This window comes from Rattus norvegicus, chromosome 1 (genome assembly GCF_021556685.1).
Source record: "Rattus norvegicus strain SHRSP/BbbUtx chromosome 1, alternate assembly SHRSP_T2T, whole genome shotgun sequence".
Classification (NCBI taxonomy): domain Eukaryota; kingdom Metazoa; phylum Chordata; class Mammalia; order Rodentia; family Muridae; genus Rattus; species Rattus norvegicus.
The window spans coordinates 178,020,001-178,142,500 of NC_141534.1; the positions used below are offsets into that span (position 1 = coordinate 178,020,001).

At 44.5% G+C, this 122,500-nt stretch overlaps 3 protein-coding genes, 2 long non-coding RNA genes and 1 other non-coding gene across 23 annotated transcripts in view; 2 read left to right on the forward strand and 4 right to left on the reverse strand.

Annotated features, from left to right (window-relative positions):
• The window catches only part of Irag1 (inositol 1,4,5-triphosphate receptor associated 1), a 112,195-nt gene extending 99,794 nt beyond the window's left edge, over positions 1–12,401 (reverse strand). For 8 of the 17 annotated variants that reach the window (XM_087559354.1, XM_087559348.1, XM_087559358.1 and 5 more), the window contains exon 1: positions 11,968–12,401. The gene's annotated coding sequence lies outside the window, so the exon portion shown is untranslated. 17 annotated transcript variants of the gene reach the window in all.
• A 43,074-nt stretch (positions 12,402–55,475) lies between these two features.
• Ctr9 (CTR9 component of Paf1/RNA polymerase II complex) lies at positions 55,476–85,505 on the forward strand. The gene is given in 25 exon segments (NM_001100661.1): positions 55,476–55,643; positions 56,651–56,749; positions 61,523–61,762; positions 62,161–62,278; positions 63,918–64,007; positions 67,513–67,661; positions 69,688–69,795; positions 71,826–71,933; positions 72,036–72,272; positions 72,445–72,534; positions 72,640–72,768; positions 72,856–73,039; positions 74,341–74,429; positions 75,048–75,233; positions 75,310–75,397; positions 75,554–75,702; positions 77,735–77,851; positions 78,023–78,168; positions 78,947–79,018; positions 79,450–79,585; positions 79,724–79,870; positions 80,925–81,082; positions 81,947–82,043; positions 82,309–82,421; positions 84,490–85,505. Coding segments are annotated over 25 exon segments (3,522 nt in total). The 5' UTR covers positions 55,476–55,598; the 3' UTR covers positions 84,917–85,505.
• Positions 85,506–87,143: 1,638 nt separating this feature from the next.
• Positions 87,144–89,852, forward strand: LOC147996920 (uncharacterized). Of its 2 annotated transcripts, none has more exons than XR_015652350.1 (2): positions 87,144–88,047; positions 88,408–89,852. It is a non-coding gene; the product is annotated as an uncharacterized LOC147996920 (long non-coding RNA). The 2 variants fall into 2 exon arrangements; XR_015652349.1 differs by having other exon boundaries at positions 87,557–88,047; positions 88,426–89,852.
• A 3,173-nt stretch (positions 89,853–93,025) lies between these two features.
• LOC147996921 (uncharacterized) lies at positions 93,026–99,324 on the reverse strand. Its single transcript, XR_015652348.1, has 2 exons — positions 97,953–99,324; positions 93,026–93,811 (listed from the first exon to the last, which is right to left on the reverse strand). It is a non-coding gene; the product is annotated as an uncharacterized LOC147996921 (long non-coding RNA).
• Positions 99,325–99,610: 286 nt separating this feature from the next.
• Eif4g2 (eukaryotic translation initiation factor 4, gamma 2) lies at positions 99,611–111,743 on the reverse strand. The gene is given in 22 exon segments (NM_001017374.2): positions 99,611–101,642; positions 102,744–102,865; positions 102,961–103,172; positions 103,262–103,466; positions 103,583–103,841; positions 103,934–104,149; positions 104,238–104,342; positions 104,485–104,610; positions 105,203–105,316; positions 105,614–105,774; positions 105,856–105,994; positions 106,136–106,234; positions 106,318–106,401; positions 106,573–106,683; positions 107,006–107,157; positions 107,299–107,365; positions 107,457–107,588; positions 108,095–108,197; positions 109,010–109,150; positions 109,769–109,834; positions 110,249–110,375; positions 111,529–111,743. Coding segments are annotated over 21 exon segments (2,721 nt in total). The 5' UTR covers positions 110,290–110,375; positions 111,529–111,743; the 3' UTR covers positions 99,611–101,576.
• Snord97 (small nucleolar RNA, C/D box 97) lies at positions 104,964–105,151 on the reverse strand. Its single transcript, XR_015656051.1, has one exon. It is a non-coding gene; the product is annotated as a small nucleolar RNA SNORD97 (small nucleolar RNA).
• Positions 111,744–122,500: the final 10,757 nt, after the last annotated feature.

A 122,500-nucleotide genomic window follows, 5' to 3' on the forward strand; every position in this document is an offset into this window, starting at 1 on the left:
ATGAATGGTCCCTCAGAGAAGTGCTGTGGGTGGCTCTCTGTCTCTTAATTCCTAAGAAGGAAGGTTCGAGAATGAAACCACATTCCCTCAGGGGCTGGAGTTCTCTAAGAGATATATTCTGAGAGTTGGAAGATAGCTCTAATTTGCCTTCTGTATACAGATTTTGTGTCTGTTTTGAAGCTCATCTGTGCTGTAGCATTTATCATAACTTTCTATAGTTGACTGATATCCCATCAGTCAACTCATATTTTGTTCATTGATTTATCAGTTTATAGACATGTGGATTATTTCTGCCTTTTAGCTATTGGAACTAGCTATATATATATATATATATATATATATATATATATATATATATATATATCACTATACCCACCTTTGTTGGAACACCTATTTTCAGGTGTTAAATGCCTGAAAGTGGAACTTCCAAGCCATGTGACTTAATCTCATTACCTCTCGTCCTCACCAACACAAGTAGTGTTTGTTTAGATGACGTTGTGAGAAGAGAGGCCAAGGTTCCTTAGTGGAATTTCATCATGATTTCTCTGTCCTTGTGGCTCCTTGAAGGGGAGTTTTAATCTCTTTCTGTTTGGAACCTTTCCAGTGTGCAAGTGATTTCCTATCTAGTACTGAATATATTTATACAAAAATACTGCCAGGCGGATACTGTTAGGCCTGTCCTATAGATGCAGAAGGGACTTGGCAAGACCACATGTCCATGAAGGTCCTGCCAAGACTAACACTCCAATCCAGACCTTTCCACACCACCACAGGGCCATCTGTCTCTCTATCCAAGGTCATTTTGAAATAGTTGCCTTTCTGAAATCGGTTCTGAAATTGGATCATCATTGTTTAGATTCAGCCCCTGCTGGGTGATGGTCAGGCCTGGCCAGGCTTCTGTGAACACTGCCACAAAACTAAATTTTTTTAAATTTTATTCTGCTGTACTGAAGACGCAATCAGGAGCTCTGGACATGCTAGGCAAGTGCTCTGTCGCCAAACTATATCCCTGACGCATTTTCAGCGTTTTAATTTTAAGTCAGGATCTCACTAAGTTGCCCAGGCTGACCCTAGATTCACAGCCAATAGCTAAGGTTACAGCCTTACAGCACTAGGCCTGGATGGCATCTCATTTCTCCTAGGGCAGATTCTGCCTATTTGCTGGGAAATATCGTGTGCCTTTCCTGGGTATCCCACTACTGTCTAGAGTCCTAGCTGGGTGGCCTCTTCTCATCTTTCCACCGAGGTGAGCCTAACGTAACCCACAGCTCAGTCAACGCTCTATGGATTCCCTCCTTGGTCTCTCGTTGGTCACAGGAGTGTCTCCTCCATTCTCAAGGAGAAATCAGCTCTTGGACTAAGGAATCCTGGTGGCCTCCAAACCAAAGTGATGGAGCCATGCTATCCTGTGTACTAGAGGCCCCCATAGCCACATGGGAACAGGAAGTAACAAAAAATAAGACAGGCAAGAGATGACAGGATGCAGTGCCAACCTTCCCTGCTCACAGGAGGCCTGCCCCAGGTCTTGAGACATCCAAGCTTCCTATGAGAGGAAGGAGGCTCCATGATGTTTCCAGAGTCACAGGCAATGGGATCCTACGGGGACCTCAGAGCCTGTTTTCCCCTTTCTCACCCACCATCTGTTTCCCAGGCATTGGAGATGAGCTGGCCTTTGGTGGTGGTTCTGCAAGAGCTGAGGACCCTGTAGATATTTGGCAATCTACCCCACACCATTCAAGCACGGCACAAACACGAGGCCAGCCGTTCCTGAGCATGTCTAAGTGAAGGGAAGGGCTCTGAGAAGAAAGTGCTCACCATTGGGGATCTTGGCACACAATCGGCTCCTGCTCTGCACGGCATCTCCGAGCACTTAGGGCACAAATGCGCAAGGTAAATATCCAGAAAAGTATGACAGAACTTAGCGTCTTCCAGCCTTATTTGGTCAAGCCATTTTTTTTCCTAGGCAAAGCGTCCCCTGTTAAACATAAGTCCGGAGGTGAGAGAGAAGGGTGCCTGTAAGACTAGTCACTTGGGGTTGTAAGTATATCTGTTTCACTCCTGGGCTGAGGGCTGGCTTCCTGTAGAGATGGCTCCAGAACACTGGTGTCTCAGAAAAAGTAAAAAATAAAAAGCGGGGGCAGTGACCCAGAAGATGATTTACAACCCTTTGTCTCACTTGTCCCTGGGGGATGGCACAGAGGAGGAGAGTGCACAGTTATCCAGGAATGTTAGCATTTACATGAGTTTTGAATAGTGGATACACCTGCCATGCTGGACTGTGTGCCTGTGTACGTGAAGTCCAGAGGTCAGGAGGCATTTTCACCTTGCTTTTTTCTTTGTTTAAGACAGGGTCTCTTGTTGGAACTAACCAAGTAGGTCTAGGTTGGGTATCCAATGAGGCCAAAGGATTTATCTGTCTCCCCTCCTGGTGCTGGTATTACAAGCATATACCGCCATACCTAGCTTTGTGTAGGTTCTGGGGATCCAACTTATATCCCCGAGTTTACATAGCAAGAACTTTACTGACTGAGATACCTCCCAAGAGTCCATCCTGGACTTGCTAAGGTCTGAGGGAAACAATGTGTTTCCTAGGATCCAGCCATTCTCAGTGTGCCAGGGGACAGATTTATAGACTGTGGCCAAGGCCTGGTGAAGGTTCAGAGTGTGGAGTTGTACGTGTGTGGCAGCCCTCAGGATTCTGCAGCTGTCCCTCAATTCCAGGCATCACAGTCTCCAGATGTATTCAAGGTAACCAGGTAATGTGGACAGCACTAACTTCCCCATCAGATATAGAGGGACCAGGGCCAAGAACCCACAAAAGCACTAGGATTCCAAAATCAGAAGGAAAAAAAACGGACTTTTAGGTCAAAGAATGTTTCAGTGGATGTTTATCTTCCCACCAGCCTAGAAAATAACACTTTAAGTTTGGGTTTATTATTTAGTCTCTTTAGCCGAGGACGACCTTAGACTCCTGAACCTCTTCCTCCACCTCTCAAGTGCTGAGTCCAGATGTGGGCCATCACTCCCCGTTTTATGGGGTGGAACGCAGGGCTCTGTGCATGGTAAGCAAACATTCAACCAACTGAGCCACATTCCTGGCCTGTAAATATTTTCCTGAAGGAGGAAGAGAGCCGAGAAGACCAAAGTTCCTGGGGTCGACAGGATGCCAATGAGGGCCTGCAGACAGAGTTTGGTTATGTCACCTAATCATGGCTAAAACTGAACTCTGGGGAATTCCTGAGAAGTCACACTGGTACAGGTTCTATGGTCACCATCACCGGGCGAATATAGGAGAAAGCATCAAAGCAAATGCTGTGTGGGTGGGTGTTGGCTGCAGTCTCTGGGTCTTTTGAATTCGAAAATTCTCCTCCACTTTGAGAACTCTGAAGGTGTGCCCAAGGCCTGCTGGATTCCTCCCAATTCTGATGTCTACAAGGTCCATCCCTTCCCAGGAACTGACCTCCAGGGTCTATGAGTACTCTCCTGCTCCCAGAGTCAGAGAGCCTAGAACAACTGAGGAAAGGGACCAGGCTATCACAGCTCTGCTAAGGATGAAAACAAGACCATCAGCTCTGATCTGCGAGGCGAATGTCTAAACTTAAGCATGAATCAAGCTTCTTGTTAACAAAATGATGGGAGACAGGCATTTCTCCAACAGTAAATGTTTTCTTAAGCACAGACTGATGCCAGCCCAGCTGTCCCCAGGGGCACTGCAGGGCCTTTCAGAGGGTGAGTCATAACAGCTGGCTCTTAAACACACCTGCAAGGCCCCTCCTTGTCATCCACACAATGTCTGTCACAATTATTGCCCTGGGATGGCCTTAATCATGCAACTGTTGGGTAGATCCCTAGGCCTTGCAGAATAAACAATTTACGGTGAGGAATCGAGCCTCTGGGAAAAACGAGACAGTCTGCCCATGGGCACAGCATGAGTCAGGCTCAGAAGCAGGGACGGCTTGCCCCTTGTGTGTTAGCTCCCTTTCTTCTCAGGACATGGCACACCAGGAGTGGGTATTGAACAACCTTCACTGTCTTCAAACCTGTGAGGGTCTTCTCATCTAGTCATGCTCTGCCTGCTGTGGACCCATGAAAACCCTGCCACAATACTACCCTCCCTTAGACCTCTCTGGAAATGCACAATGAGCAGACCTTTTTTGTTTATGTTTATTACTATGGATCTAAGTGTTTGTCAGCATGTAAGTAGGTGCACTGTACGCATGCAGTGCCCATGAAGACCAGAAGAGTGTTGGATACCCTGAAACTGGAGTTACAAATGGTTTTGAGTTGCCATTAGAGTGCGAGGGGGAAAACCCATGCCTTTTCCGAGAGCTGCAAATTCTCTTAACCTCTGAGTCATCTCTCCAACCCCTTGGGCTAACCTTTTTGACACCTTGCTAACTCAGCCTATACTTCCCTCCTGGCCTGGTCAACTCCCGAGTGTAAATTCCACCCTCCCCTTGCCCTCGCTATTTACTGCTCTTGCTTTCTCTATACAGACAAGGTAACACCTTGCTTTGGAGTTGTCTTGGAAATCACTACGCAACCCCAAGCTGGCCTCAAACTCATAGAGATCTGCCTGCCTCTGCCTCCCAACTGCTGGGATTAGAAATTTTTATCCCCCAATGTGCTGTGTGCACTTAGCAACCAAGGACGATGTGGCTTGGCGCTAATACCTGTGTGATCCTAGCTCAATTTTCTTAAAAAGAAGGGAGATAACAGAGAGCAAAAATTTGAAATAATATAGATAATGCACCAAACACTCAACAAGTGTTGGCCTATATCGTATATAGTATTTAGCTGACACTCAACAAATGCTGGCTATTATAGCAATAATAACAACAAACATGTTGTTGTTGTTCTTGTTCACACACACACACACACACACACACACACACACACACACACACACCCCACTATAGACTTCAGCAAATGGATTCTTCCTCTCTGAACTCTGGGAAGGTGCTTTGTGTGCACAAATGACTTTGGTGCCTTCCAAACTGTAGAAATGCTGGTCTATGGACAATTTGCCAAGCATCTCTAGGTCTAAGACATGAAATCCTTGAAACCCACCACCTCCCATACCTGTTTTCCTTTGCTGAGCCCAGCAGAACTGGGAAATAGTCTGCCCACCAAGTCAGGGAAAGTCCTAGACGGCCTGTGTTGTATATGTTGGCCATACAGGGCAAGGAACAAGGAAGTAAGGTTGCTGTCCAGTGAGTAAAGGCAAAACTCTCACACGTGATGAATACCATTCTCTGGGTATGCAATGGGGCAGAAAGGCCACTCCACATTAGAAAGGTCACTTCAAGTTAACAAGTCAAAACTTCTTTTGAAGACACTGTTGATTTTAGCAGTTTGCCCTTCTTGAGGAAACCTTGCATATAAGGCAGTTGGTCTCAACCTTCCTAATGCTGTGACCCTTTAATACAGTTCCTCATGTTGTGGTGACCACCAACCACAAAATTATTTTGTTGCTACTTCATAACTGTAATTTTTGCTACTGTTATAAAGCACAATGTAAATATCTGATGTGCAAGATATCTGATATGCAAACCCTATGTTCAACCCCCTGAAGGGGTCAGGACCCATAGGTTGAGAACCATTGATATAACCATAATCACATTCTGTTCCTTGACCTTGACCATTGACTATCACTGCTGATCTCATACTGAATCATTCAAGATCTTTCTTCTGAAAATGTAGAGACTAGGAATCACTGGAGCCTGGGAAGGCTAGGCCTGTGAAATACAAGACATGCCAGGTCTATGGATCAGGTGCATGCAGGCAATCCCAGCATTTGGGTGATTAGGCAAGAGAATCATGAAGGCCAGCCTGGGCTACATAACAAGATCTTGTCTCCAAAATAAGCAAAACAAGCAAACAAGCAAATAAACAAAAATTCAGGATAGCCCAACAGAACATAGGGGAAAAAAACCTTGGAAACTATTTTCTATTTTTATTTTTAAAATAGAAAAAAATGAACTTCCTTATTATTTCATAACTATTTCCCAATGGTGGTATTATGTGTCATAGTTATCATGAAAGGTCACAGTCATGACCGCCACAATGTCTAACTTGGTGACAATTGTTCTTCATTGTCAACTTGACTGGGTTCAGAAACATCTAGGCCATTGGTGAGGCATGCCTCTGGATATGTCTGTGAGGGCATTTCCAGAGAGAAGACCCACTCCAAATATGGGCAGTACCTGTGGACTGAGCTCTAGACTAAACACAAGGGAGAAGGGAGAAAGCCAACTGAATACCAGATTCTTCCTCCTGTGCTTCCTGATCTGCCCAGTGAGCAAGCAGCTCACCCTGCCACAGTCTCAGCTGCCCCTGTGGCCATGCTCTCCAACCTGATGGATTACATCCTCAAACTGAGGATCTGAACTCAAAGTGTGAGGACACTTGTACCGCAAGCGCTTTACCTGAGCCCTTTCCTCAGGTCTAATCATGATGGTTTAAAAGAGGGCTTTACATGTGCAATGGTTCCGATAAATATCCCATTTCCCTTCATAATGACCCTTTGAGCAGCCCTACTGATAAAATTATAGGATGGAGAAGAGAAAGGTCAGGCCTTTTGCCTAAGGGCACAAGGCAACCTGTGGAGCTGGGCTTTGATCTCAGTGTACTTGGTACTTTTGACTGCCTCCATTGAGCCTCTGGAAACTTCTACTGTTTAGTGTGTCAGCAAGTGGCTACAGCCTGTGTGTCCCTACACAAGGGAGGCCACTCTAGAAACTCCAGCCCCTCAACCTCCGCCAACACACACGGTAGGCTGTGAGCAGTGTGCATGCTTATTCCTCACAGGGATGAGCTCCTGCCACACTACCAGTACTGTTACCCATTGTTCCACAAGCTATAGGCTAATAGGCCTGTGCACATGACCCTGATCAGTTTTGCCTGCCTATTCATCTATTTACTTCATATGCTTTCATTTATGAGCCGTGAACCAAGGTTGAAATCTAGGCTCTACCATTTACTAAATTCGTGTTGTTGGGCAAGTTCCTTGCTCTTCTCTCTCTGTGCCTCATCTGTATGCTGAAGACAAAAGTGGCAGCTGCCTGGAGGGGTTGCCATGATAGCTTCATGAGCCACCTCTGTGAAGCGCAGGCCGCCACCCAGCACACAGCTGGATGTTCAGTGCCAGCAACCACCATTGCACGTATTTAAAAGGGAAATCTAAGTTCTATCTAAAGTGACAAAAGTCAGCACCAGTTAGCTCAGAGAACTATAAACACAATCAAAACAAATTATTATATTCCAACTATTGCTCGCCAAAGATTCTGCACCAAGACCTGCTTTCGTTTTACCAAGAAGAGAGACAAGGAAGTGTAAGAAAGCTCTTAAAGTCACACTGGGCTTCCCAATCTGCCCAGGCCTGTCCTGGTTTTAGCAATTCTCATTCCCAGACGTTGGTCTTCAAATACAGAATTCCTCCTTGGGTACAAATGACAGAGAGGACGTAGAAATAGATCTGTGTGATTCCCTGTATGTAAAGCTGGCCAGTGTCCCACTGACAGACATCAGGCCACACAGTACATATCCACCTCTGAGAACTACACATGCTGCAAACGTGGAAGAGCCACCATATCATGTGTGTCCCTCAGATAATCCTCGAGGGAAACCCACACTGCAAACACCACCAACAGGAAGGCCGATTAACAGGCCTAACAAGAACGTCCACAGCTAACATGACTCCACGTGGTGAATCCACTGCAAAACCATCGTGCTTGAAGAATCATCAACATCGCGCAGACAGAAGACCACAGTGGGATGTACAACTAAAAACAATTAGACTTACAAGGCCAGTCAAGGTCTTAGCTTTATAAAAATATAGAACAATATAAAGACTCTATAGGGCTAGACTGTAGCTCAGTTGCTAGGCTGCTTGCCTAGTATTCAAGTTTGTTCTCTGTTGCTGAGGTAAAACCATGAACAAAAGCAACATGGGGAGAGAGAAGGCAAGATGGGAACTCAAGGCAAGAGCTCCATGCAGAAACCACAGAGGAATATTGCTTACCAGCTTGCCTCCCGTGGCTTGTTCAGCTACCTTTCTTATATAGCCCGGGCCCTTCCACATCAATCATCCATTAAGAAAATGCTCCCACAGGCATGGCCATGGGCCAATCTGGTAGGAACAATTTCTTAGTTGAGGTTCCTTCCTCCCAGGTAGTCTTAGGTTTGTGTCAACTTGACAAAAATAACTATGACACCCAGAACACACTGAACCCTAAGCTTCATAAGCTGCAACACATTTACTAAGAGTAGTGGGTACAGAGGCACAAGATCAGAAGTTCAAGACCATCTTCAGCTACTTGTTGAGTTTGAGACCAGTCTGAACTACCTAAGACCTCATCTCAGAAGAAAGAAAATGGCGGAGAGGAGAAGGACAGAGAGGAGCGTATAGATGTCTCTCTCAAAATATGGCCAATTGCACATGTTCTCAAGCTAAGCAGAATCTGGCCTGGTCAGTATTTACACGATAAAGGTATAAGTAATAAATCTACCATAATATTAGCAATACCTGTCTCTGAATGATGAAATTCTGAAGTGGTTCTTCTCTTTATAATTACTTCTGAGTTTATTTTTTTTTATATTCGTTTCTATATTTCCCCAAGAAAGTTTAGTAGGAGCAAAGAGTACTTTTACTACTGGAAAATAACCGAATAAAAATTATAAATAAAGGAAAATAATAAGTAACCAGTGCTGATTAAGACCAGTTCCTTTTGTAGTAACAGCTATAATTATGTTATTTAATCATGTTGTTATTGAAAAGACATTTGGTTGAGTTTAGCATTGTCTTGACAGTTTCATACATAATGCATTGTCACCAAATTCACCCTCAGTACTCTCTCTTGTTCCCACCCCTAATTCCTGCTCCTCCCTCTCCTCCATTAGTCTTCATCTTCTGTACCTTTTTAATTGTTTATTTTTTGACTCACTGAGTCTCTGTGAGCATGGGTAAGGGGTTACTTCCTAAAGTATAAGCACCTTAATGGCTACACCAATGAAGAAATGACACCAGGTTACCATTAACTGTCAATAGCTCCTCAGGGAGGGGTGGGGCTTCGTGAACCCCTTCCTAATCCATGATGGAATGTAGAAGGGTCCAATCTTGTGCCCAAGTGCAGTCTTAGCACACCTTTTTGCATCTGTCACTGGCTGGATAAACTTTCCTGCCACTTGCTTTCTATCTCCCCTAGAGAAGTCCCTGGCAGGGAAGGCAAGATTTGCTCAAGGTCACAGCCCAAGGTCACAGGCAGGAGTTTGCTCTCCTCAGGTGCCAGGTCCAAAGGTCCATCATGTGAGACTGACCTGGGCTGGTAGGATGGCTCTTCTTCTTGATTTCTCCTCTCTTCTTGAGTCCTCCTTTGGACAGCAGTACTCGATAACTACTCCTGAGACTTGAGTTACTAGCTACAGGTAGGATGACATCTACTGCAGAAGTTGTCCTGTCCTGGAGAGAACCGGCCTGCACTGGAACTCACTAGGAGCAGCAGCTGTGTGTCTCTAAGGTACAGCATCCTGAGTTGTAGATAATTATTGAATTGAAGAGCATGTGGGGATGAGGTCTGAGCACACAGCAACTCAGTTCACTTCCTTTTCTCCTCTTTTCCTGTGCACTTACTATCCCAGACCCTCCCTGCTCTGACTCAGCTCCCCAAGGTGCAAGGGCAGTTACTATTTCTCTACCTGGACCCTGGGCATTAAACAAACTGTCACCCCACACTGAAGATGGCTGTCCAGCCCAGTGAGTGACCCTGTCAGGGCTACTCGGTTGAAAAAGCAAGAAGAGCTATATAGTCAGCACCTCCCCATGCAGCATCCTTTAAGCCAGACAGCAAGATTCTGGCCAGCAGAAGCAAGTGCTCAATAAACCTGAGTCCTTTTAACCAAGACAAAGCTTAGAAGTGTTGCATCTGTTCATTCACCCAAAAATGATTGACTCTGAACACAGTAGTCTCCTGGCATCATTTGGGGTATGGGACACACAGTGTGGACTCCTTTTACAGACTTCAGCCTTCTGGCTGAAGCCCATTCATTGTGTAAACAATCCAGTTTCCTCCCCTGACTCCCAGAATGCCTTATCCCTAACTAAGAGCCCCGGGGGCTACTGGGAACTGGGAATCATTGACTCTTAATCTACCTAAGATGCTGGGTCGCTGTGTGGTGCTAAACACCTTCTAGCCCAAGTGCCCCACCTGTAAAGCTGAGGGACCCCTATGCTGTAGAGTCATGTGACACTTCGTGTCACAGCTCCAGGCATAGCATGAGGAGTGTCTGTGCTCTTACCACCATCCTCTCAGAAACAGGGCCCAGCAGAGGTGAAGAGGGCATGGGTGTGTGGGGGATGGGGAGTGTCAAGAGCAGTACCCCTAGAGACGGCCAACTGAGGTCTAATCAGCTGTACAACTTCTCTGTGGCTCAGAAAATACATCGATGGGCAATGTCTTGTTCATGTTGTGGCAATTTGCAGTTTTCCTTCCAAAAGAGTCATAAAGGGTGCGTGGAAATGACTGGCCACCACAGATATAGAAAGAGACATGGGCTTGAACACAAACAGCCATCTCCCACACACACGCACACACATATGCACACACGCACGCATGCACCTGAAATATGAACCAAATATAACAGTGACAACTGCTTTATCACTTAGCTGAAAACCAGAGGCCACTACTGGAGGTACTCACAGTTGTCAGGTGGGGACCCGCATAGACATATTTTCCAATCCTAGCTCTGGCCCTTCTTGTGTGACGTAGGTGAGTCGTTGAAATGAGGAGTGATGGCACGTGCCCCGCTAGCTAGAGTGGGTCACCTCTTGTTGAGGGAGAGGCCCTTCCTCCCAGAGCCTGCCTCACTTGTACTCCAGCCTGCCAGCCCTAGCAGCTCTCTCTCCCTCCATGCAGAATACAGCTCAGCCAAGTTCAGGGTTGCCTTGCTTTCTCTGCCACCCGAGGGCTGCCTGAAGAGTGTTAAGAGCAGCAGCTGTCACTTGTGGAGGAAGGAGCGCCAGCCAGGGGTCCCAGGGCCATGCTGCTGTTTATGCAGACTGTGAGGCCTCTCCAGCTTTTACAACTGTTTACTGCACAGGAGGCGGCCTGCAGCTGGGCTTCTCCTGAGCCTTGCTCTGCTCCCTTCTCTTTGAGAAAACCTGCCTGAGTGCCACTCACTCTGGGAATAGCTTCCAATGACCTCTGGAGAGGTACAGGGTAGGACACAGGCTCAGACACACACGCACAACACCACACACACACACACACACACACACACACACACACACACACAGAGAGAGAGAGAGAGAGACAGAGACAGAGACAGAGACAGAGACACAGAGAGACACAGAGAAACAGAGAGACAGACAGAGACAGAACTGTGACAGGGCACACGATGTGGTGGGCCAGGGGATAGATACAAAAAGAGAGATGAGGGCAGAGATAGAAACAGGGACTGTGTCCAGAGCCCAGGTCAGGAAGGTCAAGCATAGAAATGGACAAGAGTCAATGATGAAGATGGCCGGACAAAAAGGGGTTCGCACACACAAGACTTGAGAAGGAAGGAGGGAGAGACACAGGAAACCCCAGGGAAGAAAGGCCGCCCTGCCTGTCTTGCACAGCTCTGGCATTTCTCTACTGCTCTACTGTCTCAAAGGATCCTGCAGGAAAGTCAGGAGTAAGGGGCTTAGTGAGCAGTCACATCTTTACCCAAAACTGTGCATGCTTTCCAACAGCAAGTAGAAGGGGCAGGATTTAGTGAGGATCGAGCGTTTCGTTTCTTATTTAAAACTTAAGACAGCAACAATAAAAAGCCTCGGCTAAAATATCACCCAACTAGGCCACCTCCCCTGCAACTTAAAGTTAAGTGCCCCCATCCCAGTGCCCTGTACCTTTAAGGAGGAGAGGCGCCTCTCTGCTTTCCTCGGGCTGAAGAGGCAGGTTATTCTAGGCAATAGCGATGACTTACCTAAAACTGAGTTATTCCTCTTTCCTCCCCGGCCAGCCTCTCTTCACTCTGGGGAGCTTTTACCATTTAAGGTCAATGTTACATCTGGCTCCAGAGCTCCAAGCTGCAAAGCTCTGGCTGCAGAGCCCTGCTGCCTGCCTCCTCCTCAGAGAGGGGCTGGATGAGGGGCTGGGACTGGGAAACAGTGTTCCACCAGGGCCCACTGCAGCCTGCCTCTGGGCTAAAAGCAGGAGATGCCTTCCAGCCAGCCTCAGGGTTCAAGGAAAGTTGGGCCTGAATAGTAGCCCCTAACCCTGGGCTTTTGCAGGCGCACCCCCATAGCTGATGAGTGCCTTGGGGGGCAGTTGAAGATGCTGGACTCTGTCTTTGCCAGAGGGGGAGGAAGGGGACATCTGAAGACTAGCCTCCCACCCCTGAGTGTCCAGCAAGCGTGTGAGCCCAGATAAGATCCTGGCTCGCTGCCAGGAGAAGCTGGGAATGTTTTCTGTCCCAGGGATTTGGAGGCGGAGGCTGCTCCCATCTTAAACCCTCGGGATTGCCAGAGAGAACAGGGCATGGTGGAGGGGATCAACTAAGTCCAGGTCTGGCAGCAGCCCCAGGGGTCAGTCCCACTTCCTCCGCTTAACAGTCTCAGAGCCATAACATGGCAAGCCTCAGTCTATTCATCTCTGAAGTGGGACAATAGTGAAAAATCAGGACACTGTGATCAGGGTCTCATAGGTACTGGAAAGGCGAAGAAGAGTGTCCAGCCCTGAATAACTTCAAGGCAGGTGAGGAAGGGTGGAAGTCCACACCCTGTCCTCACCGTCCTCAGATACAGTGCCCAAGGCTGTCAACCCTAACACAACCACATGGGGTCCCCACAGCCCCTTCTGCAGTTAGACACACCAACCGGGAAGCCCTTGGGAGGGGTGGCTAGACAACCAGATACTCAAATTAAAATCTCAAATGAGGGGTTGGGGATTTAGCTCAGTGGTAGAGCGCTTGCCTAGGAAGCGCAAGGCCCTGGGTTCAGTCCCCAGCTCCGAAAAAAAGAACCAAAAAAAAAAAATCTCAAATGAAATACAATTATTTCCATATAAGGACGCCCCCAAATACATTCTTGTGCCACAAGATTGTATGTTGCTCATTTGAAGTTCAAATGAAACTGGGCATTTTTACTTGCTAAACCTGAGAACTCCACAGTGGCCATCACTTGTTAGTCCTGTGTGCATGTGAGTGTATACACACACTTGCATGTGTGTAAACCTCTGAGTAAACACCCATTATTATTCCTAGCAGTACATTGGATTCGTTTCCAGAAAACAAGTATCTCACAAGTGTCGTATCAAACAGAAACATTGCATCTTTCTTTTAAAAAAAGAAATCGAGGCTTAAAGAAATAGAACCCCTTCAGTTCAGATGCTCTGCAACTTGAGTGCCGGGCCTAGACGTGAGCTGAGGTGGTTCCATCTACAACTTCTTCCTCCTTGCCATCTACCACCCCTCCACCATGGCTCTAAACCCAGGGGTCACGGATGGCCTTGGTAAGTCTCTGAGCCAGCACTTGGTTCATGTTTCTCTTGGTAGAGGCCCAAAGCTTTCACTAGACTCGCAAAGCAGTCACCAAGTGACTTTTTAAAACTCACTTCAATTACAAGCATTTTACAAAACATTGCTTGGTGACTGCAAAGTGGAGCAAAGTCTATAGAGGACACATGAGCACTGACGAGGTTATAAGCCTCGTGCCCTTCGACCCAGTTCTACTTCTAGGAATTTATTTCACAAACAACTCCCACACTTGGGAAATGACTGATGAACATGATTACTCATTGCAGCAATGTTTATAAAAGCAAGGGGATTAGGAATGACATAAATGTCCGCTACTTGGGGGCCATAAAAGAAGATGGGTGCAGCCATAACACAGAAGGAGGGAGCTCTTGCTGTAGTGATGGGAAAACCGCTAAGGCAGTGGTTCTCATTCCATGGGTCGTGGCCCCACTGGGTTTGCATATCAGACATCCTATATATCATAGATTTACATTACCATTCATAACAGTAGCAAAATTACAGTTATGAAGTAGCAATGAAATGATTTCATGGTTGTGGGTCACTTCAGCATGTGGGACCGTATTGAAGGGTCACAGCTTTGGGAAGGTTGAGAACCACTGCTCTAAGATGCATTAGTACATGGGGAGATATCTAAGAGAGCAACTTCTGCCACGTGGGTGGGGAAAGTGTATACATACATTCAAAGACACTTATGTCCATTCAGGTATACCCACACTCACAAGTGTGTGTGTGTGTGTGTGTGTGTGTGTGTGTGTGTGTGTGCATACAAAAGCTGTCACACAAGCCAGTAAGAGTAGAACTTTATCCATGGGAAAGGAATGTGGGGCTAGTGGGATGGGCCAAGGGTAAAGGTGCCTGCTAGCAAGGCTGGCCACCTAAATTCAATTCCCAGGACCCCGATGGAGAACTGACTCCAACAAGCTGACCTCTGACCTCTTCATGCCCACCAGGTCATGCACATGCCCACATATGTGCACACACACAAAATAAAAGTGAAATAAAATAAAGACTAACTACTGTATCCACTGTATCTTGGTTGTGCATTTAAAGTCTTGGGCCACGGGAATTAAGTCAGGTGCACACATTCAATAATCGCAGTAATAATACGGAATAATGCAAAAGGCATTGCTCTGGGCAGAGATTTCATTAGTTTGTCTCCCAGCACCACCTCCTCCACGTCAGGGATGCTGGTTATTTGGGTGTGCGTGTGTTTTAATTTTTATTTTGGAATAATTGCAGGCACACGGGAAGTTATAAAAACAGTAGAGAGCCCCAAATCTTCCATCAGCTTCTCTCAGTGGTGGCGCTTATGTCACAGTTCTGTATTTTGGGATGGGAAAATTGACATTGAGAAGTTACTGTTAAGTAGATGCTCTTATTCCGTGGTTATTACTAAAACGCACTCTTTTCATTCATGCACTCGATGCTCACTGATACAAAGGGGCTGCAGAGAGGCTTACGAGCACGCACTGCTATGACAGAGGACTCCAAATGCAGGTCCCTGCATGCTCACGGCAGACTGTAACTCCAGCTCCAGGGGATCTGACAGCCCCTCTGACCCTCCGAGGGCCCCTGCACCCACATGCACAGACACATACAAAAGCACATGATTAAAATAACAATTAAAGCCCAGCAGTGGTGGCCCTGATCTTTAATTCCAGCAGGGGCAGGTGGACCTCTGTGATTTCCAGGACAGCCAGGGTTGTTATATAGAGAAACCCTGTCTCCAAGAGCAACACCAACAAAAGTTTAAGAAGTGTTGACTGAATACCTTTGGTCACCTGACCCAGGACTGGCTAATAGAATGCGATAAGGACACCTGTTGTCTATCTGTGCCCTCTCCGTGACCCCTAAATCATGTGACAGTGGCGTCACTGAGGTCTAGGATCCAGCAATGCCCACGGAGTGCTGACCACAGCTCTAAAAAAGGAGCTGTGTCCCTTGCTGTCCTGGTCACGGAGCCTCACAGCTTGCCCGAAAGCTGACTTTTAATCCTTAAAAGAACATAAGCAATTACTCTGGCTATATTTATCCATGTTCCTGGAGCCACACAGGGATTTGGCCTCACTCTACCAAAATCTCCAGCTCATCACTCATCCCATCAGCGACCATCATGTCGCTCAGCACAGAAGCAATGGGCCAATAGAGGCATACTAGCCCACAGCTCAGGGAAGCGCTCGACTGGCCATCTGACCTCTGGCCAGGGAAGAAGTTTTGGGGCCCAGGAAAACAAAAGCTCATCCTGGGACAGAGGGACGCCAAGGGAGGAGACATGGCTTCCTGCCAAGAATGCAGCCAGCCCTGGGGTTGATTGCTGGACAGCTTCTCTGGGAGCTTGGCTTCCCTTCCCTGTTAACTTAGGGACTCCCAGAAGGCTCAGCACTTAGCAGGCCCTGAGTGAAGGACAATGAGAGGCCAGCTCAGTAGACATGGCAACCGACAGGTGTCATTCAGCTCGGGATCACAGGCAGACACTTTGCATACATGGTCTAATGCTGCCACCATTGCCCAGTGCACATGTTGTGGAGCTTCCCACCCCTGCATCCTAGATGAAAAATCCACTGTAGAGAGCTGAGGGATCTTGCCACCATCTGCAGTGTGCAAACTCTGGTCTCTGTGATTCTAGTTTCCCCAAGTGACCAACCACAGACTGCAAACGCAAGATCCCAAACTGTCTCCCCACCTCCCCCCCACCACTCCAAGATAAGAAAGAGCATCCCTCCCTTTCCTCCTAACATCCCAACAAAACACTAGCACGTCTCCTTTAAAAGGAACGTACAATTAGGCTGGAAGTGGAACCCACCCTAACCCCAGTGCTTGGGAGGCCGAGAAGGGAGCATGGTGAGTTCCAGGCAGCCTGAGCTTTGTAGAAAGATGCTGCCTCAAAAAAATAAGTAAATAGAAAGAGAAAATAAGGTAAAAGAGAGGGAAAGATGAAAATAAGTCTTAGCCACAAAGGGACTGGGAGGGAGGGGACATGAATTGACATTTCTGGAGGCTTACAGGACAATAACAGTGGAGGAACGGTTGGTGCCTTACAGATCAGGGCACAGAGGCTGAGCTGCACACAGCATACAGAGAAGGACGTCTACAGCCAAGGAGTCACTCATACCTGCTCTCAGACTCCTGAGAGGTTCAGGTGTGACAAGGATAGGGATGAGATGGCTGGAAAAGAGGTGACAGAGAGTTCTGCACGGAAGTGTGAGAAAGGAATGGATCCAGGTAACCTTTGCACAAGACTTAGATGAGTGGTCTTAGTCTAATGTCAGAGAGAACTGTGGGCTAGCTATTGAATATGCTTCTCTTTCATAGACTTTTGAGTTTATAATTCAGAAAATATTTTCCATACATGTTAGCACAAACCAAATTAGCAAGCACAGTGCGGCTAATAAGAGCCAAGGTTTTTGCTGTGAACTATGGAGAGAGAACAGAATAAATTGTGTACTGTCCTAAAGTGAGTGAGAGACACAGAGAGAGGATACCTAATGGATAAATACATAAACAGATATGCAGATGTAAATGTATAGGTGCCCCTTGACTTATGATGGAGTCCCATCCCAACACACTCATTGTAACCTAAAAATAATGTTAGTTGGAAATTCATTTAATATGCACAACACACCCAACATCATCACAGCGACCTAGACTGTTCCAAGCACTCTGCTCAGAATACACACTCATTAACAAGTAGCCTGTTTTATAAGAAATGTGAGATAATTTATTGACCACCTGTATCTCAAACTAGCAATGGTTCAGTAGAGAATCTAAGCTGTTTCCAGTGTGCTTGTATGGTGAGTAGGATCTGCCATTCACTGCCACCACCCAGCATATAAAAGAGTAAAAGAGTATAATAATGCATATTTCTAGGAATTTTTTAATTCAAAATTTTATTTCTAGTGAACAACTTGTAATACTGAAAAATCATTGAGCTGAACCATCATAATCCAGGCACTGCCTCTATATATATATATATATATATATATATATATATATATATATATATATATATATACATACATACACACACACATACATATATACATACGTATATACATACGTATATATATATATGTATATATATGTATATATATATCCTCATATCATACGTGTGTGTGTGTGTGTGTGTGTGTGTGTGTGTGTGTGTGTGTGTATAAACCTTCACCTATTTTCTAGCTCTGGCCAGTAAGGAGAACTTCAATAAGGAAGCTCCAGGAACAACCAGCATGTTTTACACTCAATTTTTTGTTCATAAATACCATTCTCCAATAAAGAGGAACCATTCCCTTTCTTTCTCTTTTTTCTTTCTTGATTTCTCTCAGTCCATCTTTTTTTATTTCTCTTCCTTCCTACCTTCCTTCCATCCCTTTCTCTCGTGTGTATATGTTGTACACATGTGACGAGGGACATGTATGTACATGTACACATGTGCAGGGTAGAGGTTGAGGACAAGTGTCTTCCTTTGTCACTGTCTACCTTACTCATTGAGACAGTCTCCTACTGAACATAGATCAGCGATTTGGCTACAGTGGCTGCTGGCAAGCCCCAGGGATACTCCTGTCTCTGCCTCACCGTGTAGGATGTAGGTTCCAATTGGCCACATATGAGACGATATGAGTGTGCTGGCTAGTGTGGTGTCATCGCTGCATAAGCTGGAGTCATTTGAGAAGACAGAAACTCAGTTAAGAAAGAGCTTCCACCAGACTGGCCTGTAGACAAGCTGGTGGTGCATTTTCTTGTTTATTTGCTTTGTTTTTCTTGTTGTTGTCTTTATTCTTTACATATGTTACACCCTAATTGTAGTTTCCTCTACTTCCACGCCTCCAAGTCCACCCACCTCCCCTAGATCCATTACTCCTCCACCACCCCCCCCCAGCAGGCCTCCCAGGGGATGTCAATAAGACAGACCCTCACATCAAGGCTGGATGAGGAGACCCAGTAGGAGGAAAAGGGTCCCAAGTTTAGGCAAAAGCATCAGAGACACTCCCACTCCCACTGTTAGGAATCCCACAAGAATACTAAGCTATACAACCATAACACGTATGCAAAGTTCAGACCCAGGCAGGCTCTGTGAGATTGCTGCTTCCGTCTCTGTGAGCCTATATGAGCCCTGCTTCGTTGATTCTGTGGTTTGTGTTCCTGCGGTATCGCCAACCAACCACTCTGGCTCCTATAGTCCTTCCTCCTGTCTTCTTTGGGGTTCCCCTGGCTTCACCTAGAGTTTGGCTATAGCATCTGCTCCTCTCAGTTGTTGGATGCCTCTCGGATGACAATTGGGCTGGCAGGATAGCAGAAGATCATCAGGTATCTTTTCTTTTTAAAGTGATCATGAAGGACCCAGATCACTGTGAACACTGTACGGCAGGCAAGTGGGCCTGGGTGTGATAAGAAAGTAGGCCAAGCAAACTGTGAGGAACAAGTTAGTAGGCAGCAGCCCTCCTAGACAGCCCCTGCACCAGCTCTTCCTCCAGTTCCTGCCCTGACTGCAGGAGATTGGTCTGATGCTACTCGTATTCAAATGCTACATCCCCACCCCACTCCACCCCCCCATCTGGTTGCCCCCACCCATGAGGAGATCCTCTGGGATGGGAAGATACTCATGTGTACCAAATGATGCTTTATAACCTTGCTCCCCTAGTTAATTAGTAAAGGCTAAAGCCTGTGATTGGGCAGTAGATAGAGGGAGGTGGATTTTCAGTTACCTAGCAGGGGGTTACAGGGAGAGAAAAAGGAAAAAGACAGACACGGGGACACAAGGCTGGGAAATAAGTTAGAATAGTTCCAAACCTGCCCAGTCTAGGCTTACAGTGTAAGTAGAGTACCTGGGTCGTGTGTCTCTTATAGGAAGGGGCTGGGATTTAACTCCTTTTACACCTGTCTTCCTTCAGTGATGGACCGTGATGTGGAATACAAGTTGAAATAAGCCCTTTCTCTTTGTGGTGTTTTATCATGGCAATAGAAAGCTAAGACAATTACTAATGCCAGTAAAGAGTTATAGCCCATTGAATAAAGTATGAATTATGAGTTCAAGCTGATAAAAACAAACCCAGGAGAAAGGAAAATTCTACTTTGCAGTGGAACAAAATCTTCGATGACTGTAGAGTGTTGAAACGAGACCATCGTGGTTTGGTAGTCCTGTTATTTATGGGTGGGGAGGGGACACCAATGAATGTTAAAAGTCCTCGTTGGAAGTTTATGAATCACAGGCATTTACATATTCTCAAAGTATTTCCTCCATGATACGCTAATTAAGAAGCTTTACAGAGAGAAACTTGGCAGAGCCAAATGAACAAGATGTACGGTACCGGTCATGGGAGAGACTGACATAGAAAAGGTCATAGGAAAACCTCAGAAGCCCAGAGAAAAGAGCCCAGGGCCTAGGGCTGAGACGAAGGACCTGTGGGGGCTCTGCAGATGGGCCAACTGGGTGAGAAGACTATGCAGGGCCTAATAGCCTGATCATCATGGAGACCTCGGAATCACAAACACCAAAACCAGCTCTGGCTAGCTCAAGTGGAAAAAGAGCTTGTGCAGAGGAGAGGAGAATTCAGACTCCACAGGCCTAAGGACAGGAGAGGAAGTGCACACAGGCCTCAGGGGAGCAGAGAGCTGTCAGAGCCTCGGCTGCTGCTGTCTTCCTCCCCTCTCCTCTATTCTTCCTTTCTTTAGCTGCACACTCATTGCCCTGGCCTATAATAACCTCACAGCTCTAGGCCTGTCTAGTCCTGCTTTCAAACTGATGGAGAAATCTGGCCCGCCAGTGTGTGCTTAATTGGGTTTCATACACCTCGAGCTGCCTTGGGGGCAACCAACCCTAAGAGCTCCCATAAAGACAGCTGGAGCCAAGCTATAGGCACCGAGACTAGGCTGAGGAGCAATCTGCGATGTCACTACAAGGGAGGGAGGGAGGGGACCTCACTCAAGGTCACCACACTCTTACCACATGCCAAATGTTTGCCGGGTGACCTGAAGCCGCATTACCTGGTGGCACAGTGAGGTTTTCCTATTTTACAAGTGGGGACGTTAAGCTCAATGGAAGGTGAGCACTCATCTAGGGTCTCAGGGGCGGCTGCTGAGACTATAAACAGAAGCCCGCCCGAGTACAAAGTTCACATTCTTTCTTCAGGAACACTCTGCCTGAGGACTTGCTTTGTCAGGGCCAGTGAGGAACCAGAGGACTTAGTGTAAGAAGACCACAGAGGTCCTATAGTTTCAATATGCTTGCTATAGCGAGACACACACACACACACACACACACACACACACCTTCAGAGTCTCAAACCTCAGAAAAACTGATGAAAACTATAGACTCTGTTTCCAGGTAATTCCACGCATCATAGCAAACTTGGATGGCGTGTGTAGACGCACCTGAAGCTCCTCCATTGGCTTCCTCAAGTCTCCCCACAGCACCCCCGGTTACCAGAGGTTCACACCCCCCCCCACACTCAGATTCTGCAGGAGAGAGAACTCGATGCTTTCCGTGGCTTCTAAAGGTCCCATGACACAACAGATCGCTTACCTCACCAAAGGAACAATCCAACCTTTCTCAGATTCTCCCTTCTGGCCGCACGTTTTCCTGTGGGATGGAAAAGTGGAAGAGATGTGAAGCGGACGACTTTGGAGCTGACATTCCACTGAGACAAATGCTAACAAGAAGCTAACTTCACTAATCCTGAAAGGGAGGCGGAGGCCTCCTGGGTCACTGCCTGCACAGTGAGGCCTTCCTCCCCAGCCTGGGATGTGGAGCTGACTTTTGAAAAGCCTTTGAAGTTGCACAAAGCACACATCACTTTTTAAGAGCAATCCCGGGAGCTGTTTGCTAAGCACTTCTCTCCAAGTGAAGGCTAACTGAATTAAAGAAAATAACTGTTTTTCATAATGATAACTAGAGGAGGAGGAGGGATTGAGGGAACCTACTTATTCCTCCCCTTCTCCATGACGTGCACCTGCTGAACTGCCTCAGGCTCAGTGCTCAGACCTAGACTTTCTTCTATATAGGCTCATCACCATCGAGACAACCTTATACACGCTCAAGATTCTAAACACCATCTACGCACTGGAGACCATTTTTCTATCATGAAAATCTGTGCCTGTGCACGTGCATGCAAGTGCCTGTGGATTCACACATGTGCGTGTGAGTGCCAGAGATCAAGCTCAGATCTGGTCCCTCAGGAGACGTTCGCCATGTTTTTAAAATAGTTCACTGATTTTTGCCTTGTGGACATTGGTGTTTGGCCTCCATGTGTGTCTGTGTAAGGTGTTGGATCCCCTGGAACTGGTATGACAGACAGTCTTCAGTTTCCATGTGGGAATTGGACCCGGGGCCTCGGGTAGAACAGCCAGTGCTCCCAGTGGGGCTATCTCTCCAGCCGCTGTCCACTGTGTTTTTAAGACACGGTCTCTCGCTGGTTTGCCTCACAGATTTGGCTAGGCTGGCTGGCCGGTAAGCTCTAGAGGTAGGTCGGCCTGTCTCCTCAGAGCTAGATTATCAGTGCTTGTCCCCTCACTTTCCCCATCAGTCCTGGGTCTAGGCTTAGGCTCTTATGCTTACACAGCAAGCAAGCACTTTACCGACTGAGCTGTCTCCCTAGCTGCTATACTCTGAACACTCTGAAAACTTTATAGCCAGTCTGAACCTGTCCTTCAGGCCCCCTCATCAAATATCCAACTGTCACTCAACATCTCTTCTTGGGTGTCTCATGGACCTCTCCAAATTAACACATTCTTTGCTCTTCTCCAGGTCAGTGAGGGGCCAACCCATCCTCCAAGTTTAAAGCGTAAACACAGTAATAACTGCCTTGCTCACCCCATGGCCCTTGGGGAAACCCATCCAAAAACTCTGCCAGCTTTATCTACATGTGTCCAAGATGTGACACCTCCCTCACCCCACCGTGGCCTACCCCACCATACTTCCCTGTACTGTGATTAACTCAGTCACCCTCTAACTGCTCTCTCCCCCACAGTACAGGAAGAGTGATTCTATGCAGTTATGTTAGATCCTGCTCTCTGCTCATAGCACTCCAATGGCTTCCCATGCATTCAGCATAAAAAGCTAATTTGGGGCCGTGAGTAACCGTGCGTGCCTGTAATTCCAGGCAGGAGTGTGTTATAGAGCAGCCTGGACTACATAGTGAAACTTCACCTTAAAAAAACAAAAACAAAAGAAAAAAAACAAAACAAAACAAAACAAAAAAACATGAAATTTGCCATGGATGGGAGTTATTACAGAGATCCACCACTGGCCAAAACGCAGAGAATAAATAAGCATAGGGTGCCCAGCCATCTGATACATCTACAGTGCAACCCCTAAGGCTTGGGAACATCTCTTCTGCGATGGCCTGGAAAAGCTGTAAGAGCCACAGGACCATGATGCCTGCTGTGAGATTGTCTTTCAGCAGTAACAGAGAAGCTGCACCCGTGAAACCTCAATATGGCCGCCTAAAGGGGACCTGCATAGTAACACCACCAGTCATGACGTGTTGGAGGGTGGTCTGGTGCTGCTATTCAAATACTAAAGCCTGGCCCCTAAGATCTGCTTGCCCCCAACAAGCAGATCCTCACGTACACCAAGTAATGCTGTGTAAACCTTGCTCCACGATTTAAAACTATTGGTTACCTAAAGGTGGCTATGGCCAATTACTGGGGAGAACAGAAGAGGCAAAGTGTCTGTTACTGGGTTGCGGTCACAGGTAGGGACCATGAGAAGAGAGGAGGAGAGTGAGTGGAGGCAAACTCCTACCATCCCTTCGGGGTCTCTGGTGCTTCCAAGCCTTGATCAACTTAGAACCAGGCTACCTCTCACTGTCCACTGCCACACACACCATCTCACTGACTGAGGATGGCTACTCTTGGTTGTCAACTTGACTACATCTGGAATTAACTGAAACCCCCAAAAGAGGGTACCTATAAGAGATTTTTGCTTAATTTGAACTGGAAAGATATTTTAACTCAGATTTTTGAGGCAAGAAGACATGCTTTTAGTCCAGATCTTTTGAGCTGGGTAAACTAATTCATATCTTGAGAGGGGAAGACACAACTTTAATCCAGATCATTTGAGGTGGGAAAAACCCATCTCTAATCTGGGCACACCTTCTGCTGAAAGCCTATGTAAGGACACAGAAGAAGGGAGCTTTTGCTCTTTGCCTGCCTGCCCTCACCTTGCTAGCACATCCATTCCTTCACTGGCATTGGAGCCTAGGTCTTCAGGATTCCAGCAGATACTGAAGGCCACTGAGACATCCAGTCTCATGGACCGTGCAACTACTGGGTTCTTGGGCTTTCCATTCACAGCCAGCCATTGTTGGACCGAAGCCTTTCATTTCTAATAAATCTCCTTTATTTATTTATATAAAAATGTAAGTCTTTTTATAGGCTTCCAGCAGAAGGTGTGGCCCAGATTAGAGGTGGATTTTCCCAGCTCAAATGATCTGGATGATAGATAGATAGATAGATAGATAGATAGATAGATAGATAGATAGATGGATGGATGGATGGATGGATGGATGGATGGATAGATAGATAGATAGATAGATAGATAGATAGATAGATAGATTTATATACACACACTGACTAACACACTGGTTTCACGCCCAGCCCCTGCTCACTATTGCTCTGTACCACACCCTTCCTCAGCCATCATCTGCTGTCCGTTCCCTTCATGAGCTTGCGTCTCTTCTATAAGCACCTCTTCCACCTCGCAGCTCTGCGTCCACCCTTCCATTGCTTTCTTGCACTTGTCACTACTAAATGGTATAAACTGAGTTCCTTGGTCTTCTGTCAGATCCCGGTGCCTTCAATGGCACTGGAGGATGTTTACATTTTGTGCTTGAGTAACTTGGAGGATGGGCTGGCCACTCACTGAGATAGCGAAGACTGAGAGAAGTGCACACTTGGGGGATATTTAACTTCCAGGATGACTGGGTGGATGGACAGAGGACCTACTAAGTGCTATCATATTCTGACTCACATTTTACATGAGTCGCCGAGACTCAAAGATACCTTAGAAGTTGAAAGCCACGATGTGAGCCCAGATCCAAGGAAGGAAACTGGAAATGTTGGAAAGGAGATGGGAGGGGTGCAGAGGAGAGGAAGCCAGCAAACCTCCAAGAGCAAAGGCCCCTCACAGACTGAACCCATTATCCTCAGAACACATTTCTAAAGATGCTCCACCCCTCCTCCAGTTAAGGGGCAGGCTAAAGCTTGGAGAAGGGAAACCCTGTCTGCAGGGCCACACATCTGCTTTATGGCAAAACCGAACGTAAACATCCCAAGGTCTGTGGTCTCTCCTGCTTAGAAAAGGAAGGCCTGGGCCCCTGGCTGAAGTACAGTTCCACACCCACCTCAATCCCCAGGAAATTGATTTTTAAAAAGATGCCTTCTGGAGTCCATGTCACCTAAATGCAAGTTAATGAAAGGGACTATAACGAAGTCAGGTAGCCAGATGGAAGAAGGTGGGTGGGCATCCTCTGCTCTTGGCAGCAGCTTGCTGGCCCAGCTTGCTCCATTGAGCCAGCTGTCTGCTATTTATTTCCACGTTAGTGTGACTGCAATACCTAAGATAATTTAAGGCAGGAAGCATATTCCCAGAGGGAGCCAATCTCCATGTGGAGAAGGCAGGGCAGAGGTCCTGGCTGCAGAAGGACATGGCAAAGGTTGGTTCACGTCATCACAGAGATCAGAGAGCACTGACTCAGGACTATAACCTTCAAAGACAGTCTCTAGTGACTACATATGCTAGTCAGGCACTGTCTTCTAAAGGACACACACACACACACACACACACACACACACACACACACACACCAAATAGCACCAGCATTTGGGGAGAAAGTATCCAAAACAAAGTTGAGGGGCAGTTCAAATTTAAACTCTATCAGCATGGTTTGTACGAATGCTGGCCCTTCTGAGTTGCATGAAGGCAGCAGCATCAGCCAGGATCACTGCTTGGGATGCAATGTCCTGTAGTCTCAGCACCTCTTTTATTTTAATAATGACCAAGAAATCACACAATTATCTGAGCATATCCTCCAAACATGGAGAAATATCTTTGCCACAGAACTCACAAATGCACCAGGCAAACCATTTGTTTTCGTAAACTTGAACTTTCGCATTTCAAATAAACCATGTCCTAGACAAAAGAATCCAATTTGGATCTGAGCCTTCCTTTGTGATCTTCCTTCCTCTCTCTGGATTAAAGCCTCGGAGCCTGCACTGGAGTCTCCCAGTGACAGTGTTAAGGGGAGCTAGGCCTTTGGTCATGTCTCCTGGATTGAACTACTGCTCGGTGTGCTCTCCTGGATGTTGAAAGCATCTTGGAGTTGAAACACTACAACATGAGACCCTGTGCCCCAGTCTGTGGGGATTCAGTGGAGACCTGGGAGGGGGTGAAAGAATGAGGGACAGGAGGTGAAAAAAAGGAGAGCAAGTCTATGGTCTGATCAAGCTCTCAAACTTTATTTAAAAACAGCAGCTTATAAAGACAAGCAGGTGGGAAGGTCACCCAGGACCCAGGACCCGATCCATCACTGCCACCACCCTCCCTATAGCCCTAAACTGTAAATTGCAGGTATAGACAGATAAGAACAGACGACTGGAGACAGAAGCTGTAAAAGTGATAAGAACGGACAACTGGCTGGGTGTCCCAGAGGGTGTAAGTGGGCTTGACATTCCTAAAACATTCTGAGACAGAGGGTGTGTAAGCAGGCTTGGCTCCTGGCAACCCTGAGATGGGCACTGTGTCAGGAGTCCACAGGAACAGCAAGGGCCTCAACAGAGTGGTCCACCCCATCCAAGTCTGCTTTCTGTTGCTATGACAACAGACGGAGAACAACTGAGAGAGGAAAGGGTTTATTTGGGTTACACTTCACATCACAGTCCACCATTAAAGGAAGTCAGAGCAGGAACCTAAAGGCAGGAACCTAAGTAGAGACCATGAGGGATTGGTACTTACCAGCTTGCTTCCAGGGTCACCTGCCCAGGCGTGCCACCTCCCACAGTGAGCTGGGCCCTTCCATATCAATCATTGATCAAGACAGTCTCCTCACAGCTTGCCTACAAGCAAATCTGATGGAGGAATTTCCTCAGTTGAGGTTCTGTCCTCCAAGGTGAGTCTAGTTTGTGTCGAGTTGACAATAAATAGCCAGCCTTACAGGTGCACGGCCCTCAGCAGTACCATGGCTCTCCATGTGAGCTGCTATCCTCAGGCCCAGAGGGTACCCACCTGTTCTTTGAGTTTAGATGTGAGGTCTAAGGGATGTTGGTTCTATTGGGCTAAAATAATATAAGCAGAGAGGCTGTGCTATTATGCAAGCCACTGTGCAAACTACAAGAGATGGAGAAGTGGAGTTCACCAGAGCACAGAACAGGACTTACCTTCAGCTGCTGATGGAGTTCCACATGAACCAGAGAACACAGAGCAGAGAGGACAAGGACAGGAGAGACTGGGGATAGCATTCAGTTGGTGGAGTGCTTGTTGAGCATGCATGAAGTCGTGGGTTCAGTCCCCAGCACAGAATAAACCAGACATAGTGCACATGTCTATACTCTGAGGACTCACAGATAGAGGCTAAGCTGATCTAGAGACACTGTCAGAAGGGTGGGGATCCAAGATCTTCGAAGGAGATGGTTTTACTCCTCCAGAAACCTAAATACTTACCACTATTCTTAGAGAATTGATGGACTACAAAACCACAGCTTAATAATCCACCGCTTAGTATTCGTTCATTTGTTCATTTTTTCAAAAGACCCTGTTACATGCCTTGCATCCATGTCATCTGGCAGAGGAGCCCAGACATCAGCAATGGAAAGGACTCCATCCTTTACAATCTCCTGTTCACATCTTTATTTCCTTCTTAAAGCCGCCTTCTGCTGCTGCAAAGCCGGGAGCCTTCTCCAAGGGGTTAGAAGACCCCCATCTCCATCTTTACCCCTGAAAATCCAAACACCTGCTATAAAAAAAAACAAATCCAACAAACAACAACAAAAGGCCAGGCCTGGTGGTGCAACATGGGACTTTTCTAGTTTCACTGTTTACATGCTAAGCACACAAAACAAGAAGGAAATGGTGAGAAATGTGTCGCAAGAAAGAGGAGGAGGAAGAGAAGAGGAGGAGGAGGAAGAGAAGAAGAGGAGGAGGAGAAAAAGAAGAAGAAGGAGAAGAAGAAGAAGAAGAAGAAGAAGAAGAAGAAGAAGTCCCTAAAGATGTTCTCATTTAGATTTTCATATTATTGTTTTCATATAGCTCATGTGTTTTTTCACATACACCAAGACAAAAGGAAATAAAACTGAAATTTTGCCAGATATCCCACATCCTTCTTAAATAAATTTCTCTTCCTATTACACTTACTACTTTCCACTCTGTACAGAAGAGCTATCTAATCCCAGCGCTTGGGAGGCAGAGGCAGGTGAATCTTTTGAGTTCAAAGCCAGCTTGGTCTCCACATCTTTAGGAATGTGTTCTGAGGATAATGGGTTTAGTCTGTGAGGGGTCTTTGCTCCTTGAGGGTTTGCTGGCCTCCTCTCCTCTACACTAACTTAGAGCTATACAGTGAGACTCTGACTCACAGAATAGCAAAAGGAACCACCACCAGCTGCTTAGTCCCAGCTTCAGTGGCCAAGGGTCTTCCAGAACAAACCAAATTGCAATTGGACATCAAATGAATTAATTGGTCTTTCTTACAGAATAAGGTGAGGAATGTGGGGGACCCCAAAGCAGCCACACTAGAAAGTCTTCATTCATTCTACATGGATGATGGCTTCTCTCAAAACTGCATAAAGGAAGCCCTTTCAAGTAACTTCCCCAGTCTATATATGTTCTAGCCCCTATTGAGATGCCATGTTCAGTTAGGGCAGAATTGTGTGCAGATGGCTAAGAGGAGCAGTTGGGATCTCAGAGGAAGGCTCAATGACCCTTGGCACCCCTTCTTTCTGTAAGGGAGTGTCAACAGTCCACTGGTTTGAAGGGTGGACTCTTGCAAGAAGCACAGTGAAGCTGATGAAGATGGCGTCTGTCTACCAGGAGGGCCATGACTGAGGTTTACTATAGCACTACTGACTCCACGCTCCTCCCTCACTGTCAAAAAGTAGCCACCACCCCTGTGAGGCCACCTCGGACTGCACTCCCATACACAGACACACACACACACACACACACACACACACACACACACGCACGCACGCACGCACGCACGAACGCACGCGCATGCACACGCATGAACACTAGGCTTCCAGCATGGCTAGAAAAGAGGAAGAAGGAGTCCACCACCAGAAGCAGAGCCCATAGCGAGTAGTGTAACACTAACTTGGCCTTGTTCACAGAAGAGGGCCCCACTTTTAAAGAAAGTGAAGCTATTAAGCAAAGACCAACTCTAGATCTTTAAAACCCTGAGGCCCACACGTGCCCAGGTCCTTGATTGGCTCAGACTGATCGACCTTAGGCAGCTTAGACCTTAGGCAGCTTAGCACTTCGCCTTTGACAAATACGCTGTAACTATTGCCTCTGAACTGAAAACGAAGACAAGCTGAAGGAGGTGGGAGGGAGCCTCCTCCTCACTGAGCTATAAACAAACCAAACAAAAAAATTTTTCTTGGAGCTCTAACATTCCTATCACATTCAGTTTGCACTGAGCAGTCTCCTGTATAGGTCACACTGACGTTCTACTGTCCCCCACCTGCCAAGTCAGGCTTAAAGACCCCATGTCTTCTACAGTCTTCTACGTGTGCCATGTGTGTCTCCTGGGATGCATACTCATTCTGGGACTCTACTTCAGACCGGAGGCTAGAGGGTGACATGGAAGTCTGTCATCTCTAACAAGCTTTGGGAGAAAGAAGCCACTGAAATCCAAGGACAGGCCCAACTTGTGAAAGACAGAAGTCATAAACGCTAGAAGCTCATGCAGGATGAAAGAACTCCCCCAAGTGCCTGTGACTCCTCCCAAAAACACCACATGCAATCACATGCAGAAGATGACTATAAGGTTCTAAACATGGAAACAGGGACGAGAACACTTCCTTTCAAATGTAAGAATAAAAATTCTGGAATGGAGGATTCTCAGAGGTTCAAGGACCACATAGAGACAGGGCGTTCAAGTTTGGTGGGATCCTCATTGACTGGCAACTCTGGGAATAGACATGGACTGAGGAGCAACTGGCAGTTGGTGACTGCTGACTGGGCCATTGCAACAATCTCCACTTCCTGCCTCTACCACAGTCATTGCACAGAAAACTGGACAGTTACTGTGTGTGTGTGAGAGGAAGTTGCATGTATGTTGTATATGTCTGAGTGTGTTTTGTATGTGTGAGTGTGTGTGACTATGAGTGTGAGTGTTTATGTGTGTGCAAATGTGCGTGTGAGTGTTCAGGGGTCTCTATGTGTGTTTGTGAGTGTGTGAGTGTGTTGTGTGAGTGTGTGTGTGAGTGTGTATGAGTGTGTGAGTAGAGTGTGGGTGTGTGAGTGTGTGTGCGTGAGTGTGGGTATGTACTCCAGGTATCCTGTTCTATTGCTTTATCCCCTTAAGACAGAGTCTTTCACTGAACCTGAAAGTTGACTTCTTCTTGCTCAGGCCATATGGCCAGCCTGCAAATCTCAGTGATCCTCCTGTCTCTACCCTCATACTCACTGCTAGGGTTATAATCACCTGTGGCCGGGCCTGACAGGCATCTGAACTCAGGTTCTTATGTTTGCACAGCAAGCTCTCTTACCAACCAAACCATCTCACTTGCCCTGAAAAATCTTCTTAAAAATACAGGATTTTGCCTAGGAAGCGCAAGGCCCTGGGTTCGGTCCCCAGCTCCGAAAAAAAGAACCAAAAAAAAAAAAAAATACAGGATTTTAATTAGTTTAGTTTATTTACGTATATGTGGGGAGTGCTGGTACCAAGGGAGAGAGCCCAGCAGGCATCAGATCCCTCTAGAGCTAGAGTTACATACAAGTAGTTTTGGGCAGGGCAGATATGGGTGCTGAAAATCAAATCTGGGTCCTCTACAAGACTTTTTCCCATCCATTCGCCACAACTCCAGGTGACTAAGCACCTTCTCCACAAAACCTCAGGTAAAAATAACCATTGCTTCTTGCTGCCTTTTGTGCATGTGTGTGGGTGCATGTACATATGTGCAGGTGCACATGCATGTGTGTATAAGAGGAGGTCAACAATCAATTTAAAACATTATGTCTCAGGAGCTGTTCATCTTGTCTTTGAGCCTGAGTCTTGCATTGGCCTGAGGCTCACCTATTCGGCTAGGCTGGCTGGGTAGAGAGCCCCAGGGATCTGCTTGTCTCTGCCTCCCCAGCATAGGGATTTTGAGTGTGTGCCTCCATGTTCGGGGGCTGGGAATGGACTCGGGTCTTCATGTGTATTCAGCGGGCACTTTCCTGACGGAACCATCTCCCCAGCTCTTCTCTCTGCTTCTAGATACTGGCTTTCCTCCACATAGCCATCATGTCACTCTCTGTGTTTCCACCTGCTTGTCCCTCATCAGTTTTCACCCTGGAGACTGTAAACTCTTAGCTCAGGATCATCTATAAGATCCTATGCATAACTGTCAACATCACATGGATAGTCAATAAATTCTTGCTGAATTTGAGCTGGGTTAGAAGATAAATTAGTGGATCTGGGGTAGAACCTGGTTCCAGGTCCTCCACAAAGGCAGCACCAACTCCAGAGTGCAGATGAGGGCTAAGCCACAGCATCTCAGGCTGGGCTACACCCAAGGATTCACCACCAATGCCCAGGGGCCACCAGCCAAGGGTCAGGATGGCCAGGACATTGTTATCATGTTGACAAACAGATTCCCGACCTGATGAGAGACAGAAATGACAACTGTCCAAAGGACAGAACACGGGTGCACCAGTGAACACCCCAAATATTTAAATGTCCCATCCTCATCCCTGCCTTTTAAGGGGGAGCATCCCCAAATGTGACTTCCCTTGGAGAGCAACCATGATATTAGGCTCCAGCTAAAGGCAAAAAGATAGACTGAGGGCCCAGGGGTGTGGCTCGGGTGGTAGATTGATCGTCTACCATGCATAGAGTTCTGGCTCAATACCCAGCACAGCATACACTGAGCATGGCAGCCTACTGGTCCAAAGGTCCAACATGGACACCTGGCTCATGTGTGGCCTTCATGACCCTTGGACACTACCTTGTTCTCTGCTGCCACTGTCTGAGCCAGGAGAAAAACAGAGCAGAACAGAAGACCCTTTCCAGACTTAGCCTCCACACACGAGCTGCTCCTCCTAGGGTGTGACTAGCATGCAGCTCAACAGAAGGCTTCCCTGAGAGGTTCCACAAAGAGTGCCTTCAGTGACCAAGGCTTTAGTAAAACTTGAGAGTGTTGACTACTGTTACGGGTTGTGTTGTTATGCCGCTATTCACATGCACAAGTCCTGCTCCCCAGTACCTCAGAACGTGACCTTATTTGGGAATAAGGTTGTTGTAGTTGTAGATGTAATTAGTTAAGATGAGATCATTAGAGTGGGCCCTAGTCCAATATGACTATTAGTTTAAAAAAGAAAAGGATATTTGGGCACTGAGAGTCCCTCGCAGGGAGAGCAGCACCTCAAAGAGAGACAGAACGAGAAGCCGTCTGAATCAGGGCCTTCCCTCAGGAAGGTCCAACCCCAGAAGGCGTTCATTTCAGCCGTGAGATAATGAATTTCTGCTGTTTGAGCTAGTCAGCCTGTGGCGATTAGTTACAGCAATCTTAGCAAACCAGGACTGCTGTGAATCAGACTTATTGATGTTGGTTATCTTTATCTTTACATTAACTCAAAGAATTGGGTACTTTTATTTATCCTCTTTGTCCAAACGACTCCAAAGTTCTGAAAGGTTAAGAAGCATCTGAGGTAAAGGTTGCTGAGTCATTCGTTGTTGGACTCTGCTGCCCGCCTCTGGAGCCCTGTTCTTCCCTCTTTGCCACACACTGCTACTGTGGAAGAGATAGCTCGTGAGTAATCTCATGTGTCTTAAAGCTCAGAACCTTAGTCTAGCTCCAGGTCTGAGGGCAATCGCACTCACACGTGCACAGGCATACCGTAGCCTTCGCATGCACATTCTCAAGCACCGTTGCTATCCACACAAACAGGCTTCCTGCTCATGCCAATGAGGACACACAGCATGTGTGACAGCTCCACGATGGTCACACAAGAGCTGTGGCGGCCAGCAGGTCAGAAAGGGATGGCAGTGGAGGCCAGGCTGCCAACAGGAGTCTGGGAGAAGATACAAGCAAGCATAGGAGGCTTGTGTCGTGAGATCGAAGCCAGAGTAAGCATAACTGGGAGAAAAAAGAGGAAAATAAAGGATAGGAAGGAGTGGCGATCGCTGTGTCACCTGCACAGGTGATGCGGGCTATGTAAAATGATGCCCCCCTTAAATAAAGGAGGCTTGGGATTTTTATCTGAACCTACAAATATTTATGTGAGGTGCCATGGAGTCTGGCACGTTCCTGGGCATGTTTAAGATAAGTGCTCAGTTCAAGGTCATAATGCACAAGGGAAAACGGGAGATGGGAACACCCCTAGGTATTCTTAGCTTGTGTCAAAAAGGTAACAGTCACCTTCGTGCTGGGCCTGCTGCTGGTGGCCTGGGCACATCTAAGAGCTGTCTGCTGAATGCAGACCATAAATTAGAGCTAGGGAATGTCCCTGCAGGTGTCCCAGAAAGATTTCAACTGCAGCCAAAAGAAAGAGCACTTTGAGGATGAGTTAATATAGGAAGTTTGCCTCCGTCCCATCCAGGTTGCCTGTCTTACTTAGCTGCTAACAGTAAACCAGTGTTTATGGGCCTGGTAGGCTAGGTCTATGCTGTACAGAGTGAGTTGGGTACAAGGAGAAGGAAAATGTTTTAAAAAGATGGGCAGAAACAAGATGAGCAGTGGGGTAGAAGGGAGTATAGGGCTGGGAGGGGAGAAAGGGGGTGCAGAAATGGAGCATCCGGGGCTCAGGAGGACAGAAAAGCTGCAGTTCTTGGAAAGAATGATTTTATGGCTGACCAGAAGGTCAAACGAGGAGCATCCCCTCATGGAAGATAATGCCTCAGGTCAGAGGTGACTGGTCTCAGGGGCTGACCTTCTTGCAGCTTAGTTGGGTGGGAATGAAGTGTAGTCGAAAGGGAAAGAACTCCCTTTACAAATGAAAAAAACGGAGGGATGCCTGTGCCCAGTGATCCCCCAAAAGTCACACAGTGAGCTTACATTCATGCATCCTTGGTTCAAGTTTAAGTTCAGCATCTTGCCAAAACACAACCCTTCATTTTCCTTCTGAGAGTAGAAATAGGCCAGAGAGCATACCGACAAGTCCAGAGGATATGCCCCGGCCACTTCCTGGGGGAAGGGGGTGTTCTAGCTGCTATCAGCGGCCACAATTGCTTCCCCGAGTGTCTGAGCTCTCAGATATGGGCGTATGGGTTCACTAGATGGGGCCAAGGCCAGTCTGCAGAAAGTTGGTGGTGGGGAACATATTCTTCCTCTGGGCTTGGCCCATCCATCTTGCCAACACATTGACATTTTCTCCAGTGTGTGGGCCTGCTTTGGATGGGCATAGGTAAACATTTTAAGTGTTAAGTAGTCTAACATACATGTACAACATGAAAAATAAATTTTCTAGAAAAAGGCAAAATTTTTGAATCTCATTTTAAGCCAAGCCTATAAAGCACAGTAGAAAAACATGTTAGAAAATGACACATTAGATGTCTAACTCTGGTTAGTGATGGCTCCCTGGAACATGATGGTAAGACTCTAAGGTAGCCTCTAGATATGGCCATTCTTGAAATCAGTATGGAAGTTCCCCAGAAAATTGAAAACGGGACTACCATATGACCCAGCTAGCTCCTGGGCAAATGCCCGAAGTGTAGGGGATGTGGAAGTCAACCTTGTGAAGGAAAACAAGGGACGAAGAGTGAGGCTCCACGGGTTCCTGTGACTCCTCAGGGTCCCGATCTGCAGGCATTAGATCTAAGATGGCGCCTGGCACACCTGTGAGACAACGAAAAAAAGGAACCCGCCCAGGGTTGTGGCTGCTTCCCCCATCTTCATGCAAGTCCTAACAAGTGACGGCACGTGTTTGTGTGTGGCCCCTGCTCCTTCTTTCATTGGGGCATGGTGACAGTGTGGTGTGGCGAGATACAATTGGCCGAGGATTTAGGGGCTTGGAATTGGCAGAAACCCTGTATATAAGCTCATGTGCTGCACAGTAAACTCAGATCTGCACTGTGATGCTGGTCTCTGGAGCCCGATTTCCCCAGATTCATCACGTGACTCTGTCACCTCTCACCCCGCATCCTCCTTCCTGTTTCCACACCAAAGGACTCTAGATCCTACTGCGCAAACACTTGTGCTTCCATATTTATTACTGCTCTAGTCACAACAGCAAGGACACGGCATCAACCTAGCTGTCCATCCAAAGATGGACGGTAATGAAAACGTGGTAGATAGGCACATGGGATTATGCAGCTGAAGAGAAGGAGGAAGAGAAGTCACTGCAGGAAAATGGATGGAATTGGAAATCACATTGTGTCGAATAAACAAGATCCAGAAGGACAATACATGGAACCTGGGCTCCCTGGGTACACACATGTATACACGTATGACACAACATGAGCACTGCTGGGGAGAAAGGGAAGCAGGATAAGGACAGGAGAGGGTAGTGGGTAAATGTGGTCACAGTTCATGATATTTTGAAGAAAATGTTATGAAGCCATGACTTTGTACAATGAGTATACACCAATGAAAGATGTAAATATCACAGGCTGAGGAACCTGCTCGGTCTAGTAAGGTGCTTGCTATACAAGTATGAGAATCCGGGTTTGAACCCCTTGCATCCATAGAAGACCAAAGGTAGTAGTGTGTGCACCTGTAATCGCCGTCCTAGGAAGAAGAGACGAGAAGGCCTTCAGGGCTTGCTAGCCTGCTGGCCCAACCAAAGCAGTGAGCTCCAGCTTCCGTGAAGGGCCTATCTCATAAGGGAGACACCCAACCTGACCTCTGGCTTCTACAACTGCATGTATGGGTGTGTGTACCTACATATGTCTGCAAACTCATCTACCAAATACACCTTAAAAAGTCATACCATGCTGGAGAGGTGGCTCAGTTAAGGGCATTTTCTGTTCTTATAAAGGATCTGGGTCTGGTTCTCAGCATGTTTGTGGCTGTTAACAATTGTCTGTGTAACTCCAGTTCCAAGGGATCTAGTACCCTCTTCTGGCTTCTGCAGGCACCAGGCACACATGTTATGTACAGGCATACATAGAGACCAAATATTCATACACATAAAACAAAATAAATCTAAAAAACATCATATCTCCACGAAAGTGATTTGTTCCATGTTTAAGATTATTGATTTTTAAATATCAATTGTTGATTTACTTAGTAAAATAAAGTTTGAATTGTTTTAGAGGCAAAGTTGCTTTTCAAAACTCAAACCCATCTCTTTTATATTGGTTATTTTATTTATTTACATTTCGAATGTTATCCCCCTTCCCAGTTTCCCCTCCACAAGCCCCTTATCTCCCTCCTCCTTCCCCCTGCCTGCCCACCCTCTCCTGCCTCAGTGGCCTAGCGTTCCCCTATCCTGGGTCATTGAGCCTCCACAGGACCAAGGGTCTCCCCTCCCAGTGCGGCCAGATAAGGCAATGCTACATATGCGGCTGGAGCCATGGGTCCCCTCTGTGTTCTCTTTGGTGGGTGGTTTAGTCCCTGGGAGCTCTGGGAGGTCTGGTTGGTTGGTATTGTTGTTCTTCCTATGAGGTTGCAAACCCTTTCAGCTCCTACAGCCCTTGCCCTAACTTCCCCATTGGGGTCCTGGCATGGTCCAGCTCTGGTAGAGCCTCTCAGGGGATAGCCATACCAAGCTCCTGTCAACAATAAGCACCTCTTGGCATCAGCAATAGTGTCTGGGTTTGGTTGCTGCATGTAGGATGGATCCCCAGGTGGGGCAGTCTCTGGATGGCCTTTCCTTCAGTTTCTGCTCTATTCTTTGTCCCTGCATTTCCTTTTGACAGGAGGAATTCTGAATTAGTATTTTTGAGGTGGTGGGTGACCCCACCTCAACCAGGGGCTGTGCCTAGCCACTGGATATGGTCTTTACAGGTTCTTTGTTTGGCTAATGTTCTCCTGTTGGGTCCTGGTAGTTTCTTGGATCCCTGGCATCTGGTATCTACCCCCTGTTCTCCCTCCTCGAGACTGCTACATACTTCCTTTCAAATTCCTGACCCTCTGTACTTCTCCCCCATCTCCTCCCATATTTGAACTGGTCCCCCTTTCTCCTCCCCCTCCTCTCTCTCTCCCAGATCCCTCTCTCCCTCTACTTCTCAGAGATTATTCTCTTCCCCCTACTGAGTAGTACTGCAGCTTCCACACTTCGATGTGATGATCTTTCTTCTTGGGTTTCATATCGTCTGTGACTTGTATCTTGGGTATTCCAAGCTTCTTTTTGGCTAATATCCACTTATCAGTAAGTGCATACCATGTGAGTTCTTTTGTGACTGGGTTACCTCACGCAGGATGATATTTTCCAGTTCCAACCATTTGCCTAAGAATTTCATGTAGTCATTGTTTTTAATAGTAGAGTAGTACTCCATTGTGTAAATGTACCACATTTTCTGTATCCATTCCTCTGTTGAAGGGCATCTGGGTTCTTTCCAGCTTCTGGCTATTATAAATAAGGCTGCTATGAACATAGTGGAGCACGTGTCTTTGTTATATGTTGGGGCATCTTTTGGGTATATGCCCAAGAGAGGTATAGCAGGGTCCTCAAGTAGAACTGTTTCTAATTTTCTGAGGAACCTCCAGACTGATTTCCAGAGCTGGTTGTACCAGTCTGCAATCCCACCAGCAATGGAGGAGTGTTCCCCTTTCTCCACATCCTCACCAGCATCTGCTGTCACCTGATTTTTTTTTTTTTTGATCTTAGCCATTCTGACTGGTGTGAGATGGAATCTCAGAGTTGTTTTGATTCGCATTTCCCTTGTGACTAAGGATGTTGAACATTTCTTTAAGTGTTTTTCAGTCACTTGAGATTCTTCAGTTGAGAATTCTGTTTCTCTCTGTACCCCATTTTTAATAGAAATATTTGGTTCTTTGGAGTCTAACTTCTTGAGTTCTTTGTATCTTTTGGATATTAGCCCTCTATCGAATGTGGAGTTGGTAAAGATCTTTTTCCAAACTATGGCTTCCTGTTTTATCCTATTGGCAGTGTCCTACACCTTACAGAAGCTTTGCAGTTTTATAATTAATGGACTAGTTTTGTGTGTCAACTTGACACAAGCTGGAGTTATCACAGAAAAGGAGCCTTAGTTGTGGAAATGCCCTCATGAGATCCAGCTGTAAGGCATTTTCTCAACTAGTGGTCAAGGTGGGAGGACCCAGCCCATTGTGAGTGATGCTGTCCCTGGGCTGGTGGTCTTGGGTTCTATAAGAGAGCAAGCTGAGCAAGCCAGGGGAAGCAAGCCAATAAGAAACACCCCTCCATGGCCTCTGCATCAGCTCCTGCTTCCTGACCTGCTTGAGTTCCAGTCCTGACTTCCTTTGGTGATGAACAGCAATGTGGAAATAAGCTGAATAAACCCTTTCCTCCCCAACTTGCTTCCTGTTTGTGCAGGAATAGAAACTCTGACAAAGACATATGAGGTCCCATTTGTCAATTTTTGATCTTAGATTTCTGTTCCCCTGTGCCAATGTGTTCAAGGTTCTTCCCCACTTTCTCTTCTATTAGATTCATTGTATCTGGTTTTAGGTGGAGGTCCTTGATCCCCTTGGACTTGAGCTCTGGACAAAGATATAAAAATAGATCAATTTGCATTCTTCTACATGCTGATCTCTGACCTCCAGTTGACTGAGTACCATTTGTTGAAAATGTTCTTTTTTCCACTGAATGGTTTTGACTCTTTTGTCAAGGATCAAGTGACCATAGGTGTGTGGTCAAACCCATCCTTTTACACCAGTCTTCCATGCAGGCTGAGCACCCACAGCGCTCTACATGCAGCTCATGGGCTGTGCGGCCAACCTACCATCAGTGTCTGGTTTTAGAATTAATTAACGATGACCTCAGCCAAATAGTACATGCTTATAGTAACTTGCTACATGCTGCCTCATCTAGAGCATGTCCATCTTCAGACAAGCCAAGATTATCCTAGCAAGCCTCCTGTGGTTGAGATCCACACTGTCTATGCATTCCTGCTTGCCCTCTCTTAAACTCTAAATGTTTACCAAATGACTATGAGTGATTGTGGGTGACTGTGGTGGCTTGGAAGAATGTTGGAGGCTGTGTGTGTGTGTGTGTGTGTGTGTGTGTGTGTGTGTGTGTGTGTGTGTGTGAGCTCCATGGTGCTGGGTCTGTGATGCTGATAGGTAGAAGACAAAAGTAGGATATGGCGGTCCCTACCTATAATCCTGGCACTAAAGATGTGGAAACAGAAGGATCAGAAATTCAAGGACGCCTTAACTGTACAGAGTACGTAAAACCCTGTCTGGAAAACAAACAACAGCAATGACAAGATGGAAGATAAACAGTAAAACCCCATCATAAATCTGAGTCTCCACGTCTGTCCCTATGCTACACTCCACATGAAATTCAGGCTCTCCTTTGGACTCAATGCCTCCACCACCACCACTACCACCATCAAAGGGACCAAAGGATGGTGGTGGGGGGATGAAAGAAAAGAAAAGAAAAGAAAAGAAAAGAAAGAAAGAAAGAAAGAAAGAAAGAAAGAAAGAAAGAAAGTTAGGGAGGAAGGAAGGAAGGAAGGAAGGAAGGAAGGAAGGAAGGAAGGAAGGAAGGACCACACCAAGCATATGCACAACCTTTGTGTAAAGCATGAGGCTGGAGTCTTGAAAAGGGGGTGTTTGATACAATATATCACCTGGACTCCCACCATCCAGGAACCTTCTGCCTCTAGCTACATTTCTGTGCACCTCTCTCAGGTACATCTCAATGCATTCTTCAGAGAGGGGGGGAGGGGAGGAGGGGGTGGGGAGGGAGGAGGGAAAGGAGGGGGGGGAGGCATGCATGTACACACGCATTCTCTGAGAGCAATCCAGCCACAGTCTCTTCATCCCATTTGGACTGCTCAGCTGAAGAGAGTAAAGTCTACTGTGGCTAGAGCCAGCCCAGATTCATGACAGGGGATTAAGCATCTTACAGGATCACCAGAAGGGATTTAGAAAATAGTTTAGACTGAACTTTCAGCAAGGCTCCCAGAAAGCCTGGGCACTGAGCAGGCAGCAGAGGCCCTCTGACCAGGATGCTACCTCTTCCACAGTCGGTGCTGCTACAGGGACCCAACCAATGCACACCCTTTGTTCCCCAGGGTCCAAGCTGATGGCTGAAGGATGTCTGCCTGCACTTCCAGAGAAAGGCCGGTCAGGCCTGTGGCCTCTGTTCTCCCACAGTGCTTCAGAGACCCCTTGTGTGTCCCGCCTGCATGGGATTCTGGGAAATGTAGGTTTTTGATTTCCTTTCTTTGCTATTTTGTAGAGACCCAGATGATAAGACTAAAGAATGCTTCCAGGCACCATCCAGAAAAATCAAAGCCTACTAATCCATGTGAGTGAGCTTAAATATGCCTCCAGTCACCTAATGACTAAACCATCGGTGACATCTTGATTCTTCCTATGGAAAATCTGAAATAGGACCAGGAGAGCCAAGCTGGAGTCCTGAGCTACAAACATGAAAGCTTTGAGCATCTCTGCCACACTGCAATACATCCTGAGGTACTTTCTTTCACAGTCTGGGCCATAGCTGTCCCTGTGAGGGAACAGGAGAAAGAAGCATGGTTTTCTTATGTAGTTCCATGACATCAGACCTTCTGCCCAAGAAAATATGGACCTGAGTCATATCTCATCGTCTGCCTGAAAAGTAATGTATCCAGCTGAGCACTCGTCCTTAAGATGTGGAAAACAGGGGGCTGGAGAGATGGCTCAGCAGTTAAGAGCACCCGACTGCTCTTCCAGAGGTCATGAGTTCAATTCCCAGCAACCACATGGTGGCTCACAACCATCTATAAAGAGATCCGATGCCCTCTTCTGATGTATCTGAAGATAGCTACAGTGTACTTATATATAATAAATGAATAAATTAAAAAAAGATGTGGAAAACACACACAGAGGCACATAGGCACACGCACACACACACACACACACACACACACACACACAAGCACATATGCATATAGACACACACACGCACACATACGCGTGCACACACACACACACGCACACACACATGCACACACATGCACACACACACACACACACACACACACACACACACACACACACACACACACACACCACTTAGCAGATGCCATCTCCCTTGCTCTGTAACAGGGCCAGTGATGGGAAGTAGGCTTCCCTATATGGGGACAAGGAGAGAAGGAGACAGAGAAGGTGTCTCATGTCCTAAGTTACAGGATATGCCCCCATCAAGCTCATGTGAGATCAGGGTGCCAAGAAAACCAGATTCTCCTTAAATGTGTGCCCTGAATACCCCTCCCACTCCTTCTCCACTAGCTCCAAGAGTAGACCTTGCTATCCCTGGGGGCCCTGGCCAGGCTTGGTGACCAGGCTTCTTGCCACATCCAGGCCCTATGTGGGAGGGGCTCAGACTCTAAGGACCAACTTCCTTTATGCAAGGTGTATTAGCTACTAGTCTTGCTGTTGTGACAGAATTCCTGACCAAAACATCTTAAGGAAGGAAGGGCTTGTTCCAGCCCATGGTTTGGGAGGTTCATCATGAGAGTGAAGGCACCAGCCACGGGGTGACCCTCGTCAGTTAAAGCTCTCTGGAATCACCAGACACCCCAGAGGTGGACCTCCCAGCCTACTCTAAACCCAGCCAAGTTGACGGTAAAGATTGACATCAGGTGCTCTGGATCCAGAAGCCTTCTACCATGTCTCCATGGGGCCACTCTGTCCATGCACTGAGGAACTCTCCTTCCTTCCCACCAGCACTCAGTACCAGAGGCAGCATGTGGCTCAGCCTGCTCCGTTGCCCACCAACCTGACCCCCCCCCACTGCTCCCAAGAGGAGAAAAGGAAAAGGAAGAATTGCCATGCGCTGCCTCCCTGCCCCCTCCCAGACTCCAGGGACCTGTTAAGCACCGTGTCTTAATGCAGCATGGGAACAGCTGCTCTTTGGGGGAGCCCTAAGTTAAGTGCTTTACCTGTGGGTTTTGGTTGGACCTCCACCAAGACCAAAGGAGGTAGCTCTCGTGTTCAGACCTGAAACTTAAAACTTGATAGCATGTTGTACTGTGGTGTCCTAGAGCAAATACACCACGGCCCTAGAACTTGAAGCCATAGTTGCGTCCAAGTCTAGGTGGCCAGTTCCTGTGCTGCAGGGTCCACTCCCCAAAGGAGCTGTTTTCTTTTCTCCTTCCTTGTGTGTATGTGAGTATGTGTGTGTGTTCAGGTGGTAGATGTTTGTGTTGGTGGATGTTCATGTAGGTGGGTGTTCATGTGCATGCTCATGTATGTGTTACTGTGTCATATTCATGTATGTGTGTATGCTCATGTGTGTATGTGTGTTCATATAGGAGGGTGTTCATGTGGGTGAGTGTTCATATAGGAGGGTGTTCATGTGTGTATGTGTGTTCATATAGGAGGGCGTTCATGTGGGTGAGTGTTCATATAGGAAAATGTTCATGTGGGTGGGTAGGTGTTCACGTAAATGTGGATTCATGTGACTGTACATATGTATGCACATGAATGTGGAGGTCAAAGTACAATCTCAGGTGTCAGATTTTTGTTTGTCTTTAAGGTTCATTTGTATTTTACACGTGTGAGTGTTTTGCCTGTATGTCCATGAACGTACCAGTGTTTGCAGTATCGAAGCTGGCAAGAAGAGGTCGCCAAAGCTGCTGGGAATCAAAGCCAGCTTCTCTGAGGCACTAAGCCATTTCTCTAGCCCTCATGATTGTTAAGCCTAGGTCTTTCCCTGAGGCCTAGGGCTGGCCTGGTGGCCTAGGCCTGTCCCTGTGTCCCCAGAGCATGGATTATACGTATGCACTACCACATTTGGTCCTTTTGTTTTAGCCATGATGCTGGGGATCAGCCTCAGGTCCTCATGCTTTGAGCACTTTACCCTGAGCCATGGCCCCAGCCCAGAGCTGACTTGCTAAGGTCCACCTTGCCTATCCTACCTACTACAATGAGAACCTACCATAAGGCCCTCTTCCCTGATTTCTCCACCACTCTGATAAAAGTCACATAAATACACAAGAACATCTGGGGGCTTAGGTCTTCACTACCCTTCTCTCCTCCAAAGAGCCTACCCCAAAGCAGATCACGTGAACAGTCTGAGTTCAATCAGGGCCACTCCCTCCTGGAGAAGCACCCACAGCTTTTGAGCCAAAGAACCCTAGACGGGAGGCTGGGCTCCACTCTATTGAGCAGAAAACATCCTCTCTGAGACATCTTCATAATCCATCTTCAAAGTCGGATAAGTAATGTTCACTCTCAGAGTAGTGAGAGAGATTGGAGGGAAGAGGAGCAGGGCGACAGCAAAGGTTTTCTGCCCTCCTAATCCAAAGGCACTGGCGGAATCTCATCTCAACCTCTGCAAAAAATTAAGATTCATGCAGAGAGCCATTCTTCTCTGCGTTTGAATTGTGTCACTTTGTTTAGAAGAAAGAGAGGCTGCTGTACATCCTGGTTCAAGCACTACTGTCTTCTCCTACATGAAGTTCCAAGAACTGCACACAGTGCCCGTGGTCACACTAAGGATCAAAAGGCTAAAAGAAGGAAAGGAGAGAAATCAGAGGCTGGCCCTGTTCCTGGCCTTCCCAACAAGAATTCTGATAGACGTTGCTCCTCATTGAGAACCCTATATATAAGTAAGAAAAGCACAATGTGAATGAATCAAAACCCACGGCAATGTAATATCAGAACCTAAAGTCCAGAGGTGGCACAGGCTGCTCTGAGGCTCCAGATATTGGGGGTGTGGAGAAACCACTGCCAACTCTGTCTGTAAGCCTCTCATCTGCACATCCCCGTCAGCTTTTTCTGACCTGGCTTTTTGTTGGGGGTAACAGAATAGCAGCGGGCAGCTTCCACAGCTACTTCCTCCCTCTTCACTCTTCACAGAGGTGCAGTCACCAAGGTGAGGTCAAGGGGCTGGGATCGTGTTGGTGGCATTAGGTGCAAGGGCTGAGAGCTGGTTTGACCCTAGACTTAAATCACACTGTTGCTCTCTCTCTGCACGGGGACCTGGAGGTGAGGGAGAGGAGTTGGAATGTCTCCATAAAACCCATGGCAGAGCCCCCCACAGTGTGTTAGGCTGTATGTCAGTATGCATGCATGAAGGGTCATAGGTGGCATGTATGCCTTTGAGCATGTGAATGTATGTTACATGGGTGATGTCTGCCCATAAGAGTGCATGCACTTGGTTTGTGGATGTATGTTATGGTTTGCATTTATGCAAAGTATATGAGTTGGGAAACCAAAATCCTGGACTAATCAGTTTCCATGCAAGACCTTGCACTCTGGTCACTGCTGCTGTGACCTCGATAGCCCCCAGTGACCCGCTGCAAAATCCCTTTACCCAGCAGCACCCGTGATAGGTTGGGCATTTAAAACAAACACAAAAACCCCTTACCAACAAAAAGGAGGACAGAATGAAAACTAGATTAGAGAACAAAAGAAACGAAGTTATTTCTGACCATGTAAGTTCTGGGAGCAGCACTTTCACCACTCCTAGTTCCCTGCCTGACTGAAGCCAAAAGGGCCCCAAATCCCACTTGTGATCACTGTTCCACCTGAGTGTGAGGCAGCCCCGTCGTCGCGTCCATCTCCACCCATCTTCCCACCTCATTTTTCCCTTTTCCAGGGACCCACAGGAAGACACTGGCACTCAATGCTGTATCAGCAGATCTCAAAACACTCTGTCTTGACTCTGAAGGCACCAGGTTCAGCAAACAAGAGAAGCCCAGGCAGCGGTCGAGAGTTCCGGTTTTGCATGGCCCTCTGCTGCCCCCTGCTGGGTCCTGGACTACACAGCCTCTGGCTCCGCAGCAACCAGGCTCACCGATTCACCCGGCCATCACAGGCTCACCCTGCTGGAACCTGTGAAAAGTCACCTTCTTGTTCCAAGAATCCTATCCTCGATTTGTTTCTTTACAAACAAAAAGGTAGAAAGGGGTTAAGGCTACTTTACAAAGTCTCAGACCCATTAAAAGAGCTTCTCCATTCCTGAATCAAACTTGCTGAATGCCTGCTATTTGCTAGATACTATGTCAAACTAAGGATAAGAAACAAAAAAGAGGCTTCCTTGAGGCTTCTTGCCCTGAGTCAACACAGCAGTGAGTCAGGCTGAAAATTAAAAATCAAAACCAAAACCTGCTGTGGGATGGGAGGGTAAGGGGGCACGGGACGGGGAGAGCAGGAGTCAGGAGAGATGGAGCCAGGAGCACATGGGGACCAGCCTGTCCTGTAAAAGCACTGGAAGCCACAGAAGGCTATAAAGCCCGTCCCTCTTTCAGCCCACCCCTGGCTGACCCCTCTGGGCTCTGGGATCGGGCACCCTTCAGGGTCTGTCCCCCGCTCTTTTCTGTCTACACTCTCTTGCCCCATTGTCATGATTCTAAACATCTGTATGTGGGCTGGTGTCTCCATGTAGACCTCTCTGCACACTGAAGATGAAATAAACACACACACACACACACACACACACACACACACACACACACACAAACACACACACCAACTTCAAATCTGGACCACATTGCCAGAGAGACAGCTCAGCTTCCAAGAGCACTTGTGGCTCTTGCCAGGGACCTGGGTTTGGATCACAGCATCCACACAACTCACAACCATCTGTAACTCCAGTTCCAAGGACTGCAACACCTTCTTCTAACCTTCCTGGGCATTAGACACATACATGGTGCAAAAACATCCATGCAGGCAAAATACTCACGTAGATAAAATAAGTCTAAGCACGTGTCGTAATCTGGCCATCTTTCCAAACCATCACATCCTTTATGCCCCGTTTACCATGCTCACCACACAGGCCTCTCACAGTTCCTTCAAACAGGCCAGGCTGTCCCCTGCCCACTTCAGGCATGCCACTTCCTTTGCCCAGAACAATCCTGTCGGCTCTTAATGAAGCTGATTGCGTCTTAGTCATCTAGGTAACAAGACCTCCTCTGTCTCCCCTGTACCAAGTGTCTTCCCGCACCAAGATGGATTTTGAAGTTCTAACCACTAACAAGTCTACAGGACGAGAGTACTGAAGCCAAAGAAAAGTCAGAAATCAACTCAAAAGCAGGTGATGTACTGTACTGTACAGGGAAATATCAAAACAGGGCTGAGGAGGATTGAGGTGCCATCTCCAAGGCCAGCCCAGCCCTGAGTGGCCTCCACTTTTCAGAACCCAGGGATGAGGCAGCTGCCTGCCACCTTTGAGACTACACGAGTTCTTGTCTCACTCGTTACCCCCACAGTCACTCCAGAAGGAAGAACTTTCAGATGCAGACACTAACTCATAAAGTCACTTAAAATGCCAATTATTTTATTACCGAATCCAAGAAAAATAAAGGCTCTTCTGAGATGACTATAAAACCCAGGGGCCTTAAAGAGAGAAGCCAATAAATTTGCACAAATAGCAACATTATTTGGGTCCAAAAAGAGAAGTTCACTCAAAAGACTGACTTCCAAACCAGAGAAAATATATCTCAGAAGAGACTTGTCAGAGAGTGCTTTCCTTAAGTTAAACAGAACTGGTATAAATGAGTTTTTTTTTTTAAAGAAGCCAATAGAAAGCCATGCTGAATAGAGAAATATTTATAGAGAAATAAATGGAGAAGACCCTGAACATATGGGAAGATGTTCTCCTGTGGTATAATTGAAGAAATTAACATAGTGTGTTTCCAGTTAGCAAAGTGGGAAAATAAAAGACCAAAAGCCTCTGTGGTGCCGGGAAAAGTGCCCACTCTTACTGAAGGGTGCAGGTAGAGCAATGGCTTGTGTTCTTTTTCTCCTTCCTGGGGATCAAGCCCAGGGACCTGTGCATGCCAAGTGACACGCTCTGCCACTGAGCTACATGCACAGCTTGGATGCCTCAAACTGCAGTTTCCCTGTAGAATCTATATCAAAACTCAAAAGGTTTATGTTCATTCTCCTGGCCAATCATCTCGTATGTTGTATTACACGTACATATACACGTAGATATTTCCCTTGTGTGTGTAGAGGGTTCTTCCTGACAGAATTTTTATGAGAGCAAAACCCAAAGTACAGATCAAAGTACACAAATTAGGGTCTGGAATTAGGGTCGACCGGTAAGTGAACTTGCCTGACAACTGTGAGGACCACAGTTAGATCTCAGCACCCACACAACAACCAGATATGGCCCCGCCAAATCCTGTGACCCCAACACTGAGACAGACAGGCAGAGGCAGGAGAATCGGGGAGGTGCTCTGGTGCCAGCCTAGCTGAGAGAAAAGCTGGTCACTGAGGTGATAACTGGTCACACCTTCATGGTGATGCATCCATAAAAATCCCTGGGCTGACCATTCAGATAGCTCTGCGAGGCCTGGATACAGGAGGATGGGATGCCTTGGAAGGGCGGAGAGGCCCAGCACCCCTTCTCTACCAAACCTGTCCTGTGGCTCCTCTTCCAGCCAGCCATCTTTTTCAATTGCTTTTCGACTATGATCGGCCTGTAATCCAGAGTCTTCGAGCTTCTCCCTCAAGTTAACAAACCTGGAGAACTGCGTCACTGGAGCCCCCAGTTCACAGCTGAAGTTGGAAGTGCTGCTTTACAACCCAGAGCTTAAGATCTGCCATTGAAAGAGGTGACAATCTCTAGGTAGTGAGCCTTCATCTGTGGGCCGTGGCTCTGTCCCCAGTAGACAGTGCTCAAACCAAGTCAAATTACAGCATCTCCAGTTTGGGACTTCTGGAGAATTCAGTAACACACGGAAAACACCTCACATACATGTTAATGGCTGGAAGTGTCTGTGTTGAGTGGTAGAGAGGAAAAGATAAAGACGTAGTACATGTCAGTAACCCCAGCACCGGGACCTGCTGTTCAGGGAGGATCAGGAATTTAAGGTCATCTTCATCTGTGCAGCTGTGACTGATCTTTCTGTAACCCGGCACTTAGACTGAGAGGGGAGGTGCTGAACTCTGACACCAGCCTAGGCTATGCCAGTCTAACCGGGGAAAACCCCTCCCTCAAGAAACAAACACAACTGGGAAAGCAGAGGAAGGAGATCTCTGTGAGTTTTAAGACAGCCAGGGTGACACAGAGAAACCTTGCCTGGGGGTGGGCGGACAAAAGAAATAAAAAGCTATAACAAACAAAGGAGTATCCCTGAATGCAGAGAGAACTAGACAAAGTTTCATCTAGATAGATAAACGTATGGGTACAGTGGATCTGAACAGAAAAATTCTTTCTGTTGCTGTGCACTCTTGGACAATCCAGGGAGCTTCCTAAATCCAGGCCCTTCCCCTGAAGCAGAGGCACACTTGCACTTGTGGAGTTCTTGCACTACTGGACGGACTGTGCGCTGAGTGCCTGCCACACCACCAGTGCTCAGGAACTGATAACTCACCTCTCCACTGTCTGATTCAGCAACCCTCCAGTCCCACGTTCTCAAAGTATGCTGGACCAGCACCATCAGCACCATCCGGAGACTCAATAAAAATGAGTGCTATCCACTCCTAAGAATCAGACACTGAGGAGCTACTCAGAAATCTGAGTTTAACTCTTCCCTGGGTGAAGCCTGTGACATTGACGAGCTTGAGCAGCAGAGCTCTTGGGGACAGGCTTGGCTCTGAAATACAGAAAGACCTCTTTAAACTTAAAAAGCTCTCTAGACTAGCCAGTTTGGTGGCCTATGCCTTTAATCCCAGCCCTGGGGAAACAGAGGCAGGGGGATCTCCGATTTCAAGGCCAGCCTGGTCTATATATCAAGTACCAGGATAGCCAGGGCTATGTAGAGACAGCCTGTCTCAAAAAACAAAGAGCTCGCCTTCTGTCTCATTATTGCAGAAAGTTATTGCTGTTGGAAGAGAATCTTTCCAAACAAAGTGAAAAGACTTGAAATAAAAATAGTGCTGACATTTTGATTCCAATGCCTCTTTCAATTATTTCTGTAAACAGGTCTGCTACACGAGAGCAGCCTGCCCTGTGGCAAAGGCATGTCAGTATGACCAGGACTTGAACTCTCTTTGGCCAAAACTCACTGACGAGTTGGCAAAGTTTACTAAGTTTGCAGAGTTTACAAAGCAGACTTAAGCCATCGATTTTACTAGCCACAACACCAGTCAAGTTGACATTCCACCTGATTGAGGGGATAAACAGGTACAATCGTTGGGAAAGACTTTCTTAAATCTGCACATCATTCTTTTGGCATAAAATCACGTGAGGGATAAGCAAAAAGATTCTCCCCTAAAGGGCATGTTGGTTCATTTCATTTTGTCTTGTTTTGGTTTTTCTTTGCCATAACAAGTTCCAGAACTCAAGGTCTGTTGTTTTGTGTGTGTGTGTGTGTGTGTGTGTGTGTGTGTGTGTGTGTGTGTGTGGGTGTTTGCCTTCATGTGTATCTATACACTACATGCATGTATGGTGCCCACAGAGGCCAGAAGAAGGCATCAGACACCCTGAATCTGAAGTTACAGATGGTTGTGGAGCAGCAAGTGCCCACCACACTGGGAACCACACTTTGGGCCATTTTAGCAGAATTTTAACAGAAGAGAGCACAGGGAACACACAGCATATAACAAAGCCCTTACATTTGAATGGGCTCATGGTCTCACATGTCACCGTCCACAAAGTAGATTCTTGTCAAGATTCTATTCTGCTTGAAATCTGTTAAAGCCTAATTTAACTTACTTCCCTCCTTCGAAAACAATCAATAGGGGCTGGCTCTGCAGTTAAGAGCACTGACTGCTCTTCCACAGGTTCTGAGTTCAATTCCCAGCAACCACATGGTGGCTCACAACCACCTGAAATGGTATCCGATGCCCTCTTCTGGTGTGTCTGAGGACAGCTACAATGCACTCATACATAAAGTAAATGAATATTTTAGAAAAAAGCATCAATATTAAGTCTTTAAAAGGAGAAGAGGGGAGTCTAGTGGCTCCATGGGGATTCCGGAAAGCAGGGAAAGAAGAGCTAAGAGACCGTTCCCATGTTAAGTGAAAGAAAACACAAAGGACACATAGATGGTGGACAATGTAGAAACAGCTCTGACCAAACACGGTCCATTTCAGCTCATTCTCCCATCAACTACAGGAGACAGATGTGACTGCTGCCTGCCTCCCACCGCCTGCATCACTGGCTATAGTACCTATACCATGAGTTGGTCTGAAAAAATAAATGACTTTCGGAATGAATGTTCTGGCACAAATAAACATTCATAGCCTGACAGTTACTATTATTCAATTATTACCAGAAGAAATAAGGAGTAACTAGAGGTTAGGTAACCTTCCCAGGCACTCAAAGGATAGCACACACTTAGGGACCACTTCTACAGTTATCCCTTGGCAAACAAACCTGAGATACAGTCCTCTTTGTCCCCCCTCCCCCCTCCCTCACCACCACCACCAGCTTTTGGAAGCCAGGAAAGGGCATGTGATCCCCTAGAGCTGGGATGCTCAGGTCCTCTGCAGGAGCAGCAAATGTTTTTAACCATGGAGCCTCATCTCCATCCCCTATACTTAACTTTTATACCTTTAAGCCAGATTGCTGCCTATATTGGTGGGTTTTTTTCAGCCTTTCCTTTTTATTATTCTTTTAAGGAGCATCTGAGGCCCCAAGCCTGTGTCCTAATATCAAAACACAAGCCCCTGGAATATGGGGACACTGCCCTGCTCTCACTGTCACTCTATGGGAGCCCTGGTGAAGGCTTAAACACACAATCCTCAGATGACTCGGCCAAGCGTGTTTTGGAGGATGCACACTCTGTTTTTAATTCATCAATTCTAGGCATTTTTAGCAGGAAAAATTTCTGGTTATTGTAATCTCCTGAAACAAATTAAAGTCTTGAGTTCCAGTACTTAGAAAGTATTTAAACACAGAAGCATTGACAACATAATTATATTAAAATGAGGCCATTAATGTACTCCTCGTCAGCATAAGGGATGTCCTTAGAAGCAGAGGCAGGAAGAACTTAAACACACAGAGGGAGTCACTCTGAAACTGGGAGAAAACAAGCCTGCACAAGCCAAGAAAAGACACCTCAGGGAAGAAAAAATAAACAGCCCAGCCAACATCCTGATCTGTAACGCTCAGCCTCTCAGAGCTGGGAGAAAATGAATTTCTGTTAAGTCATCCTGAGTGAAGTTTTTATTACTTGAACCATAGCAAACTCTGTACAGCTTCTCAAACCTTCCTAACAACGTGTACAGACTGCTTATAATATTTCCTTTCGTGTACAGATTCTCAAAGGATATCTAATTGAAGAACTGGAATATTCTTTGTTAAGATGAAATATCCCTTTATGACTTTTAACAGTGAGATAATGTATCAACACAGGAAGCAGCTTGTTTTCCAGGTTGGCTCATTGTGTGTTTAAAGCGGCCACCAAATACAGTGTCAACAACAGAGAAAGAACAGTGTGCTCCAATGTGCACTTTGCTTGCTGGAGGTGCTGCACTCTGACCAGGAGCCCAGAGGCCCAGCACGGAGCTCAGAATTGTTACTGTTGTTTATTTGTTGTTTTGGATGAGGTCTCCCTGGTTAGTCCTGGTTGATCTAAAACTGTAGACCGGGCAAGTTGCCAAACTTGGAGATCCTCTTGCCTCTGCCTCCCGAGAGCCAGGATTCAAGGCACTCGCCACCACAGGCAGCAGAGCTCAGCATTTTGTAAGCAGACCTTGTGCAATCAAGCTAACCGAACTGAAATCTCCCTGAAACTGGACCCACAGCTTCGGACGTCCGATCTAATCAGTGTCTGCATAGTCAGGGAAAAACAAAAGGCTGGCTGCACTAGGTCAGGACTGCAGCAGGTGGGCCCCTGCCTCAAGTGCCTCAAGGCCTGAACCCTTCTAGGCTCTGGCTCTATTCTCTCTGGAGTATCTCAGCCAACCCTATTGTTTGGTTTTGTGATTTTCATTTTGATTTGTTTCTGGCTTTTCAAGACAGGGTTTCTCTATAGCCTGGACTGTCCTGGAACTCACACTGTACACCAGGCTGGCCTCGAACTCAGATCTGCCTCTGCTGCAGCTGCTGCCGCTGCTCTCCAATTCCAGCCCCCACCCTCAGTCCCACATAGTGTTTTGTTTTTTTGGGTTTTTTTTGGTTTTTTTTCGGAGCTGGGGACGGAACCCAGGGCCTTGTGTTTGCTAGGCAAGCGCTCTACCGCTGAGCTAAATCCCCAACCCCTCACATAGTGTTTTAAGTTTCATTTCTACGCCAGTAGCTCTTAGGCTTACTTCTCCAGGTCAGGAATCATATCTTCATATCCAGCTGCTTACTGTATGCCTGTCTTTGGCTGTCTCCGACATATCAGCTGACGGATCAGTGGCTAGACAGACACAGCCTAAACCACTGACTCCTCCATTACCTCAGGGATGCAGCATGCCACTGGGACAGGAGTCCCCTAAGCAGTCTAGCCACATTCTTTCACCTTCCAGTCCATTTGCAAGCACACAGGACAATTGTCTAAAGCCACAAAGAACGTGTTCCCATTCCCTTTCTCTCACTGATGCATACACATCTTTTAAAACTTTTCAGTCACAATGGACCTAAGGCAAAAACCGGAATGCAGGGAGTGAGGTGGGGGTGGGGGGCTAGAGATGGTTCAGTGGTTACAAGTATGTTTTGTGCTTCCAGAGGACCAAGTTTTGTTCTCAGCAGTCACATTGAGCAACTCACAATTCCAACTGCCTGTAACTCCTTGTCCAGGGGGGAGGGGGAGTTTCAGGGAGAGGGGTGGAGAGAGAAGAGGAGGAAGGGGAAGGGGGAGGGGCACCCAAAGCAGAGCTGTTGTTGGAGCAGTCACTTATATCTGTGGGACAGTTAGATGGCTCTGTGGGTAAAAGCCCTTGATGCGAAAGCCTGACATCGGAGGTTGGTCCCTGGAACCCTTGATGGAAAGAAAGAAGAGACACCTGAATGTTGTCTTCTGTCCCACACACACATAATAGTATATAATAAATACAATTTTTAAATTAAAAATAAGACACTTGGAAGAGTTAAGCGAGTTCAGACTTAAAACGACTGCTTCATCAAATGTACACACACTAGAGTTTCCAATTATATAACTGGTCAGTTCATGGTGGGGAAAGGGCTATTTTCTCACATGATTCCAAATGAACTCCTATCTTCAAACTTTCACCTTTAACGTCTGAAATTAAACTGTTCTGTTAGAGAGTCAGTGTCACTTGAGAACCGTTAAATAGTTTCCTCCTTGGAGACGACAGGTAGTTAAACATGGTCCTGTACTAGTTTTATTTCAAAGCACAAAGTACTCAGCTGTGCCCTGAGCTTTTGCTCTACATGGCTGACGTCAGCACGCTGAAGTTGGAATCTTCAACTCCCCCCTACTCTCCACGTGTTTTACATTCCAGGCTCATGGCTTCCTTCTGGACACGTGAAGCTCCTCTCTCTAGTACACACACCCAGATCATATTAATTTTCTCATCAATTATCACTTCTCCCAAATCCCAACCTGAATCAAGTTCCCCTATTAACCAAACACTGAGTCCCACATCATCAGGATATCTTTGGTTACCAGTAAACAAAAGACCAAACGTCTGACAGGGACTTTCATACCAGGGAGGCTTTGGAGCATGTAGAGTAACCACCACCACCCACTGTAGTGTGTGTGTCTTTATGTGATTCTTTATAAGCTTTGTCATGTATCAAGCAGACTTCCCCAAACAATATTCCCTAACTGCATGTGAGGACATCTGACATATGGCTTACCCAAGTGGAGGACTGACTTTAATTGTAATTAATTGAAAGTATGGAAAACTGAGATATGTGGTCCTTTTCCCACTGTAAATCTTAGGAAATCTAAATATTGACCCAAATAAAGTTAAAACAATTAAATCAAGAATATACCTTTAAGGGGTTGGGGATTTAGCTCAGTGGTAGAGCGCTTGCCTAGGAAGCGCAAGGCCCTGGGTTCTGTCCCCAGCTCCGAAAAATAGAACCAAAAAAAAAAAAAGAATATACCTTTAAAATACATGCTGGATTTCCAAGACCTAATAGGAAAAATGTAAATTAAAGCTCAAGTTTAATATTAGCCATTAGTTGAAATGATAGTATCCTGGCTTTAATGAGTTAAATAAGATATATTACTAAGATTAATCTCATCTGGCTTTTATATTTTAATTTGGCTGCTAACATTTTTTTTAAGTTATGATAGGCATGGTGGCTCACCCAGCATTGCACAGGCAAAGTCAGACAGATCTCTGTGAGTTCAAGACCAACCTGATCTACATAGTGAGTTACAGGCTACATAGTGAGACCCTGTCTAAAAAAATTTTTTTAAAGATTACACACGTAGTTATCACTCTACTTATATTAGCAAGCACTGATCCAAACATTTAAATAATTACACAACCATTAAGGGAAAACATAAATTTAATTCAGTTTGTCCTCAAGGGTTTTAAGGGAGTTGAAAGGAAGAACATAAATGAACTGGTATTTTTCTGCCCCTGAGTGTGTAATATATCTGAAACCAGGTTGGAGCTTGGAGCCAGAGAAGATAAGAATCAAGTGAGGACGGCAAAAGGATAACAGTATTGTTGGCTCAGCAGAAGAAATGGGGAGAAAGCAGGGACTAGCTCCAAAAACACTTGCTAGGGGTGCAGGGGGCTCTGTTTGTTTGTTTTGAGACAGGATCTCTCTCTCTCTCTTCTGTAACCCCAGGTTCGCCTGGGACTCCATGTATAGAGAGGGTAGCCTAAAATTCAGAGAAATCCACTCGCCCCTCCCTCCTGAGAGTTGAGATTAAAGGCATGTGCCACCATGCTCAGCTAAACTGACCCTTTTTTATTTGCTTATTTATTAAGATTCTTCCCTTATTTATTCCGATCACAAAAAAAAACTATTTAACACTCTTCTATAGTGAAATCTTTAGCTAAAATGTTTTTAAATTCTATAATTTCATTATTTTGGTTTAATCGAATTCTTCTGATTTTATTTAAATAAAATCTAGCGGTTCCTTTTTATTGTGCTCCCAAAGAAATATAAGTACATAAAGAAATATATAAAAGCCAAGTGCCCAAGCTTATGCCCATAACCACAGCAGTCAGAAGGTTGAGGTCAGGAGTTTCAGGTCAACCTGGGGTACAGACTATCTCAAAAAAATAAAATAGGGCTGACAAGAAGATTCAGCGGGTAAAGTTGCCTGGATCCAACGCTAACTACCTGAGTTCGATCCCTAGGACCTTCAGAGTAAGAGAAAACTGATTCCCACAAGATGTCCCCTGACCTCCATTCCCCACACCATCGCTCGCGTGTATCTGTAATAAAAAATGTGTATCGCGTGTATACGAATAAAAAAATGCAACAAATAATCCGCGCATTATTACCATAACTTCAGAATTCACTGATTATGTCTATTTAAATTAGTCACAAAGATATCACCAGTGTGACTTGCACAAACAGGCTGGGAAAAGACTGCAGAGCTGGTTAAAAAAAAAAGATTGAATTATCCCCAAGAAGCTTAGGTGGCCGAAAAGGCACCGCCCACAAAATTCGTCACCAGAGGTCCCGCCCATAGGGGCGTGGTTTCGCCTCGTCAACACCACTCCCTGCCCTGGCGCGGGCCTGTGAGGAACTGAGTTTGGACTACTTAGCGGTAGATGCCGCGTTCCCGAAGGCTCTTGGTCACCTACGGCTGGCACAACGACAACCTCGAAACTATCAGTCTTTCCAAAGAAGGCTGCGCCGGAGCCGCCAGGCGGAGCTCGCCTGGAACACGCCCTCCTGATAGTGCTTCCGGGACAGGGGGCGGGGCCTCCGGAAGTGGCCGGTCGCGGGTCTGAAGCTCGTTGTTTCAGCGGCCGACAGGAAAGGAGAAGGTGCATCTCAGGCAGCTCCGCTGGGTGTGAGGTGTGGTAACCTCTTGCAAGACTGGAAGCCCGGACTACGAGCTCCGGAGCCGCAGAGTGAGAAGCGCCTGCTTTCAGAGCTCGCCATGTCGCGGGGTTCCATCGAGATTCCCCTCCGGGATACTGACGAGGTGGGTGCTGAGTGTGGAGCGGGGGAGGGCTGTGAACTTGGACGATCCCAGCACCGACTTTGCTCCGCTTGATATTTTGAGGGGAGAGCCGCAGTCGAGCTCCTCGAACCAAGCTCCATTCAGCTGGTCACCTTTCTGGCTGCAAGGACTTCGGGAAAGTTCGCCTGTAGCCTGCTTCTTGTTGACAGTCGGCTGTCTTCCGGGGCGCAGGGGTGTGAGCGCCGAGTAAACCACGGATTACAGAGGGGACTCGATGCTCCCGGAGCTACCTGCTGCTCCAACTTGGATTTTTTTTTTTTCTTATCTCCCTGGGGATCTGAGAGGTGGCTCTTAATTCCTTGGAAGAAAAGTCTGTCAAGGCACACTGTTAACACAGCTCTCTCAGCGAGATAAGGGACTCGAGATTTAGCCGCTCCTGTATGCTGGTGGCAACGACCCACTTTCATCCATGGGTGGCGTGCGTTTTGTCTGAATAAAGCTCCAGTTTTGCTTCAGTCTTACTGGATTTGTTACACTTCTATTTTTGATCGAGGTAGAATTCATTCTTAAAATCTGGTGGTCTTGGGTATATTCCAGAATATTTTTCTTCTAGTTTTTGTGCCCACATTTTAGGCATATATGTGACACACGATAGTGCCTCCGTGATTTAAGTGTACACTGGCATTCAACTTTGCCTGGTCTCTGGGATCTCCAACCTATGGCATCAGTGTTTCATTGGCTTATAGGTTATACAAGGTTTCATTTTGGTTTTGAGTAAGCAAGTCGTTGGGAATTTTATAGTTTGGTGGTATGAAGACGACTAACAGGATTTGTCTGCTTCTCTATGCTTTGACCACACCACACTACAACCTATTTGCCATGTGTTTCCTAAATAGGAACATGTATTCGTTCACCCCACTGAGAGTGAGTACATATCCTTTGTGTGTGTGCACTGCGGAGTGTTCACAGCAGGCAGGAGAGAAATTGTGAACTTAAAAAGGAAACAAACCGTTTATTCTGTGTTTCAGGTCATTGAACTTGACTTCGATCAGTTACCGGAGGGGGATGAAGTTATCAGTATTCTGAAGCAGGAGCACACACAACTGCACATATGGATTGCTTTGGCGGTCAGTATTCCTATTGCAGATTTTTCTGTTGACTGGAAAGATATGTGATTTTGGTTTTCAAGGACAGTAATGGCCCACATGATTAAATCGTTTGTGCATGATTAAATTATCTGTATGAAAATTAGTTAAAGCCAGGCATTACGGTAGCAGCAGAGACAGGTCGGATCACCGAGTTTACGTTCAGCCTGGTCTACTTCTAGGACAGTGAGGGCTACGCATGTGTGCATGAAACATGGTTATATTATCGTTTACAGAATAATAAGGGCAGTTTCCTAACTACAACTCTACTGGTAAATTAATGTCTGTTGATAGCGCCGCAAGATCATTTAAGGTAAATAGTTCTCTATATGGAGGTTTTAATTACTTAGTGGTAATTCATTGAAGCTTAGCTTAGTTGGAATAAACATTGCTTTCCATAACATCTCTTCTAAAACATTCTGGAAGGTGATTAGGCTCCAAGCTAATACATAAAGAGGCCCTTCTGTGGTGCAGTTTATCTTGGCATCACGTTTTTGTCATATTTGTTCCTGCCTCCATAATATGAATGCTACTAGAAATCTCAGGAAATCCAGTCTGGGAACCTACAACTAGACTCTCTAGCCCCCGGCACCATGTCTCCTTATGATGAGAAATAGTAAGATAAACTATACTCATTATTCCTAAACCGGTATGCCACAGTGGCTCATATAAAGATAGAGAAGAACTTCCTAATATTACCTCAATGGTCAGAAAAATAGGTTTGGAATTGGGCACATTTTCTGCCCAAGTATGCTGTGGATTGAATCTAGGTCCTTAAAAATTCCAGGCAAACACACACCTACTAAGCTGTATCCCCAGCCTTGTTTTTACCTTTTACTATGAGGCAGAGTCTCACTAAGTTCCCCAGGCTGGCCTTGACCTTTAGTCTTCCTGCTCAGCCTTCTAGGTATTTATTTTAAGAAATATATAATTGTTAGTGCACATTGTACATATTAATGGATTTCTCTGAGACATTTCTCTATACGCATATATTGTGTGTTGGTCATATCCACCCTCCTAAGCCCCCTAACCCATACCCTGCTATAATCCATCGATTTTAAGGGGTATTTCTTTTTCTCAATTCCAGCTCACATAAAAAAAAAATCTCTCCTGTGGGCACTACTCACAGATCCCTGTACCTTATATGTTACTGTAATAGACCTGAGCCTTCTTACTATAATCATAAGATTGTGGGGGATAATGAATCCCAGCTGCAGGTTTGTTTTTTAACAGGCATGCAAGGGTGTGGGTCTCTCCATCTCCCAGAAGCTGAGATTACAGGTGTACCAGTAGTGGGCTTGTACATGCACTAAGGACTCATCCGCTTAGTCCCCAGTTGATGGGTACCATTCCTGAGTAGTTAACTCTGGGTAAAATGGATTAACGATATGTTAGATGGAATTTCTGGTGTATCTTAAGTAGACAACATGTCCAGGTTTCCCTGTTTGGCTGCCATAGGAAGCTCCCAGGGCATAGGCTCTCCCAGGTAGGTACAGCTGGTTTGTTAAGCAGAGTTGACTTCATGTTTTTCCTGCATATAGTATCAGCGCCTTTGGAATCCAGATGAAGTCCCCCTGGAACCTACCATGTGGGTGCTATGCACTGAACCATACAAGAGCAACCAGTGCTCTTAACCACTGAGCCATCTCATAGCCCCAAACTTTTAAACCTAATGTTTCAATAAAGTCTTGTTCTCTTAAAAAAAAAAATCTATACCATCCTTAGAGTTTTGTATATATCTTCTAGTTCCATCCATTTTCCTGAAACTGACATGGTTCATTCTTTATGGCTAGATAAAACTCTATTACATGAATAGTTTATTTACCATTCACCATGGGCACCTACACTGATTCCATAGCCTGCTTTTGTGAGCAGTCACACTAAATGTGGATGCATGGGTAGTGTTTATATGTGCTGACTTTTTCCTTTGGATATAGGACTGGGTGATATGGGGGGGGGGTCATAGGTCATCCTACTTTTAGACTATGAGGAATTACCCTACTGACTTTCCTCATCCTTGCCAACATTTGTTAAATCTTGGTATTATTGGTGATAGCCATTTTTACTAGGGCAAAGTAGAATCTCAACTTTTTCAAATTTGGGGGGGGGGGTTGGAGTTTTTTGTTTTGTTTTTAAAGATATATTCATATTTTATGTGTACAAGTGCTTTGCCTGTGTGTATTCTTGTATACCACATGTATGCCTGATGCCTTCAGAGGCTAAAGAGAGTATTGGACCTCCCTGGAGCTGGAGGTATAGACAGCCGTTAGATGCCATTAGACAGAGCCTGGGACCCAAACCCCCATCCTTGCTGCTCTTAACTGCTGAGTCATCTCTCCATCTTCTAGTTTATTTGTTGTTGTTGTTTGGGGTGATGTTGTTGTTTGAAATAGAATTTCATATAGCCCAGGCTGGCCTCAAACCAGCTCTTTGTCTGAGGCTGGCCTTGAACTCTTGAGCTTCCCTGACTTCACCTCCTGCTGGGAGGTTTATGCCTCTGTGTCCGGTTCACAGTGTACTTTTCAAACACACTTGCCTCCTAACTAAAGACTCTGCATGCCCGTGGACTTAGGAGTCTGTGCTTAGCCGTTGGGAAGCGCCTGTCGTGTCCTTGGCCTGTTGGTTAGCGCCTGTCGTGTCCTTGGCCTGTTGGTTGATTGGCTTACTTGTTTTTGTGCTTGTTTGCTGGATAGCTGGTTTTTGACTTTTTCATGTATTCTAGAGATGGACTCTCTGTTGTTAGGTAAATATCTGGAGATGGATTATAATATAAATATAATGTATAATATAAATATCTAGAGACGGATCCTCTGTTAGGTAAATATCTGGCAAAGATTTTCTCCATTCCATAAGCCAACTCCTTCACCCTGTTGACTCCTTTGCTTGCAGGTACTCAGTTTATTGTAGTTCTGTGTGTCTATTTGTGCTTTTGTTTTCTGAAGTGTCTACCCTAAGACAGTCTTCCTAGCTGGGTGTAGAGGCATACTTCTAAAAGTCAGTATTTCAGAGTCTGAGGCAGGAGGGTTGCAAGTTTGAAGCTAGTCTAGGCTCCATATTGAAACTGTTTCAAAAAAAAAAAAAAGTCTTCCATTCACACATGGATATACAAAAAAGTTATTTCTACTAACAGAACAGTCAACTTTTCCTAGTCCCTGTAGATCAAGCCATTGATCCAGTTATTAATTGATATAATTGGTATTAATGGTAGAATAAACTGATAAAGCTTTGTAGTTACTGTTGGGGAAGCTGTAGTCATAGGGTTTTGTTTTTGTTTTTGTTTTTTTAAAGATTTATTTATTTATTTAATATATATGAGTACACTGTAGCTGTCTTAGACACACCAGAAGAGGGCATCAGATCTTATTACAGATGGTTGTGAGCCACCGTGTGGGTGCTGAGATTTGAACTCAGGACCTCCGGAAAAACAGTCAGTGCTCTTAACCACTGAGCCATTTCTCCAGCCCTGTAGTCACAGGTTTAAAGAAGACTTTGTTCAAGTTTGTCCTTAAACAGTACTCTAATTTCTGAGACTGTTTCCTCAAAACTATGAAGATGTTAGTACTCACTCTTAGGTAGTTGTAAGGATCAGAGGAAATATATGTAGCTCCTGGCATGGTATGTGACCTATAGACAGTAGTTGATACTGGGTAGATTTTTTTTTTTATATTATTTATGAGGCATATGCCTAGGGAAGTTAATAATCTGTCCCCAAATTACTGATAGTTTTTGGTAGAAGCAAAACCAGAGCCCAAGTGATTTTTATTGTTTTTGAGACAGGGTCTCTTATAGCATGCTAGGATTCGTTTATTTTTTACTGTGGGGATGAGATTAGTGTATATGCTACATGTATCTGTTTGTATGTTGCCCTTATGTGTACATGTAGAGGCCAGAGGCCAACATTAGCTATCTTTTTTTTTCTTGGAGACGATCTCAACATGTCTGGCCTGGAACTTACTGTGTAGACCAGTGTAGCCTCAAACTCATAGAAATCCATCTGTCTCCACATTATTTTTTGAGATAAGGTCTCTCATTAAACATAGAGTTCCCTGTTTCAGTTAGAGTGGCTGGCCAACAATCTCCCAGGTTCATTCGTTCTCTTTTCTCTCCCCCCACCTCTGTGTGTCTGTCTGTCTGTCTGTCTGTCTGTCTGTCTGTCTGTCTGTCTCTCTCTCTCTCTCTCTCTCTCTCTCTCTCTCTCTCTCGTTTCCTGGGGTTAAACTATTACTAGATGAGAAACAAACATCTTTTGTGATTCTAATTTTAATAGCTGTATTCATATTTAATTGACTTTGATAAACTGCTCATGTGTGAATTGTACCACTTGGTATTAAGTCTGGGTGTCCCTGTGGAGCTGCCACCACAGTCACTTGAGGTCAGTGAATGTATACAGTGCCCCAAAGTTCCTTCTATGTTCTTTCTCAGCCCTTCTGTTTCCAGCCAGCACTGATCTACACTACTTGGATTTTTTGCTGTTAAGCATTTTTCTAGAGTCTTATAGAAGTGGAATCCACAGTGTGTATTCTTATGGTAGACAGGCTTCTTTTAGCATAATTAATTTGAGATTTATTTATTTTGTAATTGCTGTCAATAGTTTACTTCTTTGCATCACAGAAATATACCATAGCTATTTTATTGATCCACTTGTTAATTTGGGCTTCCCGTTTTCGCTATTACAAGTAAAACTTCTATAAACATTTGTGTTGTTTTGTGTGTGGACACATGTTTAATGATTTTAATATCTTCCTTTGCCTACAGCTGGAGTACTACAAGCAAGGGAAAACAGAAGAGTTTGTGAAGCTGCTGGAGGCTGCACGGATAGATGGCAATTTGGACTATCGAGACCACGAGAAAGACCAGATGACTTGCTTGGATACATTGGCAGCCTACTATGTACAACAGGCTCGGAAAGAAAAGAACAAAGACAATAAGAAAGACCTTATTACGCAGGCAACTTTGTTGTATACAATGGCTGATAAAATTATTATGTATGATCAGGTAAATCAAATCTGTTGCAATTTATGAGAGCACAGAATACCACATGAAAGCAAAATACGTATATAGCAGATTCTTTGTGAAAGAGTTTTTACTAAAATGTTGATACAGTCAAAAAAGAATTTATTGAAATTAGAATTGCATTAGTCCTTAAACTGTATATGTACACATTGAGTCCATAACCCCAGTATCAAGGGTGAATTTCTAGTAGGTTTTAAGGATTGTGACCTTTGTCTTGTCACTGTCTTAGGCACAGATGTGCATTTCAGGGTAAGCGTCTCATTTGTACTTCGAGATTCTTACTGGTAGCCAGTTGCTCTGGCCACTTACAGAGGGGTCCTGAGCTTCCACACTCTGTGGTTGGTCTTGTCTCTGGTCTTAGTAAAGTCTGTACATTACAGAACCATTTGTTGGGAAGAGCCTGCTTCTGCCTGCTCGAGGGTGACAAAATGGACCAAGCTGACGCACAGTTTCATTTTGTACTTAACCAGTCTCCAAACAATATTCCAGCCCTTCTTGGTGAGTGGTCTTCAGCAGGGACCTTAGGTTCTAGTTGGTCGGCATTGACTGGGAACGTGTGTGTGTGTGTGTGTGTGTGTGTGTGTGTGTGTGTGTGTGTGTGTGTAGTGTATAGTGTATAAATATATATTATAATGTGTATAAATATAATAACCCAATATGTGTGTATATCTATAAAGAAAGTCTTGGTTAGGTTTTTTTTTTTAATTGGAAATTTTATGTATTTACATTTCATGTGTTATCCCCCTTCCCGGGTTTCCCCTCTGGAACCTCGCTATCCCATCTCCCTCCCCCTGCTTCTATGAGGGGGCTCCCCCTCCCACCCACTCCCACCTCAACAACCTGGCATTCAACAACCTGGCCCTCAACACAGAGCATCAAGCCTTCACAGGATCAAGGATGTCTCCTATTTTTATTTACTTATTTTTTTTGAACAATCTTTTTCTTTTACTGGATATTTTTATTTACATTTCAAATGTTATCCCTTTCCCGGTTTCCCCTCCAGTAACCCACTATCTCCCCCTGCTTCTATGAGGGTGCTCCCCGGCCCCGGCCCACCCACTCCTTCCCTCCTCCCTGCCCTGACATTCTCCTACACTGGGGTATCAAGCCTTGACAGGACCAAGGGCCTCTCCTCCCATTGGTGCCCAACAAGGCCATCCTCTGCTACATATGCAGCTAGAGCCATGGGTTGGTGGTTTAGTCCCTGGGAGCTCTAGGGGGTCTGGTTGGTTGATATTGTTGTTCTTCCTATGGAGTTGAAAACCCCTTTGGCTCCTTCAGTCCTTTCTCTAACTCCTCCATTAGGGACCCCGTTCTCAGTCCAATGGTTGACTGCGAGCATCGCCCTCTGTATTTGCAGGCTTTGGCAGGACACAGCGATATCAGGCTCCTGTTGGCATGCACTTCTTGGCATCTGTAATAATGTCTGGGTTTGGTGACTATGTATATGGGGTAGATCCCCAGGTGGGGCAGTCTCTGCATGGTCTTTCCTTCAGTCTCTGCTCCACATTGGTTAGTTTTTTATAAATTTGACCCAAGGTAGAGTGAAGTGGGAAAAGGATCCTCTATCAGATAACCTGTAGGTAAGTCTGTAGAGCTTTTTTCTTGATTGATAATTGATAGAGGAAGGTCTAGCTCACTGAAACAGTGCCACCCCTGGGAAGACAATTTTGGGTGGTATAAAAAAAAAAGCAGGCTGAGCAAGTCAGAAGGAGCAAGCCAAGAAGCAGCACTCCTCCATGGCCTCTGCTTCAGTTTCTGCCTCCAGGTTTCTGCTTGAGTTCCTGCCCTGACTTGCCTTCATGACTAAACTATAAGCTAAAATATGCCCTTCCCTCCCCAAGTTGTTATGGTCCCAGGGTTTATCACAGCAATCAAAAGCAAAGTAGAATAAGTTATTGTTTGCTTCCAAAGAGTCAGCAAATAATCTCTTCCTAGAATAATTGCAAGGCAGTTATTTATATTGTTATTTTACATAAAGACTTAGGACTAAAATATTGCACTACCTATGGAAAACACATTATTTAATATGATAATTCACTATTTTCAAGTATTTCCCACTGAGATATAAGTTAGTGTAAAACACAATTCATTTGTGCTCTTTACTCAACAAGGTTGTCTCTTTAAATAACCACAGGGAAAGCTTGTATCTCATTCAACAAGAAGGACTACAGAGGAGCCCTTGCTTACTATAAAAAAGCATTGCGCACTAACCCAGGATGTCCAGGTACGGGAATTTTAATTCTAAGGTGTTTATGATCCAACTTAAAATGTTGAAAATTGGTTATAAAAAGATACTTTAGGAGTAATGAAATGATAAGGTCATAGTTATTTTGTTCTGGGGTTGGGGAAATGGTTCAGTGGATAAAGTGCTGCCCCAGAGTGAGGCCTGGACTTTGGATTCCTGCTCTTATTGAAAAGTCAGTCAAGTGTGGTAGCCATCTGTAATCCCAGTACTCAGAAGGCAGAGATGGGATGCTGACACAAGCCAGCTAGCTACGCTCAACAGCATTAGTGAGCTCTGGTTTGGTTGAGAGATTGTGCGTGGATAAATAAAGTGGAGAAGGATGGAGGGAGACACCCAGTATCAGCCTTGCCCCCCTACACACACAAACAAAATTATTTTTCCTGGTGTTTATTTGATGGCAGATCATACTATATTTTTTGACCTGTGCTACTTTTCTTCCCAAATATTTTTCATTCAGTATATTTTTGATATGTATCAACTATGTGCCAGATACTGTTCTGTTTAAAGAATGCAGCAGTGAACCAAAAGATAAAAGTTTCTGCCCTCTCATATAATTCACCTTCCAGCGAATTAAATAAGAAAAACAGAGGGGTTGGGGATTTAGCTCAGTGGTAGAGCGCTTGCCTAGCAAGCGCAAGGCCCTGGGTTCGGTCCCCAGCTCCGAAAAAAAGAAAAAAGAAAAAAAAAAGAAAAAAAAAGAAAAACAGAGACTGTAAAAGATTGAAAACTTGAAGCAAAATCAGGCTATACAAAGCATTAAGAGTTACTTACAAAGGGTGACCAGGGAAATTTACCAGGAATATAAAGTGTTAGACTAATCAAGGGTCATGCAGACATATGTGAGAGAGTCATCCTGGAAAAAGCACAGCAGTACAAAGGTCCTCAGAAAACTGCTTTGCAAATTTGCAAAATACGTGAAGGCCAGTGTATCCAAAATGGAATGGATGGAAAGTCATAAGAAATGAGATCAAGGGCTGGAGAGATAGCTCAGAGGTTAAGAGCATTGAATGCTCTTCCAGAGGTCCTGAGTTCAATTCCCAGCAACCACATGGTGGCTCACAACCATCTGTAGTGGGATCCAGTGGCCTCTTGTGGTGTGTCTGTGGATGGCTATAATGTACTTATGTAAAAATAAATAAATAAACAGATTCCTAAAAAAAAAGAAAGAAATGAGATCAAAGATATTGCCCAATGCTTTTCATGTTGAGCACCTGAGTTTATAATAGGTGCTTCAAACTTTTGACAGAAATAGGAATCCTTGGAGGGCTTTGGGCAGAAGAATGTGTGATCTGACTTGTGCTTAAAAGTACCTTTGAAGGGCTGGAGAGAGGGCTCAGCAGTTAGGAGTACTAGCTGCTCTTACAGAGAACTAAATTCTTTACACATAAATGGCAGCTTCAAACTGTAACTCCAGTTCTGAGGACCCGCCTCCCTCACACAGACATACATGCAGATAAAACACCAATGCACATAAAATTTTAAGAGTACCATTGAGGGCTGGAGAGATGGCTCAGCAGTTAAGAGCACCCGACTACTCTTCCAAAGGTCCTGAGTTCAATTCCCAGCAACCACATGGTGGCTCACAACCATCTGTAAAGAGATTTGATGCCCTCTTCTGGTGTATCTGAAGACAGCTACAGTGTACTTATATATAATAAATAAATAAATCTTTAAAAAAAAAAAAAGAGTACCATTGAGCTAGAGTCTAGAGTAGGATGTGAGTGAGTAGGTAAGGGCAGAGGTAGCATGAACTGGGGAAAGGGTGTTGCAAGCATGCAGGTCACAGACGATTAAAGTTCACAACTGAAGAGATAACAGTAGGTGGTACGTGTGGTCATGGTCTAGTATTTTGTAAGGAGAGCCGATGTAATATGTGAAGCAAAAAAGAGCAAGAATCAAAAGCTAAACAAAATTTTAAGAGTAGAGCTACATTTTAGTACATTGGGAAAACAGTCCAAGAGAAACTCGTTTAGAGATGAAAAGATTGAAAACCTATCTGAGGTACTAGAGGGGCCAAGATTTTATCTTGGAGTTCATGAAAGAAGTCTGTTATGAACAGATTAACTTAAAACCAATGTATTGATGGTGCAAAAGCCAGGAGTGCATGAAGTAAGGGAAGTAAGTATATAGACAGGGACGTGTCCTGGGACACTCTAGAGCAGTGTCCTCAACCTTCCTAATACTGTCTGTCACCCTTTAATATTGTTCCTCATGTTGTGACCCTGCCCCCACCATAAAACTATTTTTGTTGCTACTTCATAACTAATTTTGCTACTGTTAAGAATTGTAATGTCGGGGTTGGGGATTTAGCTCAGTGGTAGAGCACTTGCCTAGCAAGCGCAAGGCCCTGGGTTCTGTCCCCAGCTCCAAGAAAAAGAAAAAGAAAAAGAATTGTAATGTCTATGTTTTCTGATGGTCTTCAGTGACCCTTATGAAAGGAGTCATCTGACTACAAAGAGATCAGAACCCACAGGTTGAGAACAGCTGCTCTAAAGTGTAAAGGTTGGGAAAATGGAAGACTTGGAAAAGCAGCCTAAGGAGTAGCCAGAGATAAGGGGAAAACAAAACAGAAAACAAACCTCAAAGTAATGTCCTTCAAGCCAAACGCGGAACATTTTGCAAGGGTTATAGACTCTGTCTCATTGTATGGTTAGGCCAGTGAAACCGTCCGATTGATGAGCAAAATACAAATCACTTGTGACCATAATCAGGTAGTTTTCCTGGAGGTGGGCATAACTCACTAGAGTGGATGCCAGAGGAAACAGAAGAAAGCGATTAGAGGCAGCAGTGCTTTATCAGTTGAGGAGTCCATTGTCTGGAAGAGCAGAAATGGCAGCCAGAAAGGAAATGGAATCAAGAGATTTTCTTGTAAGACGGTAGAATGTTTGAATGTAGCTGCAAATGGTCCAGAGAAGAAAATATTATAATGCAGGAAAATTGAGAGCTGGTACTGTCATGGTGTCTTCAAATAGATGCAAAAGGCTTCCATGACCACTGAGTGTAGCTGTAAAGAGGACATGTTCACGTTCTGCCATGACCTTGAAATGAGGTAGATTAAATGAGCATAGATCAGAAATGAATGACACCAGCTCTGTGTACTCAAACATAAAGGTTTTGATAAGGGGTTTGTTCTCTATTTAAGTAGTAGGGCTATCCATGCATGCACCAGAGTGTATGCACTGAACATTCGTGTGTGTGCATACACATATACATAATAATTTTTAAGTAGAAATGGAGCCAGTGGTGGTGGTTTACTGCAGCAGGTGCTACAAGATAAGAAAATGCCATTGTTATAGATATTCTTTTGTGTAGAGAGAGAGGTATCCATAAGAGGGGAGAAGGATTAGAATGACATGGTCTAACTACTAATGAAGTCAAGTTTGTGGTAAGCCAGCAGGTCTTAAAGAGTCCAGACACTGGAAATTGAACTCTTAAAGTGTCCTAGATTGACAGGACAAATGACTTGATTTTATTTATTTTTTAGCTGAAGTTCGTCTAGGAATGGGCCATTGCTTTGTCAAACTGAACAAACTGGAAAAAGCCCGACTAGCATTCAGCAGAGCCCTGGAACTCAACTCTAAGTGTGTGGGAGCACTGGTCGGACTGGCTGTTCTAGAACTCAACAATAAAGAGGTATGGGAAGAAGGACGGCCTCTAGCTTCAGGTTTATCAAGCTGTCCCTTATCTAGGGCTCCTGGAACGAGTTATACTTTAGAGATCTAGATTCTAGGTTATAGATAGGAAATGTGGTGCCTGGACTGCAGGCACCATCCCCAAAGCAGACACTTCTGTGGTATAGTCAGTCATATGAAGATAGCCTCACTGCTTAGGTAAAATGTTCCTGCCATCTGCTTTAAGACCAGCACACATACCACACACACCCTCAAAAATGACTTTAGAACTTTCTAAAGTTTAGAATCTGAGTGATTGTGGCCCATAGATCTGTCTAACATATATCTGACAAAGTAACAAATTCACACTTGACCGACTTAAACTTTAACATTTTTATAGTTCACTAAACAAAGTGTCTCAGAATTTATACTAGACACCACAATGTTATCAAATTCAGTGATCTTCAATAACTGTGTTGACCCCTCCTTAACATGTGACTTTCTCCTGTACAGTCATTAGGTGGTTGCTGCTTGTTCTATTAGTCTTACAGAAAGGAAGGGACAAAAGGCTTTCCTACAGGGCTTTTCCGGAAGTTCCAGCAAATATGTAAAGGCAGCTCCTGGCCTGCTTCTATATTTAATTCTCCAAAAGGTTGCCAGGGCTTCTCTGTGTCAACATTGTTGACAGTTGAGCCTTGCATTGTCTTTGAAGTAACTGTCCTCTTTACTGAATGGCCCTTACCATTGAATGCCGGTACTATCTCCATAGTAGTGATGACAAAACCTGACATTGTCCCCAGTAAGAATTTCTTCCTTAGGCCAGTCTCTAGAGGAGGAGAATAGATTATCTTGTCTGGTTTCTCAATCATGATTTGTCACCTGGGAATGGAAAAAAGGAAGAGAACTTGCAGGAATAAAAATGTGTTACAGACTACAAAAACTCTGTTCTGAGGCCTGGCATGCTGAGGCATGGCTTTAATCCTACCGCTCAGGAGACAAATGTAGGCAGATCTGTAAGTCTGAGGCCAGTTTTGGTCTACATAGAGGGCTCCAGGCCAGCGTGCATGGTAAGACCATGTGTTATAAAGAAAAAAAAAAAAAATGGAAGGAAAGAAGCTGTGTTTCTTCAGCAAGGTAAAATGGCCACCACACCAGCAGGCAGCTGAGGCAGAACTAATAAGTAGACAACCTAAAACAAGAACTGAGTAAGATAAGATGGCCCCACACACAGCCCATACACACACTGTCTTAGGGTTTTACTGCTGTGAACAGATACCATGACCAAGGCAACTCTTACAAGGATGACATTTAATTGGGGCTGCCTTTAATTGGGGGTTAGGAGGTTCAGTCCATTATCATCAAGGCAGGAACATGGCAGCACCCAGGCAGGCATGGTATAGGAGGAGCTGAGAGTTCTACATCTTCATCTGAAAGCTACTAGCAGAATACTGACTCCAGGCAGCTAGGATGAGGGTCTAAAAGCCCACACTCATAGTGACACACTTCCTCCAATAAGGCTATACCTCCAAATAGTGCCGTTCCCTGGGCTAAGCATATTCAGACCATGGCACACAAAATCAAATTCTGAAATTAAAATGGATTTCATTAAAGTGGATATTAAAAAATGGTAAGATGGCTCATCAGTTAAGAGCGCTTGCTGCTCTTGCAGAGGACCTGAGTTCGGCTCCCACATGTATCTCACTGTCTATAACTGCAGCTCCAAAGAATCTGATGTTCTTCTGATCTCCACAGTCACTGTACACACATGGCATGCATGTTACAGGCGAAATGCTCATACATATCAGTAAAAATAAATACGTCTTAGAAATACGTTTTCTATTTTTTGTTCTCAGAGTCAGCATAAGTCCAAATATACTTTTGTTAAGAAAACTATATCATAACAATTTGGTATTTCCTTATTTGGAACTTTACAGCATTTATGAAGAATAGCAACCTGTCTTATGGTGTTGAACTACAGAACCTTATTTCTGGACAGTGCTAATTAAGTGCTGTTTTTCACTCCACTGTGTTACATTGTTTTCTTTTAGGCTGATTCCATCAAAAATGGTGTGCAGCTTCTTTCCAGAGCCTACACTATTGATCCTAGCAACCCTATGGTACTGAACCATTTGGCAAACCACTTTTTCTTCAAGAAGGTAAAAATATTTATTTATCTATTTATTTATTATTTTGAAATCTGTTTTCTTCTCAGTATAGTCAGTGCATGATTTTTGTTTAATTTGGAAAGAAATCTGAAAATGTCATTTGTTTTTGTTTTACTCCCAAATTAGAGTTTGTATTAGTTGCCTGAAGATGAGCACACTCATTCATTCACTAACTTGATATGCATAGGCACCTTGCACTGTGTGCACCTGGGATGGGAGAATAGTAAGTCTGCTGTTGGCACTCAAGCAAAGGCCTTTGCACACACAGAAATGAGCAAGTGATAAGGGGGGTGGGGGAGTCACCACAGTGCAGAAGCTGTTAAACCTGTATTAAACTCACAGGGGTCACTAGAGAGTTGCAAGAGGCTAGGTGTGGGCTGGAGAAAACCTCAGCCTTTGGCGAAGTTAGGACAGAGCATGCAATAGACCACAACAGGTGCTGCGTTAGGCCCTGTTAGGAAGCACTTGCTTCATAGAATTTGACTGTGGGTGTACAGGTATCAGAGTCAGTGGTGGTTCTGTTTATTTTCACACATTGATCTTGCCTGTTAGTTCCACCATTTTTGTGGAAGCAACAATATTTTATAATTCTTACCATACCAAATCTAAGGTTCCATTGATAAAGTTTTTTATTTTTAAAGTTTTTATTAGCATATATTAATCATACATAATGAATTGCACTGTGATATTTTCATATATAATATACATTGATTATATCTCTCCATTTTCCTCTCATCCCCACTCCTGCTGATCCTTTCCTCTTTCCAGTCCCTCTGCTTTTTTCACTAATTTCTATATTTATTCACTCTGCATCCCAGTCTGTCTCTGACTCTTGCCTGCCATTGGATTCCCTCCCCTACCTGGCCTGCCTGGTTGGGCCTCGGTGGGAAAGGATCAGTTTTTCCATCTGATTTGGTGATGGGTCTAATTAGGATGGCTCATAGCAGCCTGGGTCAGGGCTTGTTTATAAGCTTATGGGCAGTTTACCAGTGGCTACACTGCTAAAGAAAATGTCTCTCTCACCCACCAGTGACAGCTTTTATACAATAAACAGTAAAGTTTAACCTGCTGTTTTAGACCCACAGACTAAATTGTACTGTAAACTTTAAAATACTTGAGCAACAATTTGGGTAAAAGTTAACAGAGTGGACCAGCCTTACCAATGTGAGCTATGTGTTCCTGTGTTACTCACATGTGCTCGGTGCTTACTAAGTCCCAAGCACTGTTAAAGTGCCTGCCCAGTACTCACTTCTGCTATGCTCACATCTACCTGTGAAGTGAGTAGGCTGATCCTTCTTTCCTTTCTTCCACAATCTCCCTTTACCTTTTTAAAAGAAGGTTTTATTCTTTTTATGTTTATGAGTGTTTTGCCAGCATGTGTGTATGTGCACCACATGGTGTCTAGTGCTCCAGGAGGTTAGAGGAGAGCATTGGATCCCCTGGAGTTACAGAAGACCATGAGCCACCGTGTAGGTGCTGGGAACCGAACCTGGGTCTTCTGCAGGAGCGCAGCTCTTGACTGCTGGGTCATTTCTTTAACCCCTCTCACCTGCTTTTTTGAGATGGACTCTTGCTGATTCTAGAGCTCATTGATTGAGTTAGACTGGGTGGAGAGCCATTGAGCTCTCACTCTCTCTGCCTCCCAGTGCTAAGCTTACAGATACATGGCCACTTTTGTGTGAGTGTTGGGGATCTGCACACAAGTCCTCATGACTATACAGATCTTTCCAACTGAGCTGTCTGTCCAGCCTGAGCCTATTTTCTTGACAAGCAAATTGAAGCAGAGCTAATAGCTTAGAGCTGATGCTTCATCGTTCTTGATTGCTGCTTTCCTTGTAGCAGTTATGATTATTGTGGTGATTATTCACTAAGGTTATAGCTGTTACAGTGGTAAAGCTCAGCTACTTAGGGAGAAGATGAAAATAAGCCTTACGCTAAACGAAATGTTGCCAATTAAAGTGAGCTACTATTCAAGCAACCTTCTGACATCACTCAACTGTCATTTCTGGTGTCAAATTCAGGATTATAGTAAAGTGCAGCACCTGGCTCTCCACGCGTTCCACAACACAGAGGTGGAGGCCATGCAAGCAGAGAGCTGTTACCAGCTGGCTCGGTCCTTCCATGTTCAGGTGAGACCATTAGCACCTTTCTAAGTAGTCCTTTTCCTTACAGGGTTTCAGGCTTCTGGCCATTTGACATGTTGTTGGTCTTGTTTTACTCTCGTTTCTCAGGAAGATTATGACCAGGCCTTTCAGTACTACTATCAAGCCACACAGTTTGCTTCATCTTCTTTTGTCCTACCATTTTTTGGTTTGGGACAAATGTATATTTATCGAGGTGACAAAGAAAATGCATCTCAGTGTTTCGAGAAAGTTTTGAAAGCTTATCCGAACAATTATGAAACTATGAAAATTCTTGGCTCTCTCTATGCTGCTTCAGAAGATCAGGAGAAAAGAGACATAGCCAAGGTGTGTTCTCAGTCTTAGACACCCTGAGACTCCAGCTGTGGCTGGTGCAGCTGTGAGCAGTGTTTGGTTAGCTGAGTGCCAAACCTTTGGCTTCTTAAGCAGGTTACGGTAGCCATGTTTATTGTTGTTGTTTACTTTGACAGTGTTATTTTAATGATCTCATTTATCCCAGGGCCATTTGAAGAAGGTTACAGAACAGTATCCTGATGACGTGGAAGCTTGGATTGAGTTGGCCCAGATCTTAGAACAGACTGACATACAGGTATCAATGTCTGCTCTTCCTATCCTAAGCAATGTGTTTTAGTAGGCTGGGGTGTTTCTCTTTGATCTGTGAGTAACTCTTACTCTGTCCACTGTAAAAATGCAGGGTGCCCTTTCAGCCTATGGAACGGCAACACGAATCCTGCAGGAGAAGGTGCAGGCCGATGTCCCGCCTGAGATTTTGAATAATGTTGGGGCCCTCCATTTTAGACTTGGAAACCTAGGCGAAGCAAAGGTGAGGAAACTGAAGCCTTCCTCTTCTCTGTGCTGCAGGCACTTGCTCAGCTGTATCCAGTAACACAGTGCCTTTTCTTCCTCACAGAAGTACTTCCTGGCCTCACTGGACCGAGCAAAGGCAGAGGCGGAGCATGATGAACACTATTACAATGCCATCTCTGTCACCACATCCTACAATTTAGCCAGGCTCTACGAGGCCATGTGTGAATTTCATGAAGCAGAGAAACTGTACAAAAACATTTTACGAGAGCATCCTAACTATGTTGATTGTAAGATTTTTAGGCGCTCTCTCTCTCTCTCTCTCTCTCTCTCTCTGTGTGTGTGTATGTGTATGTGATAAAATTCCTAAATTCCCATAATAACATCAAAAACTTATTTAGGAAAGAAAGTCTTTGTTAAAGATGCAGCCTGGAGTGGTAGCACTCATCTGTAATCCTAGTACTCGAGAGGTAGAAGAGAACGGATCAGGAGTTCAAGGCCAGCCTCCCTACCTGGCAGGTTTGACACCTTGGCTGTATGTGAGTCCCTGTCTCAGAAACTGAAATAAGGGGCTGAGGAGATGGCTCAGCAGTTAAGAGCCCTGGCCGTTCTTCCAGAGGATCCAGGTTCAACTCCTGGCGCCCACATAGCAGCTCACAACGGTCTGTAACTCCAGTTCCAAGGGACCTGACTCCCTCACAGACCTTCATGCAGGCAAAACATCAATACACATTTAAAAGAAGCAGATGAATAAAATTAAAATTGCCGTTTCATTTATTTATGCTGGAAAATACAAGGATCAACAAAAGTCACTTGAGCCATATTTAGTGATAGTCAGCTGCTGAGCTACTCCCTGGTGAGCTTTACTACTAGGTGCAGTCTGTAAGTGCTCTTTCTTGATTAGTGGTTTTTTTCTTGAAACACTATTACTGAAATGTCCTATTTGAGTTTTTACAACCGAGGCACTGTAAATATTGGCATTTTAAAATTACCCTATGTCTCTGTAGCAGTTCCTTCTCTTCCAGGGTTTCACTCTCTATAGCTCCATTTGCCTGTACTCTGCTCTCGCGGCATTATATGAAAAGTTCTATATGTAATTCCTAAATTTCAAATTGTGGGCCATCCTGAGTGTGTAATAAGACCTCACACATGCTTCTCTACTCCACCCAGCCCAGGATGTACGTAATCCTAGTACTGTCAGTGGCTGGGTAGTCTCAGAGAGCAGCTTGACTGTAGGGTATCAGTATGTGTGTGCGGTGAGCCTTATTGTACTGTATAATGATCCCAGCCACATATCTGTAATCCCAGCACTCCAGAGGCAAAAGCAGGGGACTCTCTTGAGTTCCAGGCCATCCTGGTCTACAGGCCAGCCAAAGCTAGTAAGACCCTGTCTCAAAATAGAAAAAGAAAAAAGAAAGGTTGACCTAGTGATACAGTTCCTCTTTTTCCTAGCTGGAGTGATGTGTCTCCATGTGTGGGCTTTTCTCTTCTATCTGAAAGTATTAACAAAACAGCTGTTCCAAGCATCAGACTTCAGTGTTAGGACCTTTAGACGTGAGATTGTGAGGATGAATTAAATGTGCCCTTTCAGGCTATCTGCGCCTAGGAGCCATGGCCAGAGATAAAGGAAACTTCTATGAAGCTTCAGATTGGTTTAAGGAAGCCCTTCAGATCAATCAGGTTAGTGGTGTTGACTCGTTTTTGAAAATGTTCTCCTCTTACCTTTCAAAATCAGTCTTTCCGTTTAATGGCTATGATGTTTCCCGTAACCATGGCATCTCTGGATTTAGGGCTTGTTTTATCTTTGTCTCACTTGTTAAAGACTTTAAAGAGTATAATAGTTTGTATGACTAGTCATCTCATAATCAGAATCATTTTCTTAAATACATAAACCTATTTCCCTTCTCTTTTTCTCTTCCTTGCCTGCCTCCTGTCCCCTGCACTCAGTCCTATAGCCTGCCAAGACAGCTTCAGAGTCAGTGTCTCAGCATCTGTAGGCCGCCTGAGCTTCTGGTTGCGGCTCACAGAAGACTGCACATTGAAAGACAGGCTTACAAGTCGTTAGTTACTCTTCCTGCTGGGCAGTACACCGTTGTGCTTTCATTCCATTCTGTTGCACTTTGTGTGCTGATACAGACACTGCATTGATCTTGCAGCTCATTAACAGGTCTCAATTCTCAGTCTGAAAACCACCATTGTGTTGTAGCTGTACACCTCTGCGGCTATTAGCCATTTGGGGGAAGATGACTGACTTCTCAGATCCCAGGTTGCAAAATTCACTTCTTTATCTGTACATAGGACCATCCCGATGCCTGGTCTTTGATTGGTAACCTCCATCTGGCAAAACAAGAGTGGGGCCCAGGTCAGAAGAAGTTTGAGAGGATCTTAAAACAGCCAGCCACACAGAGTGACACCTACTCTATGCTGGCCCTTGGCAATGTGTGGCTCCAGACTTTGCATCAGCCAACCCGAGACCGAGAAAAGGTAATCTCCTGTCTCCTTCAGCAAGATTGGTGCCTGTATCCCTGTTGAATTTTTCAGTAATTCTTTTTTCCTATAGGAAAAGCGCCATCAAGACCGTGCGCTGGCCATCTACAAACAAGTCCTGAGAAATGATGCCAAGAACCTGTATGCTGCCAATGGCATAGGTGACTAGAAGCCTTGGGTCCATAACAGTTAGTGAGGTTCATACTTCGGGGTTGGCAGATGGGGTTTGCCTGCTCAGTGCAGCATTTAGTATTTGACTTTCAGTTGTCAGAGCAACAGTCAGGCCTTTCTCACTGTCAGCCTTTGTGTAACTTTAGGAGCTGTCTTGGCCCACAAAGGATATTTCCGTGAAGCTCGTGATGTGTTCGCCCAAGTGAGAGAAGCAACAGCAGATATCAGTGACGTGTGGCTGAACTTAGCACACATCTACGTCGAGCAGAAGCAGTATATCAGCGCCGTTCAGATGGTAACACCTTTGCCTCTCCAGACATTTGCATGTCACATGGACCCTTTGCTTCCTTAACCCTCCTGGTCCCATCATGGACACTCATGACAGCTCCTCTGACACTGTCTGTTCAGAAATTTATAGCCATGTAATGACAAGGCCAGGTAGATATGAGTCCCAGTTCCATGGATTCATGCCACCAGCAGAGAAGATCCTCTGACTCATCTCTCTGTCTCTAAAGTGGAGGCCTCGTAACCCCAGAGAATTTTGAGAAGATCCCGTATGAAAAGAACTGGGTGGTAACCTTTAGGACAAGTGTCCACTAAATGGAAGGTTTGGTATTTATTCCTTCAGTTTCTGAAGTGAACCAAGTTTCGGTAATGTTAAGTGATGATGTTGAGTCTCTATGTTGCCCTGGCTGACCTTGAGTACCTGTGTTAAAGGGTCCTCCCACATCAGCCTCCCAAGTAGTTAGGATTACAGTCTAAGGCAGCCCATTAAATGGTTTATCTTCACATCTAATTTTTCCTTAAGTGTGTGCCTGTGTTGTATGAAAGCATGCCGTGTGGGTTAGGGAGCCTCAGGAGGCCAAAGAAGGCTCTACTGGAGCTGGAGTTGAGGCTGCTGGGAATCACCTGACCCTGGGTGCTGGGAGCCAAGTTTAAGTCCTGTAAGAGCAGGAAGTTTTCTTCATCACTGAGCTATCTGTGCTGCCCCACTGTTTATCTTTGAAAACAAAAGAAATACAAAATGGAAACAAGGCTTGTACTTGGAGCTCTTGTTAGTTTCTCATGTTTGCTGAGTGCTTCAGTGTAAGGAAAACTTATACTCACTGTGGTATCTGTGGGCAGAGTATGGTCAGAAAAAAAGAGGCTTCTGAACGAAGAAGGTAAGAGTAGTTAGTCCAGGCTTCAGGAACTAAACTGATGGGAGGGACTTGCAGAACTCGGATTGAGAACACATCTGGGTTGTGTTCTTGGTGATAAGCCATCCCAATCTGCAGAACAGCAGCACTGCCTTCTAGAAATGCAAATTAGCCATTAGGGATAGTCCAGGAAATTACCTTGTCAGTTACCTAGAACAGGATGTGTATGTGCTTGTGGTCAAAAAATGTTTATTTAAAAATTAACTCGGGGCTGGGGAGATGACTGTGTGGGAGTGTTTGCCGCATAGTCATGAGGACTAACCAGATTCCTAGTACCCATGTAAAATGTGTTCATTCTGTCAGGAATGGAGAAAGGCAAGTAGCAAGTCAGGCTGTGAGGATGGATGGGTGGCAAGGTCCGGGTGAGAAATCCTGTCCATGAGATAGACAAATAACAGATCAAGAAACCTGACATTGTCTTCTGACCCCTGTGCCTACCCCTCCCGACACACACATGAGATACATGTCACACACACTAGAGTAAAACATGAAAAAAAAATTAACTCATATGCTCGTTTGCTAGTCTGATTGCCACATTAGCTCATTGACACCAGTCTCCACAGATCCCAGAGGAAGGTGTTAGAGTCTGTCACCCACAGGGTCCAGGAATGGGACTTGTCATGGCGGCCAGGGAATTCTAGATAGTGTCCTAAAAATAGGAGAAAGGGGTTTCCAAGCTAAGGAGGGAGGCAGGCAGGAAGACTTAAATCTTTCTACCTTCCATTCAGCACTGGTCCAAATTCCAAGTAAAAAAAAATATTTTAAGCCTAGTTTTTCTGTGATCGGATTTTTATGTTGTAAATATGTAAACTGACTAATGTCAGAAGTCAATTCCAGATTAGTCTCTGAAATTAGCCAGAATGGAGTGTCTTTTCACTGCTTTGAAGTTGCTCGGAGATCCTGACACAGCAGGAGAACGCCTCCCTGCTGTGTTCTGTTGTTGTTTGTCTGCTTCTGAGACTGAGTTTCTCTGTGTAACTACTCTGGCTGTCCTGGAACTGGATCTGTAGAGCGAGCTGGCTGGAGCTCTGAGATAGGCTTGCCTCTGCCTCCAGAGAACCGGGACTAAGGGAATGTGCCACCACTTCCCAGCTCTGCTGTGTTTCTAACTACATTTCCTTTTTGTAGTATGAGAACTGCCTCCGAAAGTTCTATAAGCACCAAAACACTGAAGTTGTGCTCTACCTGGCCCGTGCCCTCTTCAAGTGTGGCAAGTTGCAGGAGTGCAAGCAGACTCTGCTGAAGGTAACAGAACTGCCCACCACCCCTGGCCGGCTGCATGGCCTGACTTGTTGAGAACCTTTGGTGGCATCCAGTCATACGAAACCACAATGGCAGGCTGCCTGGCCTTGCTTGTTGAGAACCTTTGGTGGCATCCAGTCATACGAAACCACAAGCATTGCTTTGTGTTTGTAGGCCCGACACGTGGCACCCAGCGACACAGTTCTGATGTTTAATGTGGCCTTGGTCTTGCAAAGATTAGCTACCTCTGTCCTGAAAGATGAAAAAAGTAATTTGAAGGAAGTCCTTAATGCTGTGAAAGAGCTGGAGCTTGCACACAGGTAACAATTTTGAAGAAAAGGGAGCTTTACAATAGTTTGTTTCCTTGAAACTGTCTCAAAAGATTTAAAAAAAAAATTACTTCCCTCAGAAAAATGAAAAAAATAAAAAATAACCGTTAGAGGAAAGCAGCTTTAGCAGTCCAGCACAGTTTGGTTTAAGGTCGGAGCACACAGTTGCCTTTGGTGGCACCGTGCTCCAGGCAGAGTTCTGCCACACTGGGCTCTTGAAGCCTTATCTCTAGGACTGGTTGCCTGGCTGTGGGCTCGTGGAGATTTTCATTAATCTCTCAGCAGTGCGAGCCAGCGTTTTACACTTGAGCTGTTTCGTCTCCACTGGTGTTGGTTTCGTGTTCTGTTCCAGTGTGTCTTTATGGGATGTTGATTTTCATCAAGCTAGGATTAAAGATCTTATCACTTACTGCTTAACAGATTTATTCAGCTCAGTTCCAATGTGTTTAACCTTATAGGACTTAGCAGTTCAGTGTGTGGTAAAATGAAAGCTCCCATCTCTGCTGATCAGCTGTGCTTATGTTCATCTCTATTAATGTTTCTTGCCTCATGTGGTGAAGTGTAAGTGCTCTCAGGACTTCTGCCCCACCCACCGTGCTGACACAGTTAGTTAGCAAATTTAATGTTTACTACCTGTTTGTTATGGTTATTTTTTAGTTGACTGACGTATTAACTATGTTTTGCCTTTCTTGATGAACTTCTGTGTATTAAACAGGGCCTTAGTGGTGAGGGTTGAGTAAAATGTCTTTTATCTTCTCTTTCCATTTAGATACTTCAGTTACTTGAGTAAAGTTGGAGATAAGATGAGATTTGATTTGGCCCTTGCTGCCTCTGAAGCCAGGTAATGCCCTGTTCACAGAAGGTGGCTTTTGGGAGGAAGTAGGAGTATTGGTGTGAGTTAGGAACGTGTCACCATAACAAGGTGGTCCCTGGCCTTCTCAGGGCCACTCATTCCTTCTCCCTGGGAGTCCACAACACCTTTCCAGACTTTCAGGAAATTGATGTTGTATACTTGGGTTGTGGGAAGGTCCTTTCTGTTGTCTTTTTGAGGCAGGGTCTTGCTCTGAAGCTAGGCTAGAACTCAGGATCCTCCTCTTGTGCTAGAAGTACAGGCCTGAACCACCACTCCAGCTAAGAAATACTTCTCTGCTTTTCTCACATTAGGTCAGTGAATCGAGACAGGAATTCTGAGTTGGGGAACTTAGCACAGTGAGTTTAAGGAAAGCAAGTGCTCCTAACTGCAGCGTTGTGTCTTTGCATCTGAAATATTAGGCAGTGCTCTGACTTACTGAGCCAGGCCCAATACCATGTGGCTCGGGCACGCAAGCAGGATGAGGAGGAACGGGAGCTGCGGGCCAAGCAGGAGCAGGAGAAGGAGCTCCTAAGACAGAAGCTTCTCAAAGAGCAGGTGCGTTTATACTAGCAATGAGGAGCGGAGTGTACGTGCTGTGTGTAGAAACTAGTCCTCTGTCTACTCTCTGTTTTGTTCATTATAAGAACGTTTCGATCAGTTCCCATATATATATACCCCCCCCCCCCCAACTAGGAAGAAAAACGTCTCAGAGAAAAGGAAGAGCAAAAGAAACTTTTGGAACAGCGGGCCCAGTATGTGGAGAAGACCAAAAATATCCTCATGTTCACTGGCGAGACTGAAGCAACAAAAGAGAAGAAAAGAGGTGGAGGTGGAGGGCGGGTAAGATCTGGCCTGTTGTCTGCATCGACCTCAGGAGGCTGCCTTTGAGCTTTCTAAAGACCAAGAACTTAGTTTACTTGTCTCTGTACTTACTCCTTAGTCACTTATCTGCCAAGGAATAGTCTTCTGTCTTAGTCAGGGTTCCTATTCCTGCACAAACAGGAAGCAAGTTGGGGAGGAAAGGGTTTATTCAGCTTATTTCCACATTGCTGTTCATCACCAAAGGAAGTCAGGACTGGAACTCAAGCAGGTCAGGAAGCAGGAGCTGATGCAGAGGCCATGGAGGGATGTTACTTACTGGCTTGCTTCCCCTGGCTTGCTCAGCTTGCTATCTTATAGAACCCAAGACCACCACCCACAATGTACTGGGTCCTCCCACCTTGACCACTAATTGAGAAAATGCTTTACAGCTGGATCTCATGGAGGCATTTCCACAACTGAGGCTCCTTTTCTGTGATAACTCCAGTTTGCGTCAAGTTGACACACAAAACCAGCCAGTACATCTTCTAGCACAGATTGCAGAATCTGGTGTGGGTAGTGTTCTGTGCTTGTGGTGGGTGTGGTTCTATGGATGAGCACAGATGTGCTCTGCAGCTCTTGTACTGCCCACCTCATCAAGCCAGGTAGTCCCTGCTCCCATGGTAGTTTGACTTACCAAATATAAATATAAAATGAGCATTCGGGAGAACCGTACTTTGAATCTTGGTCTTCTCCCAAGCTGAGGGGTCTGGTATGGTGTTTGGTATGTGATGCTGGGTAGCTGCAGAGACCCGTATCTCCTAGTCAGCTATGTGGTCATGGGGGCAAACAAACAGCGCCTTTCTGAATTCTCAGAGCTAAGGTGGGTTAAATGCGTTTAAGTGAAGGTGTGCTTGTCTTGTGCTGATTTCTCATGGCGAGTGTAGAAAATGTGGGCCCAGCCAAGCCCCTCTTCAGGGCGACTTGGTAAAAGCCCTTCACTTGTCAGAGACCTGCAGGAGCGCTCTCCGGGGTCCTGCCCCAGCTGTGCTCTCACTACCTGCAAGTGGCTGATTGTGGTCTCCTTGGATCGTAGCGTTCCAAGAAAGGAGGCGAGTTTGATGAGTTTGTCAACGATGACACTGATGACGACCTCCCTATATCCAAGAAGAAGAAGAAAAGGAAGGGCAGTGGCAGTGAACAGGAAGGTGAAGAGGAGGAAGGTGGAGAGAGGAAGAAGAAGAGGAGGAGAAGGTAGTGCCCTCATTACTGTTCTGACATCTACAAAGGCGAGGGGCTTTGCTTTGTTTACAAACACTTCATCTTCCTACACTGCCTCCCTGTTATAGCTTGTTTCAGAAGCTCGGGTGTTTAATTTGCATATATATCCCTAGGTTATTCCTAGGTTAAACAGCTGACAGCCACTGTTGTCCTTCCTCTTACCATTTTGTTCCTTATAACAGGGTTCATACATCCCATAGTAGCCTTGAATTTATTGTGTATCTCAGGTTGGCCTTAAACTCACAGAGATCTACTTGTCTCTGCCTCCAGAGCACTGGGATTACTGATGTGCACTACTATGCCCAGTTTTCTGTAACGTCCTCTGGATACAGATGTGAAGCGAGCAGCCTGGGTGGCAGCTTCATTGACTGTGCATGTCCAGTACTGGCCGTCACTGAGCGTTCCTCTCTGGAATGTGAATGAATGGTGTGAAAGTGCCTTTAACCACCAATGCCATCTGTCATAAGATCCAGGATGCCCCATGCTTTCCTGCCTACAAGTCTTCTTTCAGCAATTTTCTCCAGACTGGTCCTTCCTATCCCTTCCCATCCTTGAGAAAGAACCTGTTGATCCCTTCATGTAATGAGGATCTTGGTAGCAAATGAGAAGGAAGGAAAAGTAAGGGAAAGAGTTGGAGATGCAAAACATGGATTCCTCACTCAGGCACTGCACCATGTGCAGATGGCCGTATAGATGAAGGAGGGAGCCTGCAGACTGTGGGCCCTGTGTCCTTAGTGCATAGCATAGCTGAGTTGGTAGCCGTACTGGGACGGCAGTGTAGCCTCAGACCTGGCCGCTATGAACCTCCTGACAACCTCTTGCTATCTACTGTTCAAGACCTCCAAAGGGAGAAGAAGGATCTGATGATGATGAAACAGAAAATGGCCCCAAACCAAAGAAGCGCCGTCCACCGAGAGCAGAGAAAAAGAAGGCTGTGAGTGCTAGAATTGTCTTCCTGCCGTGTGTGTGTGTGTGTGTGTGTGTGTGTGTGTGTGTGTGTGTGCGCGCGCGCGCGCATACATGCCTCTCTGTCTGTCTGTCTGTCTGATGGGGTGCTGTGGCACACTCGTGCAGCTTCTTTCAGCACAGATGGTTTTATTGGTGTCCGTTGATCCTGTTACTGTCGTAAGGCCTAGTCTGATAAGATGTCCCAGTAATATGAGAACCCCAACTAATGGGTTATGCCTGACATTCTCTAGCCCAAGCCAGAACGCCTGCCTCCTTCAATGAAAGGAAAAATAAAATCCAAAGCCATTATATCATCAAGCGATGATTCTTCAGATGAGGATAAACTGAAAATTGCTGATGAAGGGTAAGAAACACCCCCCTCCCCGCCCCTCTTGTTAAACTCTCATGATCAGTAAGTCCCAGGGTGATAGGGACAACAATCCCAGGGATCACTCTAACTGTGGGAAGTCACAGTGGCTGCTAACCAGCCATCTGGATCCTCTCCTGTGTCTTTGTCTTTAGAGGGAAAACAAATTTGGAGACCAGACGACTGGGAGTGGTCAGTGTGCTGTCCTCTCACCAGCTTCAGGCTGGCCTTGTACTCTCGGTGACCCTCCTGCCTCAGATTTGTACTCCGTGCCTAGCTGTCTTGTAGCTAGAGGAAACTACAGCGGATATGTCATTGAGAAGCTCAGCTGATATGCTAGGTGGCACCCTCATTCCAAAGCAAGTGTCATTCTGCTGTCCAAACACTGGCTAGCAGGTACTATAGTAGCCTGGCCCTGGCCTTATGGAAATGAGGGATTTAGTCCCCATTTTTTCCCCTGCTAGGTTGGAGACACACCTCTGCCTTCCTTGGTGGACTTAGTTTACTCACCCTGAACTCATAGCCTTGTTGAAAGACTCCTGACTGTGCGTGACCTGGGTGCTCACACGCCCGCCCGCGCCTAGACTCCTGGGATAGAACTTTCTGTATCACACTCCCTGCACTCCCCTATGACCATTGCTTCTTCATCCAGCCAACATTTATGTCCTTCCTAAGAGGCTCAGAACATGGATCAGATGATAACAACTAGGTTTATTTCATCAAAGACTCCATGGGGTTGGGAGGAGCTTTATATATATAAAAGCTGATAAAAACACATGAGGATACCTCAGATCCAAACCACCTCTCAGTGGGCTGTACATGTCCACTTGACTTTCCCATCTATGCTCTGGTGAACACACCCACACTAGAATTGATGGTAGCTCTGTTTTTGGTAAGAGAAAGGGTGTGTTGAGTGCAATGGGAGGAGGAAGAGTTCTGGTCAGAGTGACTGTGGCACTGCTGAGGCACTGACCTCAGCACAGCAGAACCATCTGTGGAGGTGTAATTTTCTTTTGCTCTCCCTGAAGGGCTGCTCCGCCCTTTTTCCTCACAGTGCCCCCCACGCTGTTTGGTAGCCGTCTGCAGGGCTAGGGGAAGAGATGCAGGCTCTTCACAGAACGAGTGTGGCTGAGCTGCTGCCTGTAGCCAAGGCCAAGTTTATGTGCACCATTTGCACCAGTTAATACTGGGCACTGGGCCAAGTGGAATGAAATGACCCACTGATTCTGAATGGATCCGCATAGCACATGTCACCATCATCCCTTTGGTCACATCCCCATGTTCTCATGACCTGTGCTAAGTAATGCATGTGTGGTTCCTCCTTTGAGGCCACCTGAGGACCCTTTCTTTAGTGTGTAAGGATGCTTTCCCTTCTCCCTCACCTTTCCCAGTCTGAGTCCTGTTGGAATGTGTCATGGAAACTGAAACTGCCCAGCACAAGTCTAAGGCAGACCTCTCAGTGGTTAAGGGTGTGGTTCTAGCCTATTGAAGCAGGAGACCAGGACCACCCCACTCCCCAGCTGCTGCCACCTTCCTTTCCCTCATACATGTCAGCAGACAGTGAAGGGACCTGGGAAGAAAAGTTAGTAAGCTGAAGGCCCCTGACTTCCTGTCTGACACCCTTGTCCTTGGGAAGATGGAGCCTACACAAGCCTCAGAAAACTGAGGTCACTCTTGAGGTGTCCCAGGAAGTGTTCTGCTGTTCCAGTCTTAGAACTTTGGAGTCTCAGCACCTTCAGAGGGCCCACGTTTTACATTCGTGCCTAGGATTTGTTAGAAGGTCAACTGAAGACCCCCCCCCCCTTTGCCCTTTTGAGTTTGAAGTTGAAAAACCCCTGCTAAACAGAGCCTAACATGGTGGGTATGAATCACACTTCTGTTCATGCGCAGACTGGCTGCTGGTCGCCACATGCTCCCTCGTTGTTCTCAGTTTACAGTGAAGGGTCCATATTTACAGAATAGCACACAAAACAAGTTCACAGAGGCACTCCTGTGTAGCGCACCAGACCCAGGACAGAAAGTGCTGCTGGTTCTCCTAGTGTCTCACCCACACCTCTCTCCTCAGACATCCCAGGAACAGCAACAGCGACTCTGATGATGACGAGAGGCCCAACAGACGCGCCTCATCGGAGAGCGACTCAGATGACAACCAGAACAAGTCTGGCAGCGAGGCGGGTAGCCCCCGGAGGTCTGGTAGGCAGGAGTCCGATGAGGATTCCGACAGTGACCAGCCGTCCAGAAAGAGAAGGCGCTCCGGCTCTGAGCAGTCAGACAATGAGTCTGCGCAGTCCGGGAGGAGCCCCTCCGGAGGCTCAGAGAATGAGAACGATTCTCGCCCGGTTTCTCCAAGTGCAGAGTCGGACCACGAATCAGAGCAGGGCTCTGACAACGAAGGTTCTGGCCAAGGCTCTGGAAATGAATCGGAACCAGAGGGCTCAAACAATGAGGCCTCAGACCGAGGCTCAGAACATGGATCAGATGATAGCGACTAGGTTCATTTCATCAAAGACTCCATAGGGTGGGGGGAGCTTTATATATATAAAAGCTGTGATAAAAAACATTTCAGATAGTCGTTTGTGAAATTTTCTTAAGGCAATTTTTTTTTTCTACTTGTATATTTACTAACTTCCAAGAGACATTTCCTGTGCTGGAGAGTCCAGTGTCTGACCCTGGAGCAATGAGACTCCTGCGTTGTGGTGCAGCCCCACCTGCCATATGTGAAAACTGCAGTGATAACAGATGCTAAAGCATTCCTGCAAGGCTTGCCCAGGCTAGCCCCATCTCCTCTCCGGTTAGCAGCATGCTGCTATGTACGGTTTTGTTGCAAACTTGTACCAAATGTTGCAGAAGCCGAGATATATGCCTTTGTTCCCTTTTGAGTTGAGACTGAAAGTTTTATTTCCAGAGGAAGACATGTCCCTGTACTGAACTCTGAAAGGCAGGTGTTTACAGTGTGAGGCTCCACCATGAGTCGGAGTGGCCAACACTGGGGAGGGTGAGGGGTGGAGAGTGTTTTTCTGTTGTTAGAGTGGGAAGAGCTTCCCAGCCGCTTAATAAACTCTTTACCAACTGTGCTGGGTACCTGGGTGTCCTTTTTTATTTTTATTTTTTTCTCCTCAATAACACATTAAACAAAAATTTGGGAAACCTTCCAAACCAAAGGCAGTTTCCTCAAGCCTTTCTAATTCATGACAGATTTCTGGAGGCTTTTTTTTTTAAATACACAAGAAGGCTATGGATTTTGTTGTTGTTGTTGTGTTTTGTATTTGTTTTGGGGGGGGGTGTTTTGTTTTGGTCTTGAGGCAGGAGGCCATAGTCCTGGAAACTCAGTATGCAGATTAGGCTGGCCTTGAACTCACGAAGATCTGCCTTTCCTGAGGTTAAAGGCATGTGCTACACCTAACTGTATTTTTATTTTTAATAAGTAATTATTTTTGTAACCATTATAAGGTCTTTAGTAATCAAGTATTTTTTTTAAAGATTTAATTATTCTATGTAAGTACACTGTAGCTGTCCTTAGACACACCAGAAGAGGGCATCAGATCCCATTACAGATGGTTGTGAGCCACCATGTGGTTGCTGGGAATTGAACTCAGGACCTCTGGAAGAGCAGTCGGTGCTCTTAGCTACTGAGCCATCTATCCAGACTGCAATCAAGTATTAGTAAATGTACCTTAAGACAGTGAACTGAGGATGCAGAGGTAAAGTGCCCTCTTCCAAAAAACTATGAATACAAGTTTGTCCCTGTGGAGTGAAGTGGAATGTAGTGTCTGCAGACTGAGGACACCAAGGAGAAGCAAACCAGGCAAGATTTCCTGAAAGGCGCAGGAGACTGCAAGGCACTGGGCAGCTGTGCTTCATGGAGGAACTCTGAGGTGCTGCAGGCAGAGGCAAGTCCAGGGACTAGGGTGTCAGTAACTCCTGGGAGCTGGGAAGCATGAGATTTGGGTTTGCTGAATGGGAGCAGGTCACACAGCTAAGCCTATGGATTGTATATGAGAAGGCAGGATTCTGGTCACTTCTATCTGCACTTTCCAGAACACTAGTACTCAGATCTGTCCCCAAGGGACAAGAATCCATTCCCTCTACTATAGCCCACCGGAAGGCGGGCCCTGGGAAAGCCAGAGGAAACTCGTAGAGTGTGGTTTGTGGCAAGGTCAGGTTATGTACTTTTGGTTGTTCCATTTAGAGTAAGACTGGCATTCTAGGATGTGCCTTGCTCTAGGAGACTCCATTTCATAAACAACTTTTTAAAAGATGTATGTGTGGGGGCTGGGGATTTAGCTCAGTGGTAGAGCGCTTGCCTAGGAAGCGCAAGGCCCTGGGTTCGGTCCCCAGCTCCGAAAAAAAGAACCAAAAAAAAAAAAAAAGATGTATGTGTGCCTGTGTGTACACCACGTGTATACAGATGCTTTTGGAGGCCAGAAGAGGACATGGAACCCCTGAACTGGAGTTAGAGATTGTGAGCTACCTGGTGTGAGCGTGGGAAACTGACAGTCCTCTGGGAAAGCAGCAGACACTCACGAATGCTGAGCCATTCCTCCACTTCTTTATTTTTAGTGTATGTGCTGCTGAATCAAGTGCGCTCCAGTTCTTTATAAACAGTTTTTTACTCCATTTTGAGAGAGAGATGACAGCAGTTTCTGATAGACCTATAAATACCATCTGACAGGCACCGCCCATCCAGCACCCATCAATCCATAGATTGATAAATGACTTACTCCTGAGAACAGAAAGGGTGCCGCCCAGTAAGTGAATAGGGGTAAATTGAGCCTGCAGGGGCATATGTAAGTATCCAAATCACATCAGGAGGCAGAGGCAGGTGGCTACATGGCAAAGCTCTGTCTCAAAGAAATCCAGGAGAACCAGGTGCAAGACTATTGGATGCACCAACCAAGGAAAGAGTCCCCATAAGTGACAGTGCATGGTCTCATATCAACCTACTATCTGATACCCTGATGTGTGGGTTGAAGACTCAGGACTTTGTGCATCCCTGGAGCTTCAGCTAGCCTCAGTCCCCAGCTGTTGACAAGGCCTCCTTGGCTGCCCCCCCCCCGTCCCCGTTAACCCCTCCAGACCTGGACTTGGTCACCTGTTTCCCGCTCCTGTCCCATATCCTGCTTCAGACAGGTTTACTCTGACTCAGCAGCTGTACTCTGCAGACCTGATTCCTGCAGCTCCCTCCAGGCACTCTGGCTCATCGCCACTGCAGGCTCTCAGTGCTGCTGTAATGCCTTTCCAACTCTGTGCTGTCTCAATACATATTCGTTCTATAACACATATTTAGGGTGGTTTGAATGGCCACCATAGGTTCATATATTTGAATTGCTAGAACTGTTTGGGAAGGATTAGGGGGTGTTGACATTGTGGAGGGAGGTATGTCACTGGGGGTGGGTTTTGAGTTTTGAAAGCTCACACCATGTGTCTGTGTCTCTGTTCTCTCTCTCTCTCTCTCTCTCTCTCTCTCTCTCTCTCTCTCTCTCTCTCTCTTCCCTCCTTCCCTCCCTTCCCTGCCACTCTTGTGCTCGTGGATCAGAAATAAGCTCTCAGCTACTGCTCCAGTACCATGCCTGGAGCTGCCATGCTTCCCACCATGAAGGTCATGGACTCGTCCTCTGGAACTGTAAGTCCCCAAATCAAATGCTTGCTTCTATAAAATGCCTGAGTCATAAAGTCTTATCATGGCAATAGAAAAGAAATGAAGACAATATACAGATATGTAGATACATTCCCTGTGTTGTGTGTGATGTGAACATTAATGATAGTTAGATTGAAGTAAAAGAACCTGTGTTTGCCTCAGCCAGGTTACCAAGTAGACAAATTATATTGCTATCACTTAAAACACTAAACCTTGTGAACTTATTGTCACTCAATAAATTCTGACATTGTGTTCCTATGTGTCTAGCACACTGTAGTGGTGTTTGGTGATTTGTCCTCAGAGGTGCCTCTGAGTAAACTCCCCATCTGGTTTTTGTTGACTCAGACTGTCTCTGTGTCCCAGACTCCCAGAGCAGCAATGCTCTCAGAAGCCCGGCCACACTGCCTGCCTCAGAATCAGAAGACACTGTGGGGTTTCCTCAGGCACAGCTTCCGCCGGTGCCTGGACAGTCACTACAGGAGTGATCCAGAGTGGGAAAGCCCTCTGGCGAAGGTCTCATGACTGCCTTAACTGGCCCTGCTTGGCTCCTGCTGCCCTCCGGCACTCACAGAAGCCGGTCTCCATTGCCCTAGGGCTGGGATCCTGCTGCATCAGCTCCATTCCCTTTGTGGGGCTAGTGTCATCAGAAGGCTGTGCAGATCCAGGCAGGGAGGAGCCCAGACCCTGGGGGTTGGTTTGGTGTCTGTCATCCATGAAGACCAAGGTTTACCTGGGTTACATGAGACCCTGGAGTCCAGTCTTGGTCCCCAGCGCTCAAAAGCTGTGTGACCTCATGCGTGTCCAGCTGCTTCTCGGCCCTTTTGAAACAAACCATTTCTCAAATAGTGGGATCTGAGAAACCTTCACTTGAGTTAACAATCTTTGTTGGTCAGTCAGAATTAGACAAGGCACAACCATGAAACTAGAACTAACCCCTGGGCTGGAAAATACATTTTGTTGTCATTTATGCAAGAAAAAAAATTTATTCTAAACCCAAAACCTTGACTACCTCCCCAAGTTACTATTGTCAAATGCAGTAAGCAGAGAGCTCTTTCATAACAGCAGAGGGACAGATGCACTGAGCTCTCAGGATGCTTGGGGTGATTCTAACCAGGTTAAGTGGTGAAGATGTAAATGTCCAGAAAAACCATGTGAATGCTCCTATCTCTCGTGCCCAGCTTGTCTGGGCCCGTGGAGTGAGTCCAGATGCCCCTTTCAGAGAGTATTCTTTGAAACTTCTTCCTTCTGCCCACTCTCTGTGCCATTCAGTCCTCTGAACAAACCAGCCACCATCTTCCTCAGATGAGCTGTGCCTGTTTGCACTAGTCTGTCACTGTTGGGCCTGTAAACCGTTAGCATGCCTCATAGAGAAAGGCAATGGAGAGGGTCACCAGACACTGCTCCGTCCAGCCATCTGGAGGCAGTTCTGCCCTGATTGCTCATGGCCTCGGGCTTGGAAGCTGCTAGAGTAAATAGGCTGTGGAAGGCCAGCTGAAGGGGGCACCATGCTATGAGGGACCCCATGCTCCTGCCCTTAGCACCTCCCCCATGCTCTGTAAGTCCAATGAACTGGTTACTTTCCCGAGGTGAACTTTGTCCTTAGGACTGAGGAGGAGTGGGTAGATTTGTTATCCACTCTCCAGGGAATGTCAGTGTTCATTGAGAAAAATATTTGTAATCTAATGCAGTTGAGATCCTTCCAATGTTTTGAAATAATTGAAAATAGTATTTACTATTTCAGTTCTAAAATTTCATAGCTATAAATACACACAGTCTTGCCTATAAATATATTATTTGGCTCCTGATTCTTGATTTTCTTCTATTTTGTAAAAGAAATGTTTCTGGTTAGCATTTTCCATTTTTAAATAATTTTTGGAAAAGACTTCAACTTGGAGGTAAGCAAAAGAACCTTTATTATGTATCTCTTTTGTGTGCTTGTGTCCTGAGGCTGATCCAGCCTCGCTACTGCTGTCTCTCCAGGGTCTAATCTGTATTTGGTCATGAAAGCCACAGTTAACTGACTGAACACGGGGTAGGCACGAGGCTTCCAGAAGCCAGATTGAAGTGACCTTCTCACCCAATTTGTCTTTCAAATATCTTTAAACCAACGAGTCGTTTTCATGACACACAAAACCTGCTGTAAGAGCTCCACAGACTGCTGGGTGATGATGATGCACACCTCTAATCCCAGCACTCGGGAGGCAGGGACAGGCGGGAGCTCTGTGAGTTCAATGCCAGCCTGGCCTACTGAGCGAGCTAGTTCCAGGACAGTCATGGTTACACAAAAAAATCCTCGTCATGTAAAACAAACAACAATGAAAAGAAAACTAAAAAAAAGATTGCCAGGCAAGTGGTGAAAATGCTGGATTCTATAGTCCGGTGACAATTGGCAAACCTTGGATGTTTAACAAGAGCTTGGATTGATTATACCTGAGCTACCCTGAGAGTTATGTGAGAGGAAAATGGGACTCAGTTAGAAGAGTGTCGCCAGGCGTAGTGGCATAGGGTACACTCAAGCTGAGGCAGATCTCTGCCTCTGTCAGTTTTTTTTTTTAAGATTTATTCATTTATTATATATAAGTACACTGTAGCTGTCTTCAGACACACCAGAAGAAGGCATCAGATCTCTTTACAGATGGTTGTGAGCCACCATGTGGTTGCTGGGAATTGAACTCAGGACCTCTGGAAGAGGAGTCGGTGCTCTTAACCGCTGAGCCATATATCCAGGCCTGCTTTTGTCTGTTTAAGGCCAGCCTGGGCTATATATAGTGAGGTCCAGATGAGCCTGGGGAACATTGTGAGACTATCTCAAAACAAAACAAAACAAAACAAAACAAAACAAAGCAAAGCAAAGCAAAACAAAACAGTGTTCTGGAACAAAGGCCCAGGGCCGAGTATGTGATACATATCTCAGAAGTTTCATCTGCCCTGCTCCAGAGGTATCCTGTTTTTAAGATCCATTTTATTCTAATCCTGTATATGTGCCTTTGTCTCGGTGAGGGTATGTGGTATACATGAGTCCAAGTGCCTGTAGGGGCCAGAGACATCAGATACCCTGGAGCTGGAGTGCTGGGAACCAAACTCAGGTCCCCCAGGAAAACAACAATCACTCTTAATCACTGAGCCACGTTCTCAGTCCCTGTACTCCCTTCAGAAAAGGTTTTGCATCATTTATTTGTGGGGAAGGAGGGGTAATGTGTATGCCATAGTTCACATATGGAGAACAGAAGAAAACCTGTGGAAACTGGTTCACTCCATCCACCATATGGGGCCTGGGAATTGAATTCCCACTACCAGGCTTAATGGTAGATGTCCTGCCCCACCTCCTCTCTCTCTCTCTCTCTCTCTCTCTCTCTCTCTCTCTCTCTCTCTCTCTCTCTCACACACACACACACACACACACACACACACACTCACACACACTCACACACCACCACCACTGCCACATCACAATGCTCTCTTGATTGTGCTGTCTTCCTTTCTCACAGAATTGGAGGTGGAGGTTACCTGTGTGCCACAGAACACATGTACAGGTCAGAGGACAACTTGGAGGAGTTGGTTCTCTGCCTCCACCCTTTGAGTCCCTAACCTGAGACTTGGGTCATCTTGGTGACAAGCACCTTTATTATTTCACCCACCCTCCCACAGCAGACTTCTGTGATCAGGATATAAACTTAAACTGACTCTCTTGGGCTGGTGCAGTGTTATAACTTGGACATTGGCCATTGTCATTTGACACTGAAGACACTGTTAGTATGTGGGGCTCTCTGATGTGACCCTATAGATGCTCACACTGCTAGTGGAAATGATCTTTGTTAAGTCCCCTGCAGACAGAGAATTCAAAAACAGAGAGGTGCATGCACCCCTGTAAGAAAGAGCACTCATGTCATGTCAAGGCCACCTATAACTCAGACGGGGGTGGGGGTGGGGGGGGATGGTCAGGCCTTCCCTGGGTCAGGTTCAGAATGATGGCCAGGCCTTCCTCTGGACCAGGTATGGGTATTAACAGAAGGAAGAGCTTGGGCTGGAGAGATGGCTCAGCGGTTAAGAGCACCCGACTGCTCTTCCAGAGGTCACGAGTTCAATTCCCAGCAACCACATGGTGGCTCACAACCATCTGTAAAGAGTTCTGATGCCCTCTTCTGGAGTATCTGAAGACAGCTACAGTGTACTTATATATAATAAATAAATAAATCTTTAAAAAAAAAAAAAAAAAAAGAAGGAAGAGCTTTCAGTGAGAACAGTCAGTGCAGAAAGTACCAATTGCAGTCTCCCCATCCTGGAGGACCTCGCTCACACTTTGTGCGATGAGTTATTCTGAAAATATTTTACATCTAAAACACTGAAACTTTTGCTGGACCCCACAGCCAGGGTTAATAACGTAACCTGAGGTCACATAAGACTGACATCCTCAGTGTACTCAGCCTGTTTGTTTAGCCTGCCTTTAAGAGACCGATGTAGGGGTTGGGAATTTAGCTCAGTGGTAGAGCGCTTGCCTAGCAAGTGAAAGGCCCTGGGTTCGGTCCCCAGCTCCAAAAGAAAAAAAGAGACTGATGTAACAACTACCCTTACTTGTTTTGGATTTCCCATGTAATCAGTTTTTACATAGAAACTAATGATGAGCTGCAGTTTTAAGTTTGTACCTTCCAAGCCCCTGACCAGACAGTGATGCATGTGTCTTTGTTATGATAATCATTTGTTGAAAATAGGCTGAACATGGTCTTATAAAATGAATAGTCACCATAAATGCTAAATGCAGCATGATATGATAGTGTTGGCTTGTGCATTGTCTGGGTCAGTGGGCGGGTCAGTTGGAGTCGGTGACTTAGTTCCTTGTAAAATTATTAAGGATTTCTATAAAGTATACTCATTACTTCCCCATACGATGCTGTGTATTTCAATTTTAAAAGAGAGCAAAGCCCTTTGTTAGGGACAGACACATTCAGGCACACAGACTAGGATAGGCGGATTCAAAAGGCAGAATTTAAGCAGGCACATATTCAGATTAATATGACAGGAATGATGGGGAGACAAAAACAGAGAATTCAATCTGGGGTCACTCTTGATTACATGACACCAAGTCCAAGTGTCTCAATGCAGCGACAATGCATCTCTGGTGACGAGTTTATTATCAATGTCTTCAAACTGATGAAACTCCACCTTGAGACTCACTCCACCCTGGGACTGCTCCGCTACAGAGATGCCCTAGTGAGACTAGCTTCTCTCCTCATCCGTGCACTGAGTATGCAGGCTTCTGGCTCACCTCCGTCTGAGCACAGGGCCCACCTGATCTCAGCTGTTACTTGAGTCTGTTTTCCGTAAGCAGCCATTGTTCCCAGTCAGGTTTCCAGGCCCCAGTCACAGTAAGGAATAGACCTAATGTCTTTTATATCTATTTCCCAATGTCTCCCAGTCATTAAGACTTAGCCAAAAAGTGTTCATTTACTTTTGTTATTGCTGCTGTTCTTTACGTTTCTTGACAGAAATGGTGGCCAATCCGAGCCACCCAGGATTATGAGCAGAAGGCAGAGGGATCAAGTTTGGTGAGACTCAGTCTCACACAGCACAAACACATTTATCTAAAGATGGGATCTCTGGACAGGAACTTGACTCTTGGCTCTTGTATGGATGCCTTTGTAGTACCTTCATCCTCTCTCTCCCACTGTGAACTCTTTAAGCAGCCATGTTGGCACATGAACTGTAAAACAGCAGCCATGAGGCATGAGGCAACACTGTGAAGGTCTTCTCTCTGCTCAAACGGTTTGAGGGCCAGAAAGATGATTAGTAGGTAAACGTGCCTACCAACAAGCCTGCCCCTCACCCCAGGACTCAAGTGGAAAGATAGAGCCCCCAAGTTATCATCTGGTTTCCACATACATACCATGGCTTGCATAGGCCCATACACATATGCACATGCATGCACACTTAACATGTAATTAACGTAACATTTATTAACTCAAATTTATAAGCCTTTGGGGGAGGTATGTGGGATAGTTCAGTTACTAATATCTTGTTGTGTTAAATGCACATTTTTTATAAATTTTTTTAAGATTTTATTTATTGTATATGAGTACACTGTAGTTGTCTTCAGACACACCAGAAGAGGGTATCAGATCTCATTACAGATGGTTGTGAGCCACCATGTGATTGCTGGGATTTGAACTCAGGACCTCAGGAAGAGCAGTCGGTGCTCTTAACCACTGAGCCATCTCTCCAGCCCCTAAAATGCACATTTAAAAGCATTTATTACACTAATATATGTCAATAACTGATACCTTTTGTCCACATTTCATAAAATAAATTCATCTTTGACCAGCGAGCAGCTTGCCTGCATGGTTTTTGAGAGAATATCAACATTGTGTTGCTTAAAGTCCAGGCCTTGGGGATCTTGGTCCCTGAACATCTATAAACATTATACTGAGCTCTAGGCTTCACATTAGGATGGCCTGCCTTCCCATTTACCCAGTAGGTGGGCACTATCTTCATTCAATGTACTGCTTTTAAAAGTACTTGGAGCTGGAGCGGTGGCTCAGTGGGTAAGAGCTCATTCAACTTGGACCCAAGTTCAGTTCCCAGCACCCAGGCTGGGCAGCTCGATCTCTTGTAATTCCAACTCCAGGGAGATCTGATAACTCTTGCCTCCATGGGCACATTTACCCATGTGCACAATCCCAGATATATACTTCAGACTTAGTAATAAAAATATCCAGGCAGTGGTGATGTGCACGCCTTTAATCTCAGCACTCAAGAGGCAGAGGCAGGTGATCTCTGAGTTCGAGGCCAGCCTGCTCTAAAGAGTGAGATCCAGGACAGCAAAGGCTGCACAGAAAAACCCTGTCTCGAAAAAACAAAGCCAACAACAGCAACAAAAGAACTATGTCCTGGGCTGGATAGATGGCTCAGTGGTAAAGAGGATGTGAATTTCATTCTTGGCACCACCAACAGCTCATAGCCATGTGTAACTTCAGGCCCCCACAAGCAGTGAAAGCAAATGGTGCACATAAATTCACACACACACACAATTAAGTGAATACACAGGTATTTTAAAGTAGTTTTGGCTTCTGATGACTCTTGAGATTGTACAGTCAAGACCCCAGAACAGTGCTTAAAAGTCTTTCAACTTCTTTAAAAACCAACTCTTTCAAGGGCCTTTGTGAACATCACAGACCAGCAGTGGTTGGAACAATTTCAGAAGAATGTGTCATTCCCAAACAGAACACTGTTGTCCAAAACAAGTAACTGAAGGGCCTTGTGTGGCTGGAAAGAAACAGGGAGAGCTGGATTTTCATTCTTTTCTGAAGAGTGATTTGGAGATTAAAAATTGCAAGGCTGGGGTTGGGGATTGCAGCTCACAGTAAGTCTTGTCTAATATGGAGAGGCCCAAAGTTTCCTTTCCAGCATTGGAGACAAACAAATACCAAATAGCCAGCAGAGATGGCTGAATCTGGGCTTCTCCTAGTGTATTTGGAAATAAACTACATTATCTTTTGAGACAGAGGTTTCTCTGTTTAGGAACTCGTTCTGTAGAGTTCTTTTTTTAAGATATGTATATATTTATTTTATACAGCTGTCTTCAGATACACCAGATCTCGTTACAGATGGTTGTGAACCACCATGTAGTTGCTGGGAATTGAACTCAGGACCTCTGGAAGAGCAGTCGGTGCTCTCAACTGCTGAGCCATCTCTCCAGCCTTTTTTTTTTTCCCCAAGCTGGTCTTAACTCAGAGATCTGTCTGCCTCTGCCTCCTGAGTGCTGGGATTAAAGGCCTGTGCTGCCACCGCCTGGGATAAGTTCCAAATTTATCTGCTGCCTTAGGAGAAAATATGGGCATTAGAGTCATTCAAATTCTTAGTTCAGGCTCTTGACGGACATGACTTTTAAACAGCTGTGCATCCTACTTTCCAAATTGGAATAATGTCTCCATCTCAGGGCTCAAAACATTCCTTTTTCCTGACTAATTTTTTGAAGAGCTGTTTGTGGTCAACTCTTGAGGTGCATACGGCAGATTTTTATTTCTTAGCATGCCATTAATTTATGTTTTAAATCAGACATATTGGCAGTTTCCTCCCCACCCCACCCCACCGTGCTGCCATTTGCCTTTTATGATTTAAGGATTTTCACTCAGGCCTTCTTGAAGGACAATTTTATAAATTTATATAAACTTTAAGCTTCTCAAAATCCTAAGCTCAAAAGGTCACTCTCCTCCAAATTATAGAAATTGTTAGTAAAATTACATTATTTTCTTCTTTTTAATTTACTAATTTTTCATGGCTAAAATGGATGACTCCTATAAATGTCTTCGGGGAATCTGAGACTAGAGCAGCAAAGCATCGTTCATTTGCTCATGTCATCACTCTTGGTTTGTCTACGCCAGTGTTCCCCAACTGTGGGTCAGGACCTCTTTGGCACCTCTATCTCCAAAAAGATTTGCGTTATGATTCCTAACAGTAGTAAAATTACCATTATGAAGTAGCAATAAAAATTTTAGTGTAGGAAGTCATCACGTGAGGAACTAACTGCATTAAGGGTCCCAGCATTACCACTGGTTTCTGCTCTTAAACTCTGCATTCAATTGAGTGGAGCGGCTTTGGAGTTCTAGGGAGCTGGGAGGGAGTGAGCGAGCTAGGAGGGAGGGAGCCAGCGAGCTAGGAGGCATGGTCCTTGAGGGGGTTCTTGAAGGTGCCGGTGCCGGGCAGGAGCAGGGGTGTAGGCTGCCAGCGCTACAGTAATCTGCTGTCTTCAAAGCAATGTTTTCGTCTAGAGGCGGAAGAAGCACTTTTCTTCTAGTGTTGCCTGCGATCTTGGGCGCCTCTACATGATATTCCTCCCATCTCTGCCTGTCATCAAGTGACACTGTCTTCACAGAACCACAGGTCTTGCTCAGGACTTCTGATTTTGGTCACATTGGCAAAGACTTTTTCCCCAAGTGAGTCCACATCTGGCCTTTTGAGTTGGAGATACAATTCCGCTCACAGGGGCATTTGGAGGCATTTGGAGTTTGCAGTACTTCGGGTCTCGGAGTCCAACCCTGTGGTGACTACAGCTCCAGTCACACAAGTCCAGGGCAAAGTTACTTTCTTACTTTCCTGTTGCCATGAAAAAAATATGACCATATATGCCGATTTTCAAGGGTTTGGCTTATGGTTACGGGAGTCCATATGGTGAGGAAGGAATGACAATGGCCAGAGCAGGGAGCTGGCTGATGGAATTTCTGCTGCACATAATAAACAGTGGGTGAGGCTATAACCCTTTCAATCTAGCCCCCAGGGACAGAATTTCTTCCAGCAAGGATCCACTTCAAGATTTCCTAACCTCTCCAAATAGAACAATCCACTGGGGGACCAAGTGTACAGACACATGTACATGTACAGGGACAGTCCTGCCTGTTAATGAGACCACATTAGCTAACAAGCCATTTATGGAGGGAAGCATTTATTTTGGGATACAGTTGGAGAGCATATAACCCATGATGGTAAGGAAGGCATAGTGGCAGCAATATGAGGTCCCTGATCACACTGTACTAAATCAGGAAGTAGAGAGAGACCAGTGCTAGAAACCTCAGTGGTTAAGAGCACTGACTGTTCTTCCAGAGGTCCTGAGTTCAATTTCCAACAACTACATGGTGGCTCACAACCATAACAATGGGATCTGATGCCTCCTCTGGTGTATCTCAAGACAGTGACAGTGTATTCATATACATAAATAAATCTTTAAAAAAATCCCAATAAACTAGGCCTGGATAAAATTTTGTCAGTCATTCAGACTCTCTGGGGTGGAGATATCTGTTCAAATCATTTTCATCACAATAACCAGTATATAGTCACATGTGATAGGATGAGGTACGGAAAAGGGGGGGGGGGGAAGGAGGGGCTAGTAGCATGGCACTCACTGCTCAAAGCCAGATGATCTGAACTGAATCCAGAGATCCAGCCTTAAAAGCCAACCGTTGCGGCTTTTGTCTGTAATTCCAGCACTCCTAGAATGAGATGGAAGGTAGAGGCAGGAGAATCAGACAGGAAATCACATACTGCTGTGCTGTAGAACATGAGAGATCCTTCCTCGTAAATACCACGGAAGAGAATGGACTTCTGAAAAAGTCCTAACACCCTACCCTCCACATACACACCAAATCTTAAAAAAGGGCTCATCCTACAGGCACAAAGCTTCTCTGGATGTGATGGTTAATCTTCCTTGCCAACTTGATTAACTTTGTAATCACATAACTAAATCTATGGGTTTTTCCAGGAAGTTTCAACTGAAGGAATACCCACTTGAATATGGAGGCATCGTCCTTGAGCTGGGGGTGGGGAGTTGGGGCCTCAGACTGAACATAGGGGAAGTGAGCAGTAACTCGAATCAGAACGCATGATTCATGGAGGCCACTTTCAGAGCCTCCAGGTGTGGGAACTATGTACAGTTCTTGGACAAGGTATATAACTTACTCAAGTTTCAGTTTCCACAGCAGTAAATTAAAGCACAGTACCTGGGAAGACTAGATGGGAATAAATCAGTATGTCTACTCTGATCTGACATATTAAATGCTCAGTGAGTGTTGGCTATGTTGACTAGAATAAATTTCACAAGCTACTAGGTCGTTTTGATTCAACCACTCTCCAGCTTTAGGCCACCTTTCTCTGCTCAACCACCCAGACCTTGAGATTGTTTAACATCCTCAGGGCCTGTGGTTTTGCTTCTTTCTTTTTGAAGGTTCTTCCTACAGGTTGTTTCCCTCCTGACGTTTATTTCCCCAAAACATGGTATCAACACCATGCTCTAAGTAGCACTCACATGGCTCTCTTCCCTTCCTTATCCTCAGAGTAATTTTTTTGCTCTCTCTAAATGTTCCTGTTAACCATAATGTGTTCCAGATGTTTGTTTCAGCTGCCATTAAGGTATCACTACTTCTGAGCCATATCAGTTGAGTTGGTGGAGCAAAATTCTCCTGGTGTCCACCAAGTCTTTTTGGATGCAGGACAAAGATCCTTATTATATCTTGTCTACCAATGTCCGTCCCCTCCTGGGATCTGGTAGAGGGCTCTAAGAACATTTTTGGAGGGTAGTTGATTTTTTATCCTGTTTTTCTGACCCAGTTCCAAGTGATAAAGAGGGTGAGAACCCATGTGACTCTAAGTTCAGTTATTGCTATTCTGCTGCTCCACTGTCTTCCTGGACCAGGACTCTTTTCTTGTCAGGTTGTCTCTGACACTAAGACAAGGTGGGGGAAGAGCTTTGTAAATGTCTCCTGGTTTACCTTAACATTCATTGAGAGGTATAGTTGATCCACAACATCCATCCACCTCAAGGATTTGGAGGACACTCATTTTGGAGGTATGTGAAAGGACTCGTCACATGAACAGTCCAGTCATAGTGCCTGCTTTCAAGGTACTCACTTTTCACCGTGCATATATAAATCATATGGTAATTATTTAATACAGTATATAACCACACAAAATAATATAACCACCACACTGTGAAGATCAAATAATGGGTTGGAGGCATTGTGCAATGCTAGGATCAAGTGGTGTAACAAAAGAAGAAAAACCCAGGTCACTATCCAAGCATTTATTCATTACTAGTTTTTCTAGTGAGTGGGGTATACACAGATCATTTCAGTTAGTTCTGTTAGCCCTAACTCAGTTATCATGCAGTCAATCAAGCTTCAGATTCAAAGACAATCTTTTATCCAGAACAATTTGGATCCTAAACCTAATTGAATTGCTCTTAAATTTCTAATTATTCCAACTCTCTAAGATTGAAACTCACAAAACTTAAATTCACCGTCCCGCTGAGCAATGACTGGGGAGAGATCACATTATCCCCTCAGAGCTCTGCTTTCACCAAGGGGTGAGTGCAGTGGACCAGGCTGGGCTGAGGTGTGGGACAGGCCTCTTCGGCTGTCCACTTCAACTCTTCCCAGTTCCTCTACTCTACTGCAAATCTTGATGACATGAGTCACCAAGGCAGACCATGGTTCTGCTAGGAAGCAGCAAGGGCTTATCTGTTACTACTCTGCCTACAGTAGGCTCTGGTCACCAAGTAGGAGCTGGTGACACCTGAGAACAGATATTGGACAGGGGACACAGAACTTGACCACCCAGTCTGTTATTTCTCTGGATTCCATGCCAAAGGGCATTTTTTTTCTTTTGCATCAGTTTGACTGATACAAACTTCTCATTGTGCCAGTAGAGCAAGGCTAGTTCTTTGACATTTACACCACACCTGAAGGTTAAAGGGTAAGGGGACCATTAACTATTCCAGGTTAAGTAGGTGACTGTGCAAGGGCAAGAAAAAAAATGAAAAGCAGTGAGAGGGAGCCAATCTTAGTCTGCTGGGTTCTAAAGCATGCACAGTTTTGTTTTTCAGTTTCTTGTGCTGGTTGTTTTGTTGTGAAGAATAAATGGAGAATAAGGGCTAAGCGGGTTCCTCAGTAAAGAGGTTGTTGGATGAGGCAAGCTTATTCCTTAGGTGCTTAGAAAGCAGAGCCAAAGAGTTGACACAAGGTCTGTGGTGGTAAAGGTCAGATTAAGTTGACAGTTTGCATTAGAATGAGACTGATCAGGAACAGTCCCAAGGTAAAAAAAAAACTTAAATGTTCCAATTAAGGGATGTTTCTTTACAGGCCCAATCACTACTGATTAAGACTATGAAATTAAAAATTTCCCAAGTTCTTAACTGAGATAAATCCATACTTCAAAACAAAGTGAACAATTCTCCAGAACTTTGCAGATACTATTTGAAGTCATGTACAACTACATCAAGTATCACAATGTTTATTGATAGATACAAGTATATAAAATCAGGGCATGAACATGACTTGATAAATTAAGTAGACTTAATTTCAATACTATAATAAGAGGGACCAATTCAAATTCTCACCATTTGTTTCACACCCACAAAAACCACTTCAAGGGCATTAATGATCTCTCAAACTGATCAGTTTTGTGCAAGTAAACCATGTTTCTTTTAAAAAGACTTGTGCACTTGCCCAGGCTCAAGGATATTAAAATCTAGCACATAAAGCCCATTACTAGAGGTAGAAATACAGGCAATATACTATTACGGCAACAACCATCAATTACAGTTAAGAATTTTTCTGTAACAACCAAATGGATAATCAAATATTGCAACAACTCAAGTATTACTGAGCAAAGTGCATCTCTACAGTATTCAGTGTTGCTATTCAGTTTTCTAACTTAAAACAGCCTATGGTAACTGGCAGCAAAGAAGGTCCTTGCAATAGACTGCCTCCGCTTGAGAACTTAGGATGTAATTATTGCATGCTGCTAATATTCTATCTAAACATTAAGGATACTCCTAAAGTATTTGATGGTAGACTATGATTAAGACATCACACTACAAAAACCTTATGCAGAAGGAAACCTTACTGACGTGCTTCTGCTTTAAATATTGTGAAAAACGTTACAGCGGAATGAATTTTCGCAGTGGTTAGGTCAAATGCAGTTACATCATAGCAACAGTATGTTTTGCACAATTTAAGGCTTTGGCTGGTTCTTTAGTCAGCTTCTTCCTCTGATTCTTCTTCTTCAGCAGTTTCTAGCCAGGTTAGCCACTGATTCACCTGTAAATTAAATTAATCATTTAGTAAAGCTACAGTAGAAGTTTGGTTCACACACCAAAGTAGATTCTGGGATCAGAACTTTGGTCTTTATCTACTGAGTCTTTTCCATAGTCTTCTAAAAAGACTGTACAAGTGTTTTGCCAGTATGCTACGCCTGCGTACCGTGTGTGGGGCCCACAGTAGCTAAAAAAAAAAAAAAACAAAAAAAAAAACAAAAAAAAAAAAAAACGGCACTGGACCTTTGGAATTGCTGAGATGTTGCTCCAGTTGCCTACCAGACAAGATCTCACAGTCCAGGTGGTTCCTTCAATTCATCATGTAACTGAGAACGGTTCTGAACCTAGTCCCTGTCCGTCTAACCTCAAAGTGCTAGACAGACTTCAAGGCATGCACCACATCTACCTTCAATTAACTAGTCTTACACTTCAGCTTGACCATTCTTGCAATGACACTTCAGGAACACTGTAGTCTTCCTTACCTAGTCCAAGACAGCAACTCTACCAAACCAAATTATATCAGCATATCCATATATATATGGAAAGAGGGCATACCAAGATGCACACCAGAATTACTTGTCAGATTCTCAATAGTAGAGTAGGGATTAATCCTTAAGGATGATCCTCACAAAGTAGTCTATAATAAACCTTAGAAACTATAAACCAGGGTTTCCTTAAATCTGCAGCCTAGAAAAACTAGTAGAGAACTATCTGAATTGTGCTAAGAACCTTTAGTACTACACTGGGATCCTACTATTAAACTCTATCTATATACATTATGGAATACTCTGATGTCAAGTTCCACTCTTAGGGCTCTTAATTCCATTGATAACAGAAAACCAGCCTAAAGTTTAATTAATCCCTTAATCATACAAACAGCTTTACCACCAAAATTGTCACCTAATTTAACACTTTTATATCCCACTATATGATTTCACCCTATAACTATCTCATTTGCTAACAGTCTACTTTAACTGTAGCTTGTAACAATGTTGACAGTACTTTTAGACACATTCAAGTTATAAAGAGGGTCATTTAAAAAAATAACAAAGAAAAACACAAACCAAGCCAAATCGACAGCAAAAAATCTTAACTAAGCACTTACCTGGAACAAAGCCTTGCCTTTTCCTGGAAACTCTTGAGTTATGTCTTCCTTCCAAGCTAAGAAAGCTTCCTCTTCAATAATTTCCATGTCATAGAAATGAACAAAAAATCGAAGTAACATGCCTAAAAGACCCCAAAAACAAAAGCATGTGATTCATTATCAACGTGTTACTTAGACTGCCCCTCAATCCCTGGCTCCTGAACACCAATCACCTTACCTTTTGGGAAGCTGCTGTTGTAACAGTGCACCTGCAAAGCATACAGGGCACTGACCTGTAGATCCACATGATCATGAAGAAACTTCTGCATCACTGGCTTAAAAGAGAGCAGCAGCTGTTTTTCCTGCTCTAACTGTTCTTTGGAAGGAGCAGAGGAAGAATCTGTTTCATCGCTGGGTGGGCTAACTTCACTAGAAATGTACTGTAAGAAGCTGAAAAGCAAGTCTTGTCAGAAACACAACAGCTGTCTAGCTCAAAACATTATTAGACTTCTTTCTGCCAAATGAACTACTCATCTTACCTGGTCATTAAGATGTTCACAAATCCTTTATCTACATGAAGTTTGGGAGAGATGTTATCTTTAATCCATTTATATATAGTTTGAGGGGATGGATCCAGCTTAATTTGCTTCAATAGTTCCTTCTCCAATTTAAGGAGTGGGAATAAGAAACTCAGTCCCTTTCCTTCCAAAATCTCCAACATTCGATCCTTATTCTGATCAATTTCTGCAAACACAAAAACGATTTCTCATTTTACCAGGTTAAAAATTTATTTCTTAGGAAACACAAACCCACTCAAGGACCCAAACCTCTACTTAGTGTTAAGTCAGTTGGTTTCTTACCTGGCAGCATTTTCTGCATATTGACCTTGCTTTGTTGAAAAAGTTCGGTTAACCATTCTCGGTCTTGTAATTTAGCTAATTGTTGAAGACAAAGTAAGAAGAGAGGGAAGTGGGTGCCACTCTCCAGTGGTTGAGCTAGTTCTGAAATGCTCACCAACTCTGAAATTATAGCACGAGCCGCAAACTGTGCCAAGTAAGATTTCACCAAGGGGATGTCAACCTCCAGTTTGGGGCACTGCTCCAATACATTCAGGAAAGCCTTGTGAAGAATATCCAAAATAATTTTATTAATTTCCAATCTCAACTGGAAAGTAGTTACCTTCCCACACTATCAGTAGAATGTTGTTCTACCTGCATAAAGTTGTCACTTGTGGCTATCCCTTCCTGTTTGAGTAAACTGATCAAAGAGCTTGCTTTTTCTTTATCTTCATCACTTCTATCAAGTGACAGGATGATCACTTTGCTTAACATCTCAGGAAGAAAGTGTTTTGGAGCTCTCATTTCTCTCACACCACTGACAGCGTCGTTGGCATTTCCACTGTTCAGATACTCAGTTACAACAGCTTCCTAAGAACACAATTCCCATTAGCATTTTCTACCCTCAAATGTTTCCCAAGCAGCAGAGATGATTTATGTGAGGTTTTCAAAAACTTACGGTCAGTTTAAGTAGTTCTTCCTTTGATGGTGGTGGCTTTTTGCTAGTCTTGGCAGGCTTTTCCTGAATAAGTGGTGGATTAGTTTTGAGACCAAGTTGAGGTGTCTAAAGATAAGAAACACAACACATGGTTAATCAAGATGGAATGAACCAAGAAGAACAGTATCACCAGCAGAGGGAAGGAAACATGAGTCCTCACACACCCACGGGACACTGAGAAGTGTACTACACTTCGGGGGATCCATACCTGTCCCAGAGGTGGTGTTTGAGTGCGTGGTGGCTGTGCACTGGGAGGAATCATAGTTATCTGGGGCTGAAGCTTTGGCACCTGATTTTTATTCATTAGAAACGACTGAGCAGGCCTCAAACTAATCTAAAATTGAAAACAAATCAACATACAACCAAGTTAACAGAGCTAATGAACATATAACCATTAACACTTTCAATAACCCACAACTAATTCTATACAAATCTAACTATCATGGCAGATATAATTCTCCAAAAACTAAGTTATTTCATTTAACATAATAAATCTAACTTATGGAAAAAATACCTGATTTAAAGAGTAAGATACTGAAATTAAAAAACAAAAAAACCCAAAACTGTTCACAAACCTTGTTTGTACTGTTACAAAGTCTCCCAATATCAGCAATGCAGATAAACCCTTTTATTCTACTTAATATCTTTACCATTTTCTCATGATAACTAAATAAATAACTTAGAAACTTGCCCTCATATCTCATAATCTTCGCTCATAGGACGCTGGACATCCAGAGAGAGGAAAAGGCAGAGAAAAAGAAGCAGAGAAAATTAAAGTAGAGGAGAAGTTAAAGACAAAGAGTAGAGAAGAGAATAAAAGGAAAAGAATTCCAGCTTCAAGTCCTCTTTCGCGTCTTTTTATAATCATCGGGCAAGAGACTTCTGCACTGACAAACTACTCATAGAAGTAATGTAGGCAAATGTACCTCATCTGCATTAAGCTGTCCTTTCTTAGAAAACCGAGGTGGCATATCCTTCGACTGTCCTTGCAGCTGGGATAAGAGTCCCTGACTCTGGTTATGGTAGAGCTGGCTTAGCCCCTATTTCAGAAAGGGAGAGAGAAAGTCTAGATAAAAATTATGGTAATCAAGTACCAAAGGGATGAGCCAAGCCATTGCTTTGCCCAGAAAAGGTGAAACAGGGAAGAATATCTAACCTATCTGTTGAATAAAGTGATGTGGTTTTTACTACTCTTAAGCACCTTACTCAATTCGAAACAACTGTCAGGTGGAAATATGCTAAGAAAAAAAAAGCATCAAAACTCAGCTTCATATAAAAACAATAAAGGGCAAAAGTTATTAGACCTAAGGCTAACCCTAATACTATCAATGTCTTACCTGGCTTTTCATAAACTTGCCCCCCATCTCTCCAAACTGCGATTGCGTGGGAGGCATGATGTGTCCCCCATGGCCATTGAAGAGCTGATTTGAACGATGACGTCCCATTGTGGGTGAAAATCTATCCTGGATAACTCCTGGACCAGTACCAATTCCACTACCTTAAAATACAGACAATTCTTAGAAATTCACTAGAACATTAACTTTTAGTTTAACCAAAACACTCCTGTCTTTAAAATTACCTGGCATTTGTCCAAACATATCAGCGAGTCCCCCAAGTGGGTCCCTATCCATTTTCATCCTTGGCGGCATGAACGGTCCCTCCAGGAAGAAGTCATTCCTCCCTTGAGCCATAGGAGCAGGAATAAACACTCCTAGATCCTTTGAGAAGAAAGTACTGTCCTTAATACTAAAATTTAAGGCTACCTTTTCCCCAAATTGGATGAAGGACACTACAAAGCAATACCAGTTAACAGAGGGACAGTGCTAAGTTATTAAGACAAGAAATCAAAAATCTCTTACTTTTACTGCATCTTGACGGATTTGATTGATCGTCTTTGGTCCATTGTCAAGAAAAGCCTTGCGAGGAACCCAATGGTGCTCTCGCAACTCTACGGTATCCTGTAGTTGTAAAAAAATATAAATTTTATTTTACTATTTCAGAAGAAAAACTCAACTTTGAACATTGTTAAAATTCATCTTACCTGCAGTAGGAAACGAATCCTGGCTGGCAATTCCTTACTTAACATTAAGGAACACATTCTGGCAAAGTACTGATCCATTAAGGACTGATAAAAAAAAAAGAGAGACAAAAAAAATACACAATTAGATATAAGGTAAATGTGTACTACTTAAGATGCTTTGGATTATTATGCTATAAAGGTCAACGACCAGAGCAAATACTACCACCTCATAAGATACATCCCCAAACCCTTTACACTCTTCTCAACAAAACATACCTTGGCTCGTTCATGGTCTAATCGAGGTCCCACTGTCCTCATTATCTGACAGAGGCACTCCAAATCCTCTCCCATATCTTTGAGTTGGACTCTCTTCTTCTTTTCCAAAAGCTACCAAAAGAATATGTTACAATCTTAAGTTATTCTTGTTTATATAGTTTTTCCTGCTTCAATTTGGAACGACTCATCTGTAATTCCTAAAGCATGCATGTCAAGACGATGCTTTCCTACTGGTCTGTGTTGAAGAAACTCTCTAAGAATGTTAACACAGGCAATCTGTTCTATCTCTACTTTGTAAAGCATACTGCAAAATTCCCCTAAGTTACCTCTGGTTATCAAAATTTAAGAAACTGCCTGATACTCCCCATATAAGGATGTTCTCTCATTGACTAAATCCCCGCTAAAAGCCACTACTGACTCAAGTCATACTTACTGTTTTGATGCACTTATGAAGGATAGATTCATGAATAAGATCAAGCTTGCCAAGTTCTCCAATGAATTTGATGTTCCCCAACATCTTGATCTTAGCAATGGCTCTCTGTTCCTCCTCCTCAGGGAGGAGGGGATTTTCACGCTTATCATAGACTGAGAAAGGCAAACAAAATCAACACTTAGAACCACTCTTGTAAGTGTTCTGATCTCTATACTTAGGACATGGAATGCAAGTGTATGCATGTGCGTACACACGCATAGAAGTGCTAGTTAATAGCAAATTTAAATTCTTACCATCAACATTTCTGGTTCGGTTTTCAAATTCATCTTGCAATTTGGAAATCAAGAGGCGTCTGAATGTCTATTTAAAAACAAAAAGTATTATACGCTTTGTAAAAAAAAAAATCTTTCAAATTAATTTCAAAACAAAGGAAGCAAAAACTGCCACTCACTGTGCTTTGCTTCTGTCCTGGTTGACCCTCTGCTGCTGGGCCATCAAAGTTTGGTGCATCTTCTGCCAATCGCAGACATAGCTGAGCATACAGTGAGCTATACTTTGGCTCTTCTAGGGCTTTGTCCACAATCTATGTAAGTCATTAAAAATCAAACCACCATGAATTGGAAGCTGAGATAGACTCGTTACTAACACTCATACCTTATATTTTGCAACAATCTCAATTTGGACACCTCAGAAAAAACACACTCTTAACCCCACCCCCAGGTAGAAACGAACTATAAATCATAAACCACAGACTAACTCCTGTGGTAGTTATATAGAAAAAGATGTGTCAATTATCATAAAATTTCCAAAACCACTTTCACTAAAGGAAAACAACAGCTACTTCTGGACAGCATGGTCGACTAAAATAAATGGTTCATCTCTTGAATCTTGATACCATTAAAGATGTTTGTTTTTATTAGCATCATTACTCAATCATATCTATCATGTATGTATATATCTATATGTATATATCTGTCATATCATATCTATATCTAGGAACTATAGCTCATCATTTAATGCAGTAATTCAGTCAAACCTAGGTCTGTTAAATTTCTCATCCCCCTTTTTAAGCTAACATTTTAAACTTACCAGCAGTATGACCCCTTTAAGGATGAGTTTAGACTCTACACCCACATTGAGGAGCTCAAGGCATAGCTTGTCAAACTTTTCAGGAGTAAGCTTATTTAGTATGCTGGAGAGAAAACACAAAGTATGACTTAACAAAGAATTTTTTGAGCTAAAAAAAAAAAAAAAAGCATTTAAATTGACTTTCCCTTTAATAGCCCCCTAAACAAGAAAATGTTCCCTTTCCCAACTTCTTTTGAGAATTCCATAGTGTATTTTTAAATCATATTCTTTCTGACCCCCAACTCTCTAAGTGTTCTTAAAAAAAAAAAATCACTAAAAACACGAATTTATTCCTGAGCATAAGACTTTGCTTTGGAATGTGGTTGATAAATCAACTGACTCTCCATGTCAAGAAAAAAAAAGTCCTCACAGCAGCATGTAATTGTTAGTAGCTTCTTGGCTAGGAGTGAGGCTTTTGTCTGGCTTGAGCTTATGCAAATCGTGTGCATGGTAGTACAGAAAGAAGTGCTCATGTTTCATCCAGAGATGCTGGAATCACTTCTTAGTTACACATCTGAATGGTATTTGGGCTTTCCTGCTGTTTCACAAGAAACCTCTCTAAAAACTCAAGAGCACTAGGTCTTCATTATATGGAACTGACCATGAGTTAAGATGGCTACATTACCCATGTCACTGAGTTACACACAAGACCAACATGGAAATGCCAGCATAAGCTTGTAGGTCATAAACAAATAACCCTTGCTGTCAAATACCAATAGGCTACTCTTCTGTTTAAGGTTTCTTTAAAATACTGTTGAGACCAGAGTCCACTACAGTGTAACGGATGCCTAATGAATCCTGCCTGATGGATTTTTCAGCACACACTATAGAATACAGCTCACCCCTACCACGATCAGGGCAGACTGTGGCACTTACCCTCTTACTTTCCTGAAGATTGCATCATGTCGTTCTTTTTCATTTGCGGAGTTGTTTGCTGCGGAGTTGTCATCTCGTCTAGTGCTTCGTGCAGGAATCCATTTCTGAGCGTTTTGCCCTGGGGTTTTCCCCAGGAACTCGCTAGTTTAATAAAACACCAATGAAGTGGCTTACAATTAGGAAGAACACAGCATCCACTCACAACAATTGTCATACCTACCCTAAAACTCCTAACAGAAGGGAGAAAGAGCCACCAACCCAAAACCTTAGGCTTCACTTCTTCCCAACAACAAAACAATTCTGTAAATCTTTTCCAAACAGAATCATCCAGATGGCTTCTTAAAACAGACTGGGAAGCCCATTCCCAATTTCTGCTCGAGTAGGTTTGGGGTAGTACCTGAGAACTTCCATTTCTGAACACACACACACACACACACACACACACACACACACACACTCTCTCTCTCTCCCAGGCAATGCCAAAACTGCTGGCCCAGGCACCAAACCTTGAGACTTAATACTAAAATAAAATGTTTAACAAGCAAATTCCACACAGACCACTTCACAAATACCCTATAGTAGGGACAGTAATTTTGGAATACCAGCAAACATAAACCAAGAGGATGAAAAGCAGTTTGAAATTATGAATCCACATCAAGATTACTGATGACTTCCCAAGAATTATCCTGTTAGGCATGGGGAAGTCTTTAATCAAACTGACAGTTTTAAAAGTTAACTGTCTTATAAGTTTTACCATACCTGTTGCCAGCAGTCTTGGGATAGTGCTGAGGTGCACCCCTACTTCCTCCTCCGCCCGAAGAAGCACTATTCAAAAGAAAATTTTTACTATACCAATTATGCCTCTCTTGAGAGGGACCCTATTTATATTTTAGAAATTGCACAACAAAGTGAACTTTGGCCTAAAAGAAAGTGAACCAGAGGCTAGAGTTGGCTCAGACGTTGAAAGCCTTTCAGTTCCTAACACCCACATGGCAGTTCACAACTTTTAACTCCTGTCCCAAGGGATCTGATGTACTCTTCTGACAGTGTACATAGAGGTGCAGACATTACATTCAGGCAAAATAACCCACCCCTGCTGTGTGCCTCCAGGTAATGTATTTACTCTTTAGAAAACAATTCTAGACGCACAGCACATTAAGTGGGATTTGGTAATGACTTTTAGGACTGGCCTTTGCAAACACCCCCTTCCCATGTGTCTACCCACACCAAAAACCATACCTGAAACGAGAAGCACCCCCTTCTGCAATCGCACTCTCCACTTTGGCGGCTTGACAACGAAGAATCTTCAAAAGAATAATATTAATGGATGGGGTGGGGAGGGGAGGGGATGGTAGAAATGAAAAGCCTGAAAAGAGAGAAAACACCAAAATTAGGTACAGCCATATAGAGTTATAAACTTTCGATTATAATTTATTTCAGCTTTCAGCACTGCAGCTGATTAAACTTTCACACTGCATTGCAGCCCTCAGAAGACTAAAACAGAACGAAGTCAAAAACCACAAATACACAGTAAAATCTTGTTTAGCCACGTGGATTCCCTTAGTATTCAAGGATGCAAAGAAGTTTTTGTAGAAAAAGGAAAAAAAATCTGGATACTGCCTAGGACGCAGCCATATTATGTATGAGGCCTTTAAAATTTAACAAAACGCTACCAACACTGGTGGTGCTATAGGGAAATGTCTGCTGTACTAATATGGGTGGCCGGGGTGGTGACAGGCCGGTCAGAAGTCTCATTACCCGGTGTTGGGCAGCCTTCTCCTTCGCTCGTCCTTATAACCCCTCTTTACATAGGGCGCGTGTGGAAAGCCGCCGGAAGACCGGGGCCACAACATGGCAGCAGGCACCTCCGCCCCACTCTGCGCGAACAAAAGAGCAGCGAGTTCCTCCCCCAGGCCCTGTCTGGCTCAGCTTCCGACCGGCGACTAGCGAGGGCCCAGGACTGGGCGGGAGGCGCCCCCTCCGGGCTGGCCCTTTGTTCTCCCGCAGGAAGGCCGCCTCCTGCCCACCCGTCGCCTCCACCATAAATCCCCCCGGCTGACAGCGCCTCGGCTGCCATGGCCTACAAAGGGACTGAGATTCGCTCTCCGCTTCGCCTGAGTGGGGCATCCCGCAATAGGGCCCACACACCTCCTCCCCGCCGGGAGGCCGGGCTCCGGACTCGTCCGCCTCGCTGGTCCCGCGCCAACGGCCGGGCCCTGCCGCGGGCCGCGTCCCTCCCGCCGAGGCGCGAGGCCTGCCACGCTCGCACGCTGTTCCCGGATCCCACGTCAGGATCCCGTCTGCGCCCGCCACTAGACCTCACGCCAGCCTAGCTCTTTGGTTGGCACGGGAAGGAGAGCAGAAGCCATAGATTTCTAAGTAGCCCAAAGGCAGAGGAAAGGCCGCCCCGCCCGGCTCCGCCTGCGGCCGCCATTTTGTTCCACTCGACAAGAAGCGGCCAGGGGCGGCGGCCATCTTAGAGGGCTCCGCTCGGCGGCGGCGGCGGCGACTCCACTCACCTTCACCGAGAACTCAGCAGCTGCTACCGCAGCTGCCTCCTCTGGATCCGGTCGTCGGGGACGGGGAAGGGAGGGGGAAGGGGAACGGAAAACAAAAAAGGGGGAGGGAAGGGGGAGGAAGGAGACGGGGACGGCTTGAAACTCAGCTCAGAGGAGTAGCTGCTGCAGCCACCACCTGGTACCCGCCGCCACCTCCATAGAGCTCCGGCTCGCTGCTGGCGCTGAGGCGTGTCTGAAGCCGAACTTATCACTCTGCGGCGGCCGACCCACCAGAGCCTCCCCGAGTGGCTCCTTCGCTATCCAATCAGCAGCCGGGCTTCCGTCCGCTACCAATCCGCGCAGGGCGGCGGGGAGGAGCCAGCGGGCAAGCTAGGTTGCGGCGCAGCCCCGCCGCAGTGCGCAAAGCCATATTCGCGAAGGCTCTGGGGCCAAGCCAGTGGCGTAAGGGCGGCGGGCTGGTGAGCTGCGGGACTCTTGCGTTGCGCCCGGAGTCCTGTGAGTGTGCGTCGCCCGGCCGCCTGGTCTTCCTGGGCCGGCGCTTTGTTCCGGAGTCCGAGTATCATGCTTGCCTAGAAGAGCCTCTCCGCCTCTCCTCCCTGACCCGCCCGGGCCTGGCGTCCCGAGAGCTCCGCATGGCCTCGCGGCCTGGCCTCTGTCAGGCGTCTGGGAGCTTTGCTGAAGTGCCCATCGATAGGAGAGCGTTCTGTTTGTTGGTCCTCCATCTGCAGAGTAACGAGAAAAGGATCAAAGGCAGGGCTTTGTACCCCAGGCTACAGGCAGCTTTTCCTCAGAATGCTTGGCCTACTGTCACCGAGCTTGACCCATAATATGCTAGGCTGGCTTGAGAAGGGTTTGCAGAGCGCGGGCATGTGGAAGATTTAAAATTGCAAACTCATTAAGTTTTTCCTTCATTTTTAACAGACGTTAAAGATGGGCAGCGCAGTGTTCATTTTACTTAAGGGCTATATAGGAAAATGAAGGATTTCAAACTATACTTCCAGGTGGTATTTTAAAAAGGTGGTATGTATTTCCAAAAATGAAGGTATGTGGGGTTGGGGATTTAGCTCAGTGGTTTAGCAAGCGCAAGGCCCTGGGTTCGGTCCCCAGCTCCGAAAAAAAAAATAAGAAAAAAAAAATGAAGGTATGTAAACTAGAAACGCCCCTTCTCTGTTAAGCATGCATTTTTTTTTTTTTTTATAAAATGGGTGACTAAACTAAAAGCACGTGTGTTTTTAACAGTCATGATTTAGAATTCATCCCCCAAGAGCTGGGCTTTCAAAGACCCAAATGTAATTTGACATGTCTTGGTGTTGAAAGACCTAGTCCTTAAATAGAATTTCCAGCAGAGAATTGTACTTTCCTTAAGTCGGATAAGAGTGGCTTTGAAGAGTTATAATTCTAGCATCCTTAGATCTTTGTCTTAGAATTAATGCTTTTAAATAAACTTTCACTTAAACTAAAAACTGTAAAAAGCATTTTTATTTGGGGGATTATTTAAGTGTAAAAAACATTTTTCAGGAAAGGGGCAATTTTTGAAATACAAGAGATTTCTCTTTGTATAACTTCTGTAAGGTTTTAAACTTGTAGAAATATATGATATTTTAGATTTTCACAAGTGGTTTACATTCCTTATGATACACTAAAGACATCTGTGTGATAGAAACAGTGGTCAAAAACGCCATACTCACTATACTAGTGTATGTCAAAGAATAGTCACTTGGTTCTAAAACATGATGTCCTAAATAAAAGGAACTAAAATATATCTTAATATATTTATATTATCCATATATATAATAGAAATAAAACAAAAACTAAAATATAAAGTCCTAAAATAAGGAACTTGAATTTAATTAAAAATTTTTTTAAAGGGACAGCAAGGTGGTACTGCTGGTAAAGGCACTTGCCAAGTCTCATGACTGAGCTCAATCTCAAGGTCCCACATGGAACAAAAAGAGAAGACATGAGCAAGCGTGAGCACGCGTACGCGCGCGCGCACACACACACACACACATACACGTTAAAAAGGTCTTTTCAAGCTTTGTTAATTGCAAAACTCTGTTATGAGTTTTATATGCAGGTATGTGAGGTGCTGAGCTGTCAGGGAATGAACCAAGGTTAAACATAGATTTAAAAATCAACTTTTCAGTCATAGAAATAAGCATTCACAAGTTTAAAGTTTTCACCATATTTTAGATGTGTAAAATTTCAAGTAATTGGATTTGAAATGTAACCAAACAGCTTTATATGTCTATTTTATTCATTTCTAATAAGTCTAGAAAAGTGCTAAGAGTCTTGACTTGTTAATATATTTTCACATTGTTTTAATCCTGGCAGAATGTTTTTGTTTACTGAGCCTCTCACCATGGAGTTCAGGATGGCCTCAACCTTAGTATCTTTCTGCCTTATCTTCCTAAATATAATCTATAACTGGGATTCCTGCACCACACACCTCACTGGTTACTGTTCCAAGCACACACTGATGTCATTTCTGCTCAAGGATTCCCTAATCATGTAACTGAGGACCAGAGCTCTCACTTCTGAATTTCAAACATCTTCTTGATTAGAAGCAAATTTATAGCCTTATTTGGTTTGAACCACATAATAGTTTTGAGCAACTTGACACTGAAATATTAAGAGATTATATACAAGGAAAAGATTTCCATCTTTTTTCTTAAATCTTAAAATATAACCTTGAAATCCCCACAGGGCAAGTGTAGCTGAGTAGATGTTTTCTCTTGGAATGGGGATGTAATTTAGCAAACAGTATAGCACTTACCTACCCTTCCTGAGGTCCTGGGTTGATTTTCAGCCACAGAGAAAGTGATGGAATTGGGGAGAACTCTGCAGCTAATCTGACTTGATATACTCATTTTGTGATGTTCTCTAGCCTTTATAGACACTTTGTTGTTTTGAATTCTTCAACAGATTCAGTTCATCAGTATTTCATCTTGGGAGTAATTTGTTCTCTTCTGGTAAATGGAATTTATGGAGTTGTAATGATTGAATGAGGTTATATATGGAAGGGACATAGTATAGTCACTGAAATATAATAAGTCTGAATTGTCCCTCTCAGACATATTTTTTGAGCATTTGTTCTTTGGCTAGTGGCACTTTTTGAAAGTTGTGGAGCCTTTCGGAGACTGACCATGACTAATGAAATAGTAAACTGAGGCAGGCCTTTGTTAGCCACACTCACTCCTGGTGCTGTCTATTTCTTCTCTGCTTTCTCATCTGGCAGCTTCACCTTACACTCTCATTACCTTGAACAAGGCCACTCCTACTACTGCACCCTCCTTGCCTTGATGGACTGAAATCTCTGAAATTGTAAGTCAAAATATTTCTTCTCTTTAGTTGTTATTGTTATTTTTGTCACAACAATAAGAAAATCAACACAGAGATGTCCATGAGCCTATTGGGGGGGGGCTGCTTATGGCTTGAAGTGACATGTCCTCCACAGGCTCTTGGATTTGAATACTTGGTCCCAGCTATTGATCCTAGACCAGATAATTCTGAATATTTGGTTTTGGAAGCCAGACATCACTAGTATTTAAAGTTCTCATTTTATTTCCAGATGCAGTCAAGTTTTACAACCACTACCATAAAGCAGAGCATTACAAAAATTACATTTGCATGCCATAGAGATGAAACTAGAAAATGGAAATTGTCCTTTTCAAAGCAGGGTAATGGACATTTGAACCCAGGGATCTCTGCTTTTAAGTCTGCTTGAACCCAGGGATCTCTGCTTTTAAGTCTGCTAAGCCTACCTTTCTGCTGGCCTTATTTTTCACCACTCCCATCTCTCAGGGAGCCAGTTAGACAGGTATGGCTGCCCTTAAAAATCAACTCCTGGGCAGTGAAATGGCCCAGTGAGTAGAGGTGCTTGCCCCTGCACTTGACAATGGGTTTGGTCCCAAGGACCATGCCTATAAGTTGTCCTCTGACCTGAACAAGTACACTGTGGTAGGCACATGTGACCCATTCACCCCACACAAACTAAATATAAAAGTAATTTTAAAAAAACATTCACTGGGGCTGGGGATTTAGCTCAGTGGTAGAGCGCTTGCCTAGGAAGCGCAAGGCCCTGGGTTCGGTCCCCAGCTCCGGAAAAAAAAGAACCAAAAAAAAAAAAAAAAAACATTCACACCTAATACTTTACTGCATGCATTTATTTCCTCGGCCACCTCCTTTCTGAAGTAATAGATATTAAGTATCAAACCCTTATTGCCTTTTTGCTATGAAGATATACCATGACCATGGCAATTCTTATATAAAAAGGAAGCATTTAATTGTGGGCTAGCTTACAGTTCCATCGATCATAGCAGAGAGCATGGCAGCAGGCAGGCATGATCCTGGAGGAGTAGCTGAGAGCTACATCCTTATCTATAAGCAGAAAGGGATTCTGGGCTTGGCATAGGCTTTTGAAACCTCAAAGCTCACCACCAGTGAAATACTCCCTCTAATAAGGCCACACTTCCTAATCCTTTCAAATAGTGCCACTTCCCAGTGGCTAATCATTTAAATATATGAGCCTATGAGGGCCATTCTTATTCAAACCACCACATTCCACTACCTGGTCCCCATAATCTTTTTTTTTTTTTCAGAGCTGGGGACCGAACCCAGGGCCTTGTGCTTGCTAGGCAAGCGCTCTACCACTGAGCTAAATCCCCAAACCCAGGTCCCCATAATCTTATAGCTATATCATAATGTAAAGAGACATTAATTTCAATTTCAAAAGTCCCCAGAGTTTATCATGTTTAAAAATCCAAAGTTCAAAGTCTCTTCTGAGACTCAAGGCAATCTCTTCTCTGTAATCCCTATAAATACAAAATCAAAAGCAGATCACATACTTCCAACATACAGTGGCACAAAATATACATTACCATTCCAAAAGGGAGGAAAGGGGCATAATGAGAAAATACTAGACCAAAGCAAAACCAAAAACTAGTAGGACAAACTCCAAATGCTGTATCTCTATGTCTGATGGCAAAACACTCTTCAGATCTCCAAGTCTTTTCAGCTTTGTTGACTATAACATAATTCCCTCTTTTCAGCTACTTCCAAAACCCAGTCTGCAACTTTTCTTGACAGGTATCCCATAACTCTGGCATCTCTAACATATTGGGGTCCTTTCAAAGCTTCTTATAGAGTAGCCTTCCTGGATCTCAGTGCAGGTATACCCTGACACAAACCTGATCATGGTAGCTTCTGTTAGATGTGGAGGGAGATTCCATAATCTCTTCCTTGTATTCCATGACTCTAATATCAAAAGCATATAGTCAAAACTGCCAAGTTTTGCAGTTAACTGGGGCTGGAATATAGCCCCTTCCAATTACATTCACAACACCTTTGTGTTGCTGATGGTTCCCTTTTGCTGCTTAAGATTCTTTTTAATTCCTTTTTTTTCCAAAGATTTATTTATTATGTATAAGTACACTGTAGCTGTCCTTAGACACACATCAGATTGCATTTACAGATAGTTTTGAGCCACCATGTGGTTGCTGGGATTTGAACTCAGGATCTCTGGAAGAGCAGTCAGTGCTCTCAACCACTGAGCCATCTCTCTATCCCCTCCTTTTAATTCCTTTTCACAAGTTAGAAGCTTAGCAGGTTGGGGTCTTGCCCTCAAATCACGACTCCATTTATCCCATTTAGCATCAGGCTTTAAAAAAATTTTGTTTTAATGCTTTGAGCACTGCACTGAGCTCCATTATACTCCCTGGTACTCCTTTTCTCTTCACACTACACAATTGTATTTCCCTTTGTCCAGCTTGCTCCTTTTCATTATAGATATGCATAGGACTGACTACTAATGACCACATGACAGATAGAGCTGAAATCTCTTCCTGCCAATGCCAGCTATTAGTACAAAACTCTTCATTTTAGCCTCAGGCAAAAAGCAGCCACATTCTTTGCTGAAATATCACATGAACAGTCTCTAGGACAGTTACTAATAGTCTTCCCCTTTGAAACTTCTTGAGCCAGGCCATAATAATTTACATTGCTCTTAGCTCCACTGTCATCCGTGCACTTACTAGAATGGCCCGTTAAGCCCTGCTTTAAGTATTCAACTGCTTTCCTAATCCAAAGTTTGTTAAGTTTGCCATGGCAATATCCCACTCCGGGTACCAACCATCCTCTATCTTAGTCACTGTTCTATTGCTGTGAAGAGACACCATGAACAAGGCAACTCTCAGAAAGCATTCAGTTAGGAAATTGATTGCAGTTTCAGAGACTTAATTAAATTATCATAATGGCAGAAAACATGGTGGCAAGCTACACTCTGATCTGTAAGCAGAAAGTGTATGAGCTTGACATGGCTTTGAAAACCTGAAAGTAACATACTTCCTCTAACAAGAGCATAACTTCTAATCCTTTTAATCCTTTCAAATAGTGTCATTCCCTAGTGACTAAACATTTAAATCTATGAGCCTATAAAGGCTGTTCTTATTCAAACCATCATACTATCTTTTTTCTAACAGAATAACTTCTGAATTCCTTTCCTTAGTTTGGCATTAAAGGACTTGTGCTGGTTTCAGACTATTCCCCTATTCCTAAGCATACCCTTCCTCCATTCCTATAGTTAAGCCTAATCTAGTTCTATGGCACTCATGTTTTGCTCCATTATACCATTTTTTTAATTTACTTATTTATGTATATGAGTACACTGTAGCTGTCGTCAGACACAACAGATCCCATCACAGATGGTTGTAAGCCACCATGTGGTTGCTGGGGATTGAACTCAAGACCTCTGGAAGAGCAGTTGGAGCTCTTAACCGCTGAGCCATCTCTCAAGCTCCATTACACCATGTTCTATATCGGTTCTCCACTCTCCTAAATCTGTGTGTGACCCTTTGATAAAGATGCTCATGTTGTGGTGACTCCCAGCCATAAAATTATTTTTGTTGCTACTTCCTAACTACAATTTTGCTACTGTTATGAATCATAATGTAAATATCTGTTTTCTAATGGTCATAGGGTGACCCCTGTGAAAGGGTTGTTCAATGCACACCCCCCAAGTTGCAACCCACAGATTGAGAACCACTGCTCTATGATCAAAATTCAGTAGTCTTTGTCCATTTTGGGAAAGAAGTTAGTGAATTAATATAAAAATGATTATGCAAGGATTTTACATATAATTATTTTCAAAGGGTTCACAGTATACACACACACACACGCGCGCGCGCGCGCACACACACACACACACACACACACACACAAAATATGCCAATCTAACACTTAGGAGATGGAGGCTGGGAGATTTCTGTGAGTTTGAGACATAGAAAGTTCCAAGACAGCTAGAGCTACATAGTGAAACCTTGTTCCAAAAATACAAAAACAAAAAAAACCAAACAACCCCAAAACCCAAAACAAAAACAAAACAAAAAACAACAAAACAAAACAAAAGACAGAAGAAGGAAAAAATGTGACAGTTATAAATTAAGGGCAGAGAAGGGTTGTACCAATACTAAACTGGACAACCAAGAAGAAAATTCTGTAAGATTTTAAAAAAGGGGATATTAGGAGATAAATCTGTGGACCTCTATCCATTATGGAACAGTGTTTTGAGGTTTGACTATACAGGCAAAGAAATATATCTGAACTGTGCTGTTTTGTTTAAAGCTAATAACTTTTCAGTGATGAGTGGGTGGTTTTAGGGAAATTAACCACAACCACAAATGCTTTCACCTCAGTTTCTTACACAGCTGTTTTTTTCACCCCATAGTTTAGGATTCAACTGTGGCAGATGTCTTTGAAGAAGCTTCACGCAGCCTTACAGACATAGTTCAGTGACTGCCTGGTATGCACTAGACCTTGGGATCAATTCCTAGAGCTTCAGGGGCTGGAGTGGATATTCTCTTTCTAAGTACTTTATTAATCCCCTTACTTGAACATCCTTATTTTCTAAAATGAATTTCATTCTTAGGTATTGTCTACTCATTGCATTAGCATGTAAACTCAATGACATTAGGAACCTTGCCTGTCATATCACTAAGAGTTTTAAAAAAAACGACTGGTTTCTGGGTTGAAACAGGCAAAAATTTCTGTGCTAAATTAAAGACATAAATGATCCTTCTGAAGAGGACAGCTGATGCTTTTTAGGTTACTGTGATTTATAATATATTTCATTTAGGAAAAATAAAGTTGGAGAATGAATGATACTCATTTCATGAAGCATTCCTGAAAGTTGATCAAGATTAACTGGCAGTGAGCTAAAGGAAATCTGCCTCAAGTTGTGTATAATTCCTTTCCTTGTCTCTCCAAAGTAGTAAAAGAGATCTGAATATAAATTACTGAAAATATCCAATTCCTTTCTCCATTTCCCCCATCTTTTAATTATTTGAGAATTTCATAGGAGAGTTCTGACCATACTCCCTCCCTCCCCTAACTACTTCCAGATCACCCTTCTTTCCTGACCACCCAACTTTGTGGTCCCCCCCCCACTCATTCAGTCTATGTATTTAAGGGTGTGTGGTCATCCACTGGAGTAGGATCAACTTAACAGGGGCAACTCTTCAAAGGACACAGAGTCTCCTTCCCAGCAGCTATCATCTGCCAGGAGCTCCTCAGCTAGGGGTGGGAGGGACTTCATGTCTACCTTCCTTCTTCATCCTGGTATTTGGTCTGCCTTGAGCTTGCACAGGGCTTGTGTATGTTCTAATGACTGCTGTGAGTTCATATGTGCAGCTGTCCTGTGTGTCTGGAAGCTACTGTTTGTTTGCACTTATTCACACAGTTGGCTCTTATAGTCTTTCCATCCCCTCTTCCATAGGGATCCCTGAGTTTGGGGAGGAGGGAGGATGATCAGTACAGATATTCCATTTAGGGTTGAGCATTCTGCAGTGTCTTATTTTGTGCACCTCTTTGGCCATTTGTGGGTCTTGAAGTTAATCATTGTTTACTGCAAATGGAAGTTTCTCTGATAGAGATTGGGAGATGCACTAATCTGCATCTCTGTACTACCAAGTCCTTTATTTATTTATTAAAAAGGAGAGTTGCAGCTTAGTTTGGTGGTTCAGGTCTATAAGTACAGCACTTGGGAGGCTGAGGATAGAGGACTGCTGTAAGTTTTAAATCAGCCTGGGCTATGTACCATATCTCAATAAAACCATTTACATATTGAAATATTTTATATATTTTATTTGCAACAGTATAAATAGTTCATTTTATAACAGTTGTAATCAAAATATGCTAAAACAATGCAGCTGAAGAACATTGTCTTAGAAAATAGAAACTACTGAATTGCAATAAAAATTTTAACTGCAATAATCTAATTATTTTATTAGGAGGAAAGTACATGTTATTCACACAGATTAGGAAGTTGGTCCTCACTCTTCACAATGTGTGTCCTAGAGACAGAACTCTTTGGTAGGCTTTGCCGCAAGCACTTCTACCTGCTGAGCCATCTTATGGGCCCTGAAGAATGCTTTTGTGTAAAGGAAAGACATCTGTTGCAGCTAAGGGTTGAATTCAAGGCCTCAAATATAAGGTACTTGGATTTCCATTATGGGAGACATTCTATATTACAGACTCAAATTCCTTACTCATTGGTCCTTTCAGATTTTTTATTTTTACATTTTTGTTTTGTTTCAGTAGTGTTCTTTATTGATTTTAGAATCAAAGTAAAATTTCAGATATATTTCTTCTTTGGATATAAAGTTAATGAAAGACCACTGAAATAAAATTTTAAGACAATAGATATAAGTTTTTTAACCCATTTTTTCTATACAATGAAACTAATACTTCTTGTAGGCTGTGAATATGGCTCAGTAGTAGAGTACATTGTTACATAATCAGATGATTTGGGGCCTGTGGGATGACTCAGTGGGTAAAGGTGTTTGCTATCAAGCCTGACAAGTCGTGTGTGTGCCCACACCCACACCCATACACACTTGCACACAAAAATAAAATGCGATAAATTTTGTAAAGATGATTTGCCATGATTAGGTGGGATTCATTCCAGAGATGCAAATTTCTTTCAATGTCTAGATATCGATAAATGTAATATATCACATTAACAAAATAAAGTAAAACACTATATGATCACTTTAATAGACACAGTAAAGGGATTTGAAAAAAATTTTCGTTCTTCCCTAAAACCCTTAGCAAATTTGGTATAGAAGCAGGGCACCTCAGCATAATAAAACCACTTCCAGGACAACCTACAGTTAACATCATACTCAACAGAAAAACAATGAAAGCTTTTATTTTAATAGCTGCATTGTAATAGAAGCTGGAACCAAAGTAATTGCATAAATGGCAGGAATCAGAAAAAAGAAATTACATGTTCATAGACTGGAAAAATACTGTTAAAATGTCCACTCTACATAGATTAATCTATAGAATTAATGCAATCCTATCAACATATCAATGACATTCTTTATAAAAATAGAAAAAAATTCTAAAATTCATGTGGAAATAGAAAAGACCCTGATTAGCCAACCCATACTACAGGACTTCAAAGCTATTTTTACCAAAGCATCATGCTACCAGCATAGAAATAGACACACCAATGGGACAGAACAGGAAACCTAGAAATAAATTTGTACATTGATTTTCCAAAACGTTGCCAAGAACACCCATAAATGTAGAGATAGTCTTTTCAATAAACAAGTGTTGGGAAAACAATATCTATATGATATATTTATGAATGCCCTCATTTCATAATCATATATAGAAATCAACTAAAAATGAATTAAAGACTTATAAATATAAGTCCAGGAATGATAAAGCTACCAGCAGAAAAAATATGCTTCATAGCATTCTTCTGGGAATGATTTCTTTGGATGCAGTCCCCAGAGCATAGGCAATCAAAACAAGACAGATAGGATTATACCAGATTTAAACAGCATAGCCAAGAAAACAATGAACAGAATGAAGGACGTGCAGGGTGGAAGAAATTATTTATAAGCTATGCATCTGTCCAAAATATACAAAGAATGCAACCCCCAAAGCTAGGAAGCAAATAATCTGA